Here is a 143,035-nt window from a genome sequence, read left to right as displayed (position 1 = left end):
GCTGAGCCTGCTGGACGCTTTCTCGGGGTATCACCAAGTGTTTATGGCCGAAGAAGACATGCCTAAATGCGCATTTATCACCGCCAACGGCACGTACATGTACAAAATGATGCCGTTTGGTTTGAAGAACGCTGGAGCAACGTACACGAGGCTGGTGGACAAAGTGTTCCAAAACCAAAAAGGGCGAAACATTGAGGCTTACGTCGACGATGCTATTGTAAAAAGCAAGTCCGACAGCGAGCATCTGGCCGATTTACACGAGACATTTTGTTCACTAAGGAAATACAAGATGAAGCTCAACCCAATGAAATGCAACTTCGGTGTCCGGGCAGGTAAATTCCTAGGCGTACTTGTCAGTGCCAGGGGCATAGATGCCAATCCAGACAAGGTCCGAGCAATCCTAGACCTACCGGAACCAAGGAATCGGAAAGAGGTTATGATGCTGACCGGGAGAATGGCGGCTCTTGCTCGTTTCATCTCTCGGTCAGCCGACAAAAGCACCCCATTTTTCAAAGTGTTAAAAGGAAATAAAGACTTCAGCTGGGGGGAGGAACAGAGCACGGCTTTCAAACAACTAAAAGCTCACCTTCAGACTCTCCCAACTCTGTCCAGGCCGATACTGGGGGAGACGCTATACCTATACATAGCAGTTACCTCGGCCACGGTCGGTATTTGTGATCATCGGGGAAGAAGACAAACAAAGAACACCCAATCTACTTCGTCAGCCATACACTGTTGCCCGCCGAGAGAAATTACCCGCTAATCGAAAAAGCAGCCTTCGCCGTCGTCATCGCCACAAGGAAGTTAAAACCCTACTTCGATGCACACCCCGTGACAGTCCTAACCGATCAGCCGTTGGAGAAAGCTTTGGAAAAGTTTGAGCAGTCCGGCAGGCTCATCAAAGGGGCGTGAGAACTCTCCGGTTTCGGCATTCAAGTACAAACCAAGGCCTTCGATAAAGGGGCAAGCGCTTGCAGATTTCCTGGCCGAATGCACATATCAGGAAGAGCCAAACCCAGGCATATGGGAGGTCTACACCGACGGCTCCTCCACGACGAACGGCTCAGAGCCGCATCCTTATCATCAGCCCAAACGGGGACGAGTTTGAGTACGCCTTGAAATTCACCTTCTCGGCCTCGAACAATGAGTCCGAATACGAGGCGGTGATAACCGGAGTCGAGCTAGCTAGGGAGCGCGGAGCAGAACACATCGTGTTGAAGATCGACTCATTGTTGGTTACCAACCAAATCGAGAGGGGAGTATGAGGCCCGGGACGACGGAATGGTAAGGTACCTGGAGAGGGTAAAAGCCGACGTAGCAAAGTTGAAATCCTTCCAAATCCGGTGCGTTCCCGCATCCGAGAACAATCGGGCCGACGCTCTCTCTAAACCGGCCAGCTCAACCATCAAGAATGTCACCGAACCGTCTTTGGTAGATATCGAATGCGAAAAGCATCACCGAGACCGTCGGCATGGTGGGTAACATAGAGACCGAGACAACGTGGATGACTCCTATAATGAGATACAAGCTTACGGGTGAATCTGGGAGGGCCGCAATCCCTCGGCCAAAATAAAAGGATCGCCGCCGGTACACGGTATTCGAAGGGGAACGTATAGGAGATCCGTAGTAAGACCACTCTTGAAGTGTGTCGGTCCGGCCGACGCAGAACTAATCGACGAGAAATTCACGAGGGCATCTGCGGACATCACATGGGGGCAAGAACACTAGCCCACAAGGCTCTCCGAGCCGGCTACTCGGCCCACCATGCTTCAAGATTCCGAGTAACGAAGACCAAGAAGTGCACGAACCGTCGGATGCACGCCCGTGATACACGCTCCCTCCGAGACCTACGTAGGTGCTTAGTCCCCTTCCCTTCGCGCAGTGGGGGATGGACATGCTAGGGCCGTTCCCGACAGCCTCCGGAGGAAGGAAATTCTTAATCGTCGCCGTCGACTACTTCACCAAATGGGTTGAGGCCGTAGCGATGCAAAGCAAAGACCCACAAAGCCGTCGGGAAGGTAACTGGGAAAACGTTATAACCCGCTTCGGATTGCCCCAAGTTATGGTATTTGACCACGGTCGAGAATTCTGGAGCGACCTAATAATGAACTGGTTAGAGGAGCTGGGCATCAAGTTTGCGTACTCCTCCGTCTGCCATCCGCAGAGTAACGGGCGGCGGAGGCGGCCAACAAAACCATCCTCAACGGCTTAAAGAAGACAAAGTCGAAGACCTTAAGGGTAGGTGGGCCGACGAACTACCCGGCGTCCTATGGTCCCTTCGAACCACAGAGAAAGAAGCAACGGGATACACCCCTTTCCACCTAGTCTACGGCTCCGGCGATCCCCGCAATCGAAGCGACGGTGCCGACGTTCGTAACGACCACCTTTGACCCGGTTGAAAACGAGGAGGGCCTAAGGGCTTCCCCGGATCTCGGTCGAAGAGAGCGAGACACGGCACGCCGAACTTGGCCGTATATCGAACCGGATGAAGAGAGCCTACAACCGAAGAGTCCACAAACGGGACTTAAAAATAGGGGACCTAGTCCTAAGGAAGTCGGCTGCCACCAACAAAGGAAATATTCATGGGAAACCGACGGCCAATCGGGAAGGTCCCTCTGAGTAATTGAGGAGATGAGGCCGGGTACATACCGGTGACAGACATGGGAGGTGTGCCCTTGATGAGCCATTGGAACACCGACAACTTGAGAAAATACTTTGTATAGCGGCGGAGGTATCCAAACCCATTGTGGACACCCGGCGCACAATCATAACATATGAATGAAACGCCCTGTGTTCCCAATCAAAGTGTCTCGTCCCCTCCGAAATTTGCCGCCAAACGAGGAAAGAACGCTATCAAAGCCGCAACCCCGATTACCTCGGTCAAAACCGAGAGCGACGGGGAACACGACGGCCGATACGCTAAAAAAGAAACGTATACTCAGCGCAATTGAGACGCCAATCTAGCGGTCAATATGCCTACACGATTCACGGACGCTTATCGAAGCCGCAACCCCGATTACCTCGGTCAAAACCGAGAGCGACGGGGAACACGACGGCCGATACGCTAAAAAGAGACGTATACTCAGCGCAATTGAGACGCCAATCTAGCGGTCAATATGCCTACACAGTTACGGACGCTATCGAAGCCGCAACCCCGATTACCTCGGTCAAAACCGAGAGCGACGGGGAACACGACGGCCGATACGCTAAAAAAGAGACGTATACTCAGCGCAATTGAGACGCCAATCTAGCGGTCAATATGCCTACACGATTCACGGGACGCTATCGAAGCCGCAACCCCGATTACCTCGGTCAAAATTGAGAGCGACGGGGAACACGACGGCCGATACGCTAAAAAAAGAGACGTATACTCGCGCGAATTGAGACGCCAATCTAGCGGTCAATATGCCTACACGATTACGGACGCTTATCGAAGCCGCAACCCCGATTACCTCGGTCAAAACCGAGAGCGACGGGGAACACGACGGCCGATACGCTAAAAAAGAGACGTATACTCAGCGCAATTGAGACGCCAATCTAGCGGTCAATATGCCTACACAGTTACGGACGCTATCAAAGCCGCAACCCCGATTACCTCGGTCAAAACCGAGAGCGACGGGGAACACGACGGCCGATACGCTAAAAGAGAGACGTATACTCGGCGCGATTGAGACGCCAATCTAGCGGTCAATATGCCTACACGATTCTGAACGCTAAAGACGTTGAACACGGTTGAGACGTGCATTCGAACTACCTCGGTCATGCCGAAAAGTGCGGAAACGAGCGCACTCAATCAAAGAACGTGAAAAGAAGCGAAGAACTATGATCGAAGCCCCGCCAAGCCAAAGGCGGCGAAGATAACTTTATTACAGGTAATTGCAAGGAGAGTGCAAACGACGGCCGTCCCCATGTGGGTAGCCTAAACTCTACCTACCAAAGTTTTACAAAAGGCAAAAAAAACAAAAAAAAAAGCAAAAGATTACAGACTTGGGATTTGAAGCGCCAAAAGGATGGCAGGGAGAGAAGGCTCAATAATTGGCCCCGACAGTGGGTTATCCGAGACGCCGGGTGAGTCTGGTGACGACCGCCCGTCTCCCTATGCCTGTTGTTGCCCTCCATCAGTAGCAACAGCATCTTCGGTGGCCGGCTTTGAGGAAGGCTGACCATCTCAAGTAACTCCTTCGCCTCTCATTGCCCGAGCCGCCTTCGCCGCTTCCGCCTTCTCCGCAGACCTCGGCTATCTCATCCATGAATGGTCATATTTATCCCACGGGAAGGAGCGTCGGGACGGACCTTCGATTGCCTCCCCGGCCGCCTCCTCGGCCCGGTCCGAATCGGACGCACATTTTAGGGAGGAGATCGTCTTGGAGCATTTCAATATCCTTCTCTTTTTGAGCAAGGATAGCTCGCACATTACCGAGCACCTCCGCCCGCTTGTGGAACCGACCCTCCCACTCGTCCCTCTTGGCAACCACAGCGTCGTAGGCGCCTTTATACCTATTCCGCTCCTCCATCATCTTGGCCGTGGCACCATCGCAAGATCCTCAACTTTGGCCCTCTCGGCCCTCAGCAGCTTTTCAGCCTCCTCCGCACGCCTCACAAGAAGCATGAAGATCCAGCTTAGCCTTCCGGCTTCCCCCTTCGCAGCGGAGAGATCAAGCTGGAGCCTTGTAATCAGCGGCCTGGATTGGGCCGTGGCCTTTTCCTGCTCTATGATGAGGGAGGCAGCCAGACGACTCCATCTCCCCAGCCTCTTGTATATTTTCTCGCCCTCCGCCACGAGCTCGGTGGGAGTAAACTTACGGGGTAAGGAGTCCACAACGACGTTTTGGTCACCACCTTCTCGGCCGCCTTCGGCCGCCTTCTCCGGTCGCGGTTCAGTGAGAACGGCAGCCGCCGACGATGGATCTACAAAAAATTTACACAGAGCATCCAGGTCACCTTGCGTTGACACGTCAGAAAGCCTGTCGTCAGGAATGCCCAACGAGCCGGCTAAATCCGAACCACAAGTTAAATCCGTACCGATTCGAACCCTCTTAGTGGAGAGTCTTTGGTGGAAGCAGGCTCCTCCCCGGCAACGGCGGAAGCAGACGGTGGGTCTTTCCTCTTCCTTGGAGAAGGGACCTTAGCAACGGTCACCTCCTCCTCAGAAATGTTGATCACCTCCACATGAGCCTTTTCGGCCACTGGGGTCGAAGAGGGAGTTGCCATTGAAGCGGCCGCCGACTTGGACGCCGCCTTCTTCGACCTCTTCGGCACACCACCAAGAACCCGTGCCTGAGCCGTCTCCGGATCCAACGCCTTCGCCTGTTTGTCCATGAGATCGTTAGGGGACACTCGGCGATCCTTCACTTCAGCCGTAGGATGACGGGTGAGAACCTTCCCGTCCTTATCAAGCCCCAACCTCCCCAAGTCTTTCTCTGACAGATCCCGACCAAACCGATCTGCAAAAATCGAACAAGAGTTACGTAAAGGAAGTAAAAGCAAAGCTCAGGAAAAAGAACATAGCAAGCAAAGGTGGGCCTCACACCGACCCCACTCACCCCAGCTGAGGGCCGGTATGAGGCCGACGCGGCATAGCATCTCGTCCTGAAGAATAATCTGTGTCGGGGGCAGCCATCCCTCCTCAGCATCAAATAGCTGCATTGCCCGCCTCTCATCCGCAGAAAGAGGGACAAAAGTAGCGTCCATCTTAACCTTGTTACCCCGGGAGACGTATTTCTCATACTCCTCCCGGGTCTCACACCGTAGGTGAACGGGGCCATGAAAAGACCGAGGCAACGGGTAGTCCTCCGGCACTTGGACGTACACCCATCGCTCTTGCCAGTCTTTGCAGGAGGTGAGTTTGTTTACGGAGACATATCCGGCTCCGTCGCACGCTATACCACCCCACCCTTCGGGCGAATGACGGCCGAAGACTATGAAGTCGGCGGAATAAGTCAACCGTAGGGACCTCCCCTTTAAAGAGACAGAGCCATACAAAGCCAATTATCGTCCTCACGGCCAACGGATGCAGTTGGGCCACGGCAAGATTCATAGCTCTGATGATGGGCACGACGTGTTCGTTCAAAGGAAACCGGAGCCCGTACTCCAATTGCCTAATGTACACGCCGATATGACCGGGGAGGACAAAGAGACCGCTCGACCCTCCCGAGGGAAAACGATCTTATACCCCTCACCAAGGAAGAAGTGATCTCCGAAAAGAGTTTCCCCGAGCGCTTGCGAATTTGTTTGTCCAGGCACGGTCGAGGCCGTCGTGCAGCCTCACCATGGTCCGGGAACAGCCCTCCTCCCACCACCGGCAGGAGCCCCTCACCGCGATCCGGAGTAGTAATCCTCCCACCGTCACCGGAGCCCCTCATCGTCATCCTCATCTTCCGAGCCCCTCCGGGAGGGCCATCTCGGCTACGGGGAAGGAGACCTAGGCCCCCAAACCTTAGCGGGATGGCCTCCAAAGTATCTCCTCCTCATCAAAACGCGACGGGAACCCCGCGCAGAAGTACCAATCACGGCATCGCGAGAAGACATGATTCACAAAAATTACTAGCAAGAAAAAATAAAAGTTTGTTTGTTTACCTTAAAGAAAAACACTCGCCGGATCAAATCTTCCGAAGATTACGAAGACAAAGACAACCCTTGAAAGTTTGGAGAGATGAAGGTTTTAGAGAGAAATTTTCGAAAATAAAATGGAGGCCAAAATCACGGAATAACTACCCTATTTATAGAGAAAAGCCCATGAAGAAGGACCAATCAGGGCACAGCCCATGAAGCGTCAACCAATCAGCGAACACACACGTGTCAAGCATGCAACCGCGGAATGTCAATCGTCGCAACAGTTGAATGTCAATCAATGCAACAGTGACCAAACGTCTTCAACACGCCTATTCACATCTCTTCGACTGTTCATCTCCCTCAAACAGATTCCTAGGTACCTGGTCTCCGCCGGCTACTGATCAACCAAGCCAGGAAGCACCGGCCGGGGGCAATCCAAATCAACCGGCACTCTCAGCCCTGGTCTCGGCCAGCGTCATGTTCTTTTCCACATCGGATACCCTTTACGCATCCATGTGGAGGGGGGATATGGTATATGGAGCGGCCTAGCAAGAGCCACGCTGGTACACAAGAAGACACCGATCTAAAGATTTTGAAATTTACTCGCAGAATATACGCTCGGCATACATCGGAGCCCATACCACGGCATAGACTACGCTGGGGGCAAATTGATGGGGCATATTTCGCACCGCCGACCAAGTCAACACACCGAGCAAGGTCAAAGATATCCACAGCAAGTCAACGACTTAGATCGCCTAGCCGATGCGACCCATCGGCCGCTAGCTGGGGTATCGGCATGGCAACCCGCCAATGGGCACATATCCGCGTACTCACATCCAAGACCCTCGGCCGGCCTGCCGTAAGTCCATCGGCCGAGGGTAGAACGGTCATTCCACCTGATAAGCCACTTGGCCACTACGTGACAAAAGGTGAAAGCCTATAAATACTCCTCAACCTTCATTGAGGAGAGGATCCAACTAATCCACAACTAAACCTAATATCACACATAAACTGGTATTATCTTCCTCATCTCTCTACAATATATCGCTCTAAATAACATACAACTTAATCCTTTAAGTTTACTGACTTGAGCGTCGGAGTGAGTACGCTTGGCGCAAAGCCAAGCCCTCAGTTCGTTCATTGTTGCAGGAGAGGCCGAGAGGAACGGTAAAGAAAAGAAGAATCCAACCAAAGACATTATTCTACAAGCCAAGGGTGGTAACGAATATCTGCTCTGGAATTACACCCGGAACAATTGCCTTTATCGGAGTTTCATCATCTTTGGCTGTAAATAGCTTTGATATTGCAGTAAAACCACATGTACTATAACGAAATTGTTCTAATGGGGGATAGACCCTTTTTACTATTTCTTTATTAGGTAATTCATATGCTCTTTCCATAACAGAAATATGAGGTTCTATAAACATAGAATAGAACCAAGTTCCAAAGTACATAATTTGATTATGAGAAGAACAGTATTCATAAAACTCATCTTGAAGTTTTCTTTGTTGATCTTTATCAAAATTCTTAAAAAACCAAGTTCTAAATTTTTCCCATTTAGGCAAATTAAATTCCTTTTTAATCAAACATCTAGCTTTGCTTCCAAAGCTGAAATCTACCTTTCCGTTTTTATCCATTAAGACCGTTATAACTCATTTGAGACAAGGTCTCGAACTGAGATTCATTAGTATGCCCTCTTAGAATATTATCATTATATTTTTTAAATTCATTTATTCGAACTTCTTGAAGACTTTCATTATCTTCTTCTCTTATTTGAGAAGTAGAAGCTCTAGAAGGTATAGGTCTTTCTATTTCATACTCCAAAGGAGAAATAAATGATCTAACAGAGTTAGATCTAGAAATTCTAGAAGATTTATCTTTTAATAAAGGTATTTGATTTTCAAAAATCAAATTAACAGATCCATCACCCGTTTGTGAAACATTTAACAAATTTGTATCAATTATTGGTCTTGGCTTCATAGCCCTTTCTATTTTCCAATTTTCCGGAAAAGTTATTTCTTCCCATTTAATTTTTCTCCTTGTAGTTATATTTGATTTAGAAAAATTAGATTCAATAATTATAGTCTCATTTAAATCTTTATCAGCTAGCTTACAATGAGGATTCATTGTATATAATGGCTTATAATATATCCTATAACAGATACAAATAACTTCTGATCCTGGAGCATAATGATAACCATGGGTTTTAACATTTAAAGTTAAAGTATCTAAAATATTACTGTCTGTTAAAGAAACTGTTAAGTTTGGATAAACATCAAAATATACTGGTCCATGTGCCAGACTAGATTTTATTATTCCCATTATAGATGATTTAAAATCTAAATTTCTTCCATCTCTTAAAGCTGCTATAAAGCTTTCCGGTAATCCTTCTAATGTTAAAGGCTTAAAAGCTATTTGAACTAACCCTATATGGAGGAATCTATAATCCTTTTTCCTATAAGGTTCTAGATCTTTATCATTTAGCAATTGTAAAAACATTTCTTCATTATCTAAAGAAACTGATTCTTCTGTAGTCTTTACTACTTGTTTTAATCCTAGACTCTCAAAAAAGCCTAGTTCATAAATCTTATTTACTTCAATTTCTGGAATAGTCCATTTATTAAGTAGATCCAAATTTTTAGGTAAATCTACTTCATAAGTTGCACTGTTTTTAACAGTTTTCTTGTTACCAAGAACGTGTTTTATCAAGCTCATAAGGATAAAATCAATGTTGAACTATAACTATCTAAATTCCTTAATTAATCTTACTACATATCACAACTGTTGTTATATTATTCCCACCAAATTTTTGAAACACTTTCCACAACGGCTTACACGCAACAACAACGGCTTTTAACCGTGGTGAATACTTTCGACAACGGTTTAAGTAAATAACCTAACCGTTGTAAATACCTTTTACAACGGCCGCTTTAACAACGTCCGCTTTTTGTTTTTACAACGGTTTTTACCCGTTGTTATAGCCTGTATCTGTAGTAGTGGAAGTAAAATAAGTAAATGTGTTATTTAAGGGGGTGATATGAAAAGTAGTTGACATATGAGTCCATATAAGCACAACACCAGAAGCTTGTCATTGTGGTAGTTTAAAGCTTAAAAATGTTGTATCATGAAAATCTTATGTGGCAAAGGTAAACTAGTAGCAACTAGCTTATCATTGGAGATGCTCTAAGTAACTTATCCCAAGAGGGGCATAAATGAAGAAGTCTTGTAGAGCATGGTTGGTTATCTTTTACACCCACTATAGAAGTATATGCTAATTGAGTTTATTGTTAGTCTCTGTCGTTGTTTTATATCACTTTGCTAACATCATATCTTTACTTTCTCTTTTTCTTTTTTTTGTTATAAGCAATAAATTATTTTTTATTTTTCCTATCCTAACTACCAAGTTCGGTCAATTTTTGTCAACTTTCCTACCTTGACTTCATTTACATACGTGAGGTGTTTTATCTGCAACCCTTCCACTTAACACCACCCAGCCTAACGTACTAGCGTCGCCACACCTATCACTACCAGGCCACCCAACCTCGCCTCAAGAACAACCGCATCAACTTTACCACATGCACCCACCACCAAATCACGCACACCCTCATAAGTCATAACTCACAATCACCATTGAACCACTTTCACCTCCACAAACATCACTATTAAACTGTCCTTACTACCCAGCCATCACCATCATACATGTCATGTCCTTAATCATTATAAATGATCACCCAAAATAACAAAGAATTAAGCAACGGGAAAACATAAATCAACTAATTTACGGTAAAAACATTCCAAATTGAGATAAAATCAATGGTAGAGATCTAGAGGTGCACGGGTTAAACGTTCGTGGGCCACCCAATGGTTATAGCCTTATAGGATTGATACACACCCATTATATAAGGAGGGGTATTTTAGTCATTTCAGCTTAGTTTTAGTTATTCTCCCCATGGCTATATAAGCCACTACTTAGCTATAGTTTCATTTTTATCGATTATGAATGAACTTATGAAAAATTTCTGAGATTTCTCAGCCATTTAGAATCTAGGTGGAATTTCCATCACAATTCTACTCTTGTAGCCTATCGGATTTTATATTTGAACAGCTACATTTCTATCCTTTGTTTCCGTCTTAAATTAGATCGGATTTTATATTGAATAGGATAGCTAGCAAAGGTCGACTTGGGTTGGCAATGAAGATAAAGATTGAGTGATATCACGTGGTGTTAGTAAGAGGAGTGATAGATAATGTCCCTCCCCTCACTAGTGAAGGATTCAGAACTTCAGATTGCCTCGTCCCACTTGATGGCTAAATTATTCAAAAATCCAGATAACTAAGTAATCATGCTCTTATTGGAGATGACAAACTTTTTTTTCTTTCTTTTTTCAATTTCCCTTTTTTCCTTTTCAGAATAAAATATCTTTTTTGGATGTTTTTTTTTACTTAAGATTAGTCAAATATGAAAATGACTTTTTTTTTATTATTATTTGGTCACTTGAATCTAAAGGTGATCTGAAAATACATAATTATCGAAGTTTACTTTCTTTTTTGTTTTTTCTTGGTTTTCTCAAATTTTTTTTTTGGCTTTGTGATAATTTGCCACTTTGAAAGATGGCAAACTTATAACGAAAAGATTAATCGATTCACAATACTAACATAAAATCGGATTAAATTATTAGGATAAGTAAAACTTCTTTTTGAATTTTTAAAATTTGTTTTGACATTTTTTAATAATAAACAAATAAAGCTATGCATGATGTTACAGAAACAAGAAATACAAATTACATCATAACAATTTAACAAACACATGTACACGACAACAAAATGTCACGAAAGTTACCAATACTCCAAATTCACAACATATATCCACAAGGTCACATCACTAACAACAATCACAATGCAACAACAACTTCATCCAAGTAGCAATTCAAATCCTCCCTACACTTAAATTTGATAACATGTCCTAATCTCAAAGAACTAGAGAGGACAAATGCCCTGTTATTTTGGATTTAAAGTCACTTAATTTAAGTTCACCTCAGATCCTATAAGTTCAGCTCAGATCGTATAAGTTCAGTTCAGTTCAGATCCTATAAGTTCAGTTCAGATCTTATAAGTTCAGTTCAGTTCAGATTCTATAAGTTCAGTTTAGTTCAAATCCTATAAGTTCAGTTCAGGTCCTATAAATTCAGTTTAGAAAAGTTATATACAGAGTATTATTTTTAAAAACCGACGCAAAAACATTTGACATTATTAATTATTCGATACATATATACATTATTATTTTTAAAACAAAATTATCACTCCTTTCATTATTTTTTATCGTAATATAACGGTAGTATAATGTATGAACAAACCAATGTATATAAAGCGGAAAAATGTTATTGTAATACCCGCCCTTTTAGGGACCCGTTGTGTAACACTCCCTCATACCAAGGTGCCTTACCAGGACCACCCTACCATGAAAGTGTGTTACCATCTCGGTTGCCCGAGGTTAGTACATATCAAAAGCGTCTGAATTGAGCACATTTATTAAAATGCCATAAAGAGTTAAAGTTTACATCAAACCAAAATCCAAAACTGATTCAACAAAACAACTCCAATGTCTGACAACTAATGGAATCAAAACTAAGACTCGGACGGTGATGCTATGACTGGTGATGACAACGCTACCATGACTGCCCCAAGCTCACCACTAATACCTGTCAAGGCTGCTCACCATCCCCGAATGGATCACCGCAGATTCCACAAACAACAACGGGGTCAGTATTACTCAATCAATATAAGACAAACAAACGAGGTAACCAGCTGATCATCCTCCAACCCCAGTCTCCCGATCTCACACAGTAACCGACTACACACCGAAGTGTGTAGCCCTGCCAGATTACCCATCGCAATAGGTAATCCTCGTCGCCAGTGGGTGACCGCAGCCGATCCCACCTAGTCCAGCTCATCAACGAGCGACTAACAATCCCTGTCCCTTAATGTGCACACCCCCTCCCGTGGCGGGTTCCACGGAGGGCGAACTAGGGTGTGAAGCCACTCCCGCAAGTGACTCCACCACAATCACAAACACACAGTATCACAATTGTCACAACATCTCCACACCAACACCGCCACAACGACGCCCATACTCCGATGATCAGCAGATAACAAATAACACAAAACAACCATGTCTTAAACAATGAACAGTAAACTGAGTAGGGAAAACCCTACCTTAGCAATCAACAGTAGAACGAAACTCGAACCATCAGAAAGGCTCCTATACGAAGTCTTCTCCTATACAATAACCACATAACACAATTACACATTGTACAATCCCCCGTATCTCCCAATTCCATAAATACAATAACCCCAAAAGAATACAAATGACATGGAAATGAAACTTACCAACAGTGGAAAAAGATATTATACGCAAGGACCACGACGATTGCACACACAACGAGATTAAGGGATGATTAGGGAGTGATTAGGGTAATCGTAAAATGATGAGGGTTGAAAATGATGTTTAGAAATTGACGCGGAATATAAAAATAACCCTAAACATTCTCTAATCAAACCGGTAAAATAACACTCGCCAGACCGGATACTCGGTCGAGTAAAGCTATACTCGGCCGAGTATCCTTTACTCGGTCGAGTATTCTCCATACTCGGCCGAGTATTCCTTGGCAGAACCAACAAACTCCACAATTAACACTACTCGGCCGAGTAGGCTCTACTCGGTCGAGTATACAGCTTAATAAAATCCGTAGTATTACAGTCTTTCCCCCTTAAAAAGAACTTCGTCCCGAAGTTCACACTCCAACCTAAAACGAGACACCACAAACACAAAAAGGCACACTATAAAACACAAAAAGACTTTCCACAAAACATTTAGAACTACACAAAACACCACCAACCCGACTCAAAATAAGACAAAACACAGCCGCAACCATCTCCTACCCCCCTAAAAAGACAACGGTTACGTCCCCGTAACCAAACATACCTGATCAAAAAGGTTAGGAAAACGTTCTCGCATAGCTTCCTCGGGTTCCCATGTGGCTTCCTCCACATTGTGATTAGACCAAAGGACCTTGAGTAAGACCGTCTCACCATTCCTTGTCTTACGAACCTTGTGATCAAGAATCTCTTTAGGAATCTCGGCGTAGGACAAGGATTCATCAAGCTTGATGTTCTCCATCTCAAGGATATGCGATGGATCACTCACATACTTCTGAAGCTGAGAAACATGGAAAACATTGTGGACTCTATCCAAAGCTGGTGGCAAAGCTAATCTGTAGGCTACCTCGCCTATACGGTCTAAAATCTCATTAGGACCTATAAACTTTTGACTTAGCTTACCCCTCTTCCCAAACCTCATCACACCTCGCATAGGTGACACTTTCAAAAGGACCTTGTCTCCTACTGCGAACTCAATGTCCCTGCGGTGTAAATCGGCATAGCTCTTCTGACGATCTTGAACTACTCTCATCTTTTGACGAATTAACTGGACTTGCTCAACCATATCCTGTACTAGCTGAGGTCCCAAGACCACAGCCTCAGAACTATCATCCCAACAGACTGGACTTCGGCACTTCCGGTCATACAAAGCCTCAAAAGGTGCCATCCCGATACTCGTATGATAACTGTTGTTGTATGAAAACTCGATCAGATCAAGCCTGTCTTCCCAGATGCCCCCAAACTCCATGACACATGCCCTCAACATGTCCTCTAAGATCTTGATGGTTCGTTGCCTCCGACCATCGGTTCTTGGGATGAAAGGTCAGTACTCATCTTCAAGGTTGTACCCATCAACTCCTGTAGTTCTTGCCAAAACTTGGATATGAATCTCGCATCACGATCAGAAACGATCAGAAACGATATCCTTGGGTATACCATGTAACCGAACCACATGCCTCCTGTAACCCAGTGTCAGCTGCATCTTAGACCAAGTATCTTTCATAGGAACAAAGTGAGCTGACTTGGTTAACCGATCAACAATCACCCAGATCATGTTATTACCTTGTTGTGACCTAGGCAACCCCACAATGAAATCCATAGAGATTGACTCCCACTTCCACTCAGGTACTTCCAAAGACTGTATCTTACCTTGTGGTCTCCTTTGTTCACCCTTGACCCTCTGACAGGTCAAACATCTGGCCACAAACTCAGCTACATCTTTCTTCATGTTTGGCCACCAGAAAGTCTTCTTAAGATCTTTGTAAAGCTTGTCACCACCCGGGTGAACTGAATAAGGAGTGCAATGAGCCTCCGTTAAGATCACTCTCCTCAACTCCGCATCCTCCGGAACACACCATCTCCCATCAAAACAGACGCTCCCATCTGTATGGATAGAAAACCTGGAAACTGACCCGCTCTCTACTCTTGACTTCCATTCCTGGATCTTAGGATCAAGCTCCTGTTTACTCTTAATGTTCTCATATAACTCTGGCTCGATCGTCAAATCCCCGATGGTATCTCCCTTTCTTATCATAAAGATCCCCATCCTAGACACCTCATCCCTCAGCTTTAGCAAGGACATGGCTGTACATAGCGAATGAACGCTCTTTCTACTCAGAACATCTGCAACAACATTAGCCTTACCCTCGTGATAGATGATCTCCATATCATAATCTCCGATAAGCTCCATCCACCGTCTCTGTCGCATGTTAAGCTCCTTCTGAGTGTAGATATATTTTAAGCTCTTATGATTAGAAAACACCTTAAAGGTTGCTCCATAACGGTAGTGCCTCCAAATCTTAAGAGCGAAAACAACTGCACCCAGCTCCAGATCATGAGTAGGGTAGTTCTCCTCATATGGCTTCAGCTGCCTTGATGCATAAGCTATGACTTTCCATGCCTGCATCAAAACACAACCAATACCATTCTTTGAAGCATCGGTATATACCTCAAAGTTCTCGCATCCCTCTGGCAAAGCTAGGATAGGAGCTATGGTCAAGCGTTCCTTTAAGGTCTGAAACGCCATCTCACAACTCTCATCCCAAACAAATCTGGTCTCTTTCCTCATCAAAGATGTCATAGGCCGTGCTATGGTAGAGAAATCTTTCACAAATCTCCTGTAGTAGCCAGCAAGGCCTAAGAAACTCTGAATCTCAACAACATTCTTCGGTGATTCCCACTTGGTTACGGCCTCAATCTTACTAGGATCCACAGATACTCCCTTCTTAGATATCACATGACCCAGAAAAGCCACCTCCTCCAACCAGAACTCGCACTTAGATAGTGATGTTGGGGTTTGTCGCACTCCCCCAATCAAATAATTAACTCAACTAATGTAGTAGGGTAGTCGAGGTCGAACCACAAGGAGCAAGGGTGATTACTAATCGTTTTGATTCTTATGTTTAGCTAAGTCAAAGGAAGAGGATTGATAGGTAAATTAAATAGGTAAGCTACATTAAATGACTAGCAAATGAAACTAAATATGCAATAACTAAATTAAAATAGCAAGCTAGGTGAAATACGGATTTACTCAATATATAAAAGGACCTAGGGCGCGACTAAACCACCGACATTCATAATAAATCATGAGTTCCTTCAACTAGTTGTTAAGGGGGAAGTGTATTGGGTGGAGACGCCTCTAATTCGCCCACCAACTCCCTTCCGGGCTCATGGTGGGACACTAGTGATACCGAATCAACTCCCTCCCGGGCTCATGACTCGATTTCCCCTGACTCAAGACTCAAGGCTCACCAAAGTGGGCCCACTCCTCTCACCTCTTATCAAGATCAAGGGCTTAAGCCCGCGATAAACTCCCGGTCATCCCTACCCTTCTCCCGAAGGCGAACTTCAAACCGAAAAACAAAGGCACCCCACTTGGGTTCTCCCTCCCGGGCTCAACCCAAGTCGGCACACGACCAAAAAGGGGTAATGTAATCAATCCCAACCTAACCAACTCCCGTTGGTGGACAAGGGTCAAAACCGACAATTACTCCCAAATAGACACAACAATTCGTTTCCTTTGTTTAAACCCAACAACCCCACCTCAACAACTAATTTAATGAAACTCGATTAGATAAATTACTCATGTTAGGGTCTAATCGCACCCTAGTAAGAATACTACTCACTAATCATGGTTATAAGGGCAAAATAAATAATAAAGATGGATTCTTTAAGTGTAAACATGATGTAAAATTGGATTCTACAATTAATCATGCAATTACCCAACAAATCTAAGAGGAAATGCTAATTTAACTAAGAAGAGCAAGGATTAAGACAAAAAGACTCAAAATTTAACACAATCACCCAAAGGTTCAACCTTTAGATGAGAAACAACAATGGTGAATATGAATAAGATGAACAAGATAGAGACAATAACAATCTAACAACAAAAGAGAGGAATTCAAGCATAAACAATTAACAAAACTTGAATGAAAGTAAAATGTAAACAAATGAAATTAAGGGAGAGAATTGTACCAATAACATGGAAACTTGAATTGATGGAATGAAGAACTTGGATAAACAAGAGATTGATTAAACTAATTAAGGAATGATTACAAATTTTATTGAAGAAATATTGAAAGGGAAATATTTAGGGTTCTACAAATATTGAGAGAGTAAGAGAGACTAATTTCTACTCTAATTTCTAGAGTGGTGTCTCCTCAAAAATAAGAGAGGAGCCTTATATAGATCCTCTAATTACAAGTTTAATTGAACTAATTATAATAATAGTAACTCTAATCATAACAATAATAATAATATTAATAATAATAACCATAATATCTCTAATAACACTACCACTAATTATAATAATACTAATAATTATAACTCTAATTACTCAAAACAACCGACATCCAAAACATGGACAAAACAAACGAATTTTTTGGGTAATTAGTGTTAATTACCCACTTAATTTGACAATTAGCGTTTAATTTAACATAATTTGGTTACTAGTGTCCACGTCATCGCAGAATTTTTTTTTCCAGTTTTTTGGCAAAGCCGCTATACTTCTTAGCGGCTTGCCTCTTTGTTACTGAAAAATTTGGTCCTCAAGTTACAGTAGCTTATGCAAGTCCAAAAATTGAGTTCAAATAGCAAAGCCGCTGAGGAACATAGCGGCTTTGCCAAGAATTGTAAAAAAAAAACTTCAAGCTACAAAGCCGCTGAGAAGTATAGCGGCTTTACTCAATTTTTCCTTGCCAAACACTCCAGTAGCTACTGTAAGTCTGGAGTTGGTTGATAACAGGTAAAGCCGCTATGGTTCTTGGCGGCTTTGCTAAGTTTTTGAAAAAAATAAAAGTTGTAACTACAGCTACCTCCCACCCACGATTTGGGACCAAATACAATAACAGAAACCTGCAAATAAAGCTCCAAACTCAGCATGAGCAATCACACACACACATGATTGAACTTCCGAAAACATGTTTCATTTGATTGAAAACGTAAAATAAAAGATAGTGCATACAAAGTACTTATAAGGTACCAAATCTAAAGTTCAAACAAAGTAGCTAAAAGTGTTTTACATTGTTAACAATTCCAACTAATTTTACTTTGAAATCAAACTAATCTTAGGCCAATCTCGAGCGTGCCCTCTTTCCTTTTTGTCTTGAAGTTGAACCGATCGGTGTTGCCTCCTCTTGGATAGAGGTAAGTTAAACCGCTCGGTGTCGTAAGTCATATCTTGGAGGTACATTGTGTGGAGGGCTTGGATGATCGGCCTCGGTAGGTAGGATTAGATGCCCGTGTCCCGTGCGTTGCAAGCACTCGAGTGACATTGACTGCATTTCTTTCACCATGTTTACATGTGATAGTGGCACACTATCCGGCATCTCACCAAGCATAGTTGTGGCACGTTCATAGTTGTATACATGACCTTGACTCTACAAAATTGAACAAATAACAAATTATACAAAGGTTGTTAAAAATAATTAAATAGCAAACATGTAAAGGTTGGTAAAAATAATTAAATAGCAAACAAATAAAATTATAGAAAGAATTACTTACAAGTAACATATTGTCCGCCGCATTTGGATAGAAATTGTGTCTCTTCTCATATAAATCCTTGTTTTGTGTCTCGGCACTAAGCGGGCTAATGACTAGACGAGTGATTTTACGATACCATTCTAGGTATGGATCATTGTAGTCAAGATAACCCTTGTAGGGAAGACCGCGAGGAGTCAATCTTGATTTGCGGTTGTTCCACTTGTCAATGCTCAATCTATGCAATTCCTCATAATTAGTCGCATTTCCCCGTCGATCTATCTTGTGCAACTTCTTAGAAGTCTTGCACGAATTGGGTAGCGTTGGATGCCAACCAAATTGCCTAACAACCCTCTCCGCATAATGCCACTCAACCGCCTCAAAGCAAATGAGTGGTGCATTTACAATCCACTCATAAGGGTCTTCGGTACAAATGTCGAGGAGAAGGGCAAGGACTTCCCTAGAGTATGGTTCCCAAGTAAACATGGAGTCGGTCATAGTATCAAGAGCATGCCTAAATGTGACTAATCCAAGCAAGTGATCCGTATAAGAACGGTCTACTCTTAGCCACCTACAACCTAGAGGGTCAACACCCGGGACTACTTGTGAACCAATAGGGTTCTCTTCCCCCTCTATTTGAGGTAACATAATGGTTGGACGACCAATAGATATATGCTCCCAAGACCAAAGTTGCATTAGGAGAAGACAACCACCTATCTCAATGCTTCCTCTCCTAGAAGTCGTACACAAATGTCTATACAAGTAAGCAAGTGTCGCACTCCCCCAACTATATTCATTCAATCTATCCAAATTGATCAAAAGGGGGAAGTATAACAATTGTACTCTATTCCCACTTTTATCCGGAAAGAGCACCGTACCAATCAAGTATAACAAATAAGCCCTCACAAATCTATGTACTCGCACCTCACTAGCATCTTCGGGTAGGTCTTGGTAATGGGTTCTTAACCAAGATAACTTCAATGCTTGGAGGGATGCTATCTAACAAAGCTCTAGCATTCGCATTGATCAAACCTATTTTCTCCATACCTAAGTCAAATTTTCTAATTTGATGTTGCATTGCTGTCTCCGAGAAAGTTGATTTTAAATCGGAATCTTTGAACATCTTGTTGATATTTGATGCATGATGTCTAATACAATACCTATGAAAAGCGTATGGCTCTTCCCAACCACTTCCCGGTTGACTCATTGACTTCAAAATACCCGCATGGCGATCGGACAAGACACAAAGACCTCTACGATTTGTCACATAATGTCTTATGCAAGCCAAAAACCAACTCCAATTCTCATAGTTCTCCTTCTCAACAATGGCAAACGCTAACGGAAAGAGTTGTTCATTTGCATCAACTCCCATTGCAATCAACATAGTCCCACGATATTTACCATAAAGATGAGTGCCATCTATGGTAATTATTGGCCTACAATGTGGGAAGCCTTTGATCGAGGGACCAAATGACCAAAAAACTTTATCAAATTGTTGGACATTGGGATCATTAGTGGGCTTATTGACAAAATGGACGGCGGTTCCCGGATTAACCTCTTTTAAAGCATCTAAGTAACGGGGAAGATAAGCATAAGACTCCTCCCAATCTCCATAAAGATCCGCCAAAGCTCTTTGTTTTGCCATCCAAGTCTTCCAATAAGAGATCTTGAAGTTGAACTCCTTTGTTATGGATGCCCTTAACAAACTCACCTTAGCCCCCCAATCTTCTTTCACAAGATGCTTAATAGCATTGCTAATAAACTCCCCCCTTAAATTTGGATGATCAAGAGATGGTTTCTGAACCACACAAGAAGCTTCATGTGGCCCTTCGTATGACACAATTGTGAAAACATCCATATGGATGTTTTTTTTAGTGGCTCTCAAATACCAACTACAAGGTGACGGTTGTCTATTACATTTATAAGTCACGGTGTGAGGTCTTGATTCGGCAATTTTATAAACTTGGTTTCTAGCCACGTTGTAGGTTGTCACAACTTGTCGCAAAAGCTCTTTGCTTGCAAAATCTTGCCCCTTACTAAATTCCTCACCACTCTTAAATGGAGCCACACATGACTTATACCAACTATTTTCATGCCCAACATCTAAAGCTCCAAGTTCGATAAATTGGGTGTTAGTACATGGTTGAGAAACAAGGTCTACCATATCATCCTCATCCTCACTCAACAAAAGCAATGCATCCTCCTCTTCAATCCCATTTTCAATCTCATCTCCAAAAATATTACCATCTATGGCCACTTCGTCAACATGATTACTTGACAAAGACACATGCTAATTAGGATCCTCAACTTGACTAAGCATATTTGTGAATGACAAATTAGGATCTTCTTCAATAGGCTTTAACTCGATAAACAAATCCATGGAACCGGCTTTTGATTGACACACAATTGCCCACAAAGCTTTCAAACTACGATCATTATTGAAGGATACTACTTTGTAACCTCTTACACTTGGAAATTTTATTTTGATATTTAGCTCAAATTTTGATCTATCAACCTCTAAAGACTCATAAATTTCATTCTTGAGCTCATTAAAACTAATATTACTACTAACAAGAACAAAGGTTTCACAACCACCCTTATAGCTAATATCTTCACCATTTACCACAACTTCACCATTCCACCAACAAGTCAAAGGGTAATTATTCACCTCCATTGTAAATAATCAAACTAAATACTAAGCACAACAATCAATCTACTAATTTCAACAATTACAAACTAAATAAAACGAAATTACTAATTAAAAACTAGATAAAACGAAATTACTAATCAAAATAAATCGAAATTAGTAAACAAAAGTTGGGGATTAATTGCTACTCTATGCACGAAACTAGTACATTAGGGATGAATTAATACCTTTAGATGAATATAGGATGAACTAGGTTGATGGATAGCAAATGATTAAAAGAAATTAGGACGAATTTGGATGACAATTTGGGGTTTTCGCAACTTAGGGTTTCGAAAATAAAATTGGGGATTTTCTGGGTTTGTGTAAATAAGAGAGTGATTGTGTTTACTCGGGTTTTTTTTTTATATAAGAGGCAAAGCCGCCATCTTTCTCAGCGGCTTTACTCGATTTCAGTTTTTTTTTTTTACGCACTTTGCTAAGCCGCCCAGGTTCTTAGCGGCTTCCCCTGTTTTTTGTGTGCCTCACAACTCCAGTATCTACTGCAATGTCTGGCATGGAAAAAAACATAAAGCCGCTATACTTCTTAGCGGCTTTATGACTTGCAATTTTTTTTTAATGAATCCTTGCGAAGCCGCTAAGAACCTCAACGGCTTTGCTATTTGTACCCATTTTTTTGCACTCCAGTAGCTACTGTAACTTGAGGACGACATTTTTCAGTAACAAAGAGGCAAGCCGCTAAGAAGTATAGCGGCTTTGCCAAAAAACTGGAAAAAAAAAATCAGCGATGACGTGGACACTAGTAACCAAATTATGTTAAATTAAACGCTAATTGTCAAATTATGTGGGTAATTAATGCTAATTACCCAAAAAATTCAAAACAAACGACGGAAGGAAGAAAATAGCAGCAAGGGATGTCCCAGCCGGGTGCCTGGCGGTCGGTGATGGCACCGGCTGGGAGTTATCTGGAAACTTGGAGGAATTTGATGGTATTCCCAGCCGGTTGAGGGGACGGCAGACGGTCAACCGTCTGGGAATGCACTGATGGTGAAGTTGTTGATGGCGGTTGTCTTGGTTGTTTGATGGTCGCTGAAATGATGATGTCAGGTTTTCGGGTTTGAAATGTGGAGCACGACTGATGTGTAGAGGAGACGGGTTAATCGACCAATGATAGCTGCTGGTCGTGCGATTTGATGAGCTCCGATTCGGGTTTTTGATGCTTCAATTATTGGCTGCCAATAGTTGTCAAATGAAGGTAACGAGATAGTTTCATGCAAATTAATGGAGGTGAGGAGTGTGCTTGGTAAAAGGAATGACAAACGTTGTAATTGGTAATGAAAATTTGAGGAACTTGGCTATTAACACCTCCATTTTGATCGTGTGTATTTGTGTAACAAAGGACGAAGAACATGAGGTAGCAGGAGAGTGTTAATGATTTTTGGTCAACTTATATGCCAACTTGACTTTGGCTCATTTGCTCTAATTGTGTATTACTTGACCCGCCTTGCTACATTCACTTCGACCCGTCTTTAACTCGCCTCAATCCGACTCGCTCCTTAATTTCCGTCTCATTATTCCTCATTGCCTACACGTTATTGTAATAAAATGATATTAATATTAAAACTGAATAAAAATCCGACTATATAATAAATATATCTACGGCGACTAATTATTACTCCCTCCTATTCTATATATTCTTCCCTATTTCCGTATTCGGTTATTCCGGTTTTCTTCCCTATTTCCTTTTTTAGGTTGATTTGTGTGGTCCAAATTCAATGACATGTGGGGTAGTGTGTTTTGTGTGGTCCAAATTTAATTTCTTATTTCTTGTGGCAAAAGGAAAGGGGAAGAATATATAGAATAGGAGGGAGTATAAATTAGTAAATCAAATGAGCTATAAGACAATAAAAGCGCACAAAATTGAGTTGAAATAAGGTGCAAATGAAGGATAAAATGTCACTAAAATACTACTTATCAGATAGCTTGGCATAAAGTTGATTCTCTCTCAGAGTCTGCAAGACTATCCTCAAGTGCTCCTCATGTTCTTCCTTAGTCTTAGAATAGACTAAGATGTCGTCGATGAAAACAACCACAAACCTGTCTAAGAACGGTGTAAAGATCCGGTTCATCAAATCCATGAAAGCTGCTGGTGCATTGGTCAACCCAAAAGGCATCACCACGTACTCATAATGACCATATCGAGATCGGAACGCTGTCTTAGGAATATCCTCATCTGCTATCCTCAGCTGGTGATAGCCCGACCTCAGATCAATCTTGTAAAACACACCTGCTCTACTTAGCTGATCAAACAGGTCATCAATCCTAGGCAAAGGATACTTGTTCTTCACTGTGACACGATTGAGCTCTCTGTAATCAATGCACAGTCTCATACTCCTATCTTTCTTCTTTACAAAAAGAACTGGGGCTCCCCACGGTGACACACTAGGCCTGATATAACCCTTGCTTAGCAACTCATGTATCTGCTTTTTCAACTCTGCTAACTCTTTAGGTGCCATACGGTAAGGTGCTTTGGATATCGGACCTGTTCCCGGTTTAAGCTCCACGCTGAAATCAACATCCCTCTTGGGAGGCAAACTCGGTATCTCCTCAGGAAAGACATCATCAAACTCTCCCACCACAGGTATCTCAGCAGCTGTCTGCGGCTCTACTCGACGATCTCTCACATGACAGAGAATCAAGGGGCACTTCTTCCTCAAACATGACTTTAAAATCACAGCTATGAACTTACACTTAGGTTTTACCACAAACCCCCGATAGGACACTCTAACACCCTTAGGACCTTTTAGGGACACTCTCTTTTGCCGACAATCTATCTTGGCATCATACTTACCCAGCCAATCCATCCCAACAATCACCTCAAACCCATCCATAGGAAACTCTAGCAGGTCTACCAATAAATCTACCCCTCCAACCACCATAGACACTCCCTTATACAACTTGAGAAACGACACAGACTCCCCCGAAGGTATGAACACATCATCTTTTACATCCTCGAACTTCCCCAAACCCATGGACAAGGCATGACTTTTAGACACAAAAGAATGGGTAGCCCCCGAATCAAACAAAATAAAGGAGGGTACATTATGAACAAGAAAGGTACCGGTAACTACATGAGCATCATCATGTGCTTCCTGTTTGTCCATCATGAAAAGATTCCCACTGTTTTTCTGTCCTCCACCCCGAACTGAAGCATTGGAGGTACTTGGCTTGGCTGCTGAATCCTGGGTGGTGCTGTTGTTCTGACGCTGATATGATCCACCACCACTGCGGTTATAACCGCCCTGGTTGCCCTGTCTACCTCTGTTGCCCCATGAACCTCCCGGTCGGTTACTAGCAAAACTCTGAGTTGACCCCTGAGAGAAATTCCCCTGCCGAGCTCCTGAACCAGTGCCGGGCCTGTAACTCGTGCATTCCCGTCTCCTGTGGCCTACACCACCACAGTTGAAGCATGTAAGGTTAGAGTTGTCACTCACACTCCGACCTCCATTCTTTCCCCAGCCACGAGATCCCCCCGAGAAACCAGCTCCACCAGAAAAAGCCTTTGCATGGTTGAAGTTCCCTTTCTTGTTGCCCGACTGGTTGTTGCTTCCACTGTCAGCCTTCCTCTTTTCAGCAGCAGTCCTCTCATCGATCTCTCTTGAGAGATCTACCATTCTCTCAGCTTGGCCCGCTCTTAGGTACACTTCCTTAAGGTCAGTAGCAACCCCAGCTGGCATACGACTCACGATCTTGGCAGATAAACTCCTCTCAAAACGGAGAGCCAAACCCCTCTGTCCTAGCTGCATGTCCTCAACATAACGAGATAGCTCTAGGAACCAATGATAGTAGTCAGTGACTGTCATCTCCTCAGACATGGTGAAGGAATCAAACTCAGACCTCATCTTGTGTCGAATATGCTCCGGCACAAACTGCTCTCTCATAGCGCTCTTCAACCCAGAACAAGGTATAGCTCCCAGACCCTCAGCCTGGTAATAAGCTCTAGCATCTTCCTTGACGTTTTGCCACCAAACAACAGCTTCACCTCTCAGGTAGTATACTACCTGCTCAACGATCATGTCTTCGGGGCACTTAACCATTTCCATGAGAGCTTCAATCTCACGGTGCCACTTCTCGAGCAGCTTTGGTTCTCCTACCCCTTCATATGTGGGAGGGTTGAAACGAGCAATGATGATGCTGAGCTGAGTAGCATCCATCGGCTTCTCATTCCCCTTTCCCACATTTCTGAGAGCTTCAAGGAGAGCCTCTTCTTGCTCAATCATGCGAGCAACCTCATCAAGAGTTATCTCAGAAGCTTGGATCTGTGCGGGGGTCCTTTTGGGCGGCATTTTGAGCTGATAAGAAACAAGGAAACGTAAGCACAAAAGCCTACGGCTCAAAATGTAACAATCTTCCGCCAAAGGAACACTCGGCCGAGTATACGACAATACTCGGTCGAGTAACGACTACTCGGTCGAGTATCCCAGATACTCGGTCGAGTAATCGACTCCAGTAGCTAACGTCAAAAACCCAGAAAGCATACTCGGTCGAGTACAAACAATACTCGGCCGAGTAGTCACTACTCGGTCGAGTACACCTACTTACTCGGTCGAGTAAACACGCACAGTAGCCAAGACTACTCACTGCCAAACAACACTCGGTTGAGTGCTTGGTTACTCGGTCGAGTACCTGCCCTTCTCGGCCGAGCCATACTAAAGACGGGTTAAACAGTATAAAGTCCCCTATCATGCTTTCTATTCCCTCATCAAACATATAACAGCAGGAATTTAAATGCCACGTTATAAACAAACAACCATACCACTCATTCACAGGCTAATCCAATACACCAAAAGTTCACATACCCGTCCCTTCTACTACTTTTCCAATCATCAAACTGACGAATTCCACATATAAATTTCCAACCATCACTTATTATCAACATGAATCTTCACATATATGCACATACAAGACACAACTCTCATCACACTTCCCCATGTGACCGGCTCGAGTTAATGAGGGCCAAATTGCGACTCTGAGACGTCTCACGAGTCTTTGCGGTAGCTCCAAACAACTCTCCCCGGGTTCATTTTATTTAGACTCCCTAAATTCATTAGATTCATTTGTTTAGGTGCCGGAATCTTCGGCTCTGATACCACTTTGTAACACCCCCTCATACCAAGGTGCCTTACCAGGACCACCCTACCATGAAAGTGTGTTACCATCTCGGTTGCCCGAGGTTAGTACATATCAAAAGCGTCTGAACTAAGCACATTTATTAAAATGCCATAAAGAGTTAAACTTTACATCAAACCAAAATCCAAAATTGATTCAACAAAACAACTCCAATGTCTGACAACTAATGGAATCAAAACTAAGACTCGGGCGGTGATGCTATGACTGGTAATGACAACGCTCCCATGACTGCCCCAAGCTCACCACTAGCAATACCTGTCAAGCCTGCTCACCATCCCCGAATGGATCACCGCAGATTCCACAAACAACAACGGGGTCAGTATTACTCAATTAATATAAGACAAACAAACGAGGTAACCAGCTGATCATCCTCCAATCCCAGCCTCCCGATCTCACACAGTAACCGACTACACACCGAAGTGTATAGCCCTGCCAGATTACCCATCGCAACAGGTAATCCTCGCCGCCAGTGGGTGACCGCAGCCGATCCCACCTAGTCCAGCTCATCAACGAGCGACTAACAATCCCTGTCCCTTAATGTGCACATCCCCTCCCATGGCGGGTTCCACGAAGGGCGAACTAGGGTGTGAAGCCATTCTCACAAGTGACTCCACCACAATCACAAACACACAGTATCACAATTGTCACAACATCTCCACACCGCCACAATGACCCCCATACTCCGATGATCAGCAGATAACAAATAACACAAAACAACCATGTCTTAAATAATGAACAGTAAACTGAGTAGGGAAAACCCTACCTTAGCAATCAACAGTAGAACGAAACTCGAACAATCAGAAAGGCTCCTCTACGAAGTCTTCTCCTATACAATAACCACATAACACAATTACACATTGCACAATCCCCCGTATCTCCCAATTCCATAAATACAATAACCCCAAAAGAATACAAATGACATGGAAATGAAACTTACCAACAGTGGAAAAAGATATTATACGCAAGGACCACGACGATTGCACACACAACGAGATTAAGGGATGATTAGGGAGTGATTAGGGTAATCGTAAAATGATGAGGGTTGAAAATGATGTTTAGAAACTGACGCGGAATATAAAAATAACCCTAAACATTCCCAGTCAAACCGGTAAAATAACACTCGCCAAACCGGATACTCGGTCGAGTAAAGCTATACTCGGCCGAGTATCCTCTACTCGGTCGAGTATTCTCCATACTCGGCCGAGTATTCCTCGGCAGAACCAACAGACTCCACAATTAACACTACTCGGCCGAGTAGGCTCTACTCGGTCGAGTATACAGCTTAATAAAATCCGTAGTATTACACGTTGACCAACGTTGACCGACCTTGGGGGCATGAGAGAGCCTTTAGGAATGCGTGTAAGAGATGCTTTGTGTCTTGTTAGACTTTGGGGATGAGTGGTACTCGATAGAGTAGAGGCTACTCGATCGAGTAGCTTGGTTACTCGATCGAGTAGGGGCCACTCGATCGAGTAGGTTGGTTACTCGATCGAGTAGCGTCTTTCCAACGAGGGTTTATAATCGTGTTTTGATAGAACCGCAAATCATTTCCGCCTCTTTTCTTCAGACCTAGACGTCGCCTCCCTCCTTTCTTTCACCTTAATTCCTTCCATGGGAGTCTTTGAGGATGCTTGTGCCTTGAGGATAGGTTGCTTGAGTCGGGTAGCGGTCTTGACGCCGATATATGATGCGTAGGTATGTCATCATCATCATCTTTGTTGTTGTTGTTCCTTTTAGGATTGTGGTGGTAGTAATAGGCTTGTGTGCTGTTTATATAGGGGTTTTGAGTTGCTTGGTTGATATCATGTGGTTAAGTAAGGAATTTCTACGGCTGGCTAAAGGTAGGTTCGCCTACTTAGTTTCTGTTGGTTGTTTAGGGTGTCGGTTGTTGTTGTTGTTGTCGTTGTTGTGGTACAGCTGATTGTGACTGATTGTCTGTGGTTCTCGAGGTGCGTCCTCGGCTGAGTGGAGTCACTTGCGGGAGTGGCTTCACGCCCTAGTTTCGCCCTCCGTGAAACCCGCCATGGGAGGGGATGCGCACATTAATGGGACAGGGTTTATCGCTCGGTATGATTATCGGGGATTTGGTGGGTACGGCTGCGGTCCCCCACTGGCAGGGCTGGTCCAGTGGACAGTCGATGACGGTGATTGATTGGAGTGTTGTGGCTTGTGTGTGCGTTTTGTTGTGTCTGTAGTGAGTTTGATGTTGTTGTTATATTGTCCGCAGTACTGACCTTGTGTGGTTGTCTTCTTGTTTGCTTCTGTTGTGTCTGTCGTGATCCCTTATGGTGAACAGTCAGTCTTAGCAAGTGATGTCTTGGATGGTAGCTGGAGTCTTGGCGGGATGAGTCTTCACGGGTCATGACAGGAGTAGTCTTCATAGTATTTGATAAGTTGTATTATGTATATCAGTAGCTTGGTTAATCACTTGTTAAGTTATTATAAATGTTTTATCGACTTTTGATGATTGCTTTTCTCGGGCAACCGAGATGGTAACATCTTTATATGCTAGGGAAGGTCTTGTTAAGGCTCCTTGGTATATGGGGGTGTTACAGTTATTATCTTATCTTCTGTTTTAGATTATATTTTTTTTATCAGTGTTCTCTCTTGGCTGCCTACTAATTTCTTGTAAAATTTTTGTTTAATACAACAACAACAACAACAACAACAACAACAACAACAACAACAACAACAACAACAACAACAACAACAACAACAACAACAACAACAACAACAACAACAACAATATTTAAGTTAAATTAATTTAAGTTTATTTAAATTCGGATCGTGTAAGTTTAGTTCAGGTCCTATAAGTTCAGTTCAGATCATATAAGTTCAATTCAGTTCAGATCCTATCAGTCCAGTTCAATTTAGTTCAGATCCTATAAGTTTAGTTCAGAACCACTAAGTTCAGTTTAGTTCAGATCCTATAAGTTCAGTTTAGTTCAGAACCTATATGTTCAGTTCAAATCCTATAACTTTAGTTCAGTTCAGATCCTATAAGTTCAGTTCAGTTCAGATCAGATCCGTTTCAGTCCAAAAGAACAGGGCCAAAAAGAGAGGGTAAGTAAAGTGTATTACCATTTTAGAACACAATTACACAATCCATCAAAGAGGTGACATTTGGTTCTTCCACTTCAACCCATCATAATATTGATGGTTATCAAACTTCGCAAAGGTACCAACCTAAACACATTAAACAACACAAACAAAAAAAAAAAAACTAAAAATATATCTACATTTAAACACAATGAACAAGTGAGTAATTTAAAAATTCGGTCAAAGACCTTAGTAACTTGTCAAAATAATGAACTAAACAATTCTCCAACAAAGTTATCATGATGGATCTTAATGTCAAGCAAGACAATCCATACAACTAATAGGCCTCGTTTGGTTGCCCCTTATAAATCATGAGAGTTGTAAAATCCTATGAATTAGAAAATTAGAACTTGTTTGATTGCTCATTTTTTGCCATGATGTAGGAATTCTATTTTTCAAGGAGTTTCAAACTCCTCCATAATAGAGAAGTTGGATTACCTAGCCCCCCTAGGTAATTGCAAACTCCGGTGTAATTGAACTCCTATATCGGCAACCAAACGGATTTAGCTAATTCACGCGTGAATTTAATGTGGGAACTTAAATCCCATGAATTCGATATTCCGGTGGAATTGTATTCCAACGGGCAACCAAACAAAGCCTTAAGTAAGAAGAATGCTAATGAATAGATTTTTTTTTTGGGAAATGAAGTGCAATGCCAAATATTTCATAATCATCCAAAATTCATCACTTGATTTAAAATTCATAGAAGAAGGGTCAAAATTCTTAAAACCACTAAAAATATCATTACTCCCATTCAAATTTTTCACAGGGATGATGTTCATATCTCCATCCTCGAGGTTTTCCAACGAACAACCATCAAGTAACCAATCAAGGCCAAAACAAGCCATTTGATATGATTGCCATACTCCTTCATAAATCCTGGGATATAGTAAATGGGTTAGAGGAATGATGTCTAAATTGATCCGTGGATATGAGGAACACATCCTCAAAACAAATGCAAGTCTCAAGTTTCTCAAAATTGGGCTCTTCAGATAAATCAATTTCATAATCCAATTTATCCTCAATATTTACATTTTCTTACTCCAAGAATCATCACAAAATCCATTTTTCTTATCATCTTCTTCCATGTGTTCGTCATCATTGCTCTCGTTATCCGTCTTAAATTTAAGAACATCTTCTCTTCTAGCAAACTCCGTCTCCACCACCTCATGGCCCACCTTGAAGGACACTCCTTCAAATCTACATAAACCAATTTCTTCCAAGTTTTCTCGCTAAGAAGACCATTTGATTCATTCATCCACCCATCATCATCAAATTTCACACTTTCCAACTCATAGTCATTTTGATGCTTTTCACATTATCAACATGATTAACATTTTTCTTAATTTCATTTTGACGCTTTTCACATTAAATCTACACATCCATTTATCGTAATCCCTACGACTATAAAATTCATGACTAAGACCCGTTTTAAAATTGTTGTCACACTGTTGAGGAAGAAATTCTAAAACTCTTGTGCCACCTTCCCATTTAACACTCACTTTCATATCATAAACAAATTGTTCTTTAAGTAAGTTATTTTTTTTAGTTTAGTACAATCGTTTTCAGAAGTAAAGTAACATTTTCAATATTATGTTTTATGCAAAAGGTTTGAAATCTTAGATTAAGTGAAGTAAGCTTCATAAAATTTGACGTTAGGTCTTGGTTAATTCAGTTGTCAAGTCGATGACATGTTGGTAAGACTTTTCATTGCCAGTTATCAGTTACCACAATATGCTTCTCTATATCTAACAAAACCAATTCAACAAAACCTCTATTTAGACGAAATAATCCCTTTTAGAATTTAAAATAAAACATAGATTACTTCAAATCATAGCTCATTCAAAATAACATCTGAAATTTAAACCAAAACCACTTGTAAACTTTATTTTCCATGATTTAAAAAAAGGCAAAAAAATACTCCAAAAACTTATCCTTATCTTCCAAACATGTGTCAAAAATAATCCAAAATAGGAATAGAATACCAAAAAGCATATCCTAATCTTCACACCAAGATCCCTACCAACATAAAATACTCAAAATTCCTTAACCATTCACAAATAGCATGTGTCACAAGTAGGGTCAAAAGTGACAAATTCCAATAATTTAGCCCACATTTTATTCTTCTCCAAATAAAATAATATAAATATATATTGGTGACTTGCAAGCGCAAGGAAGATTCGCCACATATTTCCAACTCTAATTCTTCTTCGCTCGCATCCCTTCTTCCTCAGGTCATTTTCTCCTCTTTATTCTTTCATTCCCTTTTTAATTCTTGCTTTTTTCTTCTCAATTTTGTATAAAGTTTTCAACTTTTTGTTGAATTAATCCTGTTTTCAAGGTTTGTGCCCTCTTTTATACATGGGGTTTGTTGTGTTAATCTCAATAGTTTAGATTTTGTTCAATTTAATTGAATTTTGGTTGTAATTTTTGTATAAAGTTCTCAACTTTTTTTGTTGAATTAATCTTGTTTATAAGGTTTGTGTCCTCTTTTATACATGGGTTTTGTTGGGTGAATCTGAAAATTATAATTTTGTTCAATTTAATTGAGATTTGGTTGTAACTTTTGTTATTTTTATCTGGGATTATGTTTGTTTAGACCAATTTTCAGTGTTTGCATGTAGGATTTGTGATTTATGGTATATGGTTGTTTGTTTGATTTTGTTTAATTTACTGGAGATCTGTTTGTAATTGAAATTGTAAAGATTATAACTTTAAACTTACGGAGTTTTGTAGATTGGGTAACTGAAAAGAATTGGTTGAATTTTGCAAATTCGAATTTGTGTAAAACAGATTTTTGTAACCACTTTTTAAGAGGTTGTTATTCTTGTAAATCAATATGGTGAATCGTCTCGCACAATAATGACAATATTAGTGTAAAACCGCCTCACAGGAGACTAATTGAGAACCACAAATTCCCAATTGATATAGATCTGGTTTATGCATCTTTGTTTAAATTCTTTGCTAGATTTGTAACTACTGCTTTCTAGTACTTGTACTAATCTAGAACTGTCTGCTTTCTGGTATATGCATTTATTTTTGACTATTTTGGGAGTACTTTTTTGGTTCTAATTTAGCCATTTAGGTATATTTGTCTAAGAGGGAAAAGTGTTATTGAAAACAGCAATTGGATGATATTCATGGTTTTGTAATTTTGTTAGTGTGAATTGGTCTATTAAAGTCTGGTTTAAATTTACACAAATACCTGTGGAAGACGAGTTTTCACATTTTTTGTTAGTCTGGGGTGCTGTTATAAATTTACGTTCTTGTGGCTGACGTTTTAACACAAATATTAATGTCAAAACAACTGGTAAATGACTAAAATACCCCTACATATGACTATTTGCAGCAACTTAAGTTATGGTATGGGTATATGTGATAGATATAAAATGTTTTTTTTTTTTTTTTAATAATACATTGTTAATTTTGCATACGTGGAAATAACAGCACTCCTCTTTTGTTAGATGCTGTTGTATCTTTTCTCATTATGGTGAGATTGGTGACTCTGTTTAGGCTTCACTTGGCTTTTTAGTTGTTAGTAGCAATTCCGCATGTTCATTAATTTCAATGATATTTCCATACCTTTTGTAAGAAACAGTCGTCTATTAGTTCTTGTTTCCCATGGACTGGCACATCATTAGCCTCCATAGAAGCATAGGCCATGCTCGACGCCCGCCCTAGGTAGTTGTAGTTGTAGTTGTTAATGAACGTCTAGAATGTGTATCCTGATCCCTTTCATTATTGAAAACGGAAAAGTTCCAATCTTCATATGGTGCCTCGCTTACCAGTGCCTGGCACTCAACTTTCAGACATGTTTATGCCTTTGGCACTTGTAGCTTTTTATTTAAAGCTAAAAACATAGGAAAATTTGTCAAATTAGCAGTGTTTGACATTTGTGGACACTCACATGATGAATGTTTTGTATGCTCGCTTACATAGTTTATATGTTAAATGGAAAGGCAAATGCATGATCTCAAGTGTTCCTGTTTGAGATTACAAGTAAGAGTATATCTTACTCCCTCTCATTCTTTCAATTTGCACCATTTTACAAATTATATGAGAGGAATTTTGAAAAATGGTGCAAATTCAAAGAATGAAAGGGAGTATGTCTTATAACTGATTTATCTTTATATATGATCGCACTAGCAGTGATCACTTGTTTATTTTTTTTCTTGTCGTCTTTTGTATTAAATATCAATGCATTTTTTATTTGCAGATTTGGTACCTGCTCTTCATGAATTCGACTACAACTGTGACATCCGTGGTTTCCTGCTTTCCGGGAAACAAGAACGAGCTCTTCCTATCGATTTTTGTCTGCTTGTTGCCAAAGTTTTTGGGAACATCTATTGTATACGTAAACTTTCTTTTGGTAACTGCAATTGACAGGAGTCCTTCTGCGTTAGGTGCATTGTCAGCTTACCCTTAGCCGTTAGTGACCTCATCCATCTGCATCACCGATCCCTCTCTTAATCAGTCAGCATGGTTTCTTCCCAATTGTCTGTTTTGATCAAAAGTTCCAAATCCTTTCAGAGCCGAGTGCTTCTGCCCGATAATCCACCCAATGCTGTTCCCGTAGATGATGTGGATTTAGATGATGTGGAGTTTGATTTTTCTGATGTTTTTGGCCCAGCACCAACCCAGTTGACAGTTGAGATTAACGAAGGGGACCTGGAAACTTTAGGTGCTGATGTTAGTGAGGTTGTATATGATGATCCTGTGGTACTACACAGACGATCACATTCTCTTGTGGGCCCTTCTTGTATCAGTCAGTCATTGAAGCTCAGCAAGCTTAGTATCAAAGAAACCATGGAAGAGCTCTCGGACATTTCAACGGATGATAATGAAAAAACTTTGGACTTGATGCAAGATACTCTGTCTGAAAAAGATCCGAAAATATGCCTTGAAGATTTTGAGATAATGAAAGTGGTCGGGCAAGGTTCATTTGGCAAGGTATACCAAGTTTGCAAGAAGGGTACTTCTGAAATATACGCTATGAAGGTCATGAGGAAGGATAAGATAATGGAGAGGAACCATGCTGAGTACATGAAAGCAGAGAGGGACATTTTGAGTAAAATTGGTCATCCTTTTATTGTGCAGCTCAGATACTCATTTCAAGTACTTTCCTCTCTTTTAATCACAGTACTTTATACAGTACTTTTTATGTATTTTCTCATTTTTCTGATAATATGTTCTCTCTTACTTAGACCCGTCTTCTTTTTGTCTTGCAGACAAAATATAGACTCTACCTGGTTCTGGATTTTATAAATGGGGGCCACCTTTTCTTTCAGCTTTACAATCACGGTCTTTTCAGGTATATTAATTTTCACTCTTGGCATGTGCTGAGTTTCTGGGAAATATAAATTGATATCAATTACTATGATTTCAGGGAAGATCTTGCACGTATATATGCTGCAGAGATTGTTTCTGCAGTTTCTCACCTGCATGCTAATGGTGTCATGCACAGGGATCTTAAGCCTGAAAATATATTACTGGATGCAGATGGCCATGTATGTTACCTCTTGTATTTTCTGTTTATGTCCCATTTGCCATTTTTCAACTCATGTCAATACTTCAAATGGAGTTGAAGATTCTATTCTAAATTGTATAGCCCGCTAAACTAGACGCACTTGTTTTGTTGTGAACTATAGGAGTCCTTTTATTCATTTTTTTATGGGTCGAAACGGCCTCTTTGTGTTGCTTACAGAAAGGTAAGGCAATGTAAATCTAACCCTCCTCACTCCGCTACTTGCTGAAGCACTTGAGAGTTGAGGCACTAGGGTAATGAATAAAAAATGATGATGATGTTATTGTTGTTGCCTGCACCTCCTATTTATTTAGGCTGACATAATTCCATCTCTATGTAATAGGTTGTTTTGACCGACTTTGGTCTTGCGAAGCAACTGGAAGAGAACGAAAGGTCAAATTCTATGTGTGGAACTGTGGAATATATGGCACCTGAAATTATACTGGGGAAGGGACATGACAAGGCTGCAGACTGGTGGAGTGTAGGCATCTTAATCTTTGAGATGCTTACTGGGCAGGTAAAAGAGTCGCTTGTGTTTATAAGAGCATAGTGCTTGACTGCTTGGTATGATATGAGAAATTAAAATTGTCTTAACAATTTGCATGTTGCTTTTGCAGCCTCCTTTTGACGGCGGCAACAGGAACAAAATTCAGCAGAAGATAATAAAAGATAAGATCAAGCTGCCAACTTTCTTATCAAGTGAAGCTCATTCTTTGATTAAAGGGGTTAGTCTTCCAGTGTCTCATTTGCACTTTCTTACAGATCTGATGGTTTAAACTACTTCTCTTAGAATTATGTGTGCGTTGTTTAATTTAACATATATAAGGAGCGGCAAATAATTATTTTAAAATTCCCTTGGTGGAAGAAGTGGCGTGTGTTACATTTGTACGGGTCTGCGGCTTGGCTATGTATCGAATATATCATGTTTCGGACTTGGCATGGCATGGCTCAAATATCTAGTTAAATAGGTCTCTATCCTAAAATCAGGATATGGATGCGGAAACACATCTGTCAAACCAAACAAATAGTTGCATTTTTGAATTATTATGAGATAAAGTTGTGTTTGAGAAAGAAGGCTTAAATTTATCAAGTATTGTACTAATTGTTTCATACGGAATTTGTACGTCTGCAATTGCAGTCCAGAGATTGGGGGACACCATTTTTGTCTCCTTTTGGAGTAGTGTCGAGTATGAGTTGCATGCTCATATCCTTGAGTGTTGTGGTGTGTCGGACAAGTGTATGACCCTATAAGTCTGAGTGGAAGTAACAATGGAACATAGGGTGCCAGCCGCTTATAGTTTGAGGGAATGCCGTGAATGGGGATTGGAAAGCTTGCGAACTTAGTTGTTGAACCAAAGGTTCAAAATTTCACCTGAGATGTATTGGGTTTGCAAGTTAGCGATACGCGAAATGACGATATAGCACAGTTAAAAAAAAACTTCACCCGAGCTGATCAAATTTTTTAATTCAATTGGCCAACTTGGTCGAATTTGACTGGGAAGGGCCTGAGATTAGCCTAGCCCGAGTATCTACTATCTAGTGTTTGTTCTTGTTAGTATAAGACTGACAGAGAATGTGTGTTCTTGATGCTTTGACAGCTGCTGCAAAAAGATGCTAGCAGGCGACTGGGCAGCGGAGTTACAGCAAGTGAAGAAGTGAAGAGCCACAAGTGGTTTAAGCCCATCAACTGGAAGAAATTGGAAGCGAGGGAAATTCAGCCAAGCTTCCGACCAGAGGTAGCCGACAAACACTGCACGGCAAATTTCGAAAAGCGCTGGACAGACTTGCCTGTGGTGATTTCTCCAGCAGCCAGCCCAAATGGCAACGGGAATCTTTTCTTCAAGGACTTTACATATGTGAGGCCTGCAGCGAGCTTTCTTCAGAAGATGAACCCGTGAATGAGTAATACTGTGTCTTTCCCTGTTATAACTTATAAGCCAGGTGACGTGCTCTGAGAAATATATGTAATCCCTTAAGGCAACCACAAGTTTCCGTAAACTTTCACATGTTTCTGCTATTTCATTCCTTTCGTAGATGGATATTGATTTACATTCTGATGTCTAATGTGAAACTCGAAGGTTGTGGTAATTGTCAATTTGACCTTCTGTAAGTGAAGTTTATGCTAATGTGTTATCCTTTAATTCCATTTTGCACAATTTTTTCTATTTTCTGGAGTAGTGTCGTCGTGGTGGGTCCAGTCCGCCTAAATTCGGGTTGCTTGGTGTTCAGGTCTCAATTTGACCTTATGTAAGTGATGATTTATAGTTTAATGATTCTAAAGTTATGGTATCGGTCTGGTTATATTTGGACAAGGTCCAAATCGGTGATCCTGTTTATTTCTCCTACTCATGTCCGCTACATGCGAGAACTGTCCAGAGTTGATCAGACGGTAAAATTAAGACTTCTCCAAGAGTTATATTACCCTACAAGTATAAGTAAATAAGATGTCCATATTTTTACATAACACATCATAATGTAGTCGATTTATAGGCGAAATCAAACTGTCAGGTGTCTATCTGATCCAAAGTATGGAGCCTTTTCCTGCAATTCCAGCGACATCTCCATGCACAAGCGGTGTTAATGATCTGGAGTCTTGCAGAATTAAGAGCAAGTATGTCGGAAATAGACGGAGATTTGGAAAGAACAACTGCATATCCATCATTCATGTAGTCTGTGCCATCAGGGCAAAGCTGCCACATTAGGCTTCCTGCAGCACTCCCTCCACTTCTCGCAGACTCGATGATACTTTTGAACACCATTTTGTAGGTTGCATCCCTGAAAGACGTATTATATCCCGGGTCTTTTGTTGATACACCAAACTCCGAAAACACAACTGGCATTCCCATTTTGCCTGCATCTTCTATGTGGGATTGCAACCATGAGTTGTAGAATTCCAGATGCGTATTAGATACTGCCGGTGATATCCTTGATCAGTTGCAAGTTTTAAGTATTAGTTATGCATTTAGAAATCGCGTAAACAGCATATAAAAAGCTGGATATTAAACCTAGGCTCAACGAATTGGTCTTTCTGCTACGAGTTGAGTTGAGTTGAGTCATTATCGGCATTATCAGGTCTTATAGGTGTCTTGCTCATATATATTGGGTCATCTTCATGTCGGGTCCAGCTATGTTTGGCCAACTACGGGTTGGATTAAGTCAATTCAAACTCCGTGTCCATTTACTTACCAAGAATCTGCATAAATATGAACTGAAGCAAAATCAATTCCGAGGACCTGATGATTTCTAACAAAGTCGGTTCCTACTTGTGTGGCGTATGAGTTTGGATTGAACTGAGTTCGATTAGAGGTGGAGGGACCATAGAACCCCTCCAAGCCAACCTCAAGCATGTGGTTCGGGTCGATGCTCTTCACATAGGCAGCCATTTCTTGTATCCAACCCTGTTCAACATCAAATTCATCAAAATCATTGATATTTGATAGTATGGAACAGTCATTCCCAAACTACACTAATTGGTGAAGGAAATTAACCTGCAATTTATCTCCAGAGGGGTCAGACGTGCAGCGAGGCTCGTTCATCAACTCCCAAGCGAAAATCGTTGGATCATCCTTGTATGTGACATTAGTGTATGTATTCACTCTGTTCAGTACAGTCTGCATGTCATCATACAAGAAAACACAAGGCGGTTAGAAATCATTTATGGCATAACGAGTTAACGACCATTTCAGTGAAGAACTTGCCTTGACATGATTCTTATAGTAAGTCCTGAGAGTCGGATCAGTGAAAAAGTCGTCATCAGAGCTGACATTACAGCCAGCATCTTTCCCCCATTTCACATACTGTTGTTTACCACCATAGTCGCTCCAATTATTCACCAAAGATAATATTACCCTGATCTTATTCTTCTTGGCTTCACTCACCACAAAATCCAGCGCCTGTAAAAAGTTAAAATCGCGTTAACCTTACAACATTTTTCAGAAAATAGCAGTGATTCATGGACTATACAACCAGTTGTATATGTTGTACGGTGTAGAATCTGAGCTTTGTGATAGAGTATCCCAGCTTTATGTTAAAGAATATGAACTTTATTAGAAAGTATTGAGCTCGTCCATTTACACATTAAAAACATGAACTTTGAATTAGCTTAGAAAGAATACATATAAGCTCGGATTCTTATACCTTGGTTGTACAATGCTTTTGATACAACTGGATGTATAATCCTATTTGTGCAGTATAAAAACAAACCTGGAAAACATTCTCATCGTAAACAGAAGGGGATGTCTGCAATGCTCGCCATTGGCCATCGTTAAAAGCCCAAGTCCTGCAGACAGTTAACCCAACAGTTGGTGCTAGTTGGAAGACTTCACTGACTTTACCGCGAGTTGATTGATCTGCTGCAAATACCATTAGCCAGTAGGTATTGAACCCATTGAAGTAAAATGGGCTACCATTAACAGTAAACTGGACCCCATTCTTTCCTACCATTGTCCACGGTTCGTCATCCAACTCCGATAACCTAGACATGTCAATATGTATGTCATCAATTATAAAGTATGTCAAAACAACAATGTGTGTACAAAATCAAAGGCTATCAAGGGGTGGTGAGATTTGAACCCGTGACCTCTTGCTCACACTGACCATGTCAAATTCTCAACCAAAACCTTAACGTAATGGTTGAGGCTCAAACAATGATCATATACTGTAACAGTTTTTGAACAAAACATGAAAATGGGTCGAATAACAAACGGGGTTTTGTTGATTACCCTTGATCAGTTTGAATAGCAGGAACATTATTTCCGCGGTGATCATCGTCAGCTCCGATCATGAGAGGTAGGAGTAAAACTGAAACAAACATAACAAGTTTAAACTCCATAGTAGCTAGAATAATGTGGATTATTGCTTTGGTTTGTTAGCTCTAAGCTACATTAGAGAAATATTATTTGTCACCTAGGTAGTGTATATATACATAAATATATAATAATATATTAAAAATATAATGTCATACTCTAATATACAATACAATTGTATAGAAAGTTGTTTGAATTTCCTTTTGTGTAATTATATCTTTGAAGCAAAGACTCAAAGTCTGTTGGAGTTTTATGATATTATTATTGATTTATTGAATGTTTTTTTTTTTTTTTGAAATGATTTATTGAATGTTGATAATTCAACAGCAGTTTACAGTAATGTAATGCTAATCACGTAGATTTTACTTGGTCAAAATGGAGATTTATTACTAAGAGTACTTCAGTTATTATCATGTATATAATGTGTTGGCATTCGCGGAAAAATGGATTATCATTCGCGGAGGTGTTAACGGGTTGATTGTCACAGTATTGGGCTGTTATATACGCATTCTTATGGGGGAACTTTATTTTTTGCTTAGAGGTAAGTATGTGAATTTATGACCCGAATTAATTAGACAGTGTAGAACAAAATATAATGTGAATTTATATCGACCGATTCACTCGTACTTTAGCTAAAAGTGCTACGAGTTTGTAAATAGTTCCGGATTTACAACTGCTACAAAAATACACAAGTTTAGCAGCTCTCATTCCATGCACGTACAATTGTACAAATCTATATGATTTCACAAATAGTCGTAGACGGGTGGGTATATTCGTCTAAAGATGTAGATGGGTCAAATATGTAATCATTTTCATAATAAGACAACCTCCACCATCGCACTTGTTATTTGTCTTATAATAAAAGTGGTGACATATTTAACCCGTCTAAAATTTTAAACGGATAGTCTCTCTAAAGTGAAATTTTGTGATATTTCATGCTATGCTAAGAGCCTGAGACTATGAATCTATGACGTTTTGAAGTAGGAGTAATATTCATATTATTGGTGGTGTTGTGGCGGCTGATTAATGAATGGGGCGGTGGTGGAAAGGTAGGTGGTGGTAAATTAGTGGGTTTGTGGTCAGTCATGTGTGGTGTTGAACTGTTGTTGTTTGCTGAAATTAATATCCTAATAGTACAATATGGTTTATATAATGTCATACTTGTATACTTGTATTACTAATAACCCAATTTTAGGAATCGTGTCAAAATCCGGAGGATTATAATAATTTAGACCTGGTAAACCCGACCCAAAAAGGTTAAGTCGAGACCCGAAATTGACCTGAAGTGCAACCCTCGACTTTTACCCGAAATTTGAATTGACCCGACCCGAACATGACCCAAACATTGTTGTCCCGGAACTACCCTGACCCAATCCGAAACCACCCGTCCCGAAAATGACCCGACAAAACACAACTCTAGTTAAATAAAAAAGACTTAAAATGACTAATTTAAAAGCACACTTAATATTGTTAATGTTAAAAGTAAAGAAATAATTATAAAAAGTGAAGTAAAAATAGGTAATAATACTAAACGTACGTTTTTATGTCTTAATCGTTGACCCGAAAATGACCCGAACCAGAAATAACCTAACCCGCTTGATCTGAAAACCAAACCCAAAATAACCCAACCCGCTTGATCCGAAAATGACCCGACCGACATACCCGAAAAACACCCGAAAAGACCCAACCCGACCAGAAATAACCCGATAATATGAGAGACCCGACCCGGGTTAACCCGACCCGAACCCGACCCGCTGACACGTTTTGCCAGGCCTTATATATAAATGGAGGGAGTATTTGGAGAAAAAAGGAACATACATCGGATGTACTATCTCAGAATAAATTTGTTTTTTGAGTATATGTGTATTTTTTCTGAGCTTATTACCTCAAACTTTATTTGTTTCGAGTTTATGTGTATTTTTATGAGCTTATTAATTAAGGTTTATAAGTTAGATTTTAACATCAAATTCAAATTTAACTAAGCTTATATGTAATATTTTTGAGTTTTATTGTAATTTTTTGAGCATAATGTTTAAGTGAATGAACTCACAAACTTTATAGTAAAACTCATAATTTTCAAAATAAAACTCAAATTTTTTATTATAATGCTAAAAAATTATACAACTGGTGGTAGTACATCGAATGTATAATCTAATTACTGGAGTATTTAACACACTCGCATAAAAATGTTTGTATTTAAGTTATTAATATTGCAATATGAAGTTGAACAAAAAAATAAACAAATATAAATAAGAAAACTCAATACTCTTATTAGAATCACAATTTTTTTTTAGGGCTTGCCTGGAATCCATGGAATAATTAGAGGGTAAATTTTAATTAGGCGATAATTACTGGGGAAGTTAATTACTTGGGTAATGAGTTTCTTGAAGATAGGTTTGACATATGAGTAATGATTATTGGGTAAATGTTTTACTCCCTTAATCATTACCCATGAGGAGGGTGGGTAATGTATTACCCTTTCGTGAGGGTAATAGATTTGGGAGGGGAATAATTACTCCCATACCAAACATGAAAAATGTATCTTACATATCACTCCCCTATTCATTCCCCCCTTTTACACTCAATCCAAGCAAGCCCTTAAGACTGATATAACCGTCTTAAATAATAAAACCCGGTCAAGTATATGGATAAGAGAAAAAACAAAATGGCTAGATAATGATAACTTTTCGTCCCATCTACTTGTATGAGAATGGGGAGATATTTGACATGTTATATAGTCTCAGCGAATAGTTAACATTTACTTTATTTTGTGAGGGAAAAATAAAACAAATGTAAACTATTAATTAGGACGGGGTAATTAAAACGGATACGACCGTGTTAAGAATAATCAACATTCATTGAATATTATGGTAACGTAAAATTGAGAAGGTTTGGAAATTGCACATGCATAAAAATGACGTCCGCATTGCTTGGAATGAAAGGCCAAATAGCTAAAACCTAGTTTTATCTAAGTCTTTACTTGTGGAAAAGCTAACCTTATAGTATAGGGCATATCTCATTTTCATTACATAGGTTTAACTAAGGAAGAAAGCATTAGTGGGGTGTGTAGTGCTTGTTAGTACAACTTCTAACCCATCTTTGCTTCTAAGAGAATGACGAGTGATCATCTTATCTTATATTCTATGAATCTTCCAAACTATTTCCGGCGGGGGATGGCGAATTTAGGGGGTTCGCAGAGGCGTTTATCTTTGTTGGAAAATGAAAAGCTTGTAATTTTTAGTTAAATGTTTTTTTTTTTTTTTTGAGTTTATCTTATGCCATTACTTGTTCGGCTATGCTGGAATTATTCACCCTCAACCGTAAATTTTGGATATGCGAGTTGTTTAAGTTTTGTGATTCGAACATTTAAATTTCCTACTTAAATGATAAATTAATCAAGTTTTGGCTAATAAGATGTTTATTACCTAGTTCTCCAGTCTCCACTTCTCCGTATAATCGTATATACATATTTCTTACTATGGAGTGTATAATATTCCTTCCATCTCATTCTCACAATCATTTGTTTACCTTTGATCAAAATATCTCTGATAAAAAACACAAATAAATAAATAAATAAATGATCGAGACAACAAAAGTAAATAAAAAGTACTCAATCCGAGCTAGAAACGGCGTGCCCATTTTAGTTTCAATCTTTTCTAAAATAAAGTAATGCTTGGTAAGATTAACAAGCAGCCAGCTGAGGAAAGCTTACTGAATATACATGGGAATCATTGAATTTCATACCAAGGCAAAGAAACAATGTGATGCAAGCCAAGAATTATTACCATAATGTATTTGGTAAGTGTATGGTACGTGACAATTACCTGCAACCAAATAACTTCCCTATATAAGGTTATGCTTTCAACAAAATAGGTGCGCTTTTTTCTAGATGACAATTGCTTCATCATTCAATTTTGTATTGATTGGATGATCTATTTGATAAATTTCACAAACCGCGGATGGGTTGGATGAGATGTTAAAATGACGGGTGAGGTTTCACCCGACCAGAACTCGATCAACTGTCATCCCTACTTCAGAACTCTCAAATTTCCACCGTGTCTTGCAACTTTTACTAATTCCTACTCAGCTCCACGGAAACCCAAGGCAATTCGGACCCACGAGAAGGCCGAACTCAAGGGTGTTGGGCCTGTGTTAGACACTCAGCACTTTGAAACTCGAAAACGTTATTGTAAGACTGTCACGCATCTTTTAGTGAACCAATTAAACTTGGTAAAGGTGATTTAATTGAATTGACCAATTTGAACCTGAGACGACCGTAATTGATTAGTTAAATGACTGATTCATAATGATCCTACTGGTAAATGTCATGATAGACTCCAGTAGGACAAAGTTATTCATGGATCGTCCCGTCCATTAAACCAGGTTCATTCGACCTACAAAATAACAAGGCATCTTCAGAAACTTACAAAGACACGTCCTGTTAACCCATCTAAAACTCGCTAGCACCTCATGTTAGCCCGTCTCAAATCCGCAAAAATAACAAGGTACTGAAAGAACGTGCTTAAGGGGCTGAAACGATTGCATGGCCTGCTTATAGGAACATATGAACGATATCTTTTAGGTTTCTTTCGCATTCTAGCGGTTGAGTTTGGATCCTCTCCAAATAGAAGATACATTTGCATACCCTAGAAGGAATTTGTATCTAAACTCCCATCAATCATCATCTCTGTTTTAAAGCTGAATGATAAAGTAGTTCGACAGAAAGAAACATTCCAAAGAAGAGCCTAGGGCACAGCCGACAAAAACTAAGGCTTAATAAGGTGCAACAAGTTAAGCAGTTGGACAGACAATAGGCTAGATTACGACACAAAACCAAACTCGCAGATTAGTACACCCGTCAATAAGGAACATCACGTCTTGACTATTAACCATGTCATTGTCGAGATACAACAAGAGTAGAGTGCCCCCATAAATCTTAAACAGCATCTTGCTGGACAAACGGATTTGCAATTTCATCTGTTCCGTCAGTTGGGGAGACTAGCATCACAGCTGTTCCTCTACAAACCTGCAAGACCAACATACTACTTTAGATTCATCATTCCATATTTCCAATCAAGAGTAGTTCCGTGTCCAACTAGAGTGTATAACCAAATACATTTGTAAATAATGGAGAGCATTTGTCTTGCCCTCCGTTTATGCTCTCTCCTTGGAGAGCAACAAGAAACCTTACCCCTACAATAGGACAAATGGATACGAAGCTATAGCAAGAATATGGCCGTGGGAAGAAACACCACCTCTTGCTTTCCAACAATGGAATTTTTTTACTTTGGTCCACGGTGCTCTCTTGGACAGTCTTTGCTCTAGGAGCTGAGATAGAAATTTGGAAGTTCATTCTATTTACTTTAAGAACCTTTCAAATGTCCTGCTGATATATTACGCTTAGTTGGAGGCTTGAAGCTTAATCAAGCGAGCTACAGCGAAGCCTTTCGAGGCAATAGGACACCAACTTTTACGGAGACCCATGTGGGTAAGTGGGGTTCGAAATTGGTAAAATATCAAAGTTTTCCTAATTTTGGCCTTAAATGGTTTGACAAAGTATGTTCCGCGGTGTTAGCACGAAATTATTTCTACACTGCTCCATGATGCAAGCTATATAGAAGGAACTCATCTTCATTCTTCACCACTACAGAATTCAGAAGTGACGCCTAATATTAGGGTTATTATTTTTATGGGACTATCTAATGAATTCTTAAGCACTTCTAACTTTTATTTCTTAATCTCAAAGCCTTCACTCAACGCCAGCGGAAGAGAGAAACAAGTATAAGACAGAAGGAAGAAGGATGCAAGAAGAACATACAATTAATCCAAGACTCCGGGTCTGGTCAATAGTCTTGAGCGGGTCATCCGGATCTGCAACCACATTTTACTCAAGTTATACACAAACCAATAACGCATTCAATACTATGCCTGAACTTAATAGAAATGTATAGTCCCTCGAAGATATACACATATTAACATGCATACACAGAATCAATTGGTAACAGAGGTCGAGCCTGAATTTATATTACACACATGACCAGACAGGTATTATTACTATTATAGTATTATTATGTGATGCCGATGTGTCATAAATAAAGTTTTTAAAAATAAATTAAGCAGAACATGAAAACTAAGACGTACTCTCCTCTACATCAACTGCATCCCATCAATGAAGATAATTACTTCAGTAAATAGCTTTCATACCTCTCAGAGATTCGACGGCTTCATCCAGCACAAGGTTCAGCAACTGGTCATATCCTTTTAGTGTTCCAGTTACTGTAAATGGATAAAGATAAGTAAAATGCCAAAAACAATGGAGTATCACCAAGTAGACAAATATGGCCCATCCACAGCGTAAATAAACTCTCTAAGAGTGCTAGTGGAAGCTCAAGCGTAGGAGGTCTCATGAAAGCATTGCTCATTTAGGCGCCCTAGACCTAGAGGGACTACATTCAGCTCTAAATAGGTTGGTAGCCTCCTGGAGCCAGGTTCCCTTTACCTTCCCTTGGCTCCTCAGACATATGTCATAATAATGACGAAAATAAACGAGCAGATTATATGTGAAAAGAATACGAAGAAACTGAAAGCAACACATTTTTGCAAGTATCCACATTAAAGAACCAGATTCATGGAGGATTGCTGGGCATCCATAGAGACCATATCACTTAGAGACAAGCCAGAAAATAGGTATACATTTTCAAGAATCAAGTTACAAAAAGTATTTTTTTTTTTTTTTGACAGTTGACGTTACATAAAATTGAGTGCAAAGAAATACACATAAAATGAGCTAAAGGACTAGAAATGTAGGGAGAATAATAGATATAGTAGCTAAAGTAGTATAAACTATCTCAACTGAGCCCAAAAGACTAGGTTTATAAGAAATTCGCAAAAAAAGAAGGGGAACACTATTCTGTAGCTTTGGAATAAAGGAAAACAAATCACTGAATTTCTTCACTTTTAACATAGTGAAGTAACAATCCATCAATGCAAACCGACACAGATTTCATTACGGATCATCGCATACAATCTTTCTTTTTTCAATACAGAAGTAAGGCCTTGCCTTGGGCCTAGAGGAACTACGTTTAATTTGATTACTTCATTGACGAATCTGGTTTTCTATTTATCTAGTTCCGTACATTTTTCTTTAACTCTTGTTCATGTTCTCAACATTCGATTGATTGAGCACACAATGCAATGACAGTATGGCACGCCAAAGTAGATCAAAAAGTTGCAGTCCATGGTTATATTTTGTATAGTAGCCAGTTAGCCACAACGCCAAGATAGTGGCTCCAACATTAGACAGTGAGAGCTAGACACAGATTGAAAAAGGGAGAAAGGAATGAGTGACAATACACATATCACTGTGGCAGGATTCGTAGCAAAGGCGTGAAAGCAACGACGCACAACCCAGGCATACAAAGTGTTTAAAGGACTTTAGCCACCACAAATGAAGATATGCCAGACTGCCAGAGGTGGCTTACGTTCAGAAAATACACTGCACAAACCTTACAAAAAAACACTTTTTCATGTACTCACGCAATGCCTGCTTAAATGAAAAGCAAAGATAATAACTAAGTAACTAACGCAGCAACTGCGTGAGCCAAGATGTTAAATGGATGTTTGAAAGAACTATGATTGATATTATCATAGATCAAGGCTCTAGAACTCCTTATATGAAGGTTAAGAACCTCCTTGATATTTTTCCAAGCATCACAAACTTGGTATGAATTACAATAAACACCCTAATCTCGAAAGGAACTTACAAGCAACTAGCAATCAGAGGATAAACAGAAAAAGAATCCCATTTTACAAAGAATAAAGAGCCAAAACAAACCTTGTCTTCCACCAGTGAGCTTGACTTGCACTCCCTTATCTACAAACTTGGCAAGATCTAGAACTGTTTCCTTCCTGTTAGACTGAAACATATAAACATAATTTTTAGCATTACAAAAGCACATAGACAAACAAACAAACAATCACCAGCCAAGTTGTCCATCAAACAGCATTTGCCGCAAAACTTCTTTTCTACCAGCACCAATAAATCTGAAACCCTAATAGCCTAATACATACAAAATTCAAAGATACAACAAGATCTTACCATTGCTTGGTTATAGCTCAAGTTTCCCGCTTTAGTGTGTTAGTGAAAAGACAAACGATGATCAGACCTGGAAAAGTACGAGTTAGTCAAATAAGATACCGGAAGTCTAAACTACAAAAGGTTCTTGCTACCCTCAAACTGAAACAATATTATCAAAAATGTACTCCCTCAGTCCCAATCATTTGTTAACCTTTTTTATTCTTCATAAGGAGTATTTTAATCAAAGGTAAACAAATGATGATTGGGACGAAGGGAGTAGATTTTAGGAAGAGGTAACAGTGACACCAAAATACTCCCTCCCTTCCAATCATTTGTTTACCTTCGATTAAATCATACCCTCGGCGTAAAATCATAGGTACTCACTAAACCTAATTCAGTTCAATTAACAATTTTAACATATGCCCAACTTCAAGAAAGTGGAAGATTACCAATTAATCATGAAGTAGCAATTTACCATAAACTTTTCAATAGATTGCAGCAACAGTAAAACAAAATCAATTGAAAAGGAAAATCATGAAGCAACCCTAATTGGGTACTCAAAAAACACAACTTTTTTTCAATAATCTAACAAACATTTTTACCCTCAACCAATTTGAACAAAACCCAACATAAATTTCAATGATTTTATTTTTCTGGGTATAAGAAACTAAAATTAAACGCAGAAAAAAAATAATTGAACAAATGTATAGCAGCAGAATTAATGAAATCGAAAAGGGGATGCTGAACTTACAGTTGATATGAAAGGATAGAAAGTTGCAGTCGCGGAGCGAAGTCTCACAACAGCAGGTGTGAGTTTTATGACCTATTTTCTGAGCATGAATGCCATACAGCAAACCGACTTGGAGTTAGAGGCTTAGAGCCAGCCAGCCCGGCCCGGCCCGTTATTTTATATTTTTATGCAACTGATTTGACCCGCCCCGGTCCGGTTGTAGCCCGGGTCCTAAAATTCGAGCCCGGCCCTGCTTTGGCCCGCCATTTTAGCAAAAATAATAAGAAATAAAAATAAATTGATAAAGCCCGTTAGCCCGACCCGTCCTTGGCCCGCCTCGGGCCTGATCCGAGTCAAGCATATCCCAGCCCGCCCCTCCCCCTGGCTTGGCCCAGGTCTGACCAGGAGAGCCCGGCTCGCCCCAGCCAGCCCGGCCCGAGTACATGTCTACTTGGAGTGTCCATAAAAAAACGGGACATGAGAAAATATTTTATTGAAATGGGAACATAAAAAAATCAAAGGAAGTACTATTTTGTCAAAGTGGTTGGTGAATCGAACGGTTTTTAGAAACCGGTTAACCAAACTGATGGTTTTTAGAAAATCGGTTAACCAAACCGACGGTTTTTACTTAAAACCAATGGAAAAGGATAAAACAATAAAGAAATCATTTTACTTTGTTTTAGTAAATCCAAACATAAACCTCTTGCTCTATCGTTAGATAGTAATAAAGTTTATTTAACAAAAAAAAAACGTTCGGGTATATAATTACCATAGAATAAACAATGTTGGAAAAATAAGCTAGAAACTAAAAACATCAAGCATATACAAAATGATAAACAACTATCCATTAATTGAACCTTTTATAACCATTTTAAACAGTTAAAAGAACAATTTACAACTATTTCATACGGTTTGGTTTAGGTTCGGTGTTTGCCAATTTGAACCGTGTCCGAACCAAATCTTATTATCGGTTTTGACCACTTCTAAGACCAACTATTGATTTATCAAAAAAATTCCGAAAGTGAACCATTGATTTATCATTGATCATTTTTCTAGAGATGTCTTCCATCTTTTCAATGGAGCCAATGACTCAATAACTCTTTGGTGCCTCATTTTGATGGAATAAATCAAAATGGCTCACTAAGGTGATTGTGTTTCTTGCTCTTGTGAAATAGCGGTCTATCGGCGCAGTCCTCCACATCTTAAGTAATTCGAAAACAGTCTCTTTGTATTGCTAACACTAGGATAAGACTGCATACATCCGAATATCCGACCCCATTACCCCCACAATAGGCGGGAACCACCGAGGCACTGGATAATGTTGTTGTAGATGGGCTAGATGCTAATCGAGTTAAATTGATCGATGTGTTTACACATTTAGCTCGTAATAAGTTGAATGGTTAATCGGTCCGGTTTCACATAAATAGATTAAACAATAACAGTGGCAAAGAAGTACGCTATTCGACTCCTTACACTTCTGTGTGTCGCAGTCACTCAACTTATCTCTACTTTTTCGCCTAAATTTTTGGCATATAAAAGTGAAAGAAATAGAGTAGATAAATTCGATGAATTACAAGAAACTCGACAATATCACCCTGGTTCAAATAATCAAAATTGTTGCGTACCACAACTCTACAAGTCTTCAGCACATTCGTTTCATGGTATGAACATTACGAACATTCAATTTTCATCCAATATATTACACAGACTTTACAGCAGTAACCGGAAAGTTATAGGACTTGAGGCTAACCCACAATTCCACAAGCAACAAACTAAAAATATACTCGTAATCTCATTGGGGACATTGTCCCTGCGAATCTACAATGGCAGTTATCTTCTTTGCCAACTCCGCCTTGTTGGAACCCACCAGCTTCTCGATTTGTTGTCCATCCTTTAGGAAGAAGAAAGTCGGGGTGGCTTTTATATCGTATGAAGTACTTAGATCCTGCACCGTAACAATGATAACCAAGTTAAGCTCAAAAAATGGCTAAAGATTACCCTATTTCCTAGACAGATTTTAGGGAGAGGAAATCGTCTACTCGTCTCATGATGAGACCTCATCAACACATCCTTCGCACACCAACCCCTGTTCACCACCACTGCCGCCAGTCACCAGCTTGCCCACCATCGCTGCCTTGTATAACCTCTTTCCTAAAAGGGGTGACCAAACACCCCCAAGGGTGTTATTTAGTTCTGGATTTAGCAGTGTAGGCAACAGGCAGCATGGAAAGGGTTCAAGGTAGGATTTTACGATTCCACTGGTGGCGATGCAAAATCGTACGCTAAACCCGTTATCAACACATATTGTTGATTGAAAGTGTCTGCTGAGAGACGGCTGGCAAAATGGTGATGGAGGAGGTGGAGGTGCTAACGGAGAAAAGATGGTGGTTGAATTGTCGAAGAAATATAGGGTGGGAGGAAGGCGATGGTCACAACTCATAAGAGGAGGCGTGGTGTAGAGTCAGGCTTGGCTGCCATTCAGATAGAAGAGACTGCGAAGGCTTTTGGGGAAGAGGGACGGAAGGTGGTACTTGGAGAGTGAGGTGGTCGAGTCGGCTGGGCAAAGCAGTTCTGATGATTGTTTGAGGGTGGGATGGGGTGGGGTTATGAGGAGACAAATAAAGGAATAGATATTGAAAAAAGATGTTTTTTGCGTAGATGGTTTTCGGGTGAAGGAACTAATGAATTCTTACAGCACACAGGGTAAGAAGGTTTCATCCTAAAACTACTCCATTCCCTTTTTTTTGCAACAAAGTCCCTTAGGGTAAGACCAAGACAACAAACTACTGCAACCCAACTGTCTGTAGACATTAAACCCGAAATTCTTGTATGGCAATGAATAATGTTCTCTATTATGTAGAATTGCAGGACTTACAGCGAGTTCATCCACGTCAATGGTGAGGAACATTAAGGACGGATATTGTTCAGATAGCTCGCAATAATAGGGTGCAATCACCTTGCACGGTCCACACCATGCTGCACTAAAATTTGCTAAGACCTGTCAAAATAGCACCGCCATCAAACTAAGCATTGACAAGCAAAATGTAGATCAGTCAAAAGTAATGTCTCAACACACTCAACATCTATTACCAAAATCTCAATGTTCGTCAATTGTACATTCGGCATGTGTACACTTCAGCTCAATTTGTTATTACTTGTGACTTTTTTTAATGACTAGCATAATAACAACACCGTTTTCATCTCGTTTTTTTTGGCAAAATGATTATATTCCAGAAAGTGGGAACCGTTGACATTAGTATGTCTAGATGATAATGAGAATGTCATATGACAAGAAGTTGCCCACCCATTTCGCGTCCCATCACATGTCCCGTTATCTTCTATTTACGATACATCATTAGACCACCAATTTTATTACTTGAGGGATGATATTTCACAAAACCAACGTAGTGGAACACGAGATGGGACATAAAAGTGAGACAAATGATCTGAACTCTTGACTACCGAGGCTGAAAGAGAGGAGGGAATGAATTGGGATAAATTAAAGAGGGCAATAATCACAAATGGGAGTTTTGGAGAGTTTTATAAGTAAAGATATATAAAAATTCCAAAGTTCAAATCTCCATCTTTGGCACTCTATGCATTATTAGGTCTCAAAAAGCTTCACTCTCACCACCAATAATGTGCTAAGGAAAATGCAAGTTACACAAAGATATGGGGTCACTCCAAAATTATAACAAAAGGGAAGATTCTAAGCACGATATTTGAATATGATCAACCTAAAAAGGGAAGTAAGAAGTTTAAATATGACAAGCTAAAGGAAAGTAAGAAAATTAACACAGGTCGTAACGAGTACCTCATATAAACTAAAGGGATTAATAACTACTAGCATAACAACACCATTCTTATGGAAACCAAAGAGGCTGTGAAACTTACAACTTTGCCTTCTCGACTTGCTTGCGCCAACTTCCCTTCCCATGTTTCTTTCGTGGTTACAAGGTTCACTTTTCCACCAGGCAGAATAAGGTGAGAAGAATCATCGGTTTCACTATGCTGAAAACGACAATCAAAATCCAATACCAATGTCAATTGATTATCCAAGTGTCGCTAAGCACCAAAAATTATCTACATGATTAAAACCCTTTTTGACAAACTCAATCAGTATATGACTCCCGTTAAGAATTTAAGATCGATCAATTTACCCTGTCTCCGAAAAAAAGAGGCTCATCCAATATGCTTCCACATAAGTGACACGACCCATATGACCCAACCCGATAAGCTTGACCCGAGATACCAAAAATTTACTATGGCCTGATAGACCCAAACTGACCCGAAATGATTTACCTAAGGCAAACTCCTGACTCAAATTGAACCAAAACGACCCGATCCACAAATGAAAATGAACTGACCGAAAAATGACACGATAATTGTTTATCCGAAAGCGACCTGACCCCAATTGACCAGACCAGAACCTGCCCCGACTAACCCATTTGCCAAGCCTAGTTCCACATACTAAATGTCAGCACAAACTGACATCGCATGATCACATGAAGTAGCCCATCACCCCATCATGGTTACTTTTAGTTTGTATATACTCCGTAAGTCACATTTTTCATGAAGGCGGCAAAATGACAAGTATAACAAATTGCAAAATGTACCTCAGAGGCTAACATATATATTATCTAAGAAAGAAGACGATGATAATGACAATTCAACTATGATCTAACCATCACCTAGATTTTAGAAATCAAACATCTAAGGGAAAATATTATGAAACAAAAGTGCGAAATCTAAATCCTAAAACGACACTTACTTTAGAAGCACACAGTCCCATGGGATGGCCAATAAAGGTTGAACTGGCAACAAAAACTAGTCGGCTATCGCAGAAAAAATCACCTGAAAAAACAAAAACTTGACAAAATGATGCATACTGCAAGTTGGCGAAAAACCAGACAGAGAGAGAATTACACTTCTAATTCGAAGATAACTTCAATAATCTAAAGACTAACAGTGAAAACTGATCATAAACATGTACAAAATTCAGCAGCAATAAAGCTCTCGAACAGCAAATTCACACAAATTCTTATGTAAGGCAGCTTCACCCCGACAAAAAAAAAGTTATACTCCTGAAATGAATGTTCTGGGTATCTATGACTTTAGTTGATGGTTTTACCCGGTTTTTCTAACGTGTCCCCTAAGGGTACAGGTTAACGATTCCTGAAATGAATGTTCGACGAAAAATAGTTCATTGGAAAATGACAAAGTGATCAAGTACTTCACTTTTTCAAGATATGTACTGCCAAACATTCCTCTCAAAAACTTTTAACATGTGTCCTTAGGGCACACATGTTAGAAAATCCGCTACAATAAAACCGTTTTACACAAGAATAAGGGAACAATTACACATATGACAAAACCATCAAACATAATGAAACAACAGCACAGACCAATCAAAACAATGCACTAAAAAATGTCTAATTTTCATTAAAATTCCAAAATTCCAGTAATTAGGCAATAAATAAGCTCATCAGTCATCAAACTCTCTGTATCAAAAACTCAGCTAGCAATTGAGCAACAATAGTTCAAAATAAATACAGGGTTTTGAATGCATAATAAACCTAAAAATGACCCAAAAAGGCATGACTTTTTGTTTCTAGTACATAAATTTAATCCCACAAAATCAAAATCAATAGTAATTACCATAATATAATGAGAAATTAAGAAATTGGGGAAGAATTGTACAAACCTTTGTAGATGATGATGATGAATTTGGTTGAGCAGGAATTATGGGATTATGAATTGAGGGTTTGAATTGAATTGGTCAATTAAATTTATATAAGCAATAGAAAGTTGAAATTAAAAAGATTAGGTTAATGATGAGGAAATGTCAAGGTAACCCAGATCAAATATGAATATATGATTGTGGAAAGTATGAAATAAATGAATGGCAATTAATTAAAGAAACAAAAGAGAGTGCAAACTAATGTGGTATGCTTTGGTCATTCATTATTGAATAATGTATGGTGAGGTTTGCTTTGGTCTTACATTATGAGTCGATCAGGTTTTGCTCTTTTCATAAAGCTGAATTGAACTGAATTAAATATAGTTGAATTGAATTGAATTTAAGTAAAGTCTTGTTCTTTTTTGCTTAATTTCAGTCCATTTGAATTCAGCACAAGTCTATTCAGTTTAGTTTAATTCAACTTCATTCAGTTCAGTTCAGCTTTCATTTAGTTCAGCTTTATTCACTTAATTTGTAAAGAAATTAGCTAAATTAAACTTAATAACGTGACTTAATAAAGCTGAAATTTAGTGTAGAAAGTTGAACTGAACTGAATAAAGCTTAAATTTAGTGCATAAGAACAAAGACTTAGGGTGTTTGGATAGCAAAAGTGGAGGGAAAGGGATGGGAGGGAGAATGAGAGGAGAGAAAGGGAGGGGAAATGGAGTGTGAGTGTTTTGGATACAATTTTCTTCCAAATCTTGCCTATTGTGAAGAGATTTTGATTTGATTTGATTTGGGGGAGGGAAAACGGATTCCTCCAAATCTCTCGCCCTCCATTTCCTTCCACCCTTATATTCTATCCAAACAATGCATTTTAAATTTCCTACATTCCCTCCCTTTCTTTTCCCTCCAAATCCAAACACACCCTTAATCTCCCTTAAACTTAAGACGAATGTCTCTGTCTTAAATAATACACAAATAATAATTTGTGATTATGAGTTTATTATCCACTATTGAAGAACTTGTTATAATAGCAAAAGATAATGGGCTCAATTAGTTGAGGTGATTTGGAGGTTATTATATACTCTATTTGACCTGATTATTTGTTTACTTATTCTATTTATGAGCGTTTCATACATTTGTTTACATTTTTATATTTAGAATACTTTTAAAAGTAGTTTTCACATAATTTATTGTCCACTTGTCACTCAATAACAATACTCATAAATGATTTATCCTTTTGATACTAATATGCCTACCATTTCATCTTAGACTATGTTCAATGTATTTTGTTCATTGTTTTTGATGTTGGACTATGTTCAATGTCTTTCCTTCAAGCATTTGTATTTAGACTACAAGTAGTAGGACTAGATTCAATGTTAGTTTTTATTTCTTTTAATATAAATAGAGGCCTTTGGCCATCATTTGTAAGATAGATACATGGAAAAGAGAATTGAGATGAAAAAAAAAGGATAAATGCATTCGATAAAAAATGTTAGAGTTTGACGCGATCAAGCTTTAGCCCGAGTAATATTCAATAGGTCTTAATGATATGTCATACAACAATGTCACAAAAATCAATTGTATACTAACATTAAGCTCTTAATTAAAAAAAAAAAAAAAAAAAAATTGGTGAATGGAGAAGAGGAAACTTGTTAAGTGATGCAGGGAAATGCTGCATTTTGAAGGGAAATGCAGTGGAAGCACGTTTAACATTTGCTGAAATTTCAACACGGCCTTCCTAGAGTTGACCATTATTCAAACCACACGTGTAATTTATCCTCCAATATTGACTACGAGCTTGACTTGTAGACTCCTTTTGCAAGAGTGCAGGAGGATTATCATGCTAATTTTTGTTGGGCTAGTAGTAATCAGATATCTTGATTCTTGACTCCAGCCCAATGCAATGTTCTTGGGTTGGAACTTGGAAGAAACAATTAAGATCAAGGAAAAAAGAAGGATATCAATTATTAAATGTTAAGTGGGTCAAAATAGGGTGTAAATGATCAAATTGTTTACCAAGTTTATTCTTAAATAAAAAAGACAACAATTGACTGAAATACCAAAAAATGGAATAAGACAACAAATGATCGGAACAGAGTGAGTATATTCTTAATTCTTATACTTATACTTATTCTTATCTTATGTCTCGGGTAATGTAAAACATAGTAGTAAAATCGTTATTCTTATGATATACTTTACTCCTCCTGGTCATATGTTTACTTTATAAACTCAAATTTACCATAATTAAGGAGAATATCTTATAAATCTTTCCTTATTAAACTTATTAATGTGTGTCGTTAGGTACACGTTAGAAAAAACCGTATTTCGATTTTTGGGTGTCTCGTTTATTACATTTTAGGTAAGAATCACTACATCAAATCTACTTATGGTGTGTTTGGGAACCAAGATTGTATTATCAAATTTAGATTTGGACCAATTTGCATGTTTGGCAAACCTATTGGATTTGGATGTCCAAATCCCTCCCAAATCCAAGTAAGGTTAAAATAAACCCATTTGAAATCCACTCCCTAATCCTTTAACCATAACATCAGGTTTTGTGGCTATTGGCTAATTTACACTCTTCTTGTTTTCTTCTTCTTATTTGTAGGCCAACAATTTTTGTGGCTAATTTACCTGAAGTATCTTTTACAAGAATTTCACCAGCATATGCTTAATTTTGAATACTTGAGCACAATCTAAACACTTCTTTGGCTTTGGCCAGTTTCAATCACTAACAGAGGTGTCCGGTGTCCGGAAATGTAACTACAACACCACCCCCAACAAACAAGATTTGCACATGAAAAGAATGACAAACATTTTATGTTTCTAACCTTAAACCCTACCAGAATCACTGATGTCCTTTGTTAAGTGTTCCATTAGGGTGTCTTGATTTCTGGGGCCTTAGACTTGGATCCCTCTGCCTCGGGAGACGGCCTGCTTGAAGTATCAGACTGCTTGATTTCTTCGATCATCTTTACTACTTCTCCTATGTCGGGTCTCATATCAGGCACCTTTGAGACGCATGCCATGGCGATTTGAAGCATTTGAACCAAATCTTCTTCTATATTTTGGTGCCTCATTAGCTCCACGTCGAAAACTTCTGCTGTCCATTCCTCTCGGACCACCGACTGGACCCACCTTGGAAGGTCAACCACTTCATCACGTCCTGGTGATTGTCCGGGAGCTTTTCCTGTAAGTAACTCCAGGAGTAGCACACCAAAACTATAAACGTCTGATTTTTGCGTGGTTTTCCGGGTTTCAATTGTTTCCGGTGCCCGGTAGCCCGCAGTTCGAGGGGGGACGGCCGGAAAGCTCATCAGGGGAGCTAGGCCAAAATCTGAGATACAACCAGTAAGGTCATCAGAAAGAAGAACATTGGTGGCCTTGATGTTTCCATGTGTGAGCTTCCCGCCTCCGGCTGAATGGATGTACTCAACTCCCTTCGCAGCTCCTAGTAAAATCTTTACCCTTGATTCCCAGTCTAGTGGCGGTTTTTCGCCGTCCCTTCCACCTGTAAGTTTACTTGATGTCAAATCAATGGCCAAATGCACTCATACAAAGTAAAACACTAACAAATTACCAAACCGCCTCAAAGAATCCCACTTATGGCAGGGTAAGAGGGTAGAGGAGGCACATCAACACAACTTTACCCCTTTTACCCATAACGAAATAATATTTATATTTGCATCAATTCCATTAATTCCAAAACCAAACAAATAGTAGTTGTTACCCCATCGGAAATGAAACGTTAAAGATAATAGTAACAAAGAAATATATGAAAGCGTACCATGCAAGCGTGAAGAGAGGCTACCAGCTGTCACATAGTCGTACACAAGAAGTTTTTCATCCTTGGAGTAGTAATACGCTCGCAAGGGAACAACATTGGAGTGCTCACCAATCCTTCCGATCGTCTCCATTTGCTGATCAAATTCTCTTTTCCCTACCACAACCTCCTTCAGTCTTTTAACAACCACTGTTTTCCCATCTTCTAGGATGGCTTTATAGGTCGTCCCATAGCTTCCTTTCCCCAAGACTTCCGCAGAAGCCCTCAATAGATCCTCAAGATCAAAATTAAAGGAGCAACCTTCAAAGAAAACAAGCTTGTTCTTCTCAGCCTCTTGGATCCCACTACCAAACTCTTCCTTCGGCTTTTCGGATCTTCCGGCACCAAATGCCTTGCCTTTAAGTACACTACTTCCTTCACCGTCCTTTTTCCTCAAACAACAGAAGAGTATGGTTAGTAGTAGAAGGAGAAGCAACACAGCTCCTCCCACGGCAATGCCAATGATAGCCGTGGTGCTCAGTTTTTTTCTCAAGACGTGTTTCCGAGGAGGTGGGGGAGACACAAGAGTGGGAGAAGGAGAAGGGGAAGAAAGAGGAGGAACTCCCACACATTGCTTAATTGGTGGCCCACACAAGCCCGTGTTTCCCTTAAATGCTGAATCAGGAAAGCCTTTAAGTGCCGATGGGATAGAGCCATTTAGATGATTATTGCTAACATTCAAGTATTTTAGCAAGGTGACATTGATTTTCGGGATTAATCCAGTAAGGGAGTTATTTTGAAGGTATAGTTTGCCTAAACTTGTTAGATTTTGGACTGACGATGGAATTTTGCCGTCAAAAGAGTTGAAGGAGAGATCTATTGTCTTTAGCTGAGGGGATAGAGATGAAGGAATATTCCCAGATAAGTTATTTCTTTGGAGGTATACATATTGGAGGGAAGGTAGGGACAACAAATCAGATGGAAGACTACCCGAGAGGAGGTTAGACCTTAGGCTGAGGATCGTCAGACTGCTCAACTTTCCAAGGGTGTTAGGTGGGATAGGACCTTCGAGTCCGACCCCAGGTAGTCTGACAGCAATTACAGAGCTATTATCTGAACTGCAGGTGATGCCAACCCAAGAAGTGCAGACTGGAGCATTCGAAGTCCAGTTTACCTTTCGACCGTGAGGTACAAGAGTGGCAAACTGAAGCAAAGCCTGTTGGTCAGCTCTCAGATCAGCATAACTATGAAGAGAGAAATTGAGTAAGAACAGTGGCAGAAATGTCAAAAGAAAGTTCTTCATAGGTGATCTTCTGGCTTGAGCCCAAAAACAATGTGATTAATGTAGTCGACACAATTCTTTCTTCTGCCTGAAATAGACAAAGAATAAGTGATAGATAAGTTGTCTATTTATATTTCAGTTTATACAATAAAAGGTGGATATTGAGACTGAGAAACCTAAAAGCAGGGTGTACAACAAAAAATCATTTAGCATCAATAAATCCCTGGAGTACGAAATGCAAACAATAAATATTCCGTATGTAGTTAGTCTCCTCTGAGACTGTTACACTGTTTCATATATAAAGACATATCGTGACAATAACATACGACAATGAGGGTTGAATCAAAAATATGAATGGGTAATTAGTGGGTATATGGATCATTTTAACAGCAACACTGCTTCAGACCGCCTCCTTTTTTTCTCAAAAGCAATCGACAATTTGAATGCGTGTAGCAATCGACTTTACACTGATAGGGAAGACCCACAATTCAAAAGCAAACACCATTAAGCTAATGAAGAATCTTACACTACGCTCATTTCGGTCACTTGAATAAGGAATATGGACACAAGAACTAGACAGACAGACTATTGTGATCTACAGTGAAGATGCTTCACATTCTCTTATGCAGTAAACACATGATAGGTGGGTCGACACGTTGAAGTAGGGAGTTGCAACTGATTATTTCAGGACCATAAAAAATGAATGCTATATTTGACAATCTCCAGCTAAGGATGATGAATGCTTTTCTGGTTTTCCCAAGTATTTCACTCACAACAGACCCATCATGTTCACAGGTATTCAATGTGCGTGGGCCGGGTTCAATACTAATTAAATCAAACATGATATAGAAACAAAGCAAGAGTGTAATAAAGAGAAGAATTAAGGAGGAACCTTAATGCAAAAGAAAAAGACGTCATTACCGATACCAAAATTAATACATTACCAAGCAATCTAGAACACTATCTAACATCATCACTTGCATTACAAATGCAAGAAACGAGCTAAAATAACACTAGGAAAGTTACATCTAAAGCGAAAAGAAGCGAAAAAGGCACGCCATTTGTTTTTAGACAAAGAGGGGAAGCACTATCAAGCAGACAAAGGTTAGTTGAGATAAGAAAACAAGCATTCTTTAATCCCTAAATTTGGTGTGCAACAACAATAATTATGTAGATACAATACGCAATTAACCGACCGTTGTAATCAGTCATCTACCATGAATGAAGAAGCTACCTACTTTGATGACTGTCACTGTACAGTAATTAAATTGGTATCAGTAGCATTAGCACTGCCATTAAACATACAAGTACAAATAATGAAAGCAAGAAGATTAACATTACATGTGTGAAGGAATTGAGGGCTCAACCAAGAACACTCATCAATCATCCATTTCTCTGCACATCATACATGAACAAACAAATATTACAACTTGCTAACAGAAACTTCATAGATCCAAGAAATTAAACACCCATATGCCCATATACCCAAATTTATGTTACTCAGACACTTCACTTTGGTCGAGTGAACTTCACAGAAAATAACCCTATGGGACGATACTTGCAGTCGAGTCAGAGTAACATAAATCAAAATAAGAAACAAAGAAACCCAATTTATAAGATTGGAAAATTAAACTACCCATCATCTTAAAATCCAACATACAACATTTACTCCAATCAAATGCAAAAATTGAACAATTGGGTATCTTAAAAACCCACATTTGCCATAAATAGAGCTTACAAAAACCCACATTTTGCTCCAAAATCATTCTAATACATAAAAATTGGAGTTCTAAAAAAACCCCACATCTACAATCAAATTGAGCCGGTAAAGTCACGAGAGGTGGTACTCAACTACTCATGACCTAGGGTCAAACTCGTCAGCATCAAAATCGCCCTGGTGGTTTCCTTTACATCTACCATCAAATTGAGCTGACTTTATCCCAAAACTTACACCAAAAACCCACAAATCTAAACACACAAAAAAACTCAAATTACCTAAAATTAAGCTGCGTATTTCAATCAATGAAGATACTTGAAGAGAAATAATTAAATAAAAGAGTAAATTATCAATTACACCCACGTCTAATACACATTTTTACATTTACTCCCACGTCAAATTTTTTTATTAAATTACACCCAAGTTAATAGCTCAGTTTACAAATTGCACCCAATATCGGAATCCGGCCAAATTTCCGTCAATTTTCAAATTTTCTGGGTAAAATATTAAAATTTGGACAACTTTGCCCTCCTTCATTCCTTTATTAAGTTGATAGTGTTTCCTCCTCCTTCATTGCCTCTTCATCCTTCTCTTCTCTCTTCCCTAATTTTATTTCCCTTCATTGTGTTCATCATCTCAAGGTAAGTCATTCCACATTATTTTATTTTCGTTAATTGTGTTCATCATCCCAAACCCAGAAATTGAAACCAAGAAATACAAACCCAGAAATTTATAACTTAATTTAATGGCAAGAGAAATCAAAAATTAAGCAACAAACAAATTTAACCTAACTAATTAACCTAGACATTATCAAAGCAAGAGAAATTAAAAATTAACCAACAAACAAATTTCAAAGAAGAGATACAAGGGCAACTTATAGATGATTAGTAAAGTGATTGATGGTGACGGATGATCAATATATCAATAATCAAGATTTAATTGGGATTTATGCGAAAATTTGGGGGAATTTGAAAGGGGAAGAATTTTGGGGAAATATTGGGAACAAAATAGGGTAAAAAGTGAAAGAGGGGGGAAGTAAAATGAAGAGTCAAGTTGAATCTGAGTTAGAAACATGCGGGGGCATTTTCGTCACTTAATCAAGTTTTTCCCCTGAAAATGGCTCTGGGTGCAATTTATAAACTAAGCGATTAACTTGGGTGTAATTTATTAAAAAAATTTGACGTGGGAGTAAATGTAAAAATGTGCATTTGACGTGGGTGTAATTGATAATTTACTCTAAATAAAAGGACCAACATTTTAGAAATTATTCTAATTCTAACAATTATATTCAGTAAAAAGACCAAAAAGTCATACAAATTCCAACGGCAAATCTTCAAGAATACTCATCAAAATGTTATTCTTCTCAAACAACAACAACAACATCATCCAAAAGTTGACACCTTTATCCCTCAAAAACACACTTTTTTACCCTTTTGTTTTTCTCAACTTTAATCCCCAAAATTATGTAGAAACTTCACCGTGAAGCTAACGGCATCAAGTTAATTAATAATGTAGGACATGCACAGATCTCAATAAACATCACTTTCACTAAATTAAGCTCATTTTCAATGGAAAATCATCATTTTTTTGGGTTTTTACAATTTTTTGCAATTTTTAATGTTTATGAGGATGTACAGGCTGTAAAAATTGATGGGAAATGGAGTGAAAGTGAAGAAGTGGTTGATGAAAAAACGTGAGTTGGTTTCAAAATGTTGTAAACACAAAACACAAAAATTGTTTATAGTAGAAGAGTAGAAGGAAGACTGTTCTGCAAAGTGTCTTGCTGTTATTTGATCTGTTTTTGACATTTGTTTTTGTAAATGGAAAGTGTAGTCAATTCACTTTTCTTTTCACTAATTAAGGAATCCATTTTTGAAATAATGATCAAAAATAAAATATTTGTCGTTTTGGGTCAGTTTTGAAAATATTTGTCAAAATGGTGTTCACGTAGGCTCGGGATTTCTGGACCTAAAACACGCCACTATCAATGGCGTGTTTATAATAAGTAGGAAAGAAACTTCATTAAAAAATGGACTAAAACAAACACGCCATTGGGAATGGCGGGTTTCGGAGGGGAAACACGCCACCCCCTATGGCGTGTCTTATGTAATTTTTTTTTTTTTTTTTTTAAGTTCAGTCAGTTGAGGAAAAAATTGTTGTAAAGACACGTCACTGCTAATGGCGTGTTTTCTTCACAAAACACGCCATTAGTAGCGGCGTGTTTCAGGTCTAGAAATCCCGAGCCTACGTGGACACCATTTTGACAAATATTTTCAAAACCGACCCAAAACGACAAATATTTTATTTTTGACCATTATTTCAAAAATGGACTCCTAATTAAGGAATTTTTATTAAGAAAAGTGGATTGTTTAGTGCAACATTAGTTGATGATGAGATGTCATGTTATAATTAGACGTGGTAAACAGGTTAATTGAGTCGAGTTTAGGTCTGATAATTTCGACTTGAGTCATTTTTGAGTTTGTAATAATTTGGGTCAGATCAGGTTGGTTGTCTCATTTCGAATTCAGGTCATTTTCAGGTGTATTATTATCAAACTTGTCAAGTTGTCATGGTTAATTGTCGGTTTGTACCAATAAACATTCGGGTCATGCTATATTGATTCGGGTTAGGGTCACGCTTGAGCCCTCGGTTCAGGTTTTGGGCCGGGTCATTTGCATCGGCTCAATTTTGTCAAATCTAGTTATAACTTATAAGTTATACCTACGTGTCAAAGGATAAAATTCTACAAACTTACATCGCTTACTCCGTACTCCCTCCGTTCAACTCCACTTCGCATGTTTGCTTTTTGCACGGGTATTAAGGAGCGGATTAAAAAAACTATAAAAAGTACCTAGGGAAAGAAAATGGTGGGGTTAAAAATGTTAAAAAAATATAAAGGTGGGGTTTTATGGTGGATTAGTGTGGGGTATGGATGATATTTTTTGTAAATATGGAGTGTGAATAAGGATAGAATGGTCATTTTCTTGGCCTAAAAAGGAAACATGTAAAGTGGAGTTGAATGGACGAAAAAGGAATACATGTAAAGTGGAGTTGAATGGAGGGAGTACTTTATAAAGAAGGATATTATTACTCAATATGGGTTTTTATCTTTTTTTAGGCTTAATATGAGTGATAAAAACCAATAAGTTATTAAGAGATCATTTCTTTTGTACTCCTTCCCTTTAACTCCAAACACACCATTTGTGTTTTTGACACTATTCATTACTCAAGAGAATCTTCAATAGTCTCGATAATCTATAAGAGAAAATATAGTTATTTGGTATTTTGTTTGATTCGTCTTTATACATATGATAAGAAAAACACATTTTTAGAATTTTTTACAATGCTTAATTATAGATATTAATCTGCATTGGCATATGTGTCATGATGTCGTGTGTTTGGAGTTGAATGAAGGGAGTATCATTTTATGTGTTCTTTTACAGTTTTTTCTTACATCACAAAGTTATTCAGAGTATTAAATACAATATAAAGTTGTTCATCTAGTAATTCTTTGGATGAAAATATCAACATAACGAATTAACGATATTATGAACAATTTTTTGTGCTAATTTGTGTTTCAATTATAGATAACATTATAACATGTCATATCAAATGTTATCTCTTTGACTAGTAATCTAGGTAGCACCAAAACGGACACGGACACGACACGGACACGTGACACGACATCCCATGAAATTTAGGACATGGAACACGTTATTTAAATTTAATAAATATAAATTTTATAATTATAAACGTTCAAATTTATTTTGGGATATTCTACATGGTATCCTTCAATTTTTCGACTTTCTACATGGTACCCCTACACTTTTTAAAACATACATGGTATCCCTAATTGTTTTCATTATCACTAAGTGTACCCCTAAACTTTATTTTCCGTCAATTAAACTCAGTTTTAGGCGTTAAGTGATTACTTGGACGCGTAACCAAAACCAAGCTTGTCATTTATCATCTCATGACATAAGGAATCTATTAGGCTTAATATCCATCTTTGGACATGATAATTTGGCAGGGAATCAATAAATTTTCCGTCAAAATTTTTTTGGTCCATATATATCAATAAATATTAGTATCGAGATGGATATTGAGCCTAATAGAGTCTTTATGTCATGAGATAATAAACGACAAGCTTGGTTACGCGTCCAAGTCATCACTTAACGCCTAAAACTGAATTTAATTTACGGAAAATAAGTTTAGGGGTACACTTAGTGATAATAACAATAATTAGGGGTACCATGTATGTTTTAAAAAGTGTAGGGGTACCATGTAGAATGTCGAAAAATTGAGGGGTATCATGTAGAATATCCCTTTTATTTTTATAAAAGTATTTAATATTAAATTTAAATAAGTGAAGATAAAACTTGTCCTTAATTATAACTCATTTTCATTATCTTCTTCAATCTCTTTCGACAACTCATTTCTCGTTTAAAGAATACCATTCACCCCAAATAATGTCCAAATGTCATGGACACGCATCAGACACGGTCCAAATACCATGGACACGCGTAGGACACGTGCTCGAATAAATGTTGAAAGTTAGACACAGCTTTATAGGTGTCCGACACATTTCGACGTGTGTCCAAGGAGTGTCGGTGTCTGATGAGTCATAATTATATACATATTTATGCCTCCCCTTAATTACTTTTGATACGGTTTTCGTGCCAGTTTATATCATTTACATGCATTTTATGTTATAATGTCGGTACTTCCGCCTTTTGATGTTTAATGCAGGAATGATGCATTTGAGGAGCAAAGGAATGAAATAGGCACCACGGAGTGGACATGAAGGGATACACGAAGCATGGCACGAGAATCCATAAGAATGAAGGAAGAGAAGTTAAGAAGAAAACACGAAGAAAAGAGCTTCTTATTACAAGTGCCTACTTTGAAGAGCCATATCTCGAGTTCTACAACTGATTTTCAAGTGATTCTAACTGGAGGTGAAAGCCTATCTTCTTAGCTTTCCAACGCCGCAAAAATCGCTTGCTTCTGACAAGTAACGAAGAAATGGCGGCCGTTTGAAGTTCAGTGCGTGAAGCGGAAAATTGGTGCCTCGATCGAGTACAGTGAGGCTCGATCGAGGAACTTCATGCTCGATCGAGTACACCTTGGGCTCGATCGAGGAACCAACCTAATCAATAAACTTTGCAATATCGAGAGTTGGGGTATCTGAGAATTGGTGCCTCGATCGAGTGCACCTAGGCTCGATCGAGGAACCACTTGTTTTCATAATATTCCGCAAATTTCCTTAAGTTGGTTATGACTACTATAAATACCAAAACTCGTACTCTAGGTTATCTTATGCTTTATTTTCGGTAGGTTTAGTATAGCTACTTTAGAAAACTCTCTCAAATACTTAGTTTAGTTTAATTATTGTTCGGATCTATTGCCTTTAATTACGGTATTGTTATAATCTTTCTTCAATTACTATTTCAATTACTTGTTCATCTTTATGTTCTTAATTATGCTTTCTTATATCGTTATTGTTGTTATTGTTATTAGTATGAGTAGCTAAGCCTTTAATCCAGGGTGAAAGGGGATCTAGGTTGTTAGAAAAGGGATTATTATGAATTGATTGTTAAATTGCTCTTAATTGTTGTTTGATTATCTTATTACTTCTAATTAGTTAATTACTGATCAGAATTGATTAATTAGTCTTGCATAAACTAGGATTATCACCGGCCGGGTTAAGACTAGTATAGGCCACGATAATTGAATAGAGATAATTTAATGACAGCGATCGCATGTTAAATTAGATCTAAAAGAAATATTGAATCGACTGATCATATGACTTTTACCAATATAAATTGCTCAATCAATGAATTAAATTCTACCCTTTGATGACGACCTAGTGAACCCGATCCCTAGACTCTTTAATATTATTGTTATTCGTCTTTATTTATTTGCAATTAGTTGATTAGCATACAAACAATCAAAGCCCCACAATTGGTTACTTTAAGACAAATTTAAATATAAACAAACTAGATAATCACCGCCACCCTGTGGATTCGACCCTGACTTACCGCTACCTATTTTGTTAGTACTAAGGTAGGATTTATTTTGATTAAGGCAACGACTGAAAATAACCTTATCAAATTTGGCGCCGTTGCCGGGGAGGGTACAATTGTTCTGTTTGTTTCTGTTTATTTTTGTCTTTTGTTTCTGGGAACTTCAGCTCCTTGAGACAGTTTTATCTTTTCTTGTTGTTTTCGTGTATGCCCTGTGTCTAACAAAGGTTAGAGATCCTACCGTTTGATTCCGAGCGAGAAAAGACTTTTCGCTACTGACGAAAATTTCAAAGAGAAGTAAGTCAAGTGGAAGACTTGAGTACACTTGACTACGAGCGGTATACTTTCGCAGTAGACTCGTCCTTAGAAGAGGACACACTTATTTCTGCAGCTGTGACTTTTACAACACCAAAGATGCCTACATTAGCAAGTCACTCCGAACCCACGGTTGATTATATTCCTAAAGGCTTCAAGCTCCCTACCGCTGATAAGGGAACTTTTGAGATCAAGCCTTCTTACATAAGCTTGATAGAGAGGAATTTATTTGGAGGAAAAGCAGGAGAGGACCCCGCAAAGCATATGGAGAAACTTGTTACTTATTGTTGTTCTATTCCTTTGACAGCTAGGGTGTCTCAAGATCAGGTCAAGCAAACTTTATTCCCTTTCTCCTTGAGAGATGATGCAGCTGAGTGGTTAAGGGACTTAGACATGGAGACCGATGCAATTACCAACTGGACTACTCTAGCTCTTGCATTCTACATAACTTATGTTATAATTCGACGTGGTAAACAGGTTAATTGAGTCGAGTTTAGGTCTGATAATTTTGACTTGAGTCATTTTTGAGTTTGTAATAATTCGGGTCAGATCAGGTTGGTTGTATCATTTTGAGTTCAGGTCATTTTCTGGTGTATTATTATCAAACTTGTCATGGTTAATTGTTGGTTTGCACCAATAAACATTCGGGTCAAGTTATATTGATTCGGGTTAGGGTCACACTTGAGTCCTCGGTTTAGGTTTTGGGCGGGGTCATTTGCATCAGCTTAATTTTGTCAAGTCTAGTTATAACTTTTAAGTTATACCTACCTCTCAAAGGATACAATTCTACGAACTTACATCACTTACTCCGTACTTTATAAGAGGGATATTATACTCAGTATGGGTTTTTACCTTTTTTTAGGCTTAATATGAGTGATAAAAAACGTTAAGTTATTAAGAGATCATTCCTTTTGTACTCCCGCAATTCAACTCCAAACACATCATTTGTGTTTTTGACACTATTCATTATTCAAGAAAATATTTAATATTTTCGATAATCTATAAGAGAAAATATAGTTATTTGATATCTTGTTTGATTCGTCTTTGTACATATGATAAGAAAATCACATTTTTATAATTTTTTATTTACATCACAAAGTTATTCAGAGTATTAAATACGATATAAAATTGTTCATCTAGTAACTCTTTAGATGAAAATATCAACATAACGATATTATGAACAATTTCTTTTGCTAATTTGTGTTTCAATTATAGATAACATGTCATATCAAATGCTATCTATTTGACTGGTAATGAATACAACCGAATTAAACAACAATTTGTGAAAAATGTTTAAGAGAAGGTGTTATGACTATGAGTCAAACATTAACCGGTGAAACAACCCTCCGTGGAACACTAATTAGGATGTGGCCATGTGGGGGGACTTTTAGTACGGATTATATGATAATATTGTATTATTATCACGGTATTATCCGTTTTAAATTTAAAACGGGTTAACTATATAATTTGTATCACTTTCTGTATATATGACTGCATAGTGAAAAATAATATATTTGTCTTATATATATAAATGGTATAATATTTAACCCGTTTTAAGTTTAAAATGTATAATGCTGTTTTAAATGATAATTTGTTTATTGATATAGACTGGAGTGAAGGAAGCATAGTTGATATGGACCAAGTGACGAATAATCATGATATAGATTGGAGATGTGTGCCATTAAGTTTGATGTTCTCTTCTTCTTGGATTCTTTTACATTGCTTTTATTCCTTTTCTCAGTTCCTCCATCATCTTCCCATCTTCTTTTGTGTTTACCCAATATTCTACCAACTCTTGTTATTTTTTAGGCAGTAATAATCTTCATTAACTAATACCTCCTCCATTCAACTCCACTCTACCACTTTGCTTTTTCATGTTTGTCAACGCGTATTTTACGCGGTAAATATCGTTAGCTGCTTATTTACAAAAATTATAAAAGTTATATATTTTTAATGTACTCGTAAAGACGAATCAAATAAGATCCCACTTGATTATATTTTCACTTATGTATTGAGAGAAAACTACAATTGAAAGTTTATTTGTGAATAGTGTGCAGAAACTAATATGGTAGAGTGGAGTTGAATGGAGGAAGTATCCATTTTTAAAGTAAAGGGATAAATTGTGATACAGATTCTTATGTAAGACGGCATTATACAAGAATTGTGTCCACGAACCAAAGCTGTTGGTGATTTTGATCACAAGGCATTTAAGTGCATTCGGGTTTCTTATGTCAAATTGGTTTGAACTCGGAATCGATATAATGTGAGTAGGAGAATACGGAGTGTATGCTCATATAATCGTATATCGAGTTCATGGGTTAAATGGATATATCGGGATAGTTGCATCCTTTATTCACACGTGTTCTTTGCATGTGTGTTGGTAGTTTTATTTGTGTTTGTTTGTGTGAAACGTAACATGCAACCATGTTTATCCTATTTTAACAAACTTATTATTACATGTATGCCATGTATAAATAAGGAGGAAGTTAGTTGTTTATTCTAACTTGATGAAAAATTCAGATTTTGGCAAAAACAAAGGCATTAATAAAATTCCATTAAGTATTTCTCTTTATCTTTGCCTAGATGAAGAGGGCCTCAACCGTCTTATCCTACAAGGGATTTCGTGTAACCCAAGGCATGGAATAGGGTCGAAATACTCTTAAGGAAAGCGTGTTCTTCGTGATTCGGTTGATATCCAAGTGTATACAATCATTATCACTATTACCCTATACCAATTTTTCCAACAAAAGCTAGTGATAATATTTGTTAAAAAGAAAAAAAAACAGCTAATCATCACATTAGTGGCTTTGAATAGTAAATCACAGTGTATAGTTTTCCTTTTTGCGTATTTACATCCGTTAATACAAAGTAAATTTATCCAAGTAGAGAACAAAGATGACGATTCAACTAATAATAACACTTCGCAATCACAAATTGGCAAGAACTACAAGTATTCTATTAATGAAAAATTATTATGCCTTTGAGTATGGTGGTTAATATATTTCAAAAGTACAACTCAATTTTTATCTTACAACAATTTGCTTTAGAAAAATGATTATTCTTGCATAAATAACATTTCCAATACAATTTTTTTTCCTGAAATTTGAAATAAAACTATGTAAAGAACGCAAATTTTAGAATAAGACAGTTCTTTTGTGTACAAAAAGTCATTTATTTATTATTACTAATAAATGAGTAGTTTTATATAAAAGAACAGTCTCATTGTGAGACCGTCTTACACAATAATAACTAACTCTAAAGAAAAAGGAATGACAATTAGTCAAAGACTCAAAGCATTGAGTCTAGCAGGAGTTGAACACTCGAGTGAAATAAGCAAACCTCATTGACTCTTTAAGTAAAAGTTCATCAATGAACAAACATAGTAATTGCAAAGTTGGTGGTTGTTTTCGGCATTTGTGAGAAGTGGTCATTTATCACAACTTTCCTTTTCCCACTCGATGCAGCGGCAACAACAACATTAGAGCCTTAATCTCAAAATGATTTGGGGTCGGCTGACATGAATCATCGTTTAGAACCGTCCCCGTGTGAACGCAAACCTCAAAATGCGAATAGAAAAGGGAAAAATGAAAAACAAAAGGGAGAGCGAAAATGTAATACAAAGTCAAGGTAAACTTACAGGATTTAAAATCGAATTCTGAATTTCTTTTATAAAACTAAAAATCTAAATCGAGAGAAAAGATTAAAACGATTTTGAAAACCGAAATAGAATTAAGTATCCGGAATCCCTTAAAAGTAACCAAGTAAAATATATAAGAAAATGGTTGGTAAAAATAAAGTGTAATAAAGGAGAGAAGAACAAATATTTTTTTTTTTAAATTAAATAGAAACACTAAATATGGCAAAAAAAAAATTAAATACTAAAAATTCACATGTATCATTCCCCTCCATTGTGCCATCTCTGTCACCATACTCTCCTCAAGCCCCGGAAATCTCATATCGTGTTCTATCACTCTCAACCATGGCTATCTCGATCTCCCTCTACCTCTAGGGACCTTTTCTGTTCTCCAAGTCTTCAGCCTCCTAACTGGTGCGTCCATAAATCTCCTTTTCCACTCGATGACGTACTTAAAAAAAAATTGTTTACATAATCTTGTGGAAAGTTTATGACCTGTAAATTATTATCATCAACGAAATAATGTTAGTGGAATTGGATCCACCATCTTCTCTATGTTGTATTGAATCTGAGATCCTCCCCAACATCGAGATAGTTTTGTAACGAACAATTTTGTGGTAAGACTTGTGGCTTGCTTGGAATGAGAGTAATTATTAAAGAAGTAATGAGATCTAAAATAAGAAGAAATAGGATGAGATTGGTGCTTTGTGGTGGTTATGGAGGGTGGAAAGAGGAGGTGAGAGAGGAATTATTACTTGGAGGGGGAGGTAGGGAACAATTACTCCCTTAACTAGTATAACAACCCGTGCTACAGTACGATAATTTTATAAAGGTTAATTCTAGAAATTTAGTGTATTAATATATTTTAATAAATTAAATATGAATTTAATTTAATGTAAATGTACTTTTACATATAAAACGTAACCATAAGAAATATTCCATATATGGGGCATAGTGATTTATAGCAATATTATTATTGATTGTGTAAAATATTGTAGTAGAAATATTCCATATATGGGTTGACTAAAATATTTTGACTACAATATATTAGAAGGGAACATTCCATATGAGGGGAAAGATGAGCGGGAAACTTGAGCGGGAATAACACAGATATGTTATTCTTTTAGTCTATAGGCGCTGTTTGGTAAACAACATATTGGCCAAATTTTAGCATATTCAAGGCTTTTAGCATGTTTGACCAATCAATATGCTAATTTTAGTGTTTGGTAAACAAAGATATTGAAACAAAGATATTTGGGGTCAATATCTTTGTTTTACAATATATCTTTTCCCAAAGATATTGGTTAGCATATTCTAAAATAGGAAATTTTTCTCCATTTTACAAAGAAAACTAACAATCTACTAATCGTAATCTGTCAATTACCAAACACTCAAATCAATTCTGCTAATTATAATATGCTAGTCAAACCTTCTGATAAAATCTGCCATTTATAATCTGCTTTTGCAATCTGCTTATGCTGAAATTAATCCGTTGTTTACCAAACAGGGCCTATAGGGGATGAGTGAATATTACATTATATATCCCCATTTCTATTCATTTCTATCTCCAACCTCTATTCCTTCCCTCCATTTTTTAGTTCATTTTAGCTCTATTACTTTCTTAATAATTACTCTTATTTCAAACAAACCCTTAAAGTGAAATGTAAGGCTATGTTCTTATTAAAATCTTAAAGTGAAATGTAAGGCTATGTTTTTATTAAAGTCTCAAGTTTCATCCAATAGAGCAAGCCTAGAGGGAAGACTTTCCAACTTATAATGGCCATAAATCCATAATGTACCCTATCCATTTTTGGCTAAGAGATCATAAAGTAACTAACTACGGAGTACAAATTACAGAGTACGGAGTACATGATTTACATACAAGTCAACCAACTCATGAATCATGATCCTAATAATACCCCTATATATTTTGCTCGAAAAGCCCTACTGAATAAAAAATTCTACGAAAAGATACGGAGGATGATTTCAAATTAAGTGGAATATAGAAAGCATAAATAAGAAGATGGCGAATATTTGCATTCGCGAACTCTGTGTCTACTTTCGTTTATTAACGCACATTATTGCAAGTTTGCAACAGATATCGGAAATAGAACTTTCAATTATGCCACCGTCCACCAGGGGTTAAAAAATATCCATAAGAGAGTGCATTAGTTAATTTCACAAGAAGCACAAGTCACATGGGGCATGTGCAGATTCAACATAATCTCTCCAGCTTTAGGCTATCAAGTCGCATGTCATAGGAGGAGCATCTGTTTACAGTGCTTAACTGTGTAACACATGCATACTTGATTTTACAACTCACTTCTTACCAATTCCAAGATTTGCAATATCATAATTCATAACTACTACAAATAGTCCAACTTCTCTCTTTCTCCCTTCCTTCCACCTCTCAATTAGGATCCTCTCTGTCGATTTCCTCTCAACGCTCAAGATTTCATCCAACCGCGAATTCAAGTTTTATATAGCAATGGAAAAAATATATTAAAGTAGGCTTGGGTTTTTCAGATAGACATTAAATAAAAAGTATCCACCAAATATTTTAGAAAACTCCATCGTTATTGATCTTAAACCAGAACATATTAGATGATTGAAAAATGATTCCTATTTTAGTTGTCAATTTGTGTTGTAAAAAGAACTTACATATAGCCGCTAAAATTTCAAGGCCGCTTGGAAAGGCTCCGCTGCACACCTTAATAGATATCCCTTGGCATAAGTAGATATACTACCACTGCCCTCTTATGAACCAAATTTACCTTTCCCATTCCCCGGGTAAATTTTGCTACAAGCGTAACAATATGACTGTGCGCGAAAGGTCCACCAGGATTGCAGTGTAGCTCTAATTCAATTTTCACTGCCAAGATCGTACGCAAAACATATGCATGCAAAAGAGATCTCAAAAATAAAATTACACTAAATGTATTTCTAATTCTTCATCATAAATAGCACAACAAAGAGAGTTACATGTACACCAATCTATATGACTATTGTTGGAGAGTATAGGTTGTATCAATTACATCATCCACAAACTTGACGGCAAAGGAAAGCCGGGAAGCAGACTCGCTCAATTTTGTAAAAACAGTCTAACAACATACATTCATGATTCACCTATTGTCCAAACAAATTAACTATGTCGGAAATAATCAATCAAATTTGGGTATAATTGCTTTTGAATTTTGATCTGAATTTAAAAAAAAGTAGAAAGAAAGTACCAATCACTAGAGGCCGAAGGGCTCAGGCAGAGACTCGGACCCATGATCGAAGATAGAAATCAGATCAGACTTATCATCCATACTATGAAGCCAAGTAGTGTTCTTTAGGTCCTCCTTGAGTAAGATAGCATCATATCGAGTGCTTTCATACATGTCTACCTCAGTTAATCTTCCGTAAAATCTGCCATTTTCTAGTTTCTTCCCAATTTCAAGGGAATTATTGGCATATGAACCGTTCTCAAAAACAGTTCCATTGCTGCTAAACGATGGGCTCCCGTTACTCTGGATGGATGTTGGGCTGCCAGACCCATGACCACTTTGGATTCTAGATGGGCCAGATCGAATGCTCTGGGGGAACAATGACGTGTTTGGAAGTGGACGCATACTCCCTGAACCACTTCTAACATCCTATAAAACCGGTGAAACAAAAACAACAAAGGTTACCAGAGACATTTGTAGAAGATTGCCATTTGAGTAACAAAGTTTATCAAAGCTCGTGGATGAGGAAGGAAAATTATATTTCAAGAATTAATGAAGAACTTTAACACCACAACATAACTCAATGCCTCGAATCCTCAACCAGCTAGTAAGTCATGTTGCTTTGTTTTACCATAATATTCTTTGTAAGCGATGACATATGAAGTTAGAAGTGTGGAACTCATAAATTTCTGTAATGTTAAATTGTTAACAAAAGAAGTTGAGAATATCATAAGGTATTCAGTACTATGAAGCATAAACTCCTCACTAAAAACTTCAAAGGGTAAGAGAAAATACATACCATATGCCTGATAGCCATGTCAAGTGACTTCTTCGAGATGGTCCGTCCAAAACCACCATTCTCAGTGGTTGTCAGTGACTTGACTGATTTTCTCATTGCATCAGAAACATAGGCTGATTTCCGGGGTTCAGCTGTATTGCCGCTGTTCCCATTAGAATGCAGATGGCCCCTTCCTTGCGATTCTACAGACCTACCCCTACTCTTGACAGGGGAAGATAGTCTTCTAGATAAATTACCGGCGGTCGTGCATTCTGTTGTCACCTTTGGGGTTAGAGCAGCACCTGGTCTTGACCTTCCAGCAGAAACTGGTCTATCTGGCAAAGATGTCCGTAGATTCGGTGGTGTATCAAGAGGAAAATCAGGGGGAATAACAGGTTGTTGTGGTCGAACTCTAGGACCCGGGGAGCTAGGCCGTGAATTTGATGTCTGGCTACGTCCAATAGACGGGCCCCGCCCTGTTGAAATAGAAACATTGGGTGTTGTTGAGGAGGTAGATATTGTACTCCGGCGAGTTGGAGTTGATGGACGAGAATTTGACCGAGTAGTAGGGAAGCTTAAATTAGCAGGTGCCTGAGGCCTAGAATTTGGGGTAGAGGGTCTCGAGCTTTGTGAGGGACGGCTTCTGTCACTGGTTGAGACTGTGGGAGCCGAACGGGATTTTGAAGGAGTGGAAGATCGAGAGGATGTTGTTCGGGAAGGAGTAGAAGGTCTTGCTGTATTAGATGATGAACGGGAAATGGGGGAAGCAGATCTTATGTAGGATGAGACAGAAGCTGAACTTGTGTTTAGAATATTGGAGGATCTGTTTGAAGAATAACCATTATTAAAGGCAGAAGATACAGAAGAGCGCGTCACTGAGCTGCTTCTTACAGGTCGAGAGAAATGGTTGCTCTCTGATTGTGAGGTTGACAGCTGATAAACAATCAGAAAATCGAAGTTAGGCACACAAAATCCCGTGATTTAGAATGCACACAAATGACTACTCAAGAGACACGTGCCAGTACGTGCTAAATAAGAAAAAGTGGCACAGACACTGCAAAGGCAAAGATCTCTACCAAATCGTCAGGAAGAGGGTCACAATATGAACACTTGACCTCAAGTTTGAAACAGTAACCACTCAACTAATAAGCCAAGGGGTCAGCTTAAAACTTACTCACGTGCCAATAAATATAGTAAAATGCATAAGAGCTTAAAAAGAATATGAACTTAAAAGGTCATCAGGTTCAGGCCCTCTCCCACTACAGCATTAGGTTAATATCGTTAGGCTTCATGAATTGCTAATCACGAATTGCTGCCAATCCTACCAACTTGAAAAAAGAGAGCTGGAACGCTAAGCCGCTAACCATAAAAGCCAAATGTGATAGCTGAAACAAATTGAAAGTGTGGCATAAAAGGTAAATTCAAGATCCCACATACTCTGGAAGGTTTGGTAAGCGACATTGATCTACTGGCATTACTGTTTCTTGGAGCTGCTATATTTGATTGAAATTCGCTCCTCTCAGTAGAAATAGGGGTCTCCGGAGGCGTCAAAAGCCTACGATTATCAAACACAGTCAATGAAGGATGCTTATAATTACGTTACCGCTGCATTTACTGTGTACTACTAAATTCCAGCTTAAATGGTCAAATAAGATTGTTGTACAACTTACAACAGCCACAACCTATAAACGCTATAATGATAAACAATAATGGTAATATTGTACTTCATTATACAACACTCTTACCCAATACCAAATTCATAATCCAAAAACATCGACAATCATTAAAACACAATTACTTAAAGTGCTACAATCTAGTGCTAATTAATTAAAGTACTTAGTTCGATTTCAAGCCATTTTTCAACAGATGTGGAAGCTGAATCCCGATAATCCCAAGGATGTGTTATCAACTTTCTACTTCTATAAAACTCCATCAATCAATGATCTCCAATCAAAATTACTCGTAGAAATGACAATTAATGTACTTAAGCATTATAATAAATTAACGAAAACCTAATGAACAATCATAATCACAATCACATCTAACAAATGAAAACATACTAAAATTAGGATAAATGCGGTCTAGTATAGCTTAAGATTGTCTTAAGCTTATGACGTAGTCACTATAGCTAGCAATAAATAAACAACCTAATATGGAGAAAGAGAAGGCGTTAAACTTAAGACGGCTTAAGCGGATCCAATATAGAATAGAGAAAGAATACGTTTTAAGCTTAAGACGGACTCAAATGAAATTTTAGCGGAAATTTACCAGTCGTAATCATGCTTCCCGCCATCCGCAAACGCCAAAAGATCATCCAATCCATTTCTAGCAGGTAATTTGACAGATCCAACTGATAACTTCCCCAATTTCATCGACACTATCACAAATTCATAATTACACAATTAATTACACAATTAATCACATAATAACAACAAAAATCAAAAATCAATCACTAATACAAACCACGTATAATAATATGGACCACTAAATATAACAAATGTCACTGTTCTCTGTTGATTCAATTAAGTCTTCACTTTCTAAGATACTGATAGCGAAATTTCAATAAACAAAAATCGATTCAATTTTCAATTAAATAATTAAAAAAATTAGGATAATGAATTATGAAAATAACCTTGAGAATCGTCGGAAGGAATGAGAGAGGCGGTGCGGCGAGTGCGGGAGAAGAGATCGAGTGCGTCGTCGGAGTCTTTGGTGGTGGTGGCGGTAGCGCTAAGGCCACGGCGGTGTTGGGAGTGATACGACTGCGCAACGAGAGAGTTGCGCATTGTAGTAAGATCGTTATGAGACCGACTCATGATAAGCTTAAATTAATTGGAACGGAACGGAATGGAATGGAATGGATTCGTTAGTTTGGGGAATAGTTGAACTAGTGTTGGGAGTTATAAGAGGGTGGACGGGTGGTGTAGTAGAGAGTATGGTAGTAGTAGTAGATGCAAAGTTATGAGGATAATAAAAAGAGTTGAGTTTCCGAGGCGTTTTTGATACTTTACGTCATGTGATATGAGTGTTTTTGTGTTGTGTAGAGGTAGTGGATCTGGATTTTGTGCTGTAATTTTTGTGCACAAGTGAGCGAGTATTCTATGTTGTTTGTTTGTAGGGGAGGCATATGGGGGTAAATGACAGGTTTCAGCCCCTATTTTTAGGGAAGGCATAATGCCACAACAAAATTAATAATACCACTCGTTATTGTGAGATGGTGAATAGCAACATCCTCTTAGATTTGCCTTGTATTGGTGTGGTATTAACAAAAAAGATTGTGGCATTATCAATCCCCTATTTTTATGGTTCAAAAAAAATGAATTGAATGAAATTGAATCGAACTAAATTATATTGAATTAAACTTAAATGAGCCGAAGTTCAAAAGAATAGGGCTTTAATATTTTTTTTTTGGTGACGAGGGAATCCGCAACTGCTATCTTTAGTGCGCACTGGGTAAACTTTAGGTATATGTGATAGTTGTAAACCACGTATACCAGGTAACCCACCCGAGTGTGACAAACTCGAAATTTATAAGGTATGGACTTAGGCCAAGAATGCTCAAAGTCTATAGGGCCTTAATGTTGACGGATTTAAATTTGAAAAATAAGATGCCGATTAGAGTTGGATTAAGGTGCGTGCACTTTACATTGTAGAAAGTGTTTAGTAGTTAAGTTAGGAAAAAACTTTGCTTAACTAATCGTTGATAATGTGGTTTTGAGTATAAGTTTGTCTCTATATAAATGCAATTACTAGATTATACAACCAGTTATATTCAGTTGTACGGTGTAGAATCCGAGCTGTGTAATAAAGTTTTCGAGTTTTATTTAAAAGAATCTGAGCTATGCTGTAAAGTTTCTAAACTCACACACTTAAACATAAAAAAATAAACTCTTATAAAACTCAGAAAAATTACACACAAGCTCGGATTAATGTATATGGTTGTACAATGCTTATTATACAATTGGTTGTATAGTAGTATTTGTGATGTAAACTTGTCCATTATTAATGAAAATGCTTATTTTAAGTTAAGAATAGGCTCTATACAGTGGTGGAGTTAGGGGGCTAGCAGTAGTAGGGGCCTCCGGCCTCCCGGTGGACAAGATTTTCGTAGTTTTTAGTGGAATTTTCCGATTTTTTTTCAAGTGTACCTTATATAATTACTCATTTGCCTAATCTAAAATTTTTCGCCCCGTAAGTTCAAATTCTGGCTCTATATCATATCAATCGCCGATAAATCCAAAACGGCTTGCGGGAAATCAAAATCAAGTACAATCATCTTCTCTTCAAGAAAGCAAAACCTTTCAAGATGATGCGCTATTACATTTACTCCACGCTTAACACGCAAACAGTCGTAACTAGAAAACCTATAAAGTAAGATACTACGAATCATGCCTCATCAACACAAAGACCCCAAGGACATCTCGCCGCATTGCATTTGAACTTACGAACGGATTTTTTTTTTTCCTTTTTTTTTGTGAAATTTAATTTAACAATTGTGAATTTGTGATCATAACTATTGTGGAGTCAAATTGAAGCACAAAACTTAAAAATATTTTGAATTTTAGATCTAAAAGTAACTTGATACCTTCATACAATTTGGGGGGGGGGGGGGGAGGGGGGCGGACGGCGAATGAAATTTTCGAAAGTGTCTTATGAAATTAGTCGTTCGCCTCTCTAAAATTTTTCGTCCCTCTAAGTTTAAATTCTGGCTCCGTTACTGCCTTCATATATTAATTAACTCATTCAATAATGTAGGAGATATAACAATTGGGATGGCCGATTATGTAGTTTACAAATTACAAACGTATGATGGCCAACTGGCCAGTGTCTTCAATTTTTAGGGGTTGGCCTCATAGGGGGACAAGACTTTCTTCAATTTACTAAGGTTTATTTCCATTAGTGAGATATTTATTTCACATTTTGGTAGAAATGGTGAAAATTTTAAATGGCCAAGTGATCTTGATCTTCATCAGTTCATCCAATAAAGAATGTTTAAAATAAAAATGTGAATCATTTACACAAAAAATCAAATAGATACTAAGTTTTAGAAAAAAAAAACTAGAGCGAGCATATCTCCCACTTTTATTTACAAGTATTTTTAACAAAAACCTGCATATGAGGTCGTTTGATTGCCTTTGTAAATCATGGAAATTGCAAAAACCCATGAATTACAAAAAATGGAAAGTGTTTGGTTGCCAATTTTTTGGCAAAATGTAGGCATTCAATATTCCTTGGAGTTTTGAATGCCTACATAATAGAGGAATTGAACTACCTACAAGTCTACAATCCCCTAGGTAGTTGGCAACTCCTTGGAATTCAACTCCAACATTCACAACCAAATGAATTTTTCGAATTCATGTGAATTTGTCTATAGGAAAACAATTCACATAAATTGATTTTCCGGTGTTAGTTTAATTCCTGGATCAACCAAACAAGGCCTAAATCACTAAAACCATTTATGACAAGCCCAATTTACTTTACATTGCAAATTTCCATTTTGATAATCCGAGATTTTATACATTACAGACATAATTAAATTGATTAGTCATGACTTTAAATATTTCGTTATCCTCACAATAAAATGTCAAGTTATTAAAATAAAAATTAAATAATTACTCTAGTAGATAAGTAAATTTGCTGGCCTTATTTTTGTGAATTGTTATTTGAGATAAGATCTTGTATTTGTCTTAATTTTCATTTTTTTATTGGTTCTTTATTAGCTACTGTTTACAAGTAGAAATTGTATTAAAAAAATTTTAAGTACATTTATTACAATTTTTAAGTACATTTAAGTACTGTGTACAAGTAAAAAAATTATAATTAAAAAGTGTTCAATTTTAGTTTTCTAATTATTAGTTGGAATGTACCATGACATGGTACACCTAATGTACATTTCTGAATAAAATAAATATGTAATTTCATATAAAATCTTGTATTATAAGTAACCACTAAGCTCTGTTCTTATCGGCTGAAAGGAGCTGAATTGAACTGAATTGAATAATGCTCAACTTAACTAAAGTAAGAATTAGGCCCCGTAATTTCTTGCTTAATTTCGGCTTATTTTAGTTTAGCTCAACTCTATGTCTCTATTCAGTTAAGTTCAATTCATCTCTTTTTAAATTAATTCTTACTTCAGCTTCATTCAGTTCAGTTTAGTTTAGTTCAACTCCTTTTAGCAAAAAAGAACGAAACCTTAATTTATAAAGAGATAAGTTAAAATAAACTAAACTGAATTGAATAGAATAGAAATTAAAGCACAAGAAACATGCCTAAAGGAATTTCCCTACCTTCTTATCTAAGGTAATCAACCATCTCTAAAGTTATCCATTCATTTCATTGTGATGATATAAGAAATTTAGCCTATATAGTAGACACAAAGATCTAAAGAAGGGGGCACATGAAGCAAACCCCACTTTACCTAATAAAATAAAATAAAATGTTGGACTTAGACATGTGGTATTCTACCACCATTACATCCATTTCATCTCTAGTATTACGACCCATGCAATGCAATGCATGCCATAAATTTCAATTACTTTTAGAGACTATCAGTGTCAACTAATGCTTATTATACTGGGTTGTTCGGTTGTTTTCAGACTTTCAATGTCAGCTAATTTTAGAAATTGATTAAGTCCATGTTGTGTTGTTGGTTGTCAAATTTATGAGAAAAAGAATTGTACATCGGATGTAGTACATCATATTTAATGATTTTTTGAGTTTTTGTGTATTTTTTTCGAGTATTATAGAGTTTATAAATTACATTTTAGTTTTATGATGTCAAAAATCAAATTTTTTTGAGCTTATATGTAATTTTTTTGAGTTATAATGTAACTTTTTTAGATTAAAGTTTAAGTAAATAAACTCAAAAACTTTAAAATAAAACTCAAAAATTTTAGATTAAAACTCAAAAACTTTATCTTAATGCTCAAAAACCATATCATCTGATGTAATACATCAGATGTATAATCCACTTACTGCAAATTTATGGAAAGTAAATTTTCATGTGCAGTCTAATTTTACAAAGGCTTTCTTTAGTAGACTCTAAATTTTAATTATTCCGTAACTTATAAACAAATTCTGCTCCTACATAAAATATTTTATTTTATTTTATTAAATTTCATCTAACTTATTTTCTTTCTACGTGCTTAGTAAAAGTAACTGTAAAAAAAAGCCCTACATTTTAAGCTACCTTTAAAAAAACTAGAGCAAGTCTTCCAAGAGACAATATTTCAATAAGTTTATGAGTCGATTATTTTACAATTCAAAGAATACCGTACTGTAGACGGAGAATAAATGTAAACCGGTATACCGTTATTGGGTATGTCTCATAAGTCAAATAATACCGTAGCAACATTCATAAAATTGGATAGTTAATTTTAAATTACTGAATTGTTAGGTTTTAAAGAGTGAATAGTTAAAATTAAATTGATACTCCGTAAAAGTCATACATTACTGTATATTACTATTACTACGTATAAGACTGTTCGATTAGGAGATAACAATAGTTGGTGTAAAAGTTCGACCAAGATAATTAAGTAGGAGTATATATCTAACTAACCAAAATGATTTTGAACTGATTTACGAAGTTCCGTAATAATTAACGCCTAGAAAAAGGGGGCCTTGGTAAAAGTGGGTCATCATGAGACATGATTAAGACATCGGATCACTCTTAAATCTTATTTCCATTTTGTAAATTCCCACATAGATGTTGATTAGCTAACTAACCCTATCATCATCACTTGTTTAGGAGAAGATATTACTCCCTCCCATCCAAATTAAAGGTAACATTTATCTTATTTGGACCCTCCAAACCAAATTACCCATTCTTTTTTGATAAAAAACATTACTAAGGACTCCTCATGGCTCATACACCTTTATTATTTACATACAATGCATAATGTTTGTGGCCCTCTTTTAATCAAGTTACAAATGGTCCTACTACTTCAATTCTAATACTAACCTTACCTTTACTCTTTTTTTTTAAAACTTGTGCTCCGTCCATATTACCTTTGATTTGAATGAGAGGGAGTATTATACACAAATTCTGATATGGGATTATTCGTTTTATGGTTTAAACAGATCAAATATCACTCATTTAGAATTTAGATAGACAAAGACAAAATCAAATAACATAAAGAATAACAAAAGTTTGTCTTACCTATTTGAGAGGATACTGATATTTAACCCGTTTAATTGTAAAACGGATATATCTGTTTTAAGGGAGACTAATTGATTATATTTAAAGGATATAGATTGGTTAGGAAGCAGAAAGTTGATGAAATAATGTTTGATGCGTGTGGGTATCATGTCACCTTCAATAGGCTATTGGATTATGTTGCTTGCTTTGGCCACTTCTAACTTCTAACCATTCGTTTGTTCCAAATTCTGGACTTTAATTTCTATATTTATATTTATGTTAAAACTTGATATAGTACGAGATTGTTCCAATTAACGTTCAAGCTCTAAATTTAAAAACTTTATTGGTAAGTCTAAAAGAACCGAAAAAACAACACCGAGACACCGGTAAGCAAACATATCGGCTTTGATATCACTTATTGAGTCCATGCCACATGGCAATGCGTTTATAGAAGTGAGTCAGATTGTCCAAAGTACAATGATATTCAATACTTATGGCCTTAAGCCAATTGATTTTAGAACGAAACCTTACATAAAGTTTTGTACGGGATTTCTCTCACTTTTTTTAATGGTTAAGGACTTAACAATGTGTTTACATGATGGTCGCATAATATAATTTGCGAATTAAACATGGTATACCTCATATTATCTCGCAGTCTCATAGAAGTATCATACAATCGACGCACGGACAAATCTGGCACATGACTTAAATTGGTTACAGATCGTGAATGGAACATGCAAGCTATATATGAACTATGAATTCATCTCTTGCCCTACGTTACTCCGACTCTTCGTGCTCAGGCATGGGCCGCATGGCTATAATATTTTGGAACAATCCGAAAAACATGAAGCTAATAAAAAAATCTAGTCTTACTTGGACACGCTCCATGTCTGATACGTGTAGCCGGGTTTAAGAAAGGCGCTCCAAGATCTTTGTTTTCGATATATGATCATTTTCTAAGAAATTGAGTCCCTGCGACTATGGCCAGTTTGATTTCCCTTCCCTTTCTTCACCGGCCTCTGTCGCTTATTCCCTAGTGGGCCGCTAAATATTGCAATCTTTCCGATTCCCTTAGACAAAGAAGTGAAGAATGTCCTGCCATTCCCTACATTATCCAGGATTTCCTGTTTCATACAAGTCTGCTCCTTCTCCAAATCATTAAGCCTCATCCTCATCCTCGAGATCTCAAGCTTCAGTTCTCGATTCTCTCTTCTTAACGAGGCGTATGTATCTCGAGGTGACATTGCAGCACTTGGAATCCCGCTGCTCATTTTCTGAGAAAACGGTCCCTCACCTGAACTTACTGACATAGCATTCCTCAATCGAAGCTGCTCGTGATACAGGACTCTTACTGTCATTACTACTGGCAGCCTGTCGTTCTGCGCAGCGTGGTTGCACGCTTCCTGTGACAGCTTTTGGCAGTCTATGTACTTGCTTAGCTTCTTGCGCTCATCTTCTGTTAGCATCGGATGAGCCTGCATAAAAGCCCAATGACTGTTTAGAAAGCATCTCAAATAAAAATGGCATGAAACCCGAAGTTACCTGATCTGAAACCAATTGACCCGAAAATAGCTAGTTTCACGGCTAAGCGCCTTAGCTAAACAAAAGCTGCAAAAATCTTGATAGCAGCAAGCCAAAACAAAACTACTACTAATTCATAGTGCATAATAATTTACACTACTAATTAGAAAATGAACCAGTATGATCCATAGTGCATAATATATCCAAAGTGACCTGACACGTACCTGGCCTAAATAAAATAATCCACCAGAAAATAACCCGTTCTAAAATGACTTATTTGAAAGTTTTTCTACATAATTGATGAAAAAACCCTAACAAACACGATCTAATTTACTCGTCTTAGACTAAACTCAGAACTCATAACAATTTGCCGGAAAAGACCCAAATTGACCTGACAATCCGACATGATCCCCCGTAGGTAGGGCTGGGCACCGGTCCAAAACCGGACCGGAACCGGAATTGACAAAAATCATGGACGGGACCGGACTGGATTACAAAAATTCCGGTCTGGGCCCGGACCTGAAAAAATTCCGGTCCAAGATCGGACCAGACCGGAATTTGTCATTACATGCCCACTTTTACAAATTCCGGTCCATTGGACCGGATCGAAAATATAATTTTAAGAAAAAAATTGCAAATATATATAATTCTGAGAATTCCGGTCCAAACCGGTCCGGACCGGAAAATACCGGTCCCCGACCGAACCGGAAACCGGAATCTTAGAAAATGGTGGACCGGAGATCGGACTGGAAATTTTAATTACGGTTCCGGTCCACTAGATTCCGGTCCGGACCGGTCCATTTTTTGGGTCCGGACCGAATTACGCCCACCTCTATTTGCAGGTCTTACAACTTACAAGTAGTATAAAAAGAATTGACCATTTTCTAGTACCTTTAGATAGATGTCAATGGCTCTGTAGAGTCCATCATCAATAACACGGGCATAATCCGGCAAAGTCTCAATGACAGTAGTGAACTTCTGTAAAGACAGGTGAGGATCGGGGGCTATTTCTGCCAGATACGCGTCTATAAGCCTTCCGACTTGTAACAGAGAACCATGACTTGGAGAACTAAACCCTTGAGATTCATACCCACATTCTTCAGTTTCTTCACTATCCATCCTTTGCAGAAAATTCTCCAGTATCCTGCAAATCGTGTCCACATCGAATAATGAATCCCCATTGTGAGCAGACGGGATAAGCAAGTCATCAAGCGAAACCATCTGTAGTCGAAACCCAACCCGTCTTTCCAGCTCAAGCCTACTGGCAACGGTAGCATCTACCATGATTGCCATCCTCAACAACCCGAAAAGAAAAGTTAGAGGAACTGGTATCGACTTTTCTTGAGGCGGCAGAAGATTCACCAGAGATTCCAGTATCACCTTCTGATCATTATCTTTTGTGTTATTACAGTTTGATCGTAGCCTTGCCGGGTTCCAAATCTGAAGTTTTCCGATACCCTTTAGCCAGACCTGAGCATAATGCATCAGAGAAGCAATGACACTGCAACAATTTATCCCTTGTCTCATCATTTCCGAGATGACCTGCTGGTAGAAATCGATCCTAAGCCCCGACAAATCTTCCACCCACCAATCAATGTAGGTTTCCTTCAGTTCTCCTAATTCCTCATCACAACCCAAGTGATCAAAACTCGAGGTTAGCTGCTCCCTGCACGCGTTCTTAGCAATCGCATCCACACATCTCCTTGGGATCTCCACCTGGTCTACAATGTTTGGTAAGGACTCGCAAGTAAAGAGAACTTCCATGGATTTCTCAATACTATGAGCCATAACTTCGTCTAAATAAGCTTCGGTTCTTGAGATTAGATTCTCTTCCTGATAGTCTTCCGTCATTTCCAAGTACTCGGCTGCACAACGCAGGAATGCAACGTTTCCTGCAGTGATCTCGAAGTTCATACCATAGCAGAATTTTGCTGCTAGCTCAAATGCCTGTGGACCCCCGGGTAAATCATTGATCTCAAACATGGATAGATTTGAATCCATGGCTTCTGCAACCATTTTACGGAATTTCCCACACCGAGAGACAAGTGGAAACTTCAATTTAATCAAATATACAGTTATCAGTACTAGTTTAGTACAACAACTTAATCAAAGGACATTTTCCGACACAAACTGAATACTGGAATGAAGCAGATATTTTACCTTGTGAAGTAGATAAGATTCACCATTGACGACAACTGTCACGTCTCCAGCAACGTCTTGAAAGATGCTGCAGTGTCATTAACCCGGCAATGGAAAGTTAAAAAACATAAAAACATAAACCCGCCATTAACATGGAATAATTGCACTACCACGGAATCAAAGCGACAAGGGTTAGTATCGAAAAATCATAAAATTTGTTATTCACTCCCCTACCCCGAACAGAATTTTCAAAATTAGTCCCTTCGTCCCAATCATTTATTAAGTTTTTTTTTTTAAAACTTTGCAAGGGGTTTTTTAATCAAAGACAAATAAATGGATGGACGGGTACATCCTCTGGTTTCACCATTGACAAATAACAAATCAAAAATCCGACAAAAGCGAAAAAATATACTCCATACAAAAATAGTAATGCTACAACAAAACCACCACCACCAACAACAAAGGCGAAGGAATGGATAACCTAGTTTACGTGGTTTGCAGGCACCAACTACAAAAGTTAGTAGTTGCGGGTTCCCTCAGAAAAGGAAAAAACAAAGGCGATGAACATTACCGATTGTTCAAAGTGTTGCATAGTTTGGTAGAATCAGGAATATAGACAGAAGAGAGTTGTGCTTTATCTTCTGCAACCATTTTCTTCTCTTAACAATGACTTGCACCAACTAACCTCTCTTTGATCAAACTCCTAGTATTATACTCCTTAATTATTGCAGGGGAAAACCTCGCTGCCCCAAACTTCCAAAAAATGGTTAAGATTTTCGACTTTTATATAAGCCTTAACGTAACTATAAAACAACACGAGAAAATTTTACTACAACAAAATTTTAGTTCTAGGTCCACCCCTGCTTAATTGTGACATGATTTCATATCATAACATTATGATATAATAAAACTTAGTAATAATTTAAGACACTAGTGTGTATTATAGTATTGTTATGAGACAATGGAAGAGGAAATCCAGGGAAAAGAAGGAGTATGTTTGTTCCACATTTCTTCAGTCTTCGTCTGTCTTTCTGTCTTTCTGTCTTTCTGAACCTGTAGTGGACTCTTTGCTTTTGCTTTTTATTTTTTTCTTGGTTTTTGCTTTCACTTTAGGAAGCTTTTTTTTTTGTCTCACAAGTCACATTTATGTTTGCATTTTTCAAATTTTAGTTAGGGTGTGTGATCATATTGGCTTATTTTAAGTAACGTTCAAGCATTAATGAGGATTTTATGAGGGTTTAAAAACCCATATTCTGTTCAAAATAATGTAACATAAGTAATATTGTAATAGGGTGTCGAAGAAAGATGAGATGGCGTCATATTATCGAATTTGATATCACCTTTTTTTTATGCTCTTATGTAATGTCTTTTATTTTTGTGTTCTCTGCATTAGGGGTAGTCAAACAGCTGGGCTGACCGAGGGCGGGTCAGGCTTGGACAGGGGGACCCGGAACTTGCTAGGGATAGAGGTCGTTGGGCCGGGCAATAAGACCTGATAGAGATGGGTTTAGGGCAGGTCCATGTTTAATCTTATGGACCCGGAACCGGCCTGTGATAGGGGCGGGTCGGGGCGGGTCAGCCATTAAGTGTGACCAACCCTACTCTGCCCCATTATTGTTGAGAATTCTCTCTTCTCACCAAAAATCTAAGCGTCTCGTTTTAGTCTGACTACATTAGTAATAATTTTAATTTAGGTCCTCTCTCCTCTGCATTCTTCATCTCTATTTCTTCTCAACGGTTGAGATTTTCTTCCGAAACTATCTCATCGTACTTTATTTAAACAATGTAGGAGGATGGGAGGAGAAATAGGCTGATAGAGAAGATAAACTCTATATTTTTTATTATCAAGTTATATACTTTATTAAGTATGTGTTTAAACCGTTTGACACGATACTCTGTACATTTACACAAACTTGAATACGAAGTCTATTAAAGCTAGCTAGGCATAAATTAATCAGCGTGATGAAGGGACTAATATAAGATTATAAGGATTAGGGAGTATTTAAATAGAAGTATATGCACAAAGATGAACACAAAGGTGTGCCAAAGTAGTAAGTACACATGGGATGTCTTTATGGATGAGGTTAACAAGTAATTTAGGATTCGCCTTTTTGTTTATTTTGGCATTTTGGCCTCATCTTTGTTTGGAGCGTTTGACTACCTCACCAAACTAAGAATACTCTTTAACACCAACGTTGCCCAAAGCAACCATAAACCATTTATTAGTGCTTAACCAAGCGGCCTAACAAAGTAACAAGTATGTAGTAACAACTAAATAAATTATGAAATATTCCTAAAAAAAAAAAAAAAATATGAAATAAGATGCCTTTTACATGCTAAACGTACATCTTATATTCTTATTTATTACCGTACACTTTTAAAATGACGTGTTTTTAGCTAAACTATCAAATTGATAAAAAAAAAAAAAAAAAAACAGAGTCGTGTAAATCACATGACTCGGCCTAGGCCAATTCGTGCGTTTCACAGGACTAAACTAGGTAATGTTTTTTAAAGATAAAGCAAACATGGACCGATAGATCATCCCTTCTACGTCGACTGCCTGCTCTAGTAGAGTAGTAATGTTGCGTTCGAGCAAAAGCTTTAAAATTGAGGGAGGAAGGTCTCAAAATTGGGTCCTTTAATCAAACCTTAGTGGTTGAATGGTAGAAGCATTCGTCCACCTTTAGAGCAACCCGAGTTCGAGCTTTTATAATTGCATTGTCCGTAAGGATGGAGTTTAATGGTTAAAACTTGGGTGAAATTCCTAAGAGACCTAGGTTTAAGCCTCCCCAAGAGCAATGTCTTATAGATTTCGAGTTTGTTATCCTCGTTGGCTTACATGGTTTACGTGGTTTACAGGCTATCACATATACCCGAGGGTTTACCCAGTGCACATCAAAAATAGCGATTGCAAATTCCCTCATACAAAAAAAAAAAAAAAAAAAAAAATTGGTTCCTTTAATCTCACGCCTTTCTTGGGTAAACTGTAAACAGCCCTCTTTTTTTGGGATCCCAATAAAATTATTGGAGACCTTGTCAGAGTCTCTCACGTTGTCCTAGTTTCCTACTTTTATTCTCTACATCTTTCTTTTGTTTTATAGCACTCCCATAGTAATCCCATTAAACGTACTAGCCCAAATAAAATGGAGTAGAATTGGGTATCTGGGATGGTCAATCTAGATCTGGCCACGGGCAGGCCCAAGGCCCCGATCCTAAATCGGTCCAGTTGCTGGCAGGCTGCGCAACTCTAGGTTGCTGAATGTCTGACCTTGACCTAGACCGGGACGAGTTATGGGTGATGAGCAAAGTTAAGCGGTGCGGGGATATTCAAACCTGAGAACTTATACACGGTATATCTCTATGTTAACCACTAATTTAAGACATTTTCGATTTTCATGATAGTTTTGTATTTTTCCATGATGGCTGCCGGTATCACCTTCGGACCATTACTTGCATTCGTAATATGTCACTTTACAATTTACCCAATTAAAGGGAATAACTAGTAATAAGACAATTATACATACAAGTATATAACTCATACACTGTCAAGTGTTAACATCATTTAAAAGTCTAGAATACAAGTATATAACTCATACATTGTCAAGTGTTAACATCATTTAAAAGTCTAGAATAATAGTCGTAACACAAATTTTTGTTTGAGATTAGTATTTGTAATAAAATTAGGACGGGTCAAATAACATCATTTAAAACTTAAGACCATAGTATGTATTTATATAGATAAGACAAAAACAGAGTGTTTAGATATTTGCAAAACATTTGTCTTATCTACGCAAATGACATGTTATTATGTTACGACCCGTTTTAACGTACTCCCTCCATACCCGATCAATGGTAACACTTACCTAATACGGTTGTACCACACCAATGGTAACATTCCTTATTTGACCTACAATATTACCAAATTATCCTTATACCCATTTGATATTTAAACAAAATAGCATTACATACTCCACCTACCGATCCACAATTAAATCTACAATTACATACCCCACCTATTTTTTCCCTCTTTATCATTGTTGTTTTACCCTCTTTTCTTAAAAAGTCCATTTTTTACGATGTTATCATCGGTCTGATATAAAGAGAGTATATCCGTTTTAAGAAAGACTAATTGGATAAATGCATAAGACCAACACCAGCAAGTAAAAGAAAAGTCTAAATTCCTTGACTGAATTTTCCATTTTCCAATAATAATATTCTTGTGTCTGCCATGATTACAATTTACAATATAATAATACACCCTCTAATCAATCATCTGTGTATACTTTATTTCTTAAACTAATATATTCTGCAGGCAATTTGTGCTTGTTTAATCTCCCACTAATCCACTATCATTAATCTTTGACCTTCTCAATGCACTAAGTAAGTAAGACTGTAAGTAAGACTCCGTCTTCTGTGTACAACCGCACGCTTACAATAATAACTCACAGTAACTACTGTTTTCACTCCTCACTTTTTTTACTTGACCTCCTGACAGTCCTGAATTATAGTTTCTGCTGACACACCAGTCATATACTTCATTTGTAAGATTTTCAAACTTTCTTAATCACCTTCTGCTGTGTTTTTTTTGGTCAAATTTAATATCTTTGTATCAGAGTTACTCCGCCCGTCTCAATCATTTATTTACCTTCGATTAAAATCATTGGGACCAGTGGTGGAGCTAGAGGGGGCTAGCAGAGGCGGTCGCCCCTTGGCGGATGAAATTTTCCAAGTTTTTAGTTAATTTTTTCGATGGTGCCTTGTGAAAGTAGTCGTTCACCCCCCTAAAATTTTTCGCCCCCTAAGTTCAAATCCTGGCTCCACCACTGATTGGGACTGAGGGAGTAGTGTTTTTACAAGGGTCAGGCTGCAATTGCGAAGTCAGGCACTAGGGTAATGTTATCGTTGTTGTCAAGTTTAATAATTTGTCATAATTTGCGGGAGCTATTGAGGAAACAGTAAATTTAGTATCTTTCTTTATTATTGGTTAGGCTATAATATAAGATTGTTTCCGCTGGGTTTTGTCAGTTTTGGGCTAATTTGACTGTTGCCAAATTTACTACTCCCTCGACTCTTAGGAATTGTCCCATTTAACTAAAATAGTCCTCACAAATCTTAGAAAGTACTGCGATTCCAAAGAATCGGAGGTAATATCTTTATTATTATTATTATTTGTTGATTCAGTGATTAGGCAAAGTAACATGTATTACAAGTTTGTTTCACAAGTTAGTGTGACAACTGATAAAAACCAGATGTTATAAGTTCTGCTAGTTTAATGTGTAAGGTTGTCAGGGTGTAGTACCAATACCCGGGTTCAAAACCCGTCTGCATCAATGCATTAGCAGTAGAAATTGACAATTGTCAATTGCCATAGTTTTGGTCCAAAATAGCCATTTATGATGAAAATTGCTTAATGTTTTTTTTTTTTTGCTGGATGTTGTGTGACTACAGCAAGGTGTTATTGTAGACTAACTGACTGAGAAATTATTGGGGATGAAAAATTGGATTTGGGTACTGCTTCTGTTATGCTCATGTTCTCTGCTGCATGCCTCTGCACAGTCTACTCATCCTGCTGAAGGTATTTTTTTCGAGTTTTTCATTCTGATTTCAAAGTTTTTCGAGTTTTCAATGTTTTTGGTCTTTAAAGATTGGTTCTTTTTCCGTTTTGGCTTGTCGAAAATCATTAGTTATTCCGTACTTTATCGAGTTAGGAAAATGGGATGGTATTTTTTTCTAATTGCTCTCAAATTGAAGGCACGAATCAATGCAAGAACAGTATAGCTGTCCATAGGTAGACAATTGAGGTGTTTACCTTTGGTATGTAAAGGTAATTGAGCAGCAATTGACAATAGCCACTTTCTTTTCGGAGATTTGCTGAATTTACAATTAATATGATAATTTGGTATGCCTGGTTCTTAATTTCATAGTCATACTCATACATGCAAAATTATAAAGTAAGTTGTACAGCGACACACCTTTCAGTTGATGGGTCAGGTTCTTAATTTTCCGGTGTTTTGCAGTGGATGCATTGCAGGCTGTGAAGGCGAGTCTCAGTGACCCCAAGAGTTACCTGAAAAATTGGATTAAGGGAGATCCATGTACATCTAACTGGACAGGTGTTTGGTGCTTTGATAAAGTCGGTTCTGATGGGTATTACCACATCAAGGACCTGTATGTTTAATTCAACAGTTACTCGTTGGTTCTCTTCTCGTATTATGATTGTTGCTACGTTTTGTTTGTGCTTTGCTAATAAAGCTTATTGCTCAACTTTGCACTCTGCACAGTATCTTCTTAGCAATCATATTTTCTTTGTAAACTATAACTCATAAGTCATAAAGTGAGTGATAAAGCATCAAAATTGTGGTCATTGTAACCTTCAAAACCTTTCCATATTGTTCATATTGTCGTGTTCTGGCTCGTATTTAAGTACCAGTCCGGCAATCTATAAGTATTATTCGAGTTATGGGGTCCTTTAGGCGCTAAAAATTACACTATTTTCCTACTATAGGTGCTTGGTAAGTTGGTATTAGTCATCTTGCATGTTTTCCACTTTTTCAAAGCCCAGGATTATTTTACGTTTTTGTCTCCTATCACAACTGATATCTCTGCATCACATTTTCTGATTTTCGTCAATGGAAGTATTGCAGCCAATTGCTAAATATGAATCTGTCAGGAACTTTGGCACCCGAACTTCAGCATCTATCTCATCTTGAGGGCCTGTGAGTCTCAACTCAATAAATGCTTAAATAATTTCAGCTGAATGTAGAGTTTGTAGTGTTTTGCTGAATTCCCATACTGAGTTACTGACTAATCGTTGACTCTATCTGAAGAGATTTCATGTGGAATCAAATCACCGGTAGCATTCCGAAGGAGATAGGAAATCTTTCTTCTCTTAAAACACTGTAAGTTTAACCCTTACAACCTTGTTTTGACATTCTATAGAGGCATCTTTTTTTCTGAAGTTCCTAAGTTTTTTTTTTCTTCCAATTGCGAACACTTTTTTCCCTCATGAGAGTGTATGTAGCATGAACATTTAGTCAAGTACTATCACAGTGTCACAGAAAATGATGATCTGTAAGGCTAAAACTATTTTCCACATATGGTAGTCTTTTTCCTTCACACTCTGAAATCAGTGGACTATTTCAGTGAAGCCAATGCGAGAGAATCCATAGTCTATGTAACAATTACAACAACAACGAAACCTTGGGAACGATATGCGTTTGGCACTTCGGCTAATATTAATCATCAATATATAAATGTGATGATCAACTTGAAAAGATTTAAAAGATAAAAAAGGAGCTGTTCTTTTCCTTGTATTTGGCTGTAAGATGGTTGCATGGCTCCAACATGATGCACTCTTCTTGTACTTCAATCATACGAGTTGTGCTAATATATGATAATCAATGTGATTCAGGGTGTTAAATGGCAATTTACTCTCAGGTGCTCTCCCTGATGAGCTGGGCCTTCTTGCAAATCTAAGTAGACTCCAACTAGATGAGAATAATTTATCCGGGTCAATACCCAAGTCCTTTGGCAAAATGAGCGGCATGAAGCATTTGTAAGTGGATATCATGTTTAAGGTCGGAAATTCATGCTTATTATATCAGGAAGATGTTGACTTTCTTTGCCGATTTTGCAGCCATTTGAACAATAACTCATTTAGTGGACAGCTTCCCGTTGAGCTTTCCCAAATTCAGTCTCTTGTTCACCTGTGAGTTAATATGTCTGATTCTTGTTGCAGTTTATATGTGTACCTATCTTATGGTTTTTGATTGATAGATGCCAGAAGATAAAGAGGGTTATCTTTTCTACAGGCTATTGGATAACAATAATCTTTCAGGAAATATCCCGCCTCAATTCGCTGGCTTATCAGAATTGGAAATACTGTATGTCAACTATTGTCCTCTTGTTAATTTTGTATGCCTTGCATCACAAATTCACAATTTTTATTTATTGATTGATTAAGTCCGAGTTTTTGTTTTTGTTTTTTTATTTGATAAATTATTGTCGTTAGCGAGAAGGTTCTTTGTGTTTTCAAAATAAGAGTAATCTTACCTCCCTACCCCACCATAGACGGGAGCTTTTGCGACAAGTGGGTAATATATTCCGTGTTTCGGTAACTCATGAATCTTGGTGCTTCCTCAAAACCTACATCCTTTATTTCATATTATATCTATTACTTATTTCGCATGTGATTGATCTATATGTTTTCTTTTTCCTTGCAGCCAACTTGACAATAATCATTTTGTTGGAGCTGAAATTCCTGAATCCTATCAAAATCTGTCCAGATTGGTAAAGATGTGAGTGACTTTTCATGTTTTGCATGCACACATTGTGTTTTGGTTACTCTTAAACTGTTCATATTTGATTTTAAAAGAACCCTTCTTGCAAAAAGAAAATATCAGATTAATTATGTGGCTGTGCCTTAGGTTGATTATTGCCGATTTCTTAAATTTACTTGCAAAGTTGTGCAGATATTCAAATTATGGTTTACCTTAAGCTATGTAGTACTTTTAGATTAAACTTTTGTGAAATGATTTTCATTCTCTAGTTGTTATAGTTCCGACAATGTCTTTGTTATGTGTAAGATTTAACATGCTTGACTTCTGATCAACAGAAGTCTGAGAAACTGTAGCTTGGGTGGAGTACTCCCTGATTTTAGCCAGATGCCATCTCTTAGTTATATGTAAGTTATAGTTTTGTTCGTTTAATATCGACTTTCAAAATTTTCAATTAATCCTTACAGGAGAAGCATTGTTTTCAGCTGACACTTGACATCACTGATGTTCTTATGGTTTCTGTATGTGTGTCAAAGAGATCTGAGCTGGAACAAGTTGACAGGCTCCATTCCTGCAAACAGGCTTTCAGATAATATCACAACAATGTATGTGGGTCTCGATATAAATTTATGTTCAAGTAATTTCCGACATCCATAAATAGATTATCCCTTTGGATGAAAATGGAAGTTGAGTAAAGATGTCGGGTCACAAACCGTCATGGCCACACGTCACACACAAAATAAATATTCAGAGTGAGAAGTTTATTCATGGACACCGCAAAAACAAAACCAATTAGTTTATGCATGAACTAAAGAAATATAAAACTTCAATGCTCGAGTTTTTCTTACATTCTTAGATAGTTAGATACTAATGTTTGTATTTGTTATGTTCTCCCTTTCTTCAGTGACCTATCACATAACAAGCTAAATGGATCGATTCCAGGAAGTTTCTCTGATCTTCCATCACTGCAGATGCTGTAAGTCCACTTGTGCTTACGACCTTAAGTGTCCTATTATCTTCTTTTGCATCACAAATATGTAAATGTTGTTACTAATATATTTTCAGAATGATCTACTTTTGCAAGTTTGGATGGCATGATTGTAAATAGTTATTGCTCTTTTTTAACATCTTGTAATATCTTTCACAGATCACTTCAAAATAATTCTCTGAATGGTTCTGTTCCTGCTCAAATATGGCACAACAAATCCTTAGCTGGAAATGCTAGGCTCTCAATGTAAGAACTCATTCACGTTTTGCTTTTGCATAACATAAAATGTAAAATTGGATTGTTATATATGTCTCTAATTGAACAAAATGATAACGAAACTCTGATACTTGGTAACTGCAGTGATTTTCGATACAATTTTCTCTCTGACATTTCCGGGGATCTTAATCTTCCACAGAATGTGACTCTAAGGTATGTGAACTTAGTCTTCACCAAAAAAAATTCTGCTTATGAATTATAGATAGTTAAACCATGGCAACTAATAAATGATGTTCCAATGTACTTAATTGGACAAACTGCAGTGCTCCATTTGTATCTCCTGTGCTCTTATATGGGTGCAAAAGTATTTTTTGTGTTTTTTACCACCTGAATTCTATGGCGGGTCAAACGTACTCCGTATTTCCTACTGACTGCTAAGTAGTATCCTTCTGTACACTAAATAACCTGTGCAAACTGGATAACCTAAAACTAGATCCAAGATTCCAAGATAGTAATGATTTATTCTCTCGCTAACAAGGATAAACACCCATTGTAGAATTTTACAAAGCTTTGATTATTTTGCTCTGTGCTTATTATAGAGTATAGTCTGATTATCTTGCTGATGAACAATGTTACTACTACTCTTCACATCACCTCCTATACCCATGTACGACACTCGATGTTTGACACTTGGACATGGGTAAGGGTATGACCATGGTATTAAATATCTGTTGCGACACCGCATTGCAACCAAGTTATTTAGGTTACCATGACCATGTTTTGGCTGTATAGGCCACATTTACAGCACACCAACCGAGATTCACCGATATTGACAAGATCAAGTCTCAAACTAAGAACTGATACTGTGGGTATGACACTGCAAATTAAGCTCAAGTGTGATGCTTGTTCATAAAATAGTCTAGTCCAACTCTTGATCAGGAATATATGGGGATACTTCATGTCTGAAAAGCATAACAGCATTGCTGATGATAGAAAATAAGTAATTTGTTTAACTCGTGGTTACTCAACGACCTACATGTGTAAAATTGTTTATTGACTTTCTGTTTTTTTTTTTTTTTTTTTTTTTTTCAAATGACCAGTCACAAGAAACCAAACCTTTTGTACTAAAACATCATTTGCAAATTCAACATATCTTCATCACTTCATGTAGAAAAAAAAACTTTCTTCCTTGAATAACTTGACTACAGTGCCCTATCATGATTTTGTGCTCTACTGTTGAGTTTTTTTTTTAATTCGTTCTTTTGAGAAGGAAAAAATTCCTTTATAAGATAAATTAGTGTGAGTTCCTCTTCTACAGGCTTCGAGGCAATCCCGTGTGTAAGATTGCAAATATACAGAAGATACATAATTTCTGTGACTCGGATGCAGGAGCAAATGGGACGACTAATGGCTTAACAACTTCAACAGTCTGTCCTGCAACAGCATGTCCTGTTGACCAATATTTTGAACCTATTCCAGAAGCTCCTACCTGCTTTTGTGCAGCTCCTATAAGAATAGGATACAGACTGAAAAGCCCTAGTTTCACTTATTTCCCTCCTTACATCTCTGCTTTTGAGTCTTACATTACGCATGCCTTGAAAATGGAGCTATATCAGCTATATATTGATTCATATGCCTGGGAGGAAGGGCCTCGCTTGCGCATGGACTTGAAACTTTTCCCTCAAATCAATGCTGTAAATCATACTTTCAATGACAGTGAGCTTCTTTTTATCAGAATCAAATACGCCACGTGGCATTTCCCTGGCAGTGAGCTGTTCGGGCCATATGAACTTCTGAACTTTACTCTACTTGGACCTTATAGCTCTGGTATATACTCAAAACCAGCATCTTTCTGGCAATAGTATACGGTTATGAAAATATTCTTGTGTCTTGCTATCTCATCAGATATTTTATATATTTCATTTTGGTCTGCCTCATGCAAAAGTTTGCGTTTCCTTTCTAGCCATGTCTTGTTTGAAGGAGAACAGGCGTTGGATTCTCTACCACACTTGCATATCCTCACACGGAAATAATGACCCAAAAGAAAACGTAAACTATTCAGAGGCTTCTGTCTTTAGTGCCTTAGTGGTTCTGATTCATTTGAACTGACCTTTGAGCATTGGTTTAGAGCTTCCCTTGTTTGGTTAGCAAAGTTGGTTGGAAGGAAATTTGAGGGTTGAGGGATAGAGAATAAAGGGATCTTTTTCCTTTCCTCCACGAGAAATCAAAATCCTTCCTACATAGGAAGGAATGATTTTGTAGAAAGATATTATCGCTCCATTATCCCCTCTCCATTCCTCCTAATATCCTAACCAAACAATGCCTTAGAGGTTAAAAATCATACGACACAGCTAAGGTTTTATTTCAGCGACTACATAGAGCATGCACTTTTTCTAGATTATCCTTGCCGCATACTGTCAGCATTATGCTATATCAGACTGGCACTATGATGTAGCAAGTTTTGGTTACTGCTACTCTGGCATCAAATGAATGATTTCCTGAAATGTCTTTTTTTTGTTCTTTTGCTGTAGTGAAATTCCAGAATAACAAAAGTAGCATCAACAAGGCGGTTTTGGGTATCATTTTAATAGGAGTAAGCCTTTTTGCTGTTATTACAACTGTGGCCGTTACACTTCTCATCCTGAAATGGAAAAGGAGACAACGTCAACTTTCAAGAAGAATTTTGTGTAAGTCTCTTGTATAGTCCTTCCAGTAGTATGTGTATTGTAACTTTTTTCCGGAAAGCTTGTCTCTGAATGAAAGTGATGGTATGCAGCTGAAAAGATGTCGATAAAAATAGATGGCGTCAAAGAGTTCACCTTCAAAGAAATGGCACGAGCCACCAATAATTTCAATAGCTCGTCTCAAGTTGGGCGAGGAGGATATGGGAAGGTTTATAAAGGCACTTTAGCTGATGATACGGTTATCGCAGTTAAGCGCGCAGAGGAAGGATCTCTTCAGGGAACACGGGAATTTCTTACTGAAATACATATATTGTCAAGGTTACATCACCGCAACCTAGTTTCACTGGTTGGATATTGTGGTGAAAATGGTGAACAGGTACTCTTTTTTCCAATTTCGACAACTTTCTTTCAGAAATACAATAATATGAAGATATTTCAATGAAGATTTCCTTTTATTTACCCTCATTTTTGCATTTAGAAAGTGTTCATTAAGCTGCTAGAACTTCTATGAATAAACTAGATCCCCCGAGATTCCAAATCGCTCAAGTTGTATGTAATTTGAACATATCTGCTATTGCTTCAGCGGGAATCTGTTTAAACATAATTGAAGGGATCTTATCTGAATTCTACGGTTGATGACAATAAGGTGTAAATCCTTAATAAACTTTTGATACTCAGACCATAATTGCTGTACGAAGATTGTTATAAACAGTAGAAGTTTAGCATATTCAGTTAACATGTTAGTAGACAACCACAGCTGCCTATATGTGTTGAATCCAAATACAGTGAACTCGTCAATGCATGATACTTCCGCAAGCACTGCTGCTGATATTAGTGTTAACTCCAGAATATTTTCTTCTAATCCATCTTCACAACCTTTCCTTTTTTTCAAGTACTTCACTGTGAAAATATCTGTTCATTCTGACTTGTCCTTGTATTATCTCACAGATGCTTGTCTATGAGTTCATGCCAAATGGTACTTTACAGGATTGGCTTTCCGGTATGTCTAAAGGGTCAGCTCTTAAATATTGCTCCCCGTAAAAACAATCTTATATCAGTTTATCGGTCTCTAGACTCTAGTTCACCTATCTCTTAGACTCAAAAACAAAGGCAAGAAAACGAACATAACCTCAGTGTCTCAAGGTAAAGGTAATAGGAATATTTATGATAGTTGGCCCTCAACCATCACCTTAAGGTTTTGGTTGAGATGGTTCATCTATCATGGTATCAGAGCCAGTGTGACCGTAAGTCACGGGTTCGAATCCTGGCAACCTCAAAACTCCTCAAAAACTTGAAGTGAAAACCCAGCACACGGTACGGGGGAGCCGGTGCACAACGGGCATTTGAGTGAGGGAGCGTAATAGGAATATTTATTATAGTTGGCCCTCAACCATCACCTTAAGGTTTTGGTTGAGATGGTTCATCTATCAAAAGGGATCTGGTATATTCAGCCTTACCCTTGTGTTGAAAACACAGAGGTTGTTTCCAAATGAACCATAATAACTACTACGTATTTTATTTAAGAATTAATCTCAAAGTTAAAATTTTTAGCAAGTTTTTTCTGATTCTTTTGTTTGAAGTTCAAAAATTATTCAGCTTTCACCTGGCTGGTGCTACATAAGCTGATGTTTCTCGGTTATCATGATCTTTAACCCTTTTTTTTATGCTGATCAGGTAAAAGTGAAAGGAGCCTGAGCTTTTGGATGAGATTACGTATTGCATTAGGTGCAGCCAAGGGCATTCTGTACTTGCATAGAGAAGCAAACCCTCCTATATTTCACAGAGATATCAAAGCCAGCAACATCCTTTTAGACTCAAATCTCATTGCTAAAGTTGCGGATTTTGGGCTATCTAGACTTGCTCCTGCGATAGATGATGAAGGTGACGTGTCTCATCATGTGTCTACAGTGGTCAAGGGTACCCCGGTAAGTGGGGTGTGGTGTAATGCTGTATGCTTAAAGTATGTCTTTTAGGGTCTACTTTTGACTGCACAATATGTATGGAAATCTTGATCTCTGAATAATTGCTGCAGTGTGGTAAAATGATGTAGGATTTAGTTACAACGTAAAGGAAATTGGAAAAACAAATACACCAATCGTGGGCTCATTCGTCGTTTTCAGATGACGAAGTGAGCTGAACTATTCATCTTTATTAACTGATTCTGAAGTCACCCGAGCCCGTAACCATGTTGTTGAAACAATATCCTCTTTAGCGGTACTTGCGGAGATAATAATGTCAATGTGGGTTTTAAGGAAATTGATGTTTTTGAGTCTTTGTTCCTGTATATGCAGGGATACCTTGACCCAGAATACTGCCTGACCCATAAGCTGACAGACAAAAGTGATGTATACAGCTTGGGAGTTGTGTTCTTGGAACTTATCACAGGTGTTCGACCTATATCTTATGGCAAAAATCTTGTGCGCGAGGTAATCTAATCTTTCTCAAAATGCTTTTGTTTTTCAAGTTAAATATATTTGCTCTGTTGCTCCTATATTTCTCTCTGTGGCGCGTTTTCACTTAATTTCTTTTCCACCCAAATTCTACTGCTAGTAGTCAGCAGGGTATTCTATATTGGTTTCAGTCTTGATCGCGAATTTGTCCCTTGGTCGTCTTGGCCTGACCTTGTTGCGTTATAAGTTTGCCTGTTTACCTTCCTCAAAAAGTGTTTTTGGTAACCTTCAAAACACGATTACGATGCTGTGCTTCAGCCATGGTACTATTAAACAGCGATTGGTTGCGATTACAGTAACAGTGTGGTAAATTGCGGTATCATACTATGATGCAGTGTCGTGGCTTGCCCTAACTATTAGCCTGATATTGCTTCCGTATGGACAAGTAATGGTCGTATTAGTCATATGCCGGACTTCTCAGTAAAATTTTGGCTATTTTCGTAAGCCTGTTGCCGCCTTGCCATTCGATACTATGGTTGACAATGATGTGAATGTGAAAAGTTCTTACAAGGTTTAAATTGGTCTTCAAATTCAGGTTAGCGCAGCGCACAAGTCAGGGACATTGTTGGAGATAATAGACAGCAGAATGAATGGCTACTCATGTGAATGTGTGGAGAGATTCATAGCTTTGGCCAGGAGATGTTGCGAGGATAAACCTGAGACGAGGCCGTCTATGTTGGATGTGGTGAGAGAGCTGGAAGACATACTCCAAATGGCTCCTGAGAGCATAACCATGTCAGATACGACATCGATTAGCTCTTCTTCAACAAACTTATCAGTGGCTTATCCCCACTCGTCGTCTTATGTATCAGGCAGCGATTTAATCACTGGTGTCACCCCGACAATTGCACCACGGTAGTGCATCTAAATGTCTCGCATGACAGTAGTCAGTTTGATTGTCGATAAGTCCTTGCTTCTTCCTGCTCTACCCTTGTCGCCTTCTGTTTTGGAAACGGATTCTTTATGATGTAGTAGGTGTGCCTTCTACAGTTGTGTTCCAGCCCTCTGCAAAGGGAATGCAATGCAGACACAGGTGTAAAATTTGTTGCGGGAGGATTTGAGGTTTCATTTTGACAAATACTTGTAATTATTGTAAGAAAACCACTTGTGTATCTCATGCCAAGTTTTATCGACCTCGTCTGATCATTTGTCTACCTCACAAAAAATTAAAATAAAAGGTAAACTAATAATTGGACGGAGAAAATATTTGAAGGTCTATTCTGATTAAGGTTTCATGGTTGTGTATTATTATTGCTATGCTTCATTTATCTTAGTTCCATTAGTTGCATTTAATTTGGCAAAAATGAATCGAGTTTAACCATATTCGATTATACAGTAGTGTTATTACTCCCTCCGTTCATTCCAATTCTACGCACTTAAATGTATAAAGTGAAAGTGAAAAAAAAAAAGAAATGGAGGGTAGAGTTGTGTGCTGGGCTGACCGGCCGAGCCAAGAGACGGGCCGAATTGAGTGCCAAAACCCCAGGCTCGACACTAAATGAGGGCTGGGCCAGGCCAGTGTTGGACCAGTTTTAGCTAACCCGAGCCCGGCCCACTAAGTAATAGGCCAGTGTCAAGCCGGGCTGGTATTTTTTAATAGTGTTTGGACCGAGCTCGGCCGAGGAAATTGCGGTAGTAGCCCGGCCCAATGAGGACACTGGGCTACTAGAAATTGGCCTAGGAGGTTGTGTTGAGCCCAATTGGACCGCTACAATGCGCATCTCTAATGGAGGGTATGCTTTAGATAAATATACTAAAAAAAAATTGGACATATGACAGTCTTTTAAATTCACACAAATTTAAATTAAATATAACGATGTTGAGTAAGAAAAACGAAAGAGCCAAAATAAGGATAGTAACTTGCAATTAAGTTTTTTTTTTTTTTTTTTTTTTACCAAACAAACTAATGAAAATCTCATCTCAAAACTTTTTCTTGCTTATGTCAAAACTCAAAATTAATGTGCTTACTAGGATGATGTAGGGGCAGAACTCGTGTATATTAGGAAATAGTTTATATGATATTTCTTGTTAATATTTTTAGGTGAATTTAACCAAAATACCCCAATCTTTGTCAAACATTCTGAAAATAACCCAACCTTTTGATTTTAACAAGAATAACCCAAAGTTTGCTTTTGTTTAAAGGAAATGTCCTGACATCTTACTTATATTTCCTAAATGCTATTTTACTCATATTACACAATTTATCAACTTATTGACCATATTTTTGCAAAGGTAAGTGTATAAGATTATGAAAAAAAAAATTAAAAAAAAAAATTGAAAACATGACACTTTTTTGAGAAATATTTCTAATACTGCTCAAAATCCTAAAAGACATAAGTTATATGGTTTAAAAAATTGTTTGTTTCCTCAAATTTTCGGTTTATCAAAAAAATATAAAAGTATGTCTCTCATAAATATCTCCACTATTTTTTTTCCAAAAAATTATATATTTGTTTTATTAATTAAGTTTCCATTTATAAACTGAAATTATAATTTTTCGAACAATATTAGGTAGAAATTAGCTTAGGTGATATTTTTGGATATTTTTGTGACAAAAATACAAAGGTTGGATTATTATTGTTTAAGTTAAAAGGTTGGGTTATTTCTGGAAGACATATCAAAGGTTGGGTTATTTTTATTAAATTTGCCATATTTTTATTGTATCTTTATTGATATCTTTTGTATCAAGTTTGATATCTTTAAGTTAATTACTTTTTTATCTTTCAAGTTGTAAAGATTCGATATCTTAGGTTTTAGTCTCTTTGTATAAATAGTATAGTCGTTGTACCAATTCATTTATTCAATACAATATAACCTTTCTAAATTCTATATGGTATCAGCCTTTTACGATCCCAAACTTGATACCCAATTCTTCAATCTACAATGACTTCCCAAACCTCCATCATCAACACCGCCGACACCTCCAACCCTCTCGTTCTCATCAACCTTTCGATGGTCGAGAAACTTACCCCACTAACCTTCCTCCCTTGGAAAACCCAAATTGAATCCATCCTTTTCGGGTATGACCTTGTCAAGTTTCTTGACGTTAGTCATCCCCTGCCATGCCCCACCATAACCACCACACCCGCTGCCACTGCCACCGAACCTAAGCCTGAACCCACGACCGTAGCCAACCCTGTCCACCAGACATGGTTACGCTAAGATAGGCTCCTCTATGGTGCTCTCCTTGGTACCATCCCTCCCACCGTATCCCCGCTTATTATTCGTGCTAAGACCTCCCAAGAAGCATGGGAAACTCTCTCTGCCACTTACGCAAACCCGTCTCGAGGCCACATCCTTCAAATCAAAGAACGCCTCAACTCTCACACCAAAAATACCTAATCCATCTCGGAGTATATGCAAGCCATTAAAGCTTGTACCGATCAACTCGTTATAATGGGCAAACCTATGGACCACGAGGATGTTATTTCCAAGACTTTAAAAGGCCTTGATTATGATACCTTCAAACCCATCATCGATGCTATTATGGCTCGTGATGAACCAATTACTTTTGAAGCCCTCCACGAAAAACTCATTAACTTCGAAATTACAAACAACCAGACAACCCAACCTGCTCCCTTTTCTGCCTCTGCAAACGCTGATATCTATCGCTCCAACAACAACCGTGCTGCCCCTCGGCGTCAGCCACAACCTAACCCCACCCATGCCACCATCAATCACAGCCCAAACACCCCTGCTTCTGCCTTTCCCAATCCCTTTAAGGGCAAATGTCAGTATTGCCGCATTGTTGGACATGTCATATCACAGTGTTACATGTTCGAGAAAGCCTATCCTAATGTCATCTTTCCACCAACCCGTCACCACCAACTCCTCCTCAGGTCCACTCTGCCCACCACCAGTCCCTTCCTTCCCCAAAATCGTTACTTCGTGATACAAGAGCCACCCACCATCTCACCAATGACCTCGACAATCTGGCCATCCATACTCCTTATGACGGTCTTGACGATATAATTATTGGCAATGGTTCTGGTATTCCGATTACTCACACTGGCTCTTTTTCAATTTCTCACAATTATTCTTCTTTATTTTTTAACGTCTTATGTGTTCCTAATATTTCTCGTAATATTATTTCCGTCTCACAATTTTGTAAAGACAACAATGCTTATTTTGTTTTCTCACCCACCTCGTTTTTTGTTAAGGCTATGAAGACGGATCTTGTTCTTCTTCAGGGAACCATCAACACTAGTGGCACGTATGAATGGCTTCCTCCCACCGCACAAGCACACACCACTCACCTCTCCAACAGCCAACTTTGGCACCACCGCTTAGGACATCCGTCCAAACCAATTATTAATTATTTACGCACTACTTATAATTTAGCTATTCCTTTTACTTTTCCGTCAAATTGTAATTCTTGCGATATAAGCAAGAGTCATAAGCTTTCATTTTCGCAAACATCAATAAAGAGTAGTGCGCCTTTACAATTGCTATTTACCGATGTCTGAACTTCTCCTGTTTTTTCATTTGATCGTTTTAAGTACTACCTTATTTTTGTTGATCATTTCATCAAATACATTTGGTTTTTTCCTATTAAAAATAAGTTAGACACGGCTCAAGTTTTCACCCGTTTTCAAAAACTTGTTGAGAATTTTTTAAATTTACCAATTATTCAAGTTTATTTTGACAATGGAGGTAAGTACAAATGTAACACCCCAATAGATTGAGAGGGAAGTTGTCCCACATCGGGAAATTGAGTGGCTTATGAGATATTTATAAGGGCTTCCACCCATCACTTAGTAACAAGGCCTTGTGCTTTTGGGCTTAAGTGAGGACATTTAATGGGCTCAATAGTGCATACCCATCTTGTTGGGGTTGTGTTACGACGGTGGTAGGTCGGGTTGTTATAAATGGTATCAGAGCAACACTGCGACTGTGTGGTGAGCATGTGGTCAGGAGTACCTGGGTCACCCACCTAGCGGGGAAGGATTCTGGGCTTGGCTGCGGTCAACCTCCGGGCACAATAGGGACGTTGTGTTATCTAAGTGGGGGAGTTTGTAACACCCCAAGAGATTGAGAGGGAAGTTATCCCACATCAAGAAATTGAGTGGCTTATGAGATATTTATAAGGGCTTCCACCCACCACTTAGTAACAAGTCCTTGTACTTTTGGGCTTAAGTAAGGATAATTAATGGGCCCAAAAGTGCACACCCATATTATTGGGGTTGTGTTACGACGGTTGTGGGTCGGGTTGTTATAACATAAAACTCTCGCTATCCCTTGCCAACAATGGAATAACACATCTCACGACACCTCCACATATACCAGAGCACAATGGTCACTCGGAACGCTGCCATCGTCACATCGTTGAAACTGGCTTGACTCTTTTCTCTCAAGCACGGCTCCCTGACACGTTTTGGCCATATGCCTTCGCTACGGCCACTTACTTAATAAACCGTATGCCCACCCCCACCTTACAAAATCAATCACCCTACCTCAAGTTATTTCCGACCCCTCCCAACTATACAAAGCTGCGAAGTTTCGGATGCAAGTGCTACCCGTGGCTCCGACCCTATACCAAACACAAGCTTGAGCCTCGTTCTAAGCCTTGCGTTTTTGTTGGGTACTCCCTGATTTGTTCTTTTCCCCTGCCATTACCTCTTCTCCTGCTCCCTCCACTACCCCACCCTCGCTATCTACTCCCACTACTGCCCCTGCCACTACAACCTACCCTACCACTCCTGCCACGTGTTCCCGCCATTCCATTCATATATATCGTCTACACTCTTCGCACCCCTCAACGTGCATCCTCTCCTCCTCCTGCCACATCCCAACACAACATCACCACCAGGTTGCAAAAAAATATCCGCAAACCCAACCCCAAATATGGCAAGACAGCTGTAACACCCCCATACTCCAAGTGCCTTACCAGGACCACTTAAGGCATGGAAATGCTACCATCTCGGTTACCCGAGGCAATGATTATCATAAGACAATAAAGAAACATATTTAAATAATAATTAACGTTTAAAGTGATTACATGCCAAAAACCAAAACTGATGAAGAGATACAAGTTCTCCAAAACTATCTACTATCAAAAGACTATAAAACTATCAAACACAGCGGAAGACTTCTAAACTGCATCGTGCTGACTCCTCCCGATTACCCCATACGCATCGGCTCATACCGCTCAATAATCGCTCACCACCCCGAATGGATCACCACAGTTTTTAAAACATTTAAACGGGGTCAGTACTAATCACACAATTCAATATATCAACAATAAGATAAACAGACAGCTGAACTGTCACACACACACACACACACCACCAACTCCCATCATCTTAATATCGATCGTCCTTTGGACCACCCCAGATGGGGGACCGCACTGCCGTTCCCACCTAAGCCCCGCTCATCATACCGAGCGATAACCCCGTCCCATTAATGTGCACATCCCCTTCCGTGGCGGGTTCCACGAAGGGCGAAACTAGGGCGTGAAGTCACTCCCGCAAGTGACCCCACTCAGCCGAGAACGCATCTCGAGAACATCAACAAACACAACCACAATCACAATCACAATCACAATCACAATCATCATATCAAACAACTAACTACAAAGACATCACCAATATCCCATTATGGGACTAATACGTGTAGGAAATCCTACCCGGAAAGCACAACACGCAGACGGTATCTACAGCTGTATCAAAACGGCTCCTCTACGAATTCTCCTCCTATCATACAACACATAGATGCTACCATTCAAATACTACTCATAAAAACCTTCAATTCCTAAATTAGGGTTTCATCAATCTTAACAAAACATTATAGAAATTATATTAAAAGCTTACCCTCGACGCAAGGAATCCAACGACACGAACTACGATACGAACTGACCGTCTGAACTCCGGGAATTGTCAAGAACGCGATTAGGAAGAAGAACTAGTTGCTTTCTCTCTTAAACAGGTTTTAGGTTTTGTAAAAAAGTGATTTAAAACAATTACGAATATGTTTAAATACCTTAATCGCGTAATTAACAAAACCCGAGAAAACTCCCCCGTAAAACCGGACACTCGATCGAGTACCCAAGGCACTCGATCGAGTACCCCCCTACTCGATCGAGTGCCCCAGCTACTCGATCGAGTACCCAACAGGTCAGAAACTATTTTATTCCGCAACTTGCCCATACTCGACAGAGTAAGGGCTACTCGATAGAGTACCCCCAAGACATATAAATACGGAGTATTACAGTCTTCCCTCCTTAAAAAGAACTTCGTCCCCGAAGTTCAACCCATACATGAAAACAAACATACTAACTCGATCAAGACACAACAACGTGACTAAGAACTCAAAACAAAACTCCAACTCAAACATGAACTCGTAACACCAACTCCACTAACTATTCCTACCTCCACAACATGGCTCACGATATCGTATCAACTCCACATATATATATCTCTCACGACACCAACTCCATACATAACCAACTACCATCCTCTAACGCTGCTAGCTCCATAATATCATCCACTATCAAATCCAAAATCAAGACACTCATAGACATCAAACGGAATGTTACATTCTACCACCCTAAAAAGGAACTTCATCCTCGAAGTTTACTCACACTCATAATCTCATCATCCAACTGTCAACACTATCGAAGTATTCTCGCATTCCTAACATCAAACTACTACAAGCACGTCCGTGACCTTTTAACACTATCAACCACAACATATACAAATCCATATCTTATGCTACACCAACACTCTACTTCCAAATATACTACCATGTGAACAACCATCAAAATCTCTTTTATCGCATCCTACTCCTCTTAAGATAAATGTTACGTCCTCGTAACTCACTAATACTAAATCCTAGATATATCTTTCCCTTTTCTCATCACCACCGCATGTCAAAGATAATCACCTATAACCTAAACACTCGCCATGCACATATCCAAGGCTTTCTTACTTAAACATTTTTCATACCTCAACTCATACGGCACACCACCTAATCTATACCATAAAACGCGTGGCAAAAATACCATACTAACTCTCCATTCTTACTGCAAAACAACATACCTCTCTATGTAAGGCACCTATCTCCCAAAAGCATAACTCACGATCTACACTCACACTAGATCCTCAAGTTCTTTCCTTCATTACCGCAAAACTCATACACAACTTAACATGACACTATTTCCTCCAACACCCTACACTCACTGCCTCAACAAAGGATTATGAACCACCTGCATCTATCAGGTCATTACCACACATGTTTTACGAATCATTTTCCATTACCATGTCTACTAAAGCCTTATCTAGAACAAGATCAAAATTACTGTAACAACCTCTCACAGCCGTATCCCATCAATAGAACATCACTATACCATGACAACAACGAAAACATATTCAACTCTATTTCATATCATACTCTACCTCATTCTTAACTTAACCTGGTAAAGAAAACATCAATAAGCAAGACAATTGTCTATATGTTCAACCAAAACTCACAAAGAACAACAGCAAACAAAACAACAATCTATGTATAACTGGTATGCACTTTCGAAAACTCGTATCATAATCATCCCACCTACTCCACCACAACCGGTGACGGCATCACTACACCGCCGCCACCAATGACCACACCGCATGATGCGAAAATACCCGCATCACAATACTAAATAACGTGCCCGGATCACCATCCGAGGCACCACAACCACATCGATAGACATCACAGCTACATACAATTCTCACTAACACTGACTCAAAATAACTTCTCAGACAAGAAAACTTATTCAAATCCACTTTACCAATTCACAAAGCAACATATTATATGAATTAAACAGATAACCTCATGAATATCATCCCCTTACCATATCACAGATTAACATGTATCGTGAATATATACAAACATAACTAGTCATGCCAAAACAGTCAAACTATTTCCTTTTAAAACATCATTCCATCACGCTATCGTATCCCACATGTATTACAGAACATTCAGATAACAACTTTATAATGATCATATCATACCACTTCTTGTGAGGTCAGAACCTCACACAAACATTTATATATAACATAGACCCATAATCACATCCAACCAGTCAATCCTGATCACGTAAGTTACCACTCAACATAGGCTACCGCATGCCGAGCTTAACTCGTATACACCTCATAACATATTCTCCCTTTCGCATATCCATCATCCTCTGCCAAATGTAGCCACACCATTAATACTCAACTACTAACAACCGCCTCATATAACCACATCTTATACTCTTTCATAACCATACTTATCAATCTTGTCCCTACAAAATCAAGCTCTTTTGAATTGCTACCCTCCTAATATACCATCACTTCTTAACCATTAGTCATAAACCATAACACCACCACTGTTCGGACATCAAACCTCTTACACTCATCTCTAAACATCACGATTTCTTTCCTATCTTTGGTTGACATCCCAAATAACAAGCATCGAATCCATCAACAAAATTACCTCAACATTCTTCCCAATACTATCCTTAATTGTATCATCATCTAACTCTCCGCCAAAAATCTCGTATTGTGCAAATATTCTACCAACTTCTTACTTTCCTTAATTCCTCGAAACTCATTACTAATCATGTTGTCCCAAAACTCCTCTATAGCCCTTAACTAACATCCTCATGATTGGTAGCACACATCTCGACGGCTCCTTACCTCTATATCACATAACTCCGGTCAACATTTTCTCAGTTTTATTCCCCTCATTCTTTTCCTTTACATCTACAAAATCAATTAACCATTCAACTCCTTATCACTTCTACCTAACTCTTTAGTGTTCTGGTTACGTTCTCACTGCTCCAAAACTCACATCTAATTATTTCATATCGATATCATCTCACTCTCTCTTATCACAAATATTCTCTTATTATGTCATCAATCACCCTTGCCACTAATCCATCCATAGAATCAACGTTTACTGTTCAACAATTGCATCTCCCTTCTTACGTCTCTAGAAATCAAAATTCCTTTCATACCGCTAATTGCCCAAGGAAAACCCACAATAGTTTCATCTCTTAAAAAGCCAAATCTCCACCCCGTGACGTGTCTCCACAAAGTTCACTATATACCACTCTTTTCAACCCCTTTAAAACGAACTTTCATTATGTATATTCTTAACCCACACGGCTCTTAACGACCTCCCTCCATTATTCTTTACACATCTCAAGTTGTCACTATCCATATCCTTACTCTCAATCCTTTCATTCTCACGTTCCTTAGACTCACATCATCCATTGCCCACATTCACATACTTTTACGTTACTCAACACACACTCATATCACTCATCTCATTTCATCTCAGAAAACATGCTCTATGTCTTAATTAAGCCATAACAATCTTCCTTTTTTTTTCCACTATCTATTACAACCACGTATAACTCATGTCCTCCCACCGAACTCATACTCACCACATGTGCCACTCACTACACCACAAGATTAGGTAACTTACGCGTCAAGACCAACATACATGTAAACCAATGCATAAAGAAGCAAAATAATAACTTTGAATTAAACATAATATGCAACGAATTCAAAAGATAAGCATATGACCCAAAACAGGGGTCACTAGATCGAGTACAGGACACTCGATCGAGTAAGGGACTTACTCGATCGAGTAGGTGAAGATCAGAAGCACGTAAAACAAATTACCAGGGACACTCGATCGAGTAACTGACGTACTCGATCGAGTACCCCCATACTCGATCGAGTACCAAGGCTACTCGATCGAGTACCTACGCATTTCTCAAAGATTGTCCAGCCAGTAAAACAGTCATAACTCACTCATTTCTTGGTCAATTTGGGCGTGTGACCTATCGTTAGAATCGTAAAAGGACAAGCTATCACCTCCAATTGGAATCACATTAAGATCATTTATGAATCTCAAGGTATAACAGTTTAAAGACAACTTTGCTGTAATTAGACGACATAACTATTCGATTTTCTCTTTCAAACACTTAAACGATAACAATGGTAAACAAAACAACTCAATACTCACAAAACCAGTATCCCTAACCACATGTTACTATTTTCAAAAGTTAAGCAATAAATAACTCGATGCACATATATCATTCAACTTACCAATCACATATTACCCACATGTTTTAATTTTATAACTTTTCGCAACACAAAATATACTCATACCTTACGAATCATATTTCCATGTTACTAATGCAACAATATTACAAACCCACTTCGTCACCTAAACATATTCATAATCACAAAATTCATATTCTCATGCAATTGACACCCCATCTTTTCCAATCGGTTCATCTATTTCATCCACAAGTGCATACGATTCCACAATAGACAATTATATGAACTTATTATCTAACTTTACGCAAATAGGATTATAAAAAAAAAATCATGTCACATCCTCTAACCACAAGTTACTAGTATGTACACATTATAAATCATTCATCCTGCACATCAATATTCATCACATATAATCTATTTCCTTTTTCCACCACATCATTCGTCATTCTCACATACTTTTCCAACTATTCCAATCAACATGGTAAACCAAGTATCATCCAACATGTTTTCAACCAACCACATACAAAATCACCCTTATTCATGCCACACATCCCCATATTGGAACACAATTCACAAGATAAACACATAGCGATCCCGACTCATATCCCATGTGACCGGTTCAAAATTATAGGGCGAGTTCGCGACTTTAGGACGTCTCCCAAGTCTTTGCATTAGCTCCTACAACCTTTACCCCGGATTCATTTTAATTGACTCCCTATATTTATTGGATTCATTGGTTACAGGTTTCAGGATCGTCGCTCTGATACCATTTGTAACACCCCCATACTCCAAGTGCCTTACCAGGACCACTTAAGGCATGGAAATGCTACCATCTCGGTTACCCGAGGCAATGATTATCATAAGACAATAAAGAAATATATTTAAATAATAATTAACGTTTAAAGTGATTACATGCCAAAAACCAAAACTGATGAAGAGATACAAGTTCTCCAAAACTATATACTATCAAAAGACTATAAAACTATCAAACACAGCGGAAGACTTCTAAATCGCATCGTCGACTCCTCCCGATTACCCCATACGCATCGGCTCATACCGCTCAATAATCGCCACCACCCCGAATGGATCACCACGAGTTTTTAAAACATTTAAACGGGTCAAGTACTAATCACACAATTCAATATATCAACAATAAGATAAACAGACATTTGAAAATCACACACACACACACACACACACACCACCAACTCCCATCATCTCAATATCGATCGTCCACCTGGACCAGCCCGCCGATGGGGGACCGCAGCCGTTCCCACCTAAGCCCCGCTCATCATACCGAGCGATAACCCTGTCCCATTAATGTGCACATCCCCTTCCGTGGCGGGTTCCACGAAGGGCGAAACTAGGGCGTGAAGTCACTCCCGCAAGTGACCCCACTCAGCCGAGAACGCATCTCGAGAACATCAACAAACACAACCACAATCACAATCACAATCACAATCATCATATCAAACAACTAACTACAAAGACATCACCAATATCCCATTATGGGACTAATATCGTGTAGGAAATCCTACCCGGAAAGCACAACACGCAGACGGTATCTACAATTTGTATCAAAACGGCTCCTCTACGAATTCTCCTCCTATCATACAACACATAGATGCTACCATTCAAATACTACTCATAAAAACCCCCAATTCCTAAATTAGGGTTTCATCAATCTTAACAAAACATTATAGAAATTATATTAAAAGCTTACCCTCGACGCAAGGAATCCAACGACACGAACTACGATACGAACCGACCGTCCGAACTCCGGAATTGTCAAGAACGCGATTAGGAAGAAGAACTAGTTGCTTTCTCTCTTAAACAGGTTTTAGGTTTTGTAAAAAGTGATTTAAAACAATTACGAATATGTTTAAATACCTTAATCGCGTAATTAACAAAACCCGAAAAAACTCCCCCGTAAAACCAGACACTCGATCGAGTACCCAAGGCACTCGATCGAGTACCCCCCTACTCGATCGAGTGCCCCAGCTACTCGATCGAGTACCCAACAGGTCAGAAACTATTTTATTCCGCAACTTGCCCATACTCGACAGAGTAAGGGCTACTCGATAGAGTACCCCCAAGACATATAAATACGGAGTATTACAACAGCCACCTTATCCGCCCCTCCTTACCTTCCCACAACAACTAAACAAGCCCTAGTTCATCCTCTTTGGCGCGCTGCAATGCTTGACGAATTTAAGGCATTAACCAAAAACCAAACCTGGACTCTTATCCCTCCCAATTCTGCTCAAAACATTGTCGGTTACAAATGGGTGTATCGAGTTAAGTACAATCCTGACAACACCATTGACAAGTATAAAGCCCGGTTAGTTGCCAAAGTTATCAAAGACCCGACATTGATTATTCTGAAACCTTCAATCCGGTTGTAAAAGCAAATACGGTGCGTTTAATTTTATCTCTTGCTCTTAGTCGTGGTTGGGCCCTTTGCCAACTCGACATTAATAACGCTTTTCTTCAAGACGGTTTAAATGACACCGTATTTATGCAGCAACCCCTTGGGTTTATTGATCCCTCTCACCCCACTTATATTTTCAAATTGTCTAAAGCGATTTATGGACTTAAACAGGCTCCCCGAGCTTGGTATAACACCTTGAGAACCTTTTTGCTTTCATACGGTTTGCAAACTCCCTATCTGATTCTTCTTTATTTTTATACAAAAAATCCCCAACACCGATTTACTTACTAGTCTATGTCGATGATATAATTGCCACTGGTCCTAATCCTTCTTTTACTAATTTTTTTATCAAAACTCTTTCACAGAAAAAATCTTTAAAAGATGTGGGAGCATTGTCGTACTTTCTTGGTGTCGAGGTCACGCCCAATTCCAATGTCCTGCATCTCACCCAATCGAAGTACATTGTTGATCTTCTCACCAAGCATTACATGGGTGATGCTAAACCAACTCCTACTCCTATGAAGGCGTCGCCTGCCCTTGCCAAAACTGATGGGTCTCCCACTCCGAATCCCATTGAGTATCGGGCTGTCATTGTTGGCAGTCTTCCGTACTTATCCATCACTCACCCTAACATCGCGTTCGCTGTCAACAAGCTTGCTCAGTATATGCAACAACCCATTGATCGTCACTGGTTGGCTGTCAAATGTCTGCTCCGCTACCTTGGAGGTACTCTTCATGTTGGTCTCCTGTTATTTCGTCACACTCCCCTTCGTCTCCATGCCTATTGTGACGCTGATTGGGATGGTGACAAAGACTTGTATGTTTCCACGACCGGCTACATCACCTACGTTAGCCGCAACCATATCTCATGAGCATCTCGGAAGCAAAGGGCTCTAGCTCGGTCTTCGACTGAGGCAGAGTTTCGGGCTGTTGCCGAGACCACTGCCGAGCTCAATTGGCTTACTTCCTTGCTCACTGAACTTGGCGTTACCATTTCTTCTCCACCGTCGATCTATTTTGATAATTTGGGCGCCACACATTACTCTGCCAACCTTGTGTTTCATTCTCGAATGAAGCATCTTGCTTTGTCTTTTCACTTTGTTCGTGAACAGGTTCAGAAAGGTCAGCTTCATCTTCGTCACATTTCGAATTCTGACCAGCTTGCTGATGTTTTAACCAAGCCCCTGGCTCTTCCTCATTTCCTCTCTTTGGTGTCCAAGCTTGGTCTTGCCTTCGCCTCGTCCAGCTTGCAGGGGTGAAGAGTTAAGAACGATTAACACCTAAGAGGGGGAGGGGGTGAATTAGGTGTACCTTTTAAAAATTTTATCCTTAACTTAGTTAATTAACTACTTTAAGCTAAGAATAAAGAAGTACAAGACTTGAGAAACTTAATTGAAGGTAAGTTCACAAGAAGGTACAGCAGTTCTATGTCACGGTATAGGTGACTGTGACACAGAACTTGATTAGGTACATGCGAGAAATAGCAAAGTGGAAGAACGTAAAAGTAAATGAACAAACAAACGACATTTTAAAAATTGGTTCAGCCTCTACTCCGAGGCCTACGTCCAACCGTTATTTTATTGCTTGTTTAGAAATTTACTCAAACTTACTAAACCCCTTACAATGAAAATAACTCGCCAACCTACTCCGGTTGTACTCAAACTTAAAGCTACTCCGCTTCAAGAGTTTATGGGTTCTATCTCAAGGTGTTACAGAATCTTGAATCTCAAGAGTTCACTTAAATGAACATGGAGATTACAATGAAGATCTAACACGAGAATCATGGAACAAACTCATCATGTCACAAAGACAAATGAACGATACTTGGAGGTTTTTACAGCTTTTTCGAAAACAATTTTGAAGACTTAAAACCAGAAAAAACGTTTTGCAAATACTTGAAGAACAAAGCTTTTAATGCACAAATGATTTGCAAGGTTTTACAATAAATGCTTTGGAAGTCTTAAGAAATAAATGTGACTAAGACACTCTATTTATAGTGGATTTAGTCTTAGGTAAGTACACTTTGAAGAATTAAATCCAATATAAAAATGATAGCTTTGAGTGATGGTAAGTGTTAGACTTATAGGCTTGGGGCTTAAGAAATCAGAAAACTTAAGCTTCTACACTCAACATGTGACAATTTACCGAAATGGCAAAAAGCCTTTCTTACTTTAGAAGTTTGACAAGTCTTCTTTGCCATTTTGGTAAAAGGTGTTTGCACAAATCTAGAGGCTTAGTCAAGTGGGCTTGTGACTTCAAAATTTCAGATTGTTTTCAAGTTTCTGAAAATTCAAATGTTTAAGGTTTAAAGTTTGCAAAGTTTTGACACTTAAAAACATTTGGACGAAAACTCCTCCGTATGATAGTACCAGAAACCACGGTACAGAGTACCGTTGCATGGTTTTGCCATTACTTGACTTAAATGAGAATGTTACACTTACTCTTACATATATCGACTAAGGCTTTGGAAAGTATCATTGTCTTGACTTCCTTGAATGACTTGATCATCTTGAATCATTGTTGAAAGTCCATTTGATTGCTTCATTCACTAATTATTTCAACTAAGAGCAAACAATCAAATAACAAGGGGACTTGGCATCATCAATCTAATGTGTTCTAACAAGGGGCGTATTAGAAAATAGTCTATATGATATTTCTTGTTAATATTTTTATTGTATCTTTGTTGATATCTTTTGTATCAAGTTTGATATCTTAGGTTAATTACTTTCTTGTCTTTCAAGTTGTAAAGATTCGATACCTTAGGTTTTAGTATATTTGTATAAATAACATACTCATTGTACCAATTCATTATTCAATACAATATAACCTTTCTAAATTTTATAGTGTACATCTGTATTACAGTTTAACGGTTTTTTTATATGTTAAATACCTCATTTATTAATAAATAAATAAAAAATAACTATGTTTTAATAACCAATAAAAAGGCCAATTTATGTTGTAAGATGATGTTATTCAAAGTTCCACGAAATTAAGTATTTAAGCCTCGTTTGATTGCCCCTTGTAAATCATGGGACTTGTAAAATCCCATGAATTACAAAATTAAGACTTGTTTGGTTGCCTTTTTTTGCCATAATGTAAACATTCAATTTTCCAAGGAGTTTCCAACTCCTGTAGGAGTTGGATTGCCTATCCCCTCCTAGGTAATTAATTGTAAATTCCGGTGTAATTGAATTCCTCCTACATCGGCAACCAAACGGATATATCTAATTTTCATGAATTCGATAATCCGGTGAAGTTATATTCCAACCGACAACCAAACGAGGCCTTACATTATTTTTTTTTTTTTTTTGGTACGAATGTGGGGCAAAGCCCCGATAATTAACTAGCTATTACACGGGGGGTAGCAACCCCAAAGATATCTTCCCGAAGGATAGACCGCAAAGCATCAAAAGGAGCCTCTAAGTGAGTGATAGTCCTAGTCGAATTAACTCCGTAATTAGCTAATAAATCAGCCGCTCTATTGGCTTCTCTATATGTATGATCAAGCTTGACTCTCCAACTTGCGTCTTGTATTTGCTCCTTGCATCGCTTAACTATAAACTTCAAACTATTACTTACGAGTTGGTCATCCGTGATTAGCTTGATACATGGCGCATTATCCATGAGGACAAGAACCTTCGTCATACCGAGTGCTTTAGCCCGTTCTAAACCAGCTTGAAAAGCGAGTAACTCTGCTTTCATGAAGGTGCACACTCCACAAGAGAAGTAATACGCAGTGATAAAATTTCCCGTTTCATCCCTAATAATTCCTCCACCGCCTGCCATCCCTGGGTTCCCCTTTGAAGCTCCATCCGTATTGAGTAGAACCCACCCATGCGCCGGAGGTTCCCAACGTACAAAAACCTCTACTCTTGGGGGTTTATACTGCAGGATGAATATATCAAACTTATCAAAAACTTTCTTTGTCGCCTCAAACTATTGATATAAGAATTGTCGGGGATTAGTCGGATTCTCGTTTCCGCGCCCGAAAACCACATTATTTCTCCATTTCCAAATCCACCAACAAGTAATAGCAAAATAAATTGGCCAATTTGGTTCGGATGTAAGTACCTCGTTGCTTGCATTCATAGTTAACCAGTCGTTAAAAGAAGGATTATAGAATGAGCTGCAATTGTTGTCAATTCCCACTTCATTCCATAATTGTTTCGATATTGGACACGACCTCAACAGGTGCTCGGTTGTTTCGTCAGAATCATGGCAGCGAGGGCAGCGTGGATCGTCCCCCAAATTTCGAATAACACGGTTCACATTCACCATTAGACGACTATAAGCAGCTAACCAAAGAAACATCTGTATTCTCTGCTGAACAGGGAGACGCCAAATTGTGCGCCAAGTATGGGTTTCTGGAGCTGCTGTTGGGTCCAAATCCTTGAGGTATCCAAGAGCTGACTTAATGGAGAACTTACCAGACGAGGTCCCTTGCCAATACAGAGAGTCGTATGCATCCGGGTCAGCTATGAGAGAGATTGAAGCAATTTTCTGGAGGAGAGTTTGAGGTAGATAATTGGAAAATAAATCCCATTTCCAACCCGAAAGATCGCACCACATGTCACTAACCGTCGCACCAAGCATATCTTCGGGAATAGGAATAATATTGTGATCGCTTAGGCAAACTCCATCGACCCACGCATGATCCCAGAAAAGCGTTTGTCTTCCATTCCCAACCGCCGTTGCTGCTCCCCTAACAATAGTGCGAGATTGTGAAGAGATTCCGGCCCAGATATATATTGGACATATTTTGTTTGGGCTGGAATATATCGATATCACAACGATTGCTACAATACTTCGAACGGAAGACGCGTGACCATAGGCTGCCTGGCTCCGTTAGTACCCTTTATCCAAGCTTTGTAAGAAAGGCCGCGTTAGCTTGTCGGGCTGACATTATTCCTAAACCCCCGATGGATTTTGGTTTTTGTACAGTTTCCCATGAAATTAAGTGGATAGACCTTTTGTTCTCGTCTCCGCCCCATAAAAAACGTCGTGACTTTCTATCAATTGAGTCGCACACAGACCTTGGGAGCTTTGCTGATTGCATACTATAATTAGCGATAGTGCTTAATGCCGATTGAACTAGAGTTGTTCTTCCATCCAGCGACAAACGTTTAGATGACCAACCCACGAGCCTCCTGTTTACTTTCTCCTCAAGATGGGCGAAAGTTTGCCTGTTAACTCTTCCATTTATTGTGGGCATCCCAAGGTAAGTCCCTAAATCATTTGTCTCTTCAAAACCCAAGGCATTGCTCACTGCCACGCGAGTATCAATTTCCGTATTAGAAGAAAAGAACACACTTGACTTCGCTTCGCTTACTTTCTCCCCTGATGCGTTGCAAAAGTTATCGAGTACGTACTTGATAATGAGAGCTAGTTCTTTTGTTGCTTCCCCAAAAATAACCATGTCATCGGCGAAGAAAAGATTTGTTAAACCCGGACCATTACGACATAAGGTAATAGGCTTCCAGTTATTGTTCCGAACTTCTTGATCAATCATTTGTTGTAATTTCTCTAAACACATTACAAATAGATAAGATGACAAGGGATCCCCTTGTCGAACACCGCGAGAAGGGGTGAATTGCTCTGTAGGCTCCCCGTTCCAAAGAATTCGCATCTTTGCCGAGGTGACGCACTCCATGACTACGTCTATAATCAAGGCTGGAAACCCCATATCTTTTAAAGTATCATATATAAAGTTCGACCGGAGCCTATCATAGGCTTTCTCCAAGTCGATTTTAATAGCCATAATTCCCGTTTTTCCTTTCTTCTTGCGCATAGAATGTATAGCCTCTTGGAAAATAACAATATTGTCCGTAATCTGACGGCCCGGGACGAAACCGTTTTTTGTTTCGGATACAACATGAGGTAGAACTTTTTTGATTCTATTAGCCAGTGTTTTGCTAATGACTTTATATGCAACATTACATAAACTAATAGGGCGAAATTGGGTTATGGATTCAGGAGAATTTACCTTGGGAATTAGAACAATATGAGTATCATTTAACCCTTCGGGCATTCCTTTTCCTTCCAAAGCTCGAATAACCATGTCGCAGAAAGAGGATTCAATTAAATTCCAATTTTTTTGGTAAAATAACGCTTGGAAACCATCCGGACCCGGGGCTTTAAGCGCCCCCATGTTAACAATAACATTTATTATCTCCGCTTTGTGGTATGGTCTCGTTAGCCACTCCCAATTCTTGTTGTTGAAGTCCTGGAACAAGTCCCAAGGAAAAAGCTCATTTGCACCGGGATTGGGTTCTTCCGTGTATAAATTCTTAAAGTATTCAACCACGATTCTTCTTATGCTAACTAGATCATCCGTCCATTCCCCACTCGTGTTCTTCATAGCCGTGATTCTGTTTCGCCACCTTCTAACCAAAGTACTAACATGGAAATAAGCGGTGTTGCGATCGCCATCTTTAATAAACTCTAGTCTCGATTTTTTATACCAGAGAAGTTCTTCTCGAGCTAGGACTTCATCATATTCTCTTCGCAACTTAGCCTCAAGTTTAATTAAATTTCTACTCCTGAACTGTTGTCATCCTTTGATTCTTGCCATCAGTGTCCGTTTTTGCCTAAAGATATTTCCGAAAACATTGGAATTCCAGTCTTGTAATTTCCGTGATAGGATATCCAGTCGATGAGTGAAGTTTCCCTCATCAGGGCAGCTATTATCTATAAATTCCTTGAAATTTTCGTGTGTTAGCCAGCAAGCTTGGAAACGAAAAGGTCTATTGATGGCATTTAAAGGAACAAAACCGTTTGGTGATATGAATAAAGGACAATGGTCAGATTGTATCGCTGGTAAGTGTCTTACCATGGCATCTTCAAACATCTCTACCCATTCCGCATTACACAAGGCTTTATCTAAGCTTGCACTTTGACGGGTTTCGACTGAATTTCCTCTTGCCCATGTATGAGCGGGTCCAGAGAAAGCTAATACAATAAACTCGCAGTTTTCAATCCAGTTATTAAATCTCTCACATCTTCGAGCCATACTCTCGTTGCCACCGTGCCTTTCAGATAACGACCTTGTTTCGTTAAAGTCCCCCGCCATAATCCATGGTCTATTATTCATTCTCGCGAAATTCTCTAGCTCTGACCATAGCTCTCTTCTGTTTGTGGGGTCCGGGCTAGCATAAACGGCGGAGAAGAACCAAGGTAACTCTCCATTACGAGATATCTCCACTGTAATAAATTGTTGATGTTCCACAATTGGATTAATCGATACAATGTCCTTCTTCCAATAGAGCCATATTCCTCCACTGAAACCAATAGTATTAACACGAGAATGATCGCCATACCCTAATATGTTGCCAAGTTTAATGGCGTGATCTCCTCCCATGTGGGTCTCAACAAGCGCTAAAACCGTAGGCTTGTACGCTCGAACCACTTCCTTGATGGCGCTAATTTTATTCTTACTACCAGTTCCTTGTACGTTCCATACCATATACGTGATATGGGTCAAGTTGGGTGACAAATTTGGGATTCTTGTACTCATTAAATCAGGTATGTAATTTAACGAAGATAGATAGGCTCTACTTACGAGTTTGAGCACACTGTCAATACTGCATGGTATCGACAACTCCATCATTAGATTCGAAGGATTGTCCTTCGCTAGCTCGAACTTGACATCCATCATTGGGCTCTCTGCTACCAATATGCCCAAGTACGGCGCTGCCATCTCTGGCCAGGTCGCTACTCTCACCGTCCTGGTTGGTGGGATCACTTCTATCTGGGGGTTTTGTGGGAGGCAATATGGTTGAGGTAGTTGTCTGTCGAGATAAGAGAAGTACGGGTGGGGATTCGATGCTCTGACTAATAGGTCGAACATGGTGGGAATTTTTTTGGATGGCTGTTGAATTTGGATTTCTTGTTGTGTTTTTTGTGTTTAGAGTTTGTGTTGGAATATGGATATTAGTAATATCTTGTAAATTTTGGGAAGGAATCGTAATAGCGTCTGATTGATTGTTATTTTTCACTATATTCTGGCTAGTATTTTCTTTGAAAATATTTGAATGAGATCTATTTTTGGAAATAGATTGTGATAAAAGCTTATTGGTCTGCTTGTTTAGGCGATTAATCTTCTGCTTGATTATAGGGATTTGGGAGATATTTTGGGAGGTTGGATTAACGATACCTGTGCTCGTTTTTGGTAAATTGCTATGATTTGGTGTGATTGCAAAATCTTCTCCTTTATTTGATAATATTTCAAATCTTGACCCTGCTCCTTTGGATGATTGACCAAAATTGAACACGGACGAGTTCCCATTCTGAAATGGGTTGGACTGACCCGGATTTGGGGTTTGTTTTCTGCGTGGTGGTTTCCTCACCATCATCCAATCTCCAAAGTTTGATTGCTCCTCTGGACGAAGTCCTGCCTCTAGGGAATTCTCGCTAGCTGGTTCTTGTGTCGCATCTAGACTGGACTGTCCGTCGAGCTCCATGTTTACCTCCTTCGACGCATTCTTTGAACACTCCTCTGCTGAGTGACCAAGACGACCGCAGTTGAAACATATCATTTTTAGGCCTTCATACTGAATGTAATAAACCTTGCCTTTAAGGCGAAATTTTGACAGTAATGGCTTAGATATATCCACTTCCACACTCAATCGCGTGAATTGTCCTCTCTCTGCACTACCAGTATTCTTATCAATCCGTATTACTTCTCCAATTTTCGAGCCCACTTTCCTTAGAAATGTCTCATTAAAGTACTCTACAGGGAGATTTGGTATTCGTACCCACGCCGTCAACTTCTTAATGCAGTCATCGACCGGGACGAAATTGGGGACCCAACGCCTAATTGTTAGATAGTGGTCGTCGATCATTCAAGGTCCTTGAGTGACTACGAACTCATAATCTTGACGGGAAGAAAACCGGGCCACATAATATGAACCAGTGAGATCAGTTAGGGTAAGTTTGCCCTTGATTGACCACTTTGCTTGTAATTTTCTCATCAATGACAAATACCCGATTTTCTTATCGAACATCTTTATTATCAATGAGTGTCGCCATGGCTGTCGAATAATAGCTTTTTCTGTCTTCGTGAGACAAATTTTTGGGCATAGGGAGTCTTCTTCTTCATCTTCTCCCTCCACATCGTCATCCGAGTCAATTTCCAGATCATCCAATGACAGAACTCCGGTTGGGTTGTGGCGTGCACCGAATCCCTGGACTGTATCCCTAAAAGACAGAGGAGAGGTGGTGGGGATCCTTGGTGTGTGCGTGACTGTATTGTCTTCTTGAACAGGTGAGTTGGGTTCCATTTCGATAGAAGTGACAGATTGGAATTCATCTAGATACATCGTTTTCCTCTTCGAATTTTTTGAAATCGGAGGGAACGATGAATCTCCAGGAATATGGCTGATGGGAGTGGTCTCCGGCGGGAGACCATTATTTGGTTTGAGTATTCAAGTTTGATATCTTAGGTTAATTACTTTCTTGTCTTTCAAGTTGTAAAGATTCGATACCTTAGGTTTTAGTATATTTGTATAAATAACATACTCGTTGTACCAATTCATTATTCAATACAATATAACCTTTCTAAATTTTATAGTGTACATCTGTATTACAGTTTAACGGTTTTTTTATATGTTAAATACCTCATTTATTAATAAATAAATAAAAAATAACTATGTTTTAATAACCAATAAAAAGGCCAATTTATGTTGTAAGATGATGTTATTCGAAGTTCCACGAAATTAAGTATTTAAGCCTCGTTTGATTGCCCCTTGTAAATCATGGGACTTGTAAAATCCCATGAATTACAAAATTAAGACTTGTTTGGTTGCCTTTTTTTGCCATAATGTAAACATTCAATTTTCCAAGGAATTGGATTGCCGAGCCCCTCCTAGGTAATTAATTGTAAATTCCGGTGTAATTGAATTCCTCCTACATCGGCAACCAAACAGATATATCTAATTTTCATGAATTCGATAATCCGGTGAAGTTATATTCCAACCAACAACCAAACGAGACCTTACATTGTAAAACGGTCTTTATTGTGATTCCAAAGTAAAATTCTAAAATAAAGGGGTTATATCTTGTTTTCATGTTTTGTTTGTTTAGGCAATCGCTGGTTTTGGGGTGGAACATTGGAACTCAACTAGGATTTTGATCACCCAACAACAAACCAATGTGCCCAATCTCCTACTAAATCCACCTATCATTTTCTACCTCTTTTCATCACCAAAAACAAAATTCTCCCATCCATCTGTTCAATTTAAACTGTTTGATCTTCTTTTTTTACAGTGAAGATTTTTGATTGAATTAGTAACCTTAATTATTATGTTTCTTCATCATTTAAAATTCCTGAACGTTTCCTGTGGGTTTATTCCTTAAAGAATATACGCGTAAAGACCAAGTCTTGCTCTTTATTTCATCCAAATTGCACGTTTTCTCTTCCCTTTTCTGTGTTCTTCCCTCTTTTCTTTTGCAGGTAAGATTTTTTTATCCTTTTGCTGATTTTATTACTGCCCAGATGCATTTTTCTGTTTAATTGATTGACATTTACCATCTTTTTTCATAAATTGAGGGGAGTAATTGTTGGAAGTTCAATTTTTTATGATTTGGGGTTATTGATTTTTTGCTTAATTTGGGAGATCCTGATTAATTTGTGGAAATAGGATTACTTGATTGGATTAATCCTTAATGGGTTTTGTAGATTATGTGTTGCCCCTGAATTGGTCCTAATTATTTCAATATGAATTGGGTTTTGGTGAAATTTTCAATCTTTCTTGAATTTAGGGTTTTGCATTAATCTAATGCCCCCTTTCTCAATTGAAGATGATTAATTTGGGTAAATTTTACTTTTACAATGACCCATAATCTGCAGATGTCACTCATGACCTCTGTTCTAACCCCGTCAGCATCAAAATCGCCCTTGTGGTTCCCTTTACACTCAAAAAAAAAAAAAAAAAGACAATGACCCATAATCTTGATCAGCAATGCTCAGTCCAGATTCTAATAATATTCTTTTTTCACCAGGTTGTTGTTGCTGTATTAGAACCTGTTATTTATTGGCCAGCCAGTTGTGTTATTAAGCTAAAAAAAAGAAGTGGTAAGGTGGTCTCTGTCGATACAGGGGTTCTTGCCATTGCATCATGAACTTGTGAAGTGTGAAGTAATAAGGTTTATAAGAGGACTTGAACAAGCATGAGATCAATATGGAAGCAGGTCCTCTTACTGTGTTTGATTTTTATAGCCCTTGGTTGTTATGCCGAATCTGAGTCTGGCATAGTTGGTAATCAGAGAGTGAGAGTTGCACCATTGAAGGATCTTAGAAATGACGTCACAGAAAGCACAGGGACTAAGGATGTCTTTAGTACAGAGAGCGCCTTTAGCGATCTTGATGAGGGAAAAGGTAGCAATAGTAGAGTTTCGGTCACTACGGTTGCGTTGTTTACACTAGCAATGGCGGCTGCTAGTGGTTTTGGGGCGATACCTTTCTTTTTTGTGGATCTTGAACCTCAGTGGGCAGGATTGTGCAATGGTATGGCTGCTGGTGTGATGCTTGCTGCAAGCTTTGATCTTATACAGGAAGGACAAGAGCATGGTCATGGAAGTTGGGTTGTGATTGGAATTTTGGCTGGCGGCATTTTCATTGCACTTTGTAAGAAGGTGAGCACTTTCATCCTCCTCGTAGCTTATTGCATTAAATGTTGAAAAATTAGCATAATTTGTCATGGTCGTGCTTATGGTACTTCAGTTACACTTGTTTTAGTTACATGTGTTTATTCACATAACTTAGTACCCCAGTACTTCCTGATTGTGCTTCGTCTAATCTTGTGTAAGAATCGCACAGGGTGCATTCTTTAAATATGATTTTTAAAAGTCTTGATTTTTTTACCTATAATCTAAATATCGCATAAATACAGGTGCTTGATCAGTATGGGGAAGTAAGTATGCTAGACATAAAAGGCGCTGATGCTGCAAAAGTTGTTCTTGTAGTTGGGATTATGACATTACATGCATTTGGAGAAGGAGCTGGTGTTGGGGTTTCATTTGCTGGCTCAAAAGGTCTTTCTCAGGGTCTCTTAGTGACTTTAGCTATTGCTGTTCACAACATACCAGAAGGATTGGCTGTTAGTATGATGCTTGCCTCAAGGGGAGTTTCTCCTCAAAAAGCGATGCTTTGGAGCATCATCACATCTTTGCCCCAGGTATTGTATACAACTTAATTGGTTTGCTCTTTCGTTGAAAATTTAGTATATGATTTTGCGTGTAGTTTTGGATTTTGCCATTACTGTTTTGAGGAAGCCATTCTTATTTAACCCTTGTACTCCCTTGCTTAAGAACGTCTCTTTTCGGCACAAGCCTATTTATGTTGTTTTTTTAGAGGATTGGGTTGGATAAGACCTCACAATTTAAGGGAACCCTTAAGGCGCTAGAGTAATGTTTTTTTTAAATGATCACCCTTTCTTATTGCTACTGTACTCCTATTCAGAGCCTGTATTGAAGATGACACTCATGTGGTACTTAGATGCAAATATTGTCAACTTGGAGAACAGCTTAAACGCTAAAACAAAGATTGATTGAAAGCAACCCGGATTCTGGAAATGATGTTCAGGACATGTGTGGCGGTCGTTAACTTGTTATTACTGATTACTGAATGCTATGTGATGATTAGTAAGTCAGAGTAGAAGTTATATTTCATGTGTTGGGCTCTTGCCACCCTTTTCAGTTGCCTTAACTAGCTCGTTGAAGTATGCTGAACAAGTCACAAATTTAGATGTTGTTATATAAGGCTCTGTACTTCTGGAGCCAATTGAGTAAATGACCCTTAAAGGAGGGTTTTTGCTAGATAAATCGACAGCCCACCCCCCACACGGATGCCCCTTTCCTCAATAGTAGGAAACCCTGTCTGCCATATGGTCAATGGTCATTGTGTGAGTGTGATTCCCACTGTAATATTTTAGCAGATTTTGTGGTTTGGTTATAACATTTGTCGAACTGCAGCCTATTGTGGCAGTACCAGCATTCATGTGTGCTGATGCGTTCAACAAATTCTTGCCTTTCTGCACGGGTTTTGCTGCTGGCTGTATGATCTGGATGGTTATTGCAGAGGTTCTTCCTGATGCATTTAAGGTGCTTATTGCCTGTCATCTTTTATAACCGCTTTGCTTCCACTCCTGATATTCAAGACATGTCATGTAAGCTGACCAATTTGTATCATCTTGTGATTACAGGAAGCCTCCCCGACTCATGTGGCATCAGCAGCTACACTCTCTGTAGCATTCATGGAAGCTCTGGGCACTATTTTCCAGAACTATAGTAAAAATTACAGGTGATTGACCCCTTTAAAAGCTCTGTTTTTTCATGTCTGTCGTGTAATAGAGTATACTGACCATTGACATCTGGTTGTTATTGATCTTCAAGTGTTCACTAACGTCTAATGGCACTAAATTGACACTGTCTCTTTCTAATGTGTTCTTTCTTGGGTATGAATTCAAGAATTGGACTTCGTATAACTCAAATTTTGGTCCGGTTATTCTGTCTTAGAATGAGGATACGAGTGATGGAACACGTCTTCAAAACAAAAGTATACTCCAGTTATATATAAAGAATAGAATTTTGAAGTACCGTGTCAATGTGCTATGCACATACCCTTAGGGGTGTTGTGTCAAAGATGGGTTTGTCCTCAGAGATAAAGAGTTGAAAGTAACAGCTCAAAACTGCATTTTCAGTTAATGTTTGCATTTGTAAGATGCTAATCCACCATTTCTGATTTTGATTTCCTCATCATTTCAGATCAGAAGATTTTTCCGGATTCATGATTTCTATGCTTTTTGGTTTGGGACCGTTGTTTGGTGGTCTCGTCCTTGTTGCATTTGCTCTTGCTTTACATCTCCGGCATGCACTTTTAACTGGCATAGCCTGTGGGATCGCCTTTGTCCTGGGTGCCTGGCGACCAATTCAGCTACTTTTATATTCACAAATGGGGTTATTTCCCCTATTACTGCTCCTATCATTTGGAGCCATCTCTGTACATATTCTAACCTCCACGCTCTTGAACGTCGTGAAACAAAAGAGAACCTCGACAAACTCTTTGTTTTCTGTTGCTAGCAGCTCACTGAGTGCGCTAACAATCCAGTCATTTCTCTCATGCACTGCAATCGCGTTCCATGCCCTGGCAGAAGGCCTAGCACTGGGAGTTGCTGCACCAAAAGCGTATGGGCTTGGCCAATATATAGTCCTTCCCGTGTCGATGCACGGGCTAACTCGGGGAGCTGCTGCAGCTAGCTGCATTTACGGTGCCACCGACAGCTGGCACGGTTCTATTGCAGCAGCCAGCCTGATCGGATTGGTGGGACCCTTGTCGGCTATTGGAGCAATTATAACCAGAATAGACTACCAAGGGCTGGATCACTTGATGGTGTTTGCTTGCGGGGGATTACTCCCCATCTTCGGAAGCATAGTTACAAGAGCAATGAAAGTGGATCGACAAAAGGGTACTTTGGGATTGATGATTGGGTTAGGATTTGCGAGTTTGTGCCTTATGTTTACCAAGTTGGTCTGCTTGAATACACCCTACTGCAACTCTGCCCCCGAAGCTGTTAGATGATATCCGACACAATTCTCGGGTAAATATGTACAACTTTCTTGTATTATGAAAAGGAGTAGTGCTTGGACAAAATTCTCGACGCAATATTCACATCCTGAAATAGTCGGTGTTTGAACACTGAGGGAAGGAACTCAGAAATATGCTTCGTTGTACCGCAGAATGACACGGGTAGAGTTGCTGGAAAACAATGCTTGCAGGTGTGTCGGAAATTTTGCATTGGCTCGCATTTAATGTATGTTGTATAATTGAACTTCTTACTCAGTGGTACAAAGTTATTTATACTTCGAGACTCGAGAGACATTAGAAGTTGGATAATTAGCCTGAGTTTGTGATTACTCTTCTGGTTTGTTCATAAAATAGAGATCTTGACTCAAAAAGTATCAAATCGTATCGTCTGATATGAGGACAAACCTGCCAGCTCCCTATAAGCTCTATTTCAAAATGCTCGTAAATAAACTAACTTTTTTTTTTACAACAATGAACTTATATTGATAAAAAGTTGCGAAAACAAATACAAGCTAACCAGTGGCTAAACTAACAGACCAATACATATGACTACATAGTAACCTACGAATTTCAGTAATCGTGTGATAGGTCTCGATTGGGACTGGCGCATTCGGCACCAGAAATGTTATTAACGTTTTGAAGGAGTAGAGAACATAACGGATTCATCATTCTGAGACCGTGCATCTTGCATTGCCAGAAGTACAACGATCGCTGCAGCCATAAAGTATGAAGATGCTCGAATATCCAGTCGAACATCCAATGTTGTCGGAGAGATGGCGTGGCTCCTGATTCGTTTGGAGAAAACACCTTTAGTGCTGATCTTTTTGACAAATGTTTGAAATGTATATAAGCCCGGAGTAGTGGACATCATATCATGGCCAGAAGAGTCATGTCGTAGAGGTTGTCAACCACGGGGAACAAACGACCTGTAGGAAAATGAATCAAGTAAACGTCACTGAATATGGAAGATACAAACCGGGTCAGGAGTTTCATCCTTAAAGACAAGAGTGTTGCGATATAGCCAAATCGCACGAATCAGGCTAAGGAATTGCAGGAGCTCCCTTTCGATATGCGGGTCAAGGGATCTGAGATACTGTATGATGTCTATCAGCCATTGACGGAAAGGGACTGTGATAATAGGCATAATGTTAAGTCCAGGGGAGCTGGATTTCCAAATATGCTGGGTGACATTGCATGATTTGAATAAATGGTCAGCCGATTCCGCACAACGAACAAAGGGGCATGGTGTTGATTCCTCGTCTGGAGAGGCAAGTTTGTGTTGGTAGAATATCGTGGATAATCTTCTAGAAAAAGATGAAAGAGACGCGGGGAATCTGGATTGCCATAAAATTTGCCAAAGAAAGGTGGAAATAAACTAACTAGTACTATGCGTTTGTTGAAATTATTAAAACGGGTAAAGACAAAAGTCGTAATGGAGTGGGTATTGTCATTGATAAAGATTACATCGATGATGTGTTAGAAGTATCAAGAAAGAGTGATGGGATCATGAGCATTAAGCTTGTAGTCGGGGATGAGGTGGTGACTGTTATAAGTGCTTACGCACCTCAAGTAGGTTTGGATGCTTCTTTTCGACGAGCCTTCTGGGAAGATCTGGAAGAGGTTGTATAACGAGTCCCTATTGGAGAGAAATTGATCATTGGTGGTGACCTCAATGGGCATGTGGGTACTAGTCGAGTTGGCTTCGAGAGCATTCATGGGGGTTTTGGGTTCGGGGAGAGAAATGAAGCAGGAAGTGACATATTAGATTTTGCTTTAGCATATGACTTGGGTGTAATGAACACTTGGTTCGAGAAAAGACATTCTCATTTGGTGACTTATAGGAGTGGAGGAAATGCTAGTCAAATTGACTTTCTTTTGGTAAGGAATGTGTGGAGGAAAGAGTACACCGATTGCAAGGTCATACCCGGGGAAAGTGCCGCAACACAACATAGACTAGTGGTGCTTGATTTTCGACGTAAGAGAGACTTGAGGAAGAGAAAGATAATCGGTGAGGCACGAATCAAGTGGTGGAAGCTACAAGGGGAAAACCAACAAGCGTTTTTGGATAAGGTTGGAAGTAGCGATATTTGGTCGGATTGCAAGGAGAAAGATATTGATGCAACGTGGGATAAATTGGAGCATGTTGTAAAGGATTTGGCGTGGGAGGTGTTAGGAGAATCTGAAGGAAATAGACCAACAAGTAAGGACACATCTTGGTGGAACGATGAGGTGAGACAAGCGATAAAGACAAAACGTGAATGCTATAAGGTTTTGGGGAAATGCATGAGTGATGAGAACTTTGAAAAGTACAAGGAGGCTAGACGAGCCGCTAAAAAGGCAGTACGAGATGCGAGGGCAAAAGTTAACCAAGAAGTGTATGCCAGGTTGGATACGAGAGAAGGAGAGAAGGATATTTATAAACTGGCTCGCATAAGAGACCGAAAGACGAGAGATATTGGGAGAGTTAGGTGTGTGAAACATATGGACGACAAGGTTCTGGTTCAGGATAACGAAATAAAGGCAAGATGGAGTTCTTACTTTGATACTTTATTCAATGGACATCAGGAACAAGGTTTTGGGGATGTAGAAGTAACACCAAGCATGGCTAATCGGGAATTCGTGCGTAGAATACAAAAGAGTGAAGTTAGAAAGGCGTTAAGGAAGATGGGGTCAAAGAAAGCAGAGGAACCGGATGGTATACACATAGAAGTTTGGAGGTGCTTCGGGGAGAAAGGGATCGAATGGGTAACCATGCTCTTGAACAAGATTTGGAGGAGCAACAAGATGTTATCAGCTTGGAGGAGAAGCACTCTTATCCCTTTGTACAAGAACTTGTACAAGAACAAAGGTGATGTTCAAGAGTGTTCTAACTATCGGGGAATTAAACTTATGAGTCATACGATGAAGTTATGGGAGCGGATAATCGAGCAAAGGCTTAGGAGATGTGTAGACATCTCGGATAACCAATTTGGATTTATGCCCGGGAGATCGACTATGGATGCGATTTTTATCATGAGACAGTTGATGGAACACCATCGGGACAAGAAGAAAGACTTGCATATGGTTTTTATTGACTTGGAAAAGGCATATGATAGGGTACCAAGAGAAGTACTTTGGTGGGCTTTGGCGAGAAAGGGTGTGTCTCAAAAATATATTGACCTCATAAAGGACATGTATGAGGGGGCTAGTGCAAGTGTTCGCACTAATGTTGGGAGAACGGAAGAATTTCCCATTACCATCGAGGTGCATCAAGGTTCTGCACTCAGTCCTTTTCTCTTTGCTATAGTTATGGATGAGTTGACAAGGGATATTCAGGACGACATCCCTTGGTGTATGATGTTTGCTGATGATATTGTGTTGATTGATGAGACGAAAGAGAGGGTGGAGAGAAAGTTGGAATTGTGGAGGCAGACTTTGGAGACGCGTGGGTTTAGGCTGAGCAGGAGTAAGACTGAGTATTTGAGGTGTCAGTTCACTAAGGTGGCGGGGTTGAGATCGACAAATGCGGGGAGTATTATTTTCGATGGGAATGTGGTTGAGGGGTCAAATTTCTTCAGATATCTAGGATCTATTATTCGAAAAGATGGGGAGTTAGACGAAGATGTGGCTCACAGAATTAAAGCGGGATGGTTGAAATGGAAGAGTGCTTCAGGGTTTTTATGCGACAAAGATATGCCCCAAAGATTAAAGGGAAAATTTTATCGCACGGCAATTAGGCCTGCCTTACTTTACGATTTCGAGTGTTGGGCCGTGAAACATTGTCACATTCAAAAGATGAGTGTGGCGGAGTTGCGTATGTTGAGGTGGATGTGCGGACATACAAGGAAAGATCGATTAAGGAATGAGGTGATTAGGGAAAAGGTAAAAGTGGCACCAATAGAGGACAAGATGATGGAAAACCGACTAAGATGGTTTAGCCATGTGAGAAGGAGACCTATGGACGCACCAGTTAGCAGGCTGGAGACTTGGAGAACAGAAAAGGTCCCTAGAGGTAGAGAAAGACCGAGACAGACATGGTTGAGAGTGATAGAGCACGATATGAGATTTCTGGGGCTTGAGGAGAGTATGGTGACGGAGAGGGCACAATGGAGGGAAAGGATACATATGGATTTTTAGTATTTGATGTTTTTCTGACATATTTAGTGTTTTTATTTAATTTAAAATAAATAAATTATTTGTTCTTCTCTCCTTTATTACACTTTTTTACCAGCCACTTTCTTATATATTTTATTTGGTTTACATTTAAGGCATTCCGGAATTCTATTTCGGTTTTCAAAATCGTTTAATCTTTTCTCTCGATTTAAACTTTAAGTTTTTATAAAAGAAATCCGGAATTCGATTTTAAAACTTGTAAGTTTAACTTGACTTTGCATTACATTTTCGCTCTCCCTTTGTTTTTCATTTTCCCTTTTCTATTCGCATTTTGAGGTGTGCGTTCACCCATGGAAGGTTCTAAAAGATGATTCATGTCAACCGACCCCAAATCATTTTGGGATTAAGGCTCTGATGTTGTTGTTGTATTAAAACGGATCCCGGTCGGTCTTGAGTGAAGCTAAGTTTCACAAGTACTCCGTAGCTTATAAAACAAGAGTTCCATTTTGACGACGACGGGTCTTGGAGTATCTTAATACGTTCGGGTTGATAATAAATGGCCAAAAATTGGTTTGAGAAAACAAATCTTGCGTCTCCATCAAACTTGTGTACTTGGGACCGAACACAATCCAACTTCCAAGATTTTTGTTAGCGGAATTAATTTGGACAACTCCATAGAATGCCGTCGGTTGAAAAACAACAAAACTAAGCATTGACTGTGTAATTTGGGGATGTAGCAAATTTGCAGCGCAAAAGTGCGTGCCAGACCACCATCTTTCTACGTTCGGTTCTCCAACCTTATCTCTCCGTGCTTTTTCATGAGCCGGACAAGAACAGACTAATAACAATTATTGGTTTGTCCATTTGCATATCCAACCTTAATTGATTTGTTAAAAGAGAAGGTTGGAGGGAAGTTCGAAAGAGGAGAGGCTTAGCAAAACTCAAAAAGGGTGAAATGTTACCATGAGCACAAAATGTGAGGCACTTTTTCATAATTTTATGTATAAAACCCGAATACAGATGACAAAACGCAAACCTACTACCAGATCAATCATTCATGTATGTTTTAAGCAGGGGACCGGCTCTAACCCAATAACGTATTATCTCAAGCCGGCTCTAGCAATAGTTTGAACCTGAGGCGTGAGTTCATACAAGTTTCAATGACCTGAAATGAGCTGAATACAACATGAATTCGTCAATCCTTGTCATCATAAAGGCGAAAATAATACAGTAAATCATTGGAAGACATTATGTCTATCCCTTCCCATTTCTATTGTCGACTAGCAATCAACCAAACAGAGAAAATCAACGGAGTAATAATCATAACGACATAACCAAACATATCCATTTCGCTGGAAGTAACAAGAAATACATTGTACTCCCTCCGTCTCGGTTAATTGTTATCCTTTCTATTTTAGAAATGCATTTGATGAGCAATTTGATCTTTCACACTCAATTTGATCCACTTGTCATCTTATAATTGGCCCCCTCTTCTTTCCTTAGTCTTTGTGCCAAAACCAAAGGACAACAATTGACTGGGACGGAGCGAGTAAATTATTAAGAGTCAAAAAGATTATCCAATAACAATACTAAAAACAAAAGCAATCTTTCACCTTCAACATCAAGTCATTCATTGTGTAGCTAAATCTCAAATACCATACATTATACATTAGTGTTATTTCTCCTATGTAACCCACCCAACAAACAAAATCAACACCTCTACTTAAGTACACCATCATGATTACGATTAACCCAACTAACGATCATCATCGCCATCATCCTCATCCGCTTTATTACCAACTTCTAAACCCTAAATCAAGTATACAAAAAACACAATTAAGCAAACAAGCTATAGATGATACCATCACACCTTGATCAAGTCGACTGATTACTACTAGGGAACCCTTCCACCACACTAACCACCACTTCTCCTTCTCCTCAATCAAACCGACACTCTGTGACCCAGCCAACGTAACAAACGACATTCCACCAAGCACTTATTCCCACACTTCAACACCACAACAGCAGACTTAAACATGGCAGCGGGGATCACCTTAGCAAGCACAAACTCCACCCCATTCAACGCCTGATACCTAAAATTACTAAACTCCGTGTGAAGCGCCCATGTGACCGCATAAAGCAATGTAGGCAAGGGTTTATTCGGGGACTCGGTGTTACAATTTTGAGCAAAATAAATCAAGTTCAAAAATGACCCAAACATTTTAACTAAAAAATAACTCAAGTCAAACACACTTGATGTCAAAATGCAAAATAGTTGGATGTCTTGTCTTGGTTGGGAATCGTTCAATGCCCCAAAATAATAGCTCCCCAAAGCCGAAAGAACAATACAAGGCATGTGAGAGAAAACTCGTTTAGATAAGACAATACCCAAATCCAACCAAATATATTCGAGTTGCTTAACACATGAATAAATCCAATGAATATAACAGCCATACTATTTACAAGGACTGACGCTAAAATTAAACTAACCCAAAACCATTATAATGATTAGTGACTTCTCTACTCTTTTTTCTTTTTTCTTTTTGAAGGGTATCTTGTTCATTTTTTTTCACTTGTTCTTCAAAATATTTTCCAAAAATAATTTATCCAAAAGGGGGAAGAAAAACCAAAAAAGCAAATAAATACGGAGTAGGATAGAAGGCAAAGACTAAAACGAAGGGACATGACAAGCCAATTAGCTCACCACAAACGACTTTTGCCCTACATGTGACGAGCTCGAGAGTTGAATCTTTCAACAATATGCATAGCCAATGATCTCATATCCCTCAAGTCTTCAACGCCCCGTTTTGGCACGCTTCATCCCGCTAGTATTGAAAGGAGACACGCTTCCACTGGGTCCAGGACTGTCTTCTCTGATATTGGAGTTCAGCAGAGCAAGCTCCCTCAGCTGCTGCCTTTTGTAAAAATCTTGTGATTCATCCTGAGTGAAACAAAATTTTAAGTATTGCATGCAAGAGACTAAGAGAGTAATATATGCATGGGTATTAAATCTGGGTTGTGACAATGTAATGCAGGCGGTCCATCATGGCTAGTCCCAGTAAACAATTCATTCGCAGTGGATCATTACAACTTTGCAAGTCAAGTTACTTTAGCTGCGGTTTTATTGGGTCATTAGGGACAAATCAGTTGTGATCGTTTCCGGCTACGGAGTTACATGTCAGGTCAATCGGCCCATTACCATGTCGTTTCTGGTCGTGGTTATTATGATTATGATTTTGTTACAAATTAGTTATTTGCGGTTTCTAAGCCGCCAAGTCACTTTCAAAACAGGTCACTTTGTACCGGATTCTGATCGAATCGGCTATGTTACTCTGACTCAATTGGACGGTGTCGGAGTGTCGAATACTATTCTCTACGTTAGTATTAAATTTTTTGGTCTAAAATGAAGTGTTAAATTGTTGTGTCATGTCGGACACCGGACACGATATCAATGTGTCGTGTAGTGTTAGACGTGTAGTGTTGGACGCCGAACACGCGACACGCTATCAATGTGAAGTGTCCGAGTAATATTGTGAATTGGATCAATTTAAGTTGGTTGAAGTGTACTTCAGTTGTTTTTTCGGGTTTCATTCGGGTCATGTTTTATTTTTTTAAGATGTAATGACATACATCAAAAAGCAAAGTCGATTAGTGATTAGGACAAAAAGGACATTTAATGTGATGGCAATACGACAATCGATCACCTCAAATAAAACACCAGCACATAAAAGAACTTTAATGCATGATCGACTACGCAATTTGCTGATGAAAGAGTCCGCTGATGGTTCATATTAATATATTATAAATCTTTTTTTATCACAATTAATTTGAAAATAAACGAGGGAAGACAGAAGACACATACCACAGGTTTCAGAAGTTCTTCTAAAATTTCTTTAGCCTGCCTTAATTTTATATCAACTATACTGGGCGCCAAATCGGCCTCAACCAAAATGTGAAGCGGCTCATTAAGGTGTTCATAACCAGGTCTTCCTCGCAGCTTTTCTTCCTGAGAATAATAAATAAAACTTCATTGCTAAAGTATCAAATCATGTTTACTAAATAAAAACATGCAAATTCATGCAAAAACAGGTAAAAACATGCAAATTAATGATAATTTATAACCAATAATTAACTGTGTGAAATGTTACCTTCTCCGGATCTTTTATTGATCCTTTTCCCCTGATGTACACACGACAACCAGTTGATAATTCTACACGTCTCAACGAATTACCTCTGGGGCCCAAAAGACGGCCGACAAAGTTAAACTGCGATACATACAGGCAGAGTTAGCTCTCGAGTTAGATCCCATGTAAATGTGTTGAGTTGTAGACATAACATAAAAAAAGGAAAAGTTAGAATTAAGTTAGCAACGGAAATGTCACAGCTTTACAGCCACAGATGACTTACATTGGGATAAGCATCTACTGGTATTTCCAACCGCATAATTCTTTTCACAGTATACGAACTAGGGCTCGCGGGTGCCCCTTGCCAATCCATAGACATTCCAGGTGGATTACTCAACCTCTGAAACAAACGTCAAAAGAACCCCCATAAGAGAACGTCGGTAATCAAGATGATACAAGACTAGGCACATGCAAGTCAACCTGGCAAATGGTCACTTGGATCAGGTCATTAAGAGTTAAGGTCATTCTGAAGTGCGCATTGATATCAAGTCATTTCTGTTATGAGTCAGTATTTGATGTCATTTATGGGTCATTGATCACAAGTAGGGTCATTTTGATCCTGGTATCAAGGTGATTAAAATTAGCCATTTCATATTATCAGAATAGTTAATGTTGTGGGCAGGGTTGTTACAGATTGTTCTTTCAGGTTTGGATGAGTCAGCCTTGTCATTACTCCTCTCTACATACAACCAATGCAATAAATGGCTAGTGTTCATTGGAATACGAAACTCAAACGATCAAATTATTAGGCTGGTAACTCTTAGGGAGCAGCAACCTCGCCGAGGGATTAGATTCATCTTTCAAAATCACCTAAAGCCATGCCACCACCTCTCTGTACTTCCGTTAGGTCACAAGCACAGTTAATTCAAGGTTCGGTAGGCCAATCCTCGAACCGAGTTGTTTGTACTAGACCTGAGCTTTCCCGTGAACTACCTAGCCAGAGTTCTTTAAACGTGAACCCACATCTAAACGAATTAAAACTCAAAACCCATTCATTGTACAGAATTGAACACTGAACCATGTGCACTGTTCACAAGAATTTTGTGAGCATACAGAAGTTCTATACTAAGAGAAGTCTCTCTGGCTCTCACAATAACACTAGCTTAAAGCCGAAGTAACATTAAGCTGGGATTGCAGACCCAGAATCCATCCCTACTATGATAAAAATATAACACTGAATTCTAGACCAGCTGATGGTGTTTTACACTGCCAATAGTTTCTGCTTTATACGAGCCATGTCCTTGGGTAGCTTTCCCCCCAGGTTTAGTTTCATCCTTGGTTACAAGCAAACTCTCTACTTACCGCTATTCATACCAGCGTCCGTTTCTAAGGCTCAGTCTCATACATTTCATATCTCCTCTTTCTATCTCTCAGAGTCTAGGTCCCAGCCTTCCTCCTCTTTCCTTTGATAGATGAAGAATCATCTCAGACTCTCAAATGAAGCGAACCATGATACTTCAGTTTCAGCCAATTCAATAGGGATGACTTTGTAAGAGAAATTTCTTCCAACACAACTCCAAGTAGCATAAACTTCTTGACCATTCACAAAATAAAACGCTGAAAAGGGATACATCTTTATACAAGTATATGTTATATGTGCACAACCAACAGGCTTCTGCAACTTTACTTTATGTAAATTCCAATAGTTACATGCTATAACATCCATGAAGAGACATTAGCATTATTATACGTCCTCATGGAAAGGGTGTGGGAAGGAGACAACCCTCAAGAGGCCAAGATACAAAATGCAATTACTCTCAGTAGCATAACAGGATAAATAAGATCAGATCTGTCACACAGGTCATCTGATCACCTAAAATAGAGACGGTGGATGCTTGTCCAAACATTAGTGTAGACATGGCCAAAGATAATCAAGAAGCACTCTCATGAGTGATAATATTCAATCTAGCAACTTACAAAAGGGTATGCTCATAGCTATTTTTGGCTTCATAATTCACCACCACCACAACAATAATATTATCCATTGCCACAAGGGATCCCCGCAAATTGCAGGGTAAGGACAGGTCGAACATACGAAACCTTACCCCAATGTTAGCAACATAGAGGCTATTGTTTGGCTTCACAAAAAATTTAAATAAATATATATAGTGGGGAAAAGCAGGACCAATTTGTTCACTATATTGTACTACGAACCATATAAAAGAACTTAAGCCTACGGTTAACTCACAAGTACTTTTCCGGTGAACTTCCAGTTTCCAGCTAACTTGGTTCTTAAATTAAGAAGTAATTCATACAACAGGCAAGAAACTAAGCATGACAACAAAAGATAAGAACAGTGAGTCACAAGCAGCAAATGAAATACCTCATGATGTATGCCATTCCACCCACCATATCCACCCCCATGTGGATTTGGCCCTAAATTTGCAGATGCCATAGGACTGGGGCTTCTATATAGACGTCTATCAAAGTCACCAAGACCTTGGTTGGGCAACATACCAGAAACCCTCAGAATTTCTGTAACAAAAAAAAGTAGTTAAAGCCAAAATTAAAGCAATCTTTTCTGCAAGTAAAGTATACGGGGTAGCAAACAAACTCAGCATAGCTACTGACCAACATTAGACCTCCACTCTTGTTCAATTATTGAGAATAAAAGAAGAGAGCAATCAAAATAAAGCTCTTGTTTAATCCATGTTACACATACTCGAATAGAAATATTTAACACATGTGCATGTTGAATTATAAAACTCATCTATGTTCTGAAGAAACAGAAAAAAAGTGTCATGTTTTTGGTAGAAATGAAGTGTCTAAGTGTCAAGTGTCCGATACTGAACTGGGGAAATATGAGAAATTGAGTAACATACCAAGTAGCCTGTAATGTCCTATATATTTGACAACGCGGATTTAAAGTAATACAACCACCATAAGCAAGATGAAAACTCAAAAAATCAAAGTATTAATACAACGTGCCGCAGTAGGGATAGCAACTTCACCAAAATGTAACACACAAACACTACAAAAGTTCTACAACCTACAAACAGATGCAATTGGCAAATGACGGAATAAATTTACACCACCAAATATGGAACATGGCACAATCGAACGCTAATGACACCCAATAGTTTGTACACTCAAACAACAATTTACTACTGTAAAGTGTAAACATACTACCCAAAAAAGAGATTTCCACTACTTTTGGACACTTGAGAAAAGCGACTCAGATTCATAGCTGTACAAACACACCAAAAAAGTACAAAGATTCAAATCGCATCAAATTAATGGAAAAAAAAAACCAATAAAAAGTTGATACCTTGATTCAATAAACGGCTGCATATGGGAAGAACTTGCAGGAAAGGCCCCAATTTCTGATGCTCAGCTAACAACTCCGTCAAGTATTGACTGCCACCACACATCAACACACACAAGAAAAAACACACCATTAAATCCTTATTTTCACCATTATACTACAATACTACTCAGTGCCTCAAGCTCTCTCGTAAATCATGGGCTAAAGTGTCTCCAGAATGACCCAAAAATGATCGGAAAAAAAGCACAGTCACTTTAGTGAGACATTTTACTTTATCGGAGTACTACAATAAAGCCCATTTCTAAATGAATCGAAAAAGTTCGGAACTTGCATCGAATAAACACTAAAAAAATTAAATAAAAAAGCGCAACCAGTTTAGTGAGTCATTTCGGTTTTATCAACCCCCATAAACTACACTTAAACACAGTACACCTAACACCAAACCCACCAAAGAAAACACAGTAAAAACAAAAATCAAAACAACAAAACGGCATAAAACATTAAAAATTAAAAGTAAAAAAAACAAAATTAAGAAAAAGAGTAAGGAAACCAACTTATCATCAAAAGAGGAAGCAGGAGTTCGAATCTGAGGAGAAGCAACTCTTGCTGGTGAAAAATTTGAGTTGTATAATCCTGACATGATTTATTTTTTAGTTTTTTGATGGTTTTTTTTTTAGGTTTTTTTTTTTTTTTAGGGTATGATGAAGTGCCAGCAGAGATAGAAAGTAGAGAGAAAAGTCGGTGACGGTGGTAGAAGAAGAAAGAAAATAAGAGAGAGAGAGAGAGAGAGAGATTTGAGGAGAGGGGGAAAAGATGGAAGGCTTTTTAATGTTTGGCAGATGTTTGCTAGATGAAACAATGACCCGACCCGTAAACTCGACCGGATCTACCCAATTATTTAGGTCAAAGACACGTAAATCTTAGTTCGTCACCCGAAATACCCGGACCCTAAATGACCTGTTAATTTAAGGTCGAAACTCGATCCGATTTGTCTGACTTGATGGATCAAAGATAAATCAAGAATATTAACAAAATAGTTATTTTAATGTTTTTAATTTAAAAAATTATTTAAAAATCAATTTTATATAACTTTTATATTATTATAATTGTTAAAATAATATTATTTCTATAAATGTCTTAATATAAGTGCAATAAATAATGAATACTCCGTAAAACATACTATTAAAATTAAATATGTTTTAATTTTAAAATGTATCTTTTTTAGGCTGAAAAACGACAAAATAAAAGACGTTATAAGCTTTTTTCTTATCTATATTCTGACTCTAACCCGACCCGAGCCCCGTTTGACCCCACCCGTATTTAGCACCCCTCTTGCCTCCCAGAACCCGCACCATGTATAAATAGGGTTGACTCTTAGCTTCGCATTCATGAAGGATCCATTTGGAAATATTTGTCACCCAGAACCCGGGCCATTAAACTATTTCGGTCAATAAGAAGACTCCAGGCTTGTTTACCAAGGAGAGCCATATTAAAGTCTGAAAATCTCGAAACCCAAGCCCTCTAAGTCTCTCCGTTTACAAAGTTTCTTCTAGACACTCATGACATTTTCCGCTTCTTATTTTCCACGCCCCACTACAATTCGTCACAAAAACACTTGGGAAATTTGAAGACACTCATAGCATAAGTAGGAATTAGACATTGTTTAGGCAATTGCCTTTATCAAGACTTCCCTATCGGCCTTCGTAAAAAGTCTCCCTCACCACTCCTGTTAACTTCTTACATAATGTCTCTCTCACCACCCTAGAAATAACTCCCTTAAATTGTCCCACCTTCGTAGGAAGACCGGGGTATTTATTATGTTCATCCAACCCCCTCACTCCTAAACAATTTTACACACTTCTCTTTCGCTCCTCACATGTTCCATGGCTAAAAGACAGGACACCCCAAACCACAAGGAGATTATTATATGGAATAACAAAAAAACACGAAAAAACGGAAATAAACATTAGTTAAAGGCGGATCCACCGCATCCGCGAGTTAGTTAAGCTGACTGGTACATTGCATCGTGTCGGTGTTGAGAATAGCTTGGTGCGGTCTCCTGAGATCGTTTTGGTAAGGGGGTGGTTTCCC

The 143,035-nt window shown here is 38.6% G+C and overlaps 12 protein-coding genes and 1 long non-coding RNA gene across 28 annotated transcripts; 4 read left to right on the top strand and 9 right to left on the bottom strand.

Moving 5' to 3' along the window:
• Positions 1-19,393: 19,393 nt before the first annotated feature.
• On the bottom strand, positions 19,394-20,629 carry LOC141641473 (uncharacterized). Its single transcript, XM_074450131.1, has one exon. It carries the CDS (start codon positions 20,627-20,629, stop codon positions 19,394-19,396), a length of 1,236 nt encoding a protein of 411 aa, XP_074306232.1.
• Positions 20,630-31,543: 10,914 nt separating this feature from the next.
• On the top strand, positions 31,544-37,045 carry LOC141600838 (serine/threonine-protein kinase AtPK2/AtPK19-like). Of its 3 annotated transcripts, none has more exons than XM_074421095.1 (7): positions 31,544-31,632; positions 33,615-34,513; positions 34,627-34,709; positions 34,785-34,905; positions 35,266-35,439; positions 35,540-35,647; positions 36,521-37,045. In XM_074421095.1, exons 2-7 carry the CDS (start codon positions 33,878-33,880, stop codon positions 36,818-36,820), a joined length of 1,422 nt encoding a protein of 473 aa, XP_074277196.1. In that variant the 5' UTR covers positions 31,544-31,632; positions 33,615-33,877; the 3' UTR covers positions 36,821-37,045. The 3 variants fall into 3 exon arrangements, with proteins under 3 accessions (XP_074277196.1, XP_074277203.1, XP_074277199.1); XM_074421102.1 differs by having other exon boundaries at positions 31,572-33,403; positions 33,503-34,513; XM_074421098.1 differs by having other exon boundaries at positions 31,631-31,739.
• A 238-nt stretch (positions 37,046-37,283) lies between these two features.
• LOC141600850 (mannan endo-1,4-beta-mannosidase 6-like) lies at positions 37,284-40,086 on the bottom strand. The gene is made up of 6 exons (XM_074421107.1): positions 39,644-40,086; positions 39,126-39,396; positions 38,621-38,815; positions 38,411-38,533; positions 38,109-38,320; positions 37,284-37,847 (listed from the first exon to the last, which is right to left on the bottom strand). Exons 1-6 carry the CDS (start codon positions 39,751-39,753, stop codon positions 37,427-37,429), a joined length of 1,332 nt encoding a protein of 443 aa, XP_074277208.1. The 5' UTR covers positions 39,754-40,086; the 3' UTR covers positions 37,284-37,426.
• Positions 40,087-44,284: 4,198 nt separating this feature from the next.
• Positions 44,285-48,666, bottom strand: LOC141600831 (sm-like protein LSM7). Its single transcript, XM_074421087.1, has 6 exons — positions 48,556-48,666; positions 47,826-47,892; positions 47,562-47,643; positions 45,932-46,003; positions 45,546-45,598; positions 44,285-44,753 (listed from the first exon to the last, which is right to left on the bottom strand). The coding sequence occupies exons 2-6, from the start codon at positions 47,826-47,828 to the stop codon at positions 44,664-44,666; spliced, it is 300 nt and encodes a 99-aa protein (XP_074277188.1). The 5' UTR covers positions 47,829-47,892; positions 48,556-48,666; the 3' UTR covers positions 44,285-44,663.
• A 1,438-nt stretch (positions 48,667-50,104) lies between these two features.
• Positions 50,105-54,562, bottom strand: LOC141600820 (thioredoxin H-type). 2 transcript variants are annotated; one of them, XM_074421080.1, is made up of 5 exons: positions 54,239-54,562; positions 53,306-53,388; positions 52,429-52,545; positions 51,410-51,532; positions 50,105-50,479 (listed from the first exon to the last, which is right to left on the bottom strand). In XM_074421080.1, the coding sequence occupies exons 2-5, from the start codon at positions 53,324-53,326 to the stop codon at positions 50,327-50,329; spliced, it is 414 nt and encodes a 137-aa protein (XP_074277181.1). In that variant the 5' UTR covers positions 53,327-53,388; positions 54,239-54,562; the 3' UTR covers positions 50,105-50,326. The 2 variants fall into 2 exon arrangements, with proteins under 2 accessions (XP_074277181.1, XP_074277175.1); XM_074421074.1 differs by lacking the exon at positions 54,239-54,562 and adding an exon at positions 53,502-53,586.
• Positions 54,563-56,864: 2,302 nt separating this feature from the next.
• Positions 56,865-63,358, bottom strand: LOC141600792 (putative inactive receptor kinase At5g58300). 7 transcript variants are annotated; one of them, XM_074421043.1, is made up of 5 exons: positions 63,314-63,358; positions 62,297-62,835; positions 60,607-60,660; positions 58,008-59,353; positions 56,865-57,731 (listed from the first exon to the last, which is right to left on the bottom strand). In XM_074421043.1, the coding sequence occupies exons 4-5, from the start codon at positions 59,284-59,286 to the stop codon at positions 57,097-57,099; spliced, it is 1,914 nt and encodes a 637-aa protein (XP_074277144.1). In that variant the 5' UTR covers positions 59,287-59,353; positions 60,607-60,660; positions 62,297-62,835; positions 63,314-63,358; the 3' UTR covers positions 56,865-57,096. The 7 variants fall into 7 exon arrangements, with proteins under 7 accessions (XP_074277144.1, XP_074277149.1, XP_074277147.1 ...); XM_074421048.1 differs by lacking the exons at positions 62,297-62,835; positions 63,314-63,358 and adding an exon at positions 61,848-62,019; XM_074421046.1 differs by lacking the exons at positions 62,297-62,835; positions 63,314-63,358 and adding an exon at positions 61,261-61,346.
• On the top strand, positions 61,540-66,399 carry LOC141600815 (uncharacterized). Its single transcript, XR_012524334.1, has 2 exons — positions 61,540-61,623; positions 65,732-66,399. It is a non-coding gene; the product is annotated as an uncharacterized LOC141600815 (long non-coding RNA).
• A 7,498-nt stretch (positions 66,400-73,897) lies between these two features.
• On the bottom strand, positions 73,898-78,076 carry LOC141600782 (uncharacterized). The gene is made up of 5 exons (XM_074421034.1): positions 77,577-78,076; positions 77,213-77,321; positions 76,382-76,499; positions 74,966-75,877; positions 73,898-74,595 (listed from the first exon to the last, which is right to left on the bottom strand). The coding sequence occupies exons 1-5, from the start codon at positions 77,758-77,760 to the stop codon at positions 74,194-74,196; spliced, it is 1,725 nt and encodes a 574-aa protein (XP_074277135.1). The 5' UTR covers positions 77,761-78,076; the 3' UTR covers positions 73,898-74,193.
• A 5,620-nt stretch (positions 78,077-83,696) lies between these two features.
• On the bottom strand, positions 83,697-87,852 carry LOC141600775 (putative BTB/POZ domain-containing protein At3g08660). Its single transcript, XM_074421026.1, has 4 exons — positions 87,313-87,852; positions 86,763-86,829; positions 85,494-86,654; positions 83,697-84,556 (listed from the first exon to the last, which is right to left on the bottom strand). The coding sequence occupies exons 1-4, from the start codon at positions 87,390-87,392 to the stop codon at positions 84,038-84,040; spliced, it is 1,827 nt and encodes a 608-aa protein (XP_074277127.1). The 5' UTR covers positions 87,393-87,852; the 3' UTR covers positions 83,697-84,037.
• Positions 87,853-90,846: 2,994 nt separating this feature from the next.
• LOC141600745 (putative LRR receptor-like serine/threonine-protein kinase At1g06840) lies at positions 90,847-102,619 on the top strand. 7 transcript variants are annotated; one of them, XM_074421002.1, is made up of 22 exons: positions 91,274-91,413; positions 91,580-91,631; positions 92,190-92,316; positions 92,759-92,909; positions 93,386-93,457; positions 93,569-93,640; positions 94,153-94,296; positions 94,378-94,449; positions 94,553-94,624; positions 94,964-95,038; positions 95,356-95,424; positions 95,554-95,622; positions 95,922-95,993; positions 96,165-96,251; positions 96,366-96,434; positions 97,540-98,048; positions 98,753-98,908; positions 98,998-99,281; positions 99,854-99,905; positions 100,580-100,830; positions 101,197-101,331; positions 101,891-102,619. In XM_074421002.1, exons 3-22 carry the CDS (start codon positions 92,232-92,234, stop codon positions 102,212-102,214), a joined length of 2,820 nt encoding a protein of 939 aa, XP_074277103.1. In that variant the 5' UTR covers positions 91,274-91,413; positions 91,580-91,631; positions 92,190-92,231; the 3' UTR covers positions 102,215-102,619. The 7 variants fall into 7 exon arrangements, with proteins under 7 accessions (XP_074277094.1, XP_074277117.1, XP_074277103.1 ...); XM_074420993.1 differs by lacking the exon at positions 91,580-91,631 and having other exon boundaries at positions 90,847-91,282; XM_074421016.1 differs by lacking the exon at positions 91,580-91,631 and having other exon boundaries at positions 91,103-91,282; positions 94,179-94,296.
• An 18,753-nt stretch (positions 102,620-121,372) lies between these two features.
• Positions 121,373-122,284, bottom strand: LOC141641463 (uncharacterized). The gene has a single exon (XM_074450123.1). The coding sequence runs from the start codon at positions 122,282-122,284 to the stop codon at positions 121,373-121,375; it is 912 nt and encodes a 303-aa protein (XP_074306224.1).
• A 2,595-nt stretch (positions 122,285-124,879) lies between these two features.
• On the top strand, positions 124,880-129,732 carry LOC141600735 (putative zinc transporter At3g08650). The gene is made up of 6 exons (XM_074420984.1): positions 124,880-125,272; positions 125,821-126,453; positions 126,711-126,995; positions 127,792-127,920; positions 128,022-128,119; positions 128,584-129,732. The coding sequence occupies exons 2-6, from the start codon at positions 125,989-125,991 to the stop codon at positions 129,395-129,397; spliced, it is 1,791 nt and encodes a 596-aa protein (XP_074277085.1). The 5' UTR covers positions 124,880-125,272; positions 125,821-125,988; the 3' UTR covers positions 129,398-129,732.
• Positions 129,733-135,852: 6,120 nt separating this feature from the next.
• On the bottom strand, positions 135,853-141,741 carry LOC141600730 (KH domain-containing protein At3g08620-like). Its single transcript, XM_074420977.1, has 7 exons — positions 141,499-141,741; positions 140,948-141,036; positions 140,003-140,154; positions 137,903-138,019; positions 137,644-137,760; positions 137,358-137,501; positions 135,853-136,436 (listed from the first exon to the last, which is right to left on the bottom strand). Exons 1-7 carry the CDS (start codon positions 141,582-141,584, stop codon positions 136,290-136,292), a joined length of 852 nt encoding a protein of 283 aa, XP_074277078.1. The 5' UTR covers positions 141,585-141,741; the 3' UTR covers positions 135,853-136,289.
• Positions 141,742-143,035: the final 1,294 nt, after the last annotated feature.

This window comes from Silene latifolia, chromosome 1, assembly GCF_048544455.1.
Source record: "Silene latifolia isolate original U9 population chromosome 1, ASM4854445v1, whole genome shotgun sequence".
Lineage (NCBI taxonomy): Eukaryota > Viridiplantae > Streptophyta > Magnoliopsida > Caryophyllales > Caryophyllaceae > Silene > Silene latifolia.
Note: the sequence above shows the minus strand (reverse complement) of the source record. Positions and strands in the feature narration are given on the sequence as shown.

Coding starts and splice junctions, on each gene's coding strand:
- LOC141600730 (XM_074420977.1), bottom strand. CDS start 141,584: ATGTCAGGATTATACAACTCAAATTTTTCACCAGCAAGAGTTGCTTCT. Junction 141,037..141,498: donor GCTTCCTCTTTTGATGATAA/GTTGGTTTCCTT, acceptor GTGTGGTGGCAG/TCAATACTTGACGGAGTTGT. Junction 138,020..140,002: donor GGAATGGCATACATCATGAG/GTATTTCATTTG, acceptor CGTTTGTTTCAG/AGGTTGAGTAATCCACCTGG.
- LOC141600735 (XM_074420984.1), top strand. CDS start 125,989: ATGAGATCAATATGGAAGCAGGTCCTCTTACTGTGTTTGATTTTTATA. Junction 126,996..127,791: donor TCATCACATCTTTGCCCCAG/GTATTGTATACA, acceptor GTCGAACTGCAG/CCTATTGTGGCAGTACCAGC. Junction 128,120..128,583: donor AACTATAGTAAAAATTACAG/GTGATTGACCCC, acceptor TCATCATTTCAG/ATCAGAAGATTTTTCCGGAT.
- LOC141600850 (XM_074421107.1), bottom strand. CDS start 39,753: ATGGAGTTTAAACTTGTTATGTTTGTTTCAGTTTTACTCCTACCTCTC. Junction 38,816..39,125: donor ACGATGAGAATGTTTTCCAG/GTTTGTTTTTAT, acceptor AACTTTTTACAG/GCGCTGGATTTTGTGGTGAG. Junction 38,321..38,410: donor CCTCTGGAGATAAATTGCAG/GTTAATTTCCTT, acceptor GATGTTGAACAG/GGTTGGATACAAGAAATGGC.
- LOC141600838 (XM_074421095.1), top strand. CDS start 33,878: ATGGTTTCTTCCCAATTGTCTGTTTTGATCAAAAGTTCCAAATCCTTT. Junction 34,906..35,265: donor TACTGGATGCAGATGGCCAT/GTATGTTACCTC, acceptor TCTATGTAATAG/GTTGTTTTGACCGACTTTGG. Junction 35,440..35,539: donor TTGAGATGCTTACTGGGCAG/GTAAAAGAGTCG, acceptor TTGCTTTTGCAG/CCTCCTTTTGACGGCGGCAA.
- LOC141641463 (XM_074450123.1), bottom strand. CDS start 122,284: ATGGTATGGAACGTACAAGGAACTGGTAGTAAGAATAAAATTAGCGCC.
- LOC141600792 (XM_074421043.1), bottom strand. CDS start 59,286: ATGAAGAACTTTCTTTTGACATTTCTGCCACTGTTCTTACTCAATTTC. Junction 57,732..58,007: donor CCTCTCTTCACGCTTGCATG/GTACGCTTTCAT, acceptor GTAAACTTACAG/GTGGAAGGGACGGCGAAAAA.
- LOC141600782 (XM_074421034.1), bottom strand. CDS start 77,760: ATGAGTCGGTCTCATAACGATCTTACTACAATGCGCAACTCTCTCGTT. Junction 77,322..77,576: donor TCCTTCCGACGATTCTCAAG/GTTATTTTCATA, acceptor AATTTGTGATAG/TGTCGATGAAATTGGGGAAG. Junction 76,500..77,212: donor GGGAAGCATGATTACGACTG/GTAAATTTCCGC, acceptor TGATAATCGTAG/GCTTTTGACGCCTCCGGAGA.
- LOC141641473 (XM_074450131.1), bottom strand. CDS start 20,629: ATGGTAGACCTTGTTTCTCAACCATGTACTAACACCCAATTTATCGAA.
- LOC141600745 (XM_074420993.1), top strand. CDS start 92,232: ATGAAAAATTGGATTTGGGTACTGCTTCTGTTATGCTCATGTTCTCTG. Junction 95,994..96,164: donor CTTCCATCACTGCAGATGCT/GTAAGTCCACTT, acceptor TATCTTTCACAG/ATCACTTCAAAATAATTCTC. Junction 98,909..98,997: donor ACTTTCAAGAAGAATTTTGT/GTAAGTCTCTTG, acceptor GATGGTATGCAG/CTGAAAAGATGTCGATAAAA.
- LOC141600775 (XM_074421026.1), bottom strand. CDS start 87,392: ATGGTTGCAGAAGATAAAGCACAACTCTCTTCTGTCTATATTCCTGAT. Junction 86,655..86,762: donor AATCTTATCTACTTCACAAG/GTAAAATATCTG, acceptor ATTAAATTGAAG/TTTCCACTTGTCTCTCGGTG. Junction 84,557..85,493: donor CCATTGACATCTATCTAAAG/GTACTAGAAAAT, acceptor GCTTTTATGCAG/GCTCATCCGATGCTAACAGA.
- LOC141600820 (XM_074421074.1), bottom strand. CDS start 53,523: ATGTTTATGATCAGTTTTCACT. Junction 51,533..52,428: donor CAAGTCGAGAAGGCAAAGTT/GTAAGTTTCACA, acceptor CTATTTTGACAG/GTCTTAGCAAATTTTAGTGC. Junction 50,480..51,409: donor TTGACGTGGATGAACTCGCT/GTAAGTCCTGCA, acceptor GTTACGGTGCAG/GATCTAAGTACTTCATACGA.
- LOC141600831 (XM_074421087.1), bottom strand. Junction 45,599..45,931: donor AGCCGTCGAATCTCTGAGAG/GTATGAAAGCTA, acceptor ATGTGGTTGCAG/ATCCGGATGACCCGCTCAAG. Junction 44,754..45,545: donor CCCGGAGTCTTGGATTAATT/GTATGTTCTTCT, acceptor TTGGTCTTGCAG/GTTTGTAGAGGAACAGCTGT.